Raw genomic sequence first — 142,109 nt, 5'->3', positions numbered from 1 at the left:
AAGAGAGTGAATTCCTTTCTGTTGGTGCGAGCCGCCCAGATGAAGAGAGCAGCTGCCATAAACTGCAAAGGCGCCGAGACACAGGCCAGGCAGAAGGACCAGCCGAATTCACCCCTCACATCACCAGGCAGGGGCAGCTTCTTATGGAGCAGCTCAATCCCAGCTACGTAGCAGCCAACCAGGCCCAGCGTACAAAGCCCTGGGGAAGGAACCAGTAAAGCATGATGAGCTCACCGTTGAAGTGCTCTGGCTGTCGCTACAAGCTTCTGGAGAAGGGAGGGTAAGCTGGTGGATGGCAGGAGACCTACCTGCTAGGAAATGGAGGACTCCGGTGGCAATGGCAGGGTACAGGCTGCGACAGGCACAAGCACAGAGCCCAATCAGAGCCCCAAAGCACATGAGGCCAAGGCTGACAAAGGGCAGGAGAAACTGCAATCGCCAGAGATCTGCACATGAAAAACACAAAACAGTTTATCGAAGATGTGCTAGAAACTGATCTTCTCCCGCCATCTTATATTCCCTTCCACCCACACTGCTTCTGCTTCATCAGACATTCTACGTTCACAGCTGAAAAGGACCAAAGGCCCCACTAAAGTAGGAAGAACTTCATTCGTTAACTCCCAAATTCCTGTACTGCATTCATGAGCAAAACCTTTGCTAAAGTGTTTAAGTTTTCCTTTTAAACTTTGACCTACTGCCTGTGCTACTGTGGAGAAGAAAAAAAAAAAAAAAAAGGCAGAGCAAGACACAGATGCTTCCCTCACTAGTGACTGTATTTGAGAAATGTCTTTTTTTCCATCCTACTTGTGTACCTGACAGAAGTGAAAGACACTTACAAGTCCGATTCAAATCCGTGCCACTATTGTGATTTCCAGGCTCTATGTACTTCTCCATAAACTGATCAGAGAGAGAAAAACTGATGCAGTTTGTAGTCATATCAGTTTCTGGGGTGAAAAAAAGAAAAAATTACCATTAGGTGTCTCCCTCCTATCCCCCCCTTCAATTCCTCCTTTCCCAACTGTTTAAGCTGAGGAGCAATTCAGAGAAAAAAATTTAGAGAAAAAACATCTTAGAGAAAAGTTACCTCTCAAAACAGATTTGTAGGATGCCTTATCATAGTGTAGTTACCATAACACAATTAATACAATGAGGGACAGCATTCAAACATGCAGACTCTTCCTAGTTTACCTGGGTTATTCACACAGAACTGTGCCATGCTTGAGAGATTGGGAAAGAAATGTGGCATATAATGCTCAACTATGTTGCTATGTGTTCTTGTACTCAGAGTCCCATAACTGAACTGTGCTTATCTCCACGTGCAGAACGTAGTCTCTTACTAAACACTCCATTCAAAAGCAGGAGAGAAAGGACTATTTAAAAAACAGAAAATACTTGGTTTTTTATACTAAATTTCTTCCCTTTTACCCCTCAGATTTTGCTTTGAAAATGCTATTGAGCAGAGCTGGTTTAAGTGTCTTCCAGAGTAAATGTTTTCATAAAAAAAAAAACAAAAGAAAGAAAAAAAATAGTATTTCATGTAATGTTTTTCTCCAGAAAAAGTGTTGGAAGGTACATTTTTTTTCAAGAGGGTTCAAAACAAAGCGCTTCACACACACAATATGTGTTCAAAATCTACTCTGAAGCAATTAAAATAATTGCTCACCACACTCTTTTAGACCCCAACCATTTTCAAAAAGGAATACAAATATTTCATTCTATATCCAGCACTACAGTACAAGAAGTGCAGAATGTGCTGGTGCCACAGTGGGACTTTTGTGACACGCAAGCCAAATGAACGACTACTAGAAGAAGCAAGTACCCCCTTTATAAAGTAGTATTTTTATTGCATTGCTGGATGCCAGGACCTCTCCTAAAACACAGTGACTGGCAGAGCAACAGTAACTGTATCCCCAGCTGGACAGCAGATGCAAAAGAAAATCAAGTTATACCAGACTAAATTGAGATCAAGTATTATGTGTCAAATCCAGAGTCTGTAGCACTGACAGCCACAGACCATTTTGCCTTTCACTTCTCTCAAAGTTTACACTGTCTTTATTAAAAAACCCAAAAAAACACATAAGGTAGAAATAAGCCTTCTGGAAGAACGAAGTGGCACGAATATGTTGTAAGGAAGTTAGCACATACCACCCCAGGCAAGCTAGGGAAGTGTTAATTGCTCTGGAGATACCTGGTGGGCTGTACCAGTGAGAGTTTTTGGGTACAGTGATACACCTCCGCCACAATCCAACCGTGCCGTTGCACCGGAAGAGCGCATCTGTGTAGGTCTTCTCATCTGCCTCTTCGCTGACAAATTCCTCCCAGATGCTCCTACCAGCTTCACTAACATTCTCAGCTGGGGACAGGGTGTGGTATTCGTACCAAAAGTCGGTGCCAATGGAAGCTGCCATATAGATGGTGGAGATGAGGCTGAGAACACAGGCAATTACTAGCGCTGTAGCAAAACGGTTATCCATCATTGCGCCCTTGCTGCTGTAAGGAAAGAGGGCCAAGTGAGTAACTCCTCTGACAGTAAACACAAAGTTATCCTAGCTGCGTCAAACTCACGACATCATTCCTCTAACACAATGTCCCTCAGGATATGCATGTCTTCCTTTTCCAACATGCTCGAATCAAAGGAACAACTGAACAAGTCTACAGTACTAGTCAGCATCCGCTGGATCTCCGAGTTCAAGGCATGGGTAGCATGCTGTGCTAGCTGCTCTCTCTGAGACAGCAAGTGACACAGCAACAGCAACTCTGTCCCCAAAGCAGATGGCACACCTCACTGCCATTTGTGATCCTGATTGCAGGGAACCACAGAGAATCCATCCACAGCGCCCAGGCAGAAGACTTATCTTTCCTTAAGAGATTACCAAGGGTAGAAGTTATTTTTAGCCTGCCATCCGATACGGCTTTCACAGCTTCTGTTTACAGCAAAGATAAGAACCACAAGCACGCCAAAAAAGCTCTTCCTGACTGTTCATAAAGGGCAGCCATGCCAAGGTGCTGGAGAAGAGGAGAAATGTATCTAGGCACTAGAGACAGAACACGAAGGAAGCGCTGAAAGACACATTTGGAAATTATGATAAATAATGTCATAATACATGCAGTGGTGTTTCTGAAGTACTAAAACAATGCAGGGGGTGCCCTGTTCCATGGGAACAAGATGACAAAAGCTTCCAAAACTGAATGGCTTTCATGCGCTGGCATGAGGACGTGGCTCTGTCTCCCTGTATTAGGGGTCATTTATGCCCTCCTTTGCAGGATTGTGCTCACAAAGGGCATAAATCAAAGGAGGCATGGGAAAATACAGATACCCCACATGCCTATGCTTATGACAATATTGTGACTTTAATGAGTAATTCATTGCTAATACATGGAATGTTTTGCAGATAGTGCAATACATCAGAGGACTCTCAGATGCCTGTTGTGCTCATGCGTTTTCTGTGCTTGATTAAATTTATGGATTGTGATGAATCAGGCTTGATGCACTTGCCAAAAAAAAAAAAAAATCAATTGAAGTTAACTCAGCACCTAGAGCTAGTCTGGTTACATGAGCTACTATCTAATCAGCTCTTGTCTACTGCTTGTTCTACCTCCCTCCTCCCACATACTTTGATCAAAATATTTTGGTCTCGTTTCTTTGCAACCGAATGAACCGCAACTGGAAACAGCAAATGCCTTAAAACACTACATTCACAAGGAAAAATATGAGCTCTCAAGTCAGACCTGCCAATAAGAAATTCTGAACTATGAAAAAAGGTGCAAATTAAAGCAGGGAGTTTCAAAGGCACTGATATTTGCTGCTAGCAATGCCATTCTTATTTCTTTTCCCGCCCACCTGCTCTTCCATTTGGTTGAAAATGGCTAACAGCGTTGGGAGGGAGAGATGATGTGTACCCAATACCACCCCCTATGCTTAATTTCCGTATTCAAGTAGGGATATTACAGAGACTATGCCTCATTTAACTGCATCCTTAGCAATGAGCAAGAATAGAACTGATTTTTTGCAAACTTACAAGCAGCACCCATTTAAAATACTGCAAAGTTTACATACCGCAACTGTACTTAGATAATAATGCACAAGCTGTGCACTTTTATAAGCTAGGACAACTATTGAGAAGGAGAAAACATTGTATCTGGGCTTATTTGTCTAGAAGATGTAGAACCAAGTCCAGACTTCAAAGCAAATACTCTGTGCAGTGTTTAATTCTTGGTTATATACTTCCATTCTCCTTTGATACCCTAGCATCTAGCTCAAGGTACACAGGACATTGGATGAGCAGAATAGGGAGAAAGCAAGTTGCTCTATAGGGCTGACCTCACTATTCATTCCCACTGAGTTCACTGAGGGATGCCTGCCCCTTCACAAACTTCTCACAAAGCAAACAGGGCAAGTGGCATCTCCAGTGCCAAAGCTCTGTTGTCCAGCTCCTGCCCAGCTGAGCTCAGAGCTGGGCAGATCCTCTGGGAACTCACTCTCAAGCAGCAGAACAGGCTGGTGAGCAGGCTGGTCTGGATTTTCCACTATATTGCAGTCACACTCACCGCAAGAAGAACCCTCTGCAAGACTCCTCTCTTTACAAAGGGCTCTCTCTGGAAGGAGGAATCACAAGAACATACAACCTCCATCCTCAGAGTAGCGTCTGGTGAAAAAGAACGTAAGCGGGACGTTCTTGGGCCACTGGTTTGCTGCCCTTACCTTTAATATAAATGCTTACAATAACAAACTCCTATCAACTATGTACCTAACATACAGAAAGAAAACAACTGGCTCAAAAAAAAATTAATCTTACTTTCAGATGCAACATCCCTGCTGCCAGGTGCAGAACACTGGTGCTGGAAATATCCCTATCAGAGCATCATTAAAACACAACCATTAAGCCTTCTGTGTGCTGGCACACAGTGAACTTGGCAGAGTTGATGTCAGCTGGCAACCAAGAGCAGTTCACAAGCAAAATGAAGGGTTAAACATCAAATAGTAAATTAAAGCACTGTCCAGTGTTCATTACCCACTTGGTAAAAGAGACACGGCTATCTACTGACATTCAATCCTTGTAATGCATAGCTCCTGGCATAGGTAGAAAGCAGCAGTCCCCAAAATCTAGCGGGTGGCTTTGTCTATACTGAAAAGCCACGTGTGTTCTTTCTGGGACAAGACAGTGCCAAGGCAAGAGCACACCCGTAATTCCTTATAAAAAAGGCTCCCTCAATGTTTCTGCCTAACACTTCAACTACTTAGAGAAGAGATGAAGAACTCTACAGGCTTTAGGCAGATTTTGAACCAGAAGTTCCTCCTGCCACAGTGTAGTAGACTTGACTACACTGCCCATTCACTGTGTATATCCAATGCATGTTCATTTACAGTAGACACAACCCCATTTAAATGAGGTATCCTTTGCTCTGTTAAAGAGAGAACCATCCTTCCAGCCCCAGGCAGAGCTCAACGGGAGTAGTAAGCATAGTCAGTAAGAAATAGTTACTGGAGAAGACCGTGAAGAAGGACAATGCACGTTTACGAGATTATGCCACACTCTGCAAAAGGTTCTATGCAGAACAGTATGTGGGAGGTGCCTTAGAATAAGCTTACTTACCAAAAAAATAACATTACTACTACTGAAGATGACATTAATTATAAAGGCGTAAAGATTGATAACAAATAGAAATACTTTGCCTTTCTTTATAGACTGTCAGCAAGAACCTCCTTTGCTTTTACAAAAGGTTTGTTCATATGGCACTGCCAGCACATTTTAGTCTAACAGTAGAAGCTATTTCAAACAACTTAGGACTGAAACTAAGCTATGCAATGAACACAAGGCAGTAGTAAGCAGGCACTCAAGCAGAAGTGCTTCACAGGATATTGTAATTACACCCGTTTTTGAAAAAAATGAGACACGTAGAGATTTTGAAGCACCAGCTCACAAGAGAGAAGGCAAAGGCCAAACTAGCAGCAACATTCAAAGTAATGACTAGATGCTGCACTTCACAGAAGGGGGGGAAAAAAGGGCAAGTCAGTAGAGTTGAAAAAACACAGAACAGCACAAAAGCAAGTATCCTGGCAAAAAAAATCAACCCTAAGACTAGAGAATGGATAAGCATTTTAAGAAGTGACTGTACCACAGCAGAAAGGAATACATAAATCTGCATGTTTTTTACAGTGATTACTCCTTTCAGCCAACAGCTGGCAAACACATTTAAGAAACTCCTTTTACCTGACATCACAAAAGAGTAAGGCTGCATTTGCTGACATTTTCTCAGAAAACTTGCTTGCAATCTGACTGCTCTTTGGGAAAGCAGAATAGGCAGAAGGCCTAAAAGAAGGTGTAAATGTGGGGAGAGGGCTGGCAACACTACTGAACAGGATCCTCCTTTTAATACTCAGAGCAACAGAGGGTTAGGAAAGAATGCTACTGAACACTTTTTTACCTTCAGAGGTCTCCAGGAGTCCCTCAGGACACACAGCTCCAATGCTTCCAGATCACTTCAGAGACACAGTGTTGTTTGTGTCCCGTGGTAAGCAGACAGCATGAAATGCAAACTTCCTATCTGCCCTAACTGTTCCATTCATTCAGTTTCTTCAACACCACCAGTTCGTAAAAAGTGATCTAGAAGTAGAAAGCAAACCAAATAGTCTGAGATCATCATTTCACTTTGAAATTATTTCACAGAAATCTCCCGGTGTTACTCATTAAGAAAAAAATATTGAGAAGGGAGGAAGAATGACTTCAGGATCCCTCAGGCCAGCAGCACCATGCCCCAGCAGGATCAGCCCAGCACACGGGCAGACAGGAGGGGCAAGGGACCCTACGAACGCCTCTCGCCCCGTCTAAACACGGAGCCCCACAGCCGCTCGACCACCCGGGCCGCGCTCCGGCACCGGTCGCAGCCGCCTAAGCGGTGCCGACACGCTTCACCCCCCGCCACCGGGACGAGGCACGGGCCCGGCCGAGCGGACCATCTCCACAGAGCGCGACCGTCCCCTCAGGCGCTCCGGCCTCTCAGGCGACAGCCCTGCGAGGGCGAGCAGCCGCCCGGCGGGGCCGCTGTCAGGCGACAAGCCCGAGGAGAGCGCCTCAACCCCCCCCTCCCCTCTGCCCCCTCCCACACTCAGCAACCGCCCCCTTCAACGGTTACAACCTGCCCGGCCCGGCCCGGCCCGGAACCCACCGCCCATCGCCGCCTCGCACCCCCGGCCCGGTCCCGCCGCGCCGCTTCCGCCCCGCGGTGCCCAGAGCCAGGGCAGCGCCCCGCCCCTCTCCGCCGCGCGGGACACCCTGGGAGATGTAGTTCTCCCGCCCTTTTCCGGAACAGCGACGGCTCGTCAGCCGAACGGCACCATGGGAGATGTAGTTCTCCACGTCGCCCCGCCGCGATGCCGGCTGGGAGTTGTTGCCTCCCGCCGCCTCCGGGGCGGCCGACCCTCACCTCTCGACGCCCGCTGCCTTCCCCGGCGCCCGCCGCCGGGCAGCCCGCCTCGCCTCCTCCCCGCAGCCACGGGTGCGTCCGCAGGGCGCCTGGCACCCCGCTGTCACCACTACTTGCAGGCCTCCGCCACTGACACAGCCCCGGCTCAGCTCCAACCGCGGCGGCCCAGCCCCGCGCCTCCAGGCCTCAGCACCGCGCCTCGCACCGGCCTGAGGCCCAGCGCCGAAACGGCACACCTGGAAGACAGGGGCGCTCGGGGATCTGGAGTTGTCGTCCCAACGTCCTGTACCTGCTGTGACACCCATGAGTTTTTACAGAAACACAAAAAACCACCGTGCAAACTCTCGTTTCTGCAATTTCAATTATTTGGTCTCCCCCTGCGGCCGTAAGGCTCACATTTCTTTCTTTTTTGCTTGATTGCTTGTATAAATTATGACACGGTAGCCTGGCCGAATGACTTGGGAAAACACCAAGCAAGGAAAAAAAAAGATTGCGTAAAAATTGCAAAAAGCGGCAACACTGGCCCAACGCCCCAAATTGGACATTTCCCCCCACCCCTGGTGAACATACCCACGCAAATTACAAGAGGACTCTTAAAAGTGGTTAACAACTTCCCGGGCTGAGAGACCACCACACCCAGTTTTGATTTTACCAACCTCCAAACTAGCAAATACTCAGAAAAAACAGAATCACGTCCGAGGTTTTCACATCTCTGCAGACTTCGGGGGAACGATCCCAACCAACTCCTCTCCCACAGAAGCCAGGAAGCATTTTTGCAGCGAGGTAAGAAGCTAGGATGGCAAAGGTGAAAGTAGTGATATAAGAAACTCCTCTGACTTGGTGCAACAAAATACTTTTTTTATTTTAAAAAGTAATTAGGAATTATATTTAATTAAGAAACCTCTGCCTTTACGCCCCACCTTTCCAGATCATGGAACCGTCTCACCAACACCTCATAATGTAACTGTCTGCAAGGATGTATTTTGGGGCCTGGCTGGGATTTATACTAGACTCTAAAATATTTAACATCTTTATCAATGGCCTGGAAGAAAGCAGAGTATCACTGATAAACTTCACAGATGACACGAGGCCTGAAGGAAGGGTAAATAATGACATGGAGAGGGTACTGGTACAGGGTGACCTGATCATTCGGCAGCCGGGGGCAAGCAAACATGCATTTCAATAAGGTCATCGATGAGCTCATTCATTTTAGAGCAAAGAGTGGAGGCTATACTTACCTGACATAAAACTTTATCCTGAGAAGCACAAAATGAAAAGGACAAACGGGTCACGGTGGATGACCAACTGCCAAGATGGTGCTGTGGCCAAAACCACCAACTTTCCTGCAAGCTCTGATGTATAAACAGAGAAATCACAAGGAGGAAAGAAGTTGTATCCCATCTAGAGTTGCTGCTGGCTGCTGAAATAGAGTGTCGAGTTTTGGCATGTTGATAAAGCAGAAAGAAACCTGAAAAGGCACATGAAAATCACTGAGCAATTAGAAAAACCTCTCACAGTAAAATGTATCACAGAAGGTCAGTCAATTTAATTTATTGAAGAGAGAGCTAAAGAGTTGCAAGACCATAAAATACATGTAATAGCAATAGGGAACAAAAAAATTAGCAATATTTTTTTCAGCATACCTGGCAAAACTATCAGAAGTCGAAGCCAGAAAATGCTAAAACAAAAAACCAAAAACCAAACCTCTGTATTCTAGCCATGGGATAAACAGAATTGCAACTGTTTACTGTAAATAGTAGTGAGTTATCTAACACTGGCAAGTCTATAGGTTTTTCTCCTGAAAGATCTAATCTCGTAAAAATGAGACTCAATTCTGAAAAATTTTGCAGCCATTGCTACTTCCATTATTGAATTAGACTAGAGTGGCCTCTTCTTCTTCATAATCTGCCCTGATCGATATGATGTGTGCAGCTGCACAAAAACAGCCAGAGGGAAGAAATGTGTTTTCATTTTATTTATTTAATTTCCAATACTCTCTACAGATTTCACCTGGAATTTTTTTTTTTTTTTTTGCTGGAAAAATAGCCCTCTGTATAATAAGAGTAACCCAATAAAAACGTTACAAATGAATGTACAGAGTCATTCATTGCTAAAATGTATCTCTTTTCATTTTTTCTTCTTTTCACACCTCCTCAGTGTGCCTCAGCGGAACCACTGATCAGTTTAGCTACAGAACAGGATCATTTGGGAAGGTTTTCAAAGTAAAAGTTTGCTTTACTGTGCAGAAACTGTGGCAATTTGCACATGAAAGCATGAAGGGAGTAACACTGATGGCTACAGCTTAAACGCTGTTCCTGCTTTTTGCAAAACTGAAGTTTCTTAGATAGCAGACCTGGATCATGTGCATTAGTTAGTACCTCTAACAGCAGTTCTCAGAGAGTTTAAGATCAGAGTGCTGCAAACAAAACAAAACAAACAAACAAAACTCTAGTATGTTGCAAAAAAACTTGTCATACAAAATCTGTGTCATTTTAGCTCTGATAGTCGAAGTAAACATTTGTAGGAGGCGGCACCATCTGTATTAAATTAAGTTGATACAGGATAAGAAATGAGATGAGAAATGAAACAACCTGCTTTATGTATCACATTCCTGAAAATGGCATTCAAAAGTCTGCCCGTTTCTTCCAATACTACTAGTTAATTTACTACAAGATATTGCCTCTCCCAACAAATATTCTCTTTGTAGTAATAAAGAAGGGCAGTTTTAGTTTTTGTGTTTTAGGCACCCATCTATGAGCATTTCACATAGCCAGAATGAGCAGAAAATCCCATGGATTCCCCTCAGACCTCTTTATACAGTCTCCCTGGTTTTATTTCTGCCTTCTGTATTTTTCTATCTGTGGCACAGAACACAGTAGGCTAAGAAAACCCTACCCCAATTACAATTTTCACAGAGAGATGACCTTCCAGATTTGATTCTTCCAAATATGATGAATAGCACAGGTTCTCTTTAATGATACCCACTTGTCCTCTAAGTCACTGGTCTCCAAAGCTTTTTATCATGCACCCCATCAGTAAAAACTTTTTGAGCATGCACCCCTATTGTATGTATTTTTTTGTAATTATATACATGTACTACTGTACTAATAGATTATGTACATTATAAAACATACACAAAAATCTAAATTAAAAAAGGATGAGATAAAGAGTAAATAAACACTATTTTTAAAATTTTTCCCTCACCGCACTTCGTAGACCACTGCTCTCGGCATGAAATTATTTCAACCTATCCCAATGCATTGTCTCAGTGCCCACAATTTTACCTGAATCAGTTCAACCCTCTCCTCTTTGTTCAGGGGCGAAACTTCTGTTGGTTAGCATTCATCTGGTTATCTCTGAGCCTGCCTTCACCTAGATTATAGCATAGTAGGGCAGTTTCAGCCAATTTGCTGGGGGTTTTTGGTTGTTTTAGTTAGGTCTGCAAATCTCTATTCCTTACAGAAGATTTTTGAAGCACAATCATTTAGAAACTACTACACTTTCTTTTACAGCCAAATGAACCTCGGTTCCTTCTCAGCATTTATCACCATTAATAATTTACAGATAAGTAGCTTATTTTATCTAGATGTCTGTGCTTACACAAAACCACTTTTAAACTATTAGTAAAATAGAGAATGTAAAAAAATTTGGTAAAAAACAAACCCCACACCTGCTACCAGAAATGCTTCAATTGCAGAAATTTGTAAGGGGAGGTGGTGTGTGTCTGCATGTAATAAAGTAAATCAACAACCCTGCATACTTCCTGTGCAGATAGTTCTGCTGTGCATCTCTTTTACTGATTTTGCCACAAAATCAGAAGGCTACCATAACACATGTATCACAAGCATTACAGATCTGTGAACAAAGATATGAAATTGTTTCCCTCGCTACTGTTGGCAATACGAGAAGCTCAACATGAGCCGGCAGTGCACGCCTGCAGCCCAGAAAGCCAAACGTATCCTGGGCTGCATCAAAAGAAGCATGACCAGCGGGTCGAGGGAGGTGATTCTCCCCCTCTACTCCGCTCTCGTGAGACCCCACCTGGAGGACTGTGTCCAGCTCTGGGGCCCCCAACATAAGAAGGACACAGACCTGTTGGAGCGAGTCCAGAGGAGGGCCACGAAGATGATCAGAGGGCTGGAGCACCTCTCCTGTGAAGACAGGCTGAGAGAGTTGGGGTTGTTCAGCCTGCAGAAGAGAAGGCTCCGGGGAGACCTTAGACCAACCTTCCGGTACCTGAAGGAGGCCTACAAGAAAGCTGGAGAGGGAGTTTTTACAAGGACACGCAGTGACAGGACAAGGGGTAATGGCTTTAAAATGAAAGAGGGTAGATTTAGATGAGATATTAGGAAGAAATTCTTCACCATGAGGGTGGTGAGGCACTGGAACAGGTTGCCCAGAGAAGTTGTGGATGCCCCATCCCTGGAAGTGTTCAAGGCCAGGCTGGACGTGGCTTTGAGCAACCTGGTCTCATGGAAGGTGTCCCTGCCCATGGCAGGGGGGTTGGAACTAGATGATCTTTAAGGTCCCTTCCAACACAAACCATTCTATGATTTCGTATGAGGAAGATTTAAGGAATGGTACAAACACTGACACAACAAACTTCACAAGTGCATTTGAGAAAGGCAGGACCATCAGAGAAACACATGCTCTAAAGCAGAACTGGCCAAATGCACGGCCATAATTACAGTATCTGCCATGAGTGTGTGGTTACAAAAGCTTTAGATTCACTCTCGAGTTCAAAACTACTCAGCACCCAGCGGCCGCATTTTTTCAGAGCTGTATTAAGCGCTAGACAAGATGGGTGCCCTGAATGGAAGAACATACACCCAAGCCAAACCGGTAGCTGCTGCTTCAGCAGAAAATTTTGTTTGGGAAAAGGGTTTAGACATATCTGGCGAGGTCTGGGAGGAGGAAAGTGCTGTGGAAATCTAGGAGGGGGGTGAAGAGAAGGTGGAGGCTGTCCTCCTAGTGACAAAACATCTCACCACATCTCTTGGATCTTAGCACGTCATGTGCTGAGCTTTCTGGAATATCTATGCAGAAGTGTTACGAGGGGAATTCCCATGTGTTGGATATTTTTGAGAGCTTGGCTCTACCTCAGAGAAATGAGCTCTCGGAGGAGTAAGACCCTACATGACGCCCTAAGTGAATCAATACCACACAAAAAAACCACAAGGCTTACAGACCACTGACAAATATGCCTGCTGCTGCTTCACTCGGATAATTACAGATCACTTCATTACTCATGACAGTGCTTCAAATTACCTTTGGAAATCTTCTGTCCAGACAACAAAGTGTCACATCTGTAATATGGCAACACACAGTGACATCCGCAAGTCTATTTAATGCATTCAAGAAGATACATAGCAAATTCAAGAGAACAGAGTTGATTCCTGTTGGGAAAGGTTTAAGGCTATTAAACTACAGGGAGGCAACAAAGTGAGGAACCGCAAACACAAGAATACATGGACATATGTTTATCTTTATGGTTCCATTAAGCTTTTAAAAAGTTATTCACTTTTTTGTCTGCTCTGGGATGGGAGAGGGAGGGAGTGAATTTCAAGGAGTATGCAGTAGTGTGAGATGGAGGGAGAGAAGGTTGTGTCTGATTTCTAAAGTTGCAGCTGCATGTAAGCTGTTAGGATCTAAGTGCAGAGTAAAATAACAAGTAAGTCCATCTTCACAAGAGAGGCAGTACTGTTATACTGCAGACCATAGGGTTCAGCTGATCTTCTACTCTAGTACTGATGGAAAGAGAATGCCTCTATTTCCCAGTGCTTCTTGGAAGAAGAAAACTGAAACATATTCCTTGAAGCAGAAATAAGCAAAGATGACACAAAACTCATCTCTGCACTGAACCCACCAAAAGTAATTTCTGTAAACTGTAAGATACTTGGCCATTTTTACAGAACTCTCAGCTGAAAAGTAGGTATATCTTTTGTAATCTCCAGATGGTGAGAAAATTATTTTTAGCCTGTGCTTCCTTACAGGTTCACACTTAACGTCTGTGGCATACAAATCGGTAATCTAAGGCACGGTGGTTTTATACACCTTGATCTTTTTTCAGAGTTTGTGATAGCTGAATTACACTCATTGAGATAATTAAATCCTTACACATTCCAGGAAAAATAGTCAGCTAGAGTCCACTAGTGCCCTACTGATAGGAAGGCAGTTGTATATAACTAGCTCCTTATTAGACATCAGCATATCTACACAAGAGAGAGTGCCCACCTAAATATCTCTTGATCCAGCAGCCAGTTGTTAATAGTAGCTGGCTGCTTTTCCAGGTGCCTGGAAGTCTACCAGGCACCTGCCACACAGGAGCACACAACCTGAGCGCTGGCAGAGTCAATCTGAGTGCATCCAGAGTGCACTGGAGGGACTAATTTGCTGTCCATGCAATTTGGAGTTGTTCTTTGCCTGTGGAGACATACGTAGATGCGATCTATCTGCCCGGGGCTTGAGCATGCTCTGGTAAGCAATTGGCTCAAAGCTTTGAGAATCCTGAAGATGCGCCTGGTCTGTGAACACACAGGTGGGAGGGAGGGGAAGGAAAAAATGAATTTATCTGCAGAAGAGAGGAAGGATGATGAAGACCAGTAGTAGAAGTTTCGAATTAGCATGCACTGACAAAGCTGTAATGAATTCAGCAGTTTAAAAAGTGACAATTTTCATTCAATTTATGCAACGCTGAAAGGCCTGTCTGTAAGGTAAGCCACAGCTGGAGCGATACTGATATTGTGAATGAAAGATGAAGGAAATCAGAGCTCTTTAAGAGAAGTGAGTACTGTACATAACAACGGCACAAGAGCCACGCGGGCTGCACAGTCAGGAGAAGGAACAAACCACTGCTCTGGAGACCAGGACTGTGGCCAGTAAGGAAGCCTGTGCAGGGATGGGAACATCAAGTTTCAAATTGCAGAAGAATATATGACATACTGGAAAACTGTCCTCTAAGTTTCTAACATATTCATAAAGCTGGGTGTGGGGAGCCCAGGGCTAGGGGAACTGGAAGGGCTGCAGGGCAGGAGGGGGGCACTGGCAGAGCAGTGGAAAGCCTGGGACTGCTATAGAACAACTAACTACAGGACAGAATGGAGATGGTAGTTTTAAATGGTTTTCCCTAAATATTTTCATATGAGAAAACTACTCTCAACATAAACCAACAATCATGAATGGACGAAGAAACTAAAATCCTCCAAGCCTCAGAAAAGTTGAACTTGCCCCGAAAAGCAGTTTATACAAAATGTTTTGAGTAAAGATAAAGAATGTGACACTGAATTTACTGTTCTCTGACTTCTGAGCTGGTACAATCTTGAACCTCTGCAAACTAGCGATAGCTGTCCTAAAAAATAAAAAGTTCAGAGTCTTGAAAACTACCTTCCCTCCCCCAAAATAAAAGCAAAACCCAAACCTGGTTCGCTTATACAGGCAAATGCAAAATGAAGATAAAAATCAGTAAAACTAAACCCGATTTTAAAAAAAGCAGCAAGTGTTTATTCTGAAGACAGGGTTTTGACTAACCAGAGACTCTCGTCATTCGTCCGTTGCCTATGCCATTGGCTAGAAGTATATAAATTACCCCCCAAAAACCACTTTTCTCCTCCTCCCTTCCCCACTCCTCCCCCCTCACTCGCTAACATGTTTTTAAAGAAGACCTTGAAGGGAAGGGTAGGGGGAGCTCAGAGCCTTCCTCAGAGCGGGGATGAGGACAGCTTGGCCAGAAATGGAACTCACCCAGCTTTCACCCGTGACTACAGTCACTTTCAACTACGACTACGACTACGATGACTACTGCCAGTATCAGCACCTCCAACATATGTCTACTTTCCTCCCTATCCTGTACACCGCTGTGTTCCTGGTGGGCATCATCGGCAACTCCATCCTGATAGCAGCCTTGGTCTTCAAGCGACGGGTCCAAAGGCTGATCGATGTCTTTATCATCAACCTGGCTGCATCTGACTTCATCTTCCTCATCACGCTGCCATTCTGGGTGGACAAGGAGGCATCGGACGGGAGCTGGAGGGTAGGATCTTTCCTCTGTAAAAGCTAGTTCCTATGTCATCTCAGTTAACATGTACTGCAGCATCCTCCTCCTCACTTGTATGAGTGCTGACCGGTACCTTGCTATCATGCATCCCTCTATCGCGAGACGGGTCAGAACAAGGTCCTATTCCAGCGGACTCTGCATCTGTGTCTGGTTATTATCCTGCTGCTTAGGGATGCCAACCCTTTTGTCCAGAGAACTGAAGAAGCAATATGGAAAAACTTACTGCACAGACAAAGCCATGACAGAAGCCAAACAGATTATGTCACTGATGCTTTTAATCCTCGCCTTCTTCTTCCCGCTGTTGAGTATCTTAACCTTTTACTGCTCCATCACCAAGAGACTCTGTGTGCATTATCAGGGAGCTGGGAAACATGATAAGAAACTGAGAAAATCCATCAAGATCGTCTTCATTGTAGTGGCAGCTTTTGTTATCTCCTGGGTTCCCTTCAATCTTTTCAAGCTTATGGCCATCCTTTTGGGACTCCTGAAGCAGCCTGACTGTTTTCCTGACATGGTTGCGCAGCTGGGCATGAAGGTGAGCAGCCCTTTTGCTTTTGCCAATAGCTGTGCCAACCCTTTCATTTACTATTGCTTTGACAACTACATCCGCAGAGCCATGCTCCGGTGTCTCTGCCCACGGGTGAAAATCAGCAGCAGCGGCAACAACTCTGATACTCTGGACACTCGCCTGAGCCACTCCTTATCCAATTTTGTTACGGGGGAGTATGCTGCTAGGAAGAGGAAGCGCTCTGTGTCCCTCTGATTGGGAGCTAGGACTGCGGAGGAAGGAATGTCTCTCTCCAGAGAGGGCAGGAAAAGATTAAAGTGAGAGAAACTGACAAAAAGAAACGAGCGACAGAGACAGAGGTGCAAGTGTAACGCACCCAGCACTTCAGGTGGGACGAACGCTGCTTCCCTTTAAATGCAGATAGATGGAATAGGAAACCTTAACCACAGAATTACGGTTCACAGTGATCGCTGTGTCACTGCACGGTGTGAATCTGAAACCATCATTCCGAGAAATATCCACAAATGCTCATACTGGAACCCCAGTACAAGTACTACAAACTACAGAAAAGAATCATGTGATTAAGTCAAAGCCACACGGAGGCAAGCTTTGAACTTACATGTATGTAGGTTTTTATTCCACACAGAGCAAGAAAAACAACACAACAGAAGTGCTGCTTCTCTTTGGTTCCTGGCTTACCCACAAACATGTCGCAATGTCCTCAAACCAGCCCAATCAATTCGGCTTTTCTAGAGGTTTTCTGAATTTAGAAATCCAGTGTTTTAATGAATTTGTGTGTTACCAGTTCTCATAACTTGAGTCTTGTGCATTTTTCTTTAAGTCTCCGCTTCTTATTATGGCATTAAATCTTAGATTTAATCACAGTAATTAAAGTAACTTTCTAGCCCCTGTGATTTCAGAAAAAAGGTAACTTGAAGGCAGAGAAACCAGAAGACAAGCCGAAGAAATCCTGCATTTAACCTTTTTCTTAAAGGAAAAAACCCACAAAACACTCGTGCTTTTTAAGACTTTTCTGAGGATCTGACACAATTTCTGACTGCTTGGGTTGTTGTATAATGGTACGACATTGCGTGCCATTCAAAGTCCAGGTCTGCTTTATTTAGCTGCAACCAGTTTATGTAAAGACATATGTAGTAGGGCTACTTTTTCCCGCTGGAGTCAAAGTCAAATGCAAATGTGCTTGAAAAGCAAAATTAGCCAGCGTTTCACAAACATTTGAGTGATCATCCTTCAAAAGCATGGAGAAGCACGGAGAATGTTGAGAAAACCTGGGTGCAGGGATGCTCACAGAAAAGGAATTTAAAAGGACCAGTGTTGTAGTTCATTTACAGAGTTGAATTCTGTAAATAAAACAGCTCTATAAAGTTGGCTCATTCCTACCCAGCAATCTTTGGGAAATGCGTCTTGCGTTTAATATGCTGTGGGGAAGGTATCACTTGCCCAGCTGGTGTCAAGTCTGACAGCAAATGGGGTGGGGAAACAGAAAAAGCTCAGTATTTTTAACAGCTGTAGTAATGTGGAGCAAGGAGTTAAGCAGCTCATCAGAAAACGGGTACTGGACTTTTACAGAGCTGACTACATCTATTTTATTAAATCATTCATATCATTCTAAATGCCAATAACTGATAGAAATGTTTGCTGAAAACAAAGAAACAAGGGTACAATGTTTTAAAGTGCACATTTGAAAAAAAGTATTAAACTTCCAACAGCACTGGGATACCTTGGCTGTGTTGCAGTATCTCATATTCTGTTGTCTCTCTTGTTAAATGTTTAGCTTAATAGAATACTGCTTGTCATAAATATAATAAATCAGTATCATAAAGCATCCGGGATGTGTAATGTGACTGTTAGAAACTTTCCTTTTATATTTCCTGATTTTTAAAGATTTTTATCTCTCTTCTTGTTTGCACTTAGCCTTTGAAGCTTTTGAACTAGCTTTCTCGAAACCCACAAAGGTGTTGACTAGAGGCAGAAGTCATCACTAAGTGATAAAATACATGGGAACAAATCTTGAATTGCAGTAAGTAAAAGATTTGTAATGGTACTTACAGCCCTGTAAGATAAAGCAAATTCAACTCTGCCAACGAAAGAAAGAGTAAATATACATCTTTGAGTCTACTTTTTAAGAAGTAAAATAAGCTGGTAACAACTTGCATGCAATCTATTATACAGCAAATCCCGTATCATTTTACTGGGCAGCAGTGTTTCAAGTTAAGTTTTAAGAGTCTGGTTCTGTGTTCCCTTCTCCCAGTTTTGCCAGGGAAGGAATAAGCTAGCACACAAATCCATGCTGTAACTGACCAGAGTGACTCGGAGGCAAGTCTCTCATAAACAAAAGGACTTGCAGCAATAGTCCCTGGATCACTTTGATCACCATAGAAGAGACTTTTACATTTTATTGAAGCTAAGAATTGTCTTCTAGGCAATCAGATGCAGGAGATTACTCCTAGAATAATAATGAGGCATTTTACAAACCTATGGAAAGTTACTTTCATTCTAATTACAGAGTGGTCTAACTAAAAAGAGTCACTGCCTCCTACTTAAGGAGAGAACACAGTGACTTCTAGGGTGAATGGTTACACCCATGCAGACCTGCTAAAAGGCTTCAAAGGGAAGACAGCTATACCAGCTAACATAATTCATGAAAAACAGAGAGAAATGGGCAAAGCCTGAAGACCTGACTACTGTCTGGACAGCAGGGGAAAAAAATTGTAAACTGAACGACAGAAGAGGTATCCCTCTAATGTAACTGCAGCACGAGTACATTCACTGTAGCTTTTCTTTTCACACCTCTGTATTTTCTAAACATCTGTAAATGGGGATGACTACTTTGGGTGTTACAAATAAATCCTGGTATTTGCATTTTTTATTGAACCTTGCGGTCGTGCTGTTAAATGTAGGCAGAGAAACGAAAACGTACCTCACCCAAGGGCAGTGCAAACCTAGAAACCAAGGCATGGACATCTTGCCCAACTCCCCAGCCAGTTCCCTGTGTTTGAAAATCAGAAGTGTCAGTTCAAATTTTAAGCTTACTTGCAGTGACCCTCAGAAACTACTGTGTCAATAGTCTCTTCTCAATGTCTTATCCTCCCTCTACCTTTACTAATACATAACAAGAGACTTATTTTTTTAATTACAAAAGGAAGCCTAAGACTTGCATTTCAGCTAACCTATGATTTTTATTACAGAAAAAATTCACATCTTAGTAAGTCAGACTCATTCATTATTTACTCAATCCCCACCCAAAGCAGAACAGTATCTTTGAAATATAATCAATCTATAAGACTTGAAAGAATTCTAAATTAGGGGTGTTGGTTTTTTTTTTTTTTTTTAAATACTTCAAAATACCAGGTCAGTTTGGAATAATGACTAAGGAAACCTACCAGGATCTCCTTCAATTGCCCAAAGCTTTAGTACTGGCATTTGGAAAAAAACAAATAAACTTGCTAAATATTGCCAGGCTTGAAGAGAATCACATATAAATGCCACAGCAAATGCTCCACATGAGCAAAAAAAAATACAAAAGAGGGAACTAATTCAACAAAGCAAAACTCTCTGGATTTTTTAGGCTTTCATCCAAAAGACTGTACCCTATGAAGGTGTTTATTTTACTCTTGTAAACTGCAGATCTATCTGACATTTTCACGACAGTGTAAACATTATTTTCAACTATTTCTTTCAAAGAAAAGGCAACGTATGCTTGAACAAACTTACTTCTGAAATTTTGACTATTCCATGTTAATATTAATTATTCATTTGTTAGCACTAATACAGCTTAGGATGATACCAAAATTATTGTGATTTTCAGTATTTAACCTGGTAGACTTGAGTAATGTAACAGGATGCCTACTTCATCTGTGTTAAAAGAACTTAATGACTGTAAAGTGGTTTGCAATGTGAAATGGAAATGGTGCAATTCTGACACCTTTCCAAAGATCTTTGTAAGTAATTTCGACTGGGTTTTTTTCCCCACTTATCTTATTTTAAAATAAATCCAATATGATTGCAGCTTAGAAATATTGTTTGGTTTTTTGTAATCCAACTTCTCTTTTCATTGTCATGAAAAGACAGCAAAGCATTACTAGAAAATCTGTCAGCAGATCTGGATGGGAACATTCATCTGCCCATCCCACAAACCTTTTCATGATTTCAGAGATGCTTTTGTACTGCCTTGGAACGAAATCAAGACCTTTTGAGGTTTTTCATGAAAACAGCTACACCACCAGCACCACCCCCAACAATATAGAGGTTGGTGCACTTTCCTGAGACGTGCACAATTAAAGTTGAAGTGCTTCTACTTCTTGATATAAATCAGGACTCGGTTAGATGCATCTCTTGGTCTCCATTTTGGTTTCAATGAATCAGTGTTTTTCAGAAATAAAGTATTTCATCTCAACACAAAGCAAAATGTGCTTACTTAAACAGGCAAAGAATTTTTGCAACCTTCATTTCAGCACCAGATGTGCTAACGCTGACAACTGCACCGCCGCTGAACGGTACTCTGAGTTGCAGAGGACTGAAGAGAAAGTCACACAGGGAATAGCTTCAGATCCAAAATGAGCAGGGCCAACTTACTACCCTCAAACAAGTAAGACAAGTGGTGTAGTCACTGCACTTGACTGACCCTCCACAAATACTGCAGTAAAGGTTAACTCTTGGACGCTAAGAGGAAAACTTCCACTGACTAAGGTGCATCAAGATTTCATCTGCAGCTTCTTGTCCTGGCTCTGTCAGACTGGTGGGATGAAAAGCGCCTCACAGCTTGTCTGTGCCTCAGGTTTCGAATAGGCTAAATTACAATAAAAGAACGTTTCCTGACTTCCCGAAGATGTTGCAACAATACATTTGTTGACTGCTGCACAGGAACAGTAAGGTTGTTGACAAAAGAAGGGGTTTTTTCAGGTGCTTGTAAGGTATACAGTACAAAGAGATGGCAACTCAGGGTGGGGACACTTACGTGCACTTTTAGCAGTTACACACTACTGCAATACTAATTTGTTATCCCTGTACGATCACCTATATTCATGAGGTCAACAGGGACTTTTCAGTAGATTTGCAAGCTGTGAGCACAAATCATTACATGTCCCAAAACTTCCAACTGAAAAACAGTTCCAGTTCTTCTCTTGTTTAAAAGGCTTCACCCAGTTAAGGAGCGCATTTCATGGCAAGTGACGAACAGTGACCACAAATGGCCTAAAGGCAATCCTGCAATTGGAAATCCAGCCACTCAGGCTTTTTAACAAATATGTCAGCATTCTGCATGTCATCAGAGAGAGGGAGATCAGTTCATAAATAGAGCTCATGAAAAGAAAGAGCTACCTAAATTCTCAACCAATGGAAACATGCACTGACGATGCATTAAATGGACTCAGAAGTAATTACGATGCCACCGAATGTCACACACAGAGGTGGCTGGGTAGCCCTAGAAAACCAGAAGAAGCCCTTATTGTCTCATATAAACATTTTAGTACTATACCACAAAGCCTGCAATTAGTGCATTCTAAGTTTCAGTAACAACCTAAGCACCTGCTCAGTTTGCAGATGTGGGTGTTCTGTAACCTGCTGGAGTCTTGCTGTCAGTGACAGGAGGTTTTGGAGTACTCCACACTCAGTAAAAGCCAGAGGGAGTTTGGCCCCAAATATCTAGGCAGCTAAGACTGGAGTTCATAATAAAGGCAGCCTTCCACATCTGACTTGGTAAAAAAGCCAGGCTGCTTGGGTTCATTCTTATTTTTAAACATGAATTGAATTGTAGATTTTATTTTACCAATTCACCTCTCCTATGTTTTTGTAGCAGATTGCAACAGCTTTGGAAGTAGAGGCTACGTGTTATGGTTTGAGAGCACGCAACGTTATCAGCATCAATCATCTAAATAATGCATTGTGACCAAAATACATGTTTTCAAACTTGAAAACAGTTTCCTTATTAGTAAGAGAGCATATTCTTAGTCAGAAGCTCCCACTATCTCTAGTTAGTGAACACACTTCCTCTACTGTTTACTTTTCACATTTTCTAGAGCACATGGGATTTTATAAGAGGCATCTCAACAACAGAAGAGATTAATGTTTCTCTTGAAATTTGGACAGCATTTTGCTGGTTTGGGAACTTAGAGTAGGGCACAGGGGAGGTAAGGCAAGAATCTGTGTTCAAAGAAAATGCTTCCCACAAAGTGATTACTAAATTCAGAGGCTTTCACTTGTAAATGCCTAGCTTCAGATCCTTTGCAAAGCACTGATTTCCAGAAAGGGCTGAGTACTCACTTTCTAAGCAGCAGGTCCTTCAAAAATAAATTAATTAGATAGTATCAGGAAATAACTGGATGCATCCAAAAGTCACAGGTCAATTCTGGAAAAAACCCCACCTCTGTCTTTTACCATGCAACAGAGATCCCAGAATCTGATGCCCTCTTTTTTTCTAAACTGATAAAACTAGTTAATATGAATATAAAAGAACAGCTGTTCCCCAAAGGATGCACTTTCTTTTACCCTCAAATTGAGGCAAAGAAAACCAGACTGCGAAACTGTGTGGCACTCTGCTCAGTTAGAGAACTAAACTTGATCAGCAGTTTTTAAAGAAATCCAAATTTTTAGTCTAGCTTTAAAACTGGTACGCAAAATGACCAGAAAGTCAGACTTAAAATGTAAAGAGCATTTTTTTTACTGAGGAACACCAGGTATAAATAAATACACAGCAAATACTTGCCCTATATAGTACCATGCACCTGACTTGACCACTCACTTGACTTCCCTCTATGCACTGCCTAAACACCTGCATGACCACACCACCCATTTCCCCTGTCACCCACTCCTCACCCTCCCTCCTCTGGGAACCACAGAAACATCTACCCACGCCTCACACACAGCAAAACAAACAAACCATTACAAAAAGATAAAAAAAAAAAAAAAAGGACAGAAAGAGAGAGGTGCATATTCAGTTTTGCATAGCTTTGAACCTGCGGGAGTTACCCGCCATGGGTACAATCACACCACCTAAGGAAATGTTGCAGGTAAGAGTAGAAGCTTCATAGCTTTCAAGAAACACATATATGTATATAAACTTCCACTCTCCTCATAACCAACCAGGACATTATGGATGGAGGGGTGCTAAGAAGCAAAAAGAGGGCAGACAAATGCACTCAAAAGTGCAATGGCATGCCCAAGATCTCACAGCTGTAGATAAGGTGCCAGATATTCTCACCTCTAGTCAAAGAACGTGGTACTTCAGACCACTCAAGTAATTGAAAAACCCTTGTGGGTATCTCACCAGGAGAGAGGAAAAGGTTCGGGGGAAAAATCAAGAGAATAAAGGTGAGGAGAGACCTGGAGAGCACCTTTTTTTTTTTTTTTGGCAAGAGTAGAACAAAGAGCATATGGTGGATATGAAATGTGCTAAAACAAGGTACCCGTGAGAAACTAAACTAGCACGTGAGAAGAGAGAACGTTTCAGAGCAGAGCTGCTGCACAAAAAAAGGACTAGATCTAGCTAGAGAAAAGGAGAGAATAACCTTGAACAACCCTTATAATCCAATAGCTTCTAGGGCTAACGTTTTGGCAGCATGAATCAATGGTGCTGTGACATGCTCACATTTGCATAGCCACTGCAACCATCCTGAGGCTATTAAAAATGTCAGAAATACCTGCTGATTCATGAAAGATGTAACCCTCCTACTATTCTAATTTTTAAGAACTTGTGCAACTAGACTAATGATGCTTACAGGTCCTTACCTCCACTGTCACCCAAATAAACACCAATTAAAGTCAGCAGGGAAACTGCTGTTTTCGTTGAAATCAACTGGAGTTTTATATGATTAACTTCAAGAGATTTGGGGTTTAGCTGAATGAGAAGACCGAAAGCCTAATCCACAGACTACGTACCCAGTAGTGAACCCAGCTGGATTAGTGTGCCCTCTTTCAGAGTTCATGCTAATGATTCATCTCCAAAAGATGTGAAGACCCATGAAACTCCTATAATTATATGGCCTCACTCATCCATATAGAGAGGAGCCACCTGAATAGATGCTCCCACTTGTGCTGCTCACTTGGGTTTTCTGATACTATTAGCTGCACGTTCCTTAACTTTCCTTTAAGCAACTTGGATAAAGTGTAGGGCACAACCATGCCAATTTTGGCATCTGAGTTCTCTGCTAAGGCATGCACGCTCTTCTCATGTGGTTGTAAGGAGGTGAGCCAGCACTGTCAGGGAGCAATGCCAGGCACAGGACCTTCCCCACACAAGCACCGTAGGTCTCTCTGCAGTTTGTGCCTGGTTTAGACTTTGTTTGCACCACCACTTGAACTGGCAACTGCAACACTGGAAGCTGTGAACCTGCTCCCCCAAATGCCGTGATCACAGGCCAGGGCAGCCAGGATGCAGTGATGGGAATATCAGTACGGGATGAACAAGCCTTAGGGGACTGGACGTTTGGGTTGCAAGCTGACACTGAAGTGCATGCTGGCATTTCTTCATCTATACCAAACCTGTGAACTAGTCAAATGAAAGCAGCTCAGGTATCCTAACCCACGTGGCTACCAGAGCTCTGGCTGCACCGCAGGCCAGTGCATTACACAGCGAAACAGGAGTGCTTTGTGTGTTTGAAGGCTGAGTCCCCTCTCCGTCCTTTAACAGGCAAAGCTAGCGCCTTCCTCCAGTGCCCAGCAGCTGGACAGAAAGCATCACTGGGGAACGTCCCCAAAAGATCAGGCAAAACGAAACCTGCCACCCTCAAGCTTCAGGTTCAGGATGGGATGAGGTTTCTGTCATGGAAAGGGACCCAGCTGGGAGGGTGCTGGAGGGAGCAAGCCCCAGGGAGGCAAGCTTCCCACTCCACTGGCCGTGAGGCCATCCTTCCCCTGCAGCATCTCCACCCCTGCACACCCAGCCCTGCCGCAGCAGTCAGACACCAGCCCGGATCTCCAGACCTTTGGCACAGGCAAAACAGGCAGCAGGGCTACAGCCAATGTGCTGCTCTATTCCTGGATGCCCCTCTAGGCCACGTACCCAGGCAATGCCCACTTCAGCCATACCTGAAAGTCAGAGGTGGAGAGTGAGGCTGAGTGGCTCAAAAAAATGAAATAAAAAAACTGTAAAATCTGTATTTGCCTTAAGACCAGATAGGAAAGCATGTGCCCTAAATCAAGTCTTGTGAAAAGGTCCAGAGGAAGTGAAAAGGGAAGATTACAATAAAAACAGGATTTCCAAAACGCTGCACATAGTGAACAAGGACCAAAGTATACATTTTCAGTCTTACAATTAAGCTAAAACAACACCAAAAAACAATTGTCAGTTCATCTTATGCTGAATTCAGCCTTTGCATGGAAGTGTCCACAATTTTATCAGACAGAAAAACAAACCAAGGGCTCCTGCCACACAATGGGCACGATTCGATTAGTGTGTGAAACACACATAGAGCGAAGGTGATAAACTGTAGTGTAAAAACTCAAAGGCTGAGGTGTCTGCTAACAGCTGTAGACTACTACTGGTTTTTGACATAGGCTCTCATGTTCACAGAAAGGACAAATAGTGACATGAAGCTTTCTTCCTTTTTATTTTAAGAAAGCAAATTTGTATTCTGACTCATGCTTTAACACAAGTGGCATTAACGGTGCAGCACAGCTGGAGGAGACCTCAGGCAATCATCTAGTCCACTAAAAGCAAATACACATAGATTATCCTTGACGTGTATCTGTCAAAAAACGTAAGGGTAGGCCATCATTTATCCTCAGAATTCACAAAATTCACTGAAAATCATGAGATGCCACGCAAATATATTCAGAGGATCCTTTTAATCGCTTTTGAACTTGTAGGTTTACCCTTTAACCACATGCTTTCTTTGCAAACAGGAGGGGAAACAAACCTTCATATAAAAGAAAGCCGATAGGCTTTGAGGACATAACCAGCTATTGGCATCACCAAATAGTCAGTTCACTCAGGGAATGGACACAATTCCACATACCAGTTTAGATGCTTCAAAACCAGATTTTTGATTTACTCAGTTATGTAAGTCAGGTCTGTGATTTACTCCATCAAGGGAGTCAATCATAAACTCAGGTCCCCGGTTGGAGCAAGTGCTTGTGGATTACTGAAGTACTTTGTCATTCATGCTCCGTATTTTGATTTTATGTGTTATGACATAACATGAGTTAGCAATGTCTGCATTACCTGCCAGCCCTCTGTGGTGGCTGGCTGCCAATGAGTTGCCCAAAAGACTTGTAACAGTGCCCGGTATTCTTGTATTTTGCCTTTTGCCACAAGCATTTTTCTCAAGGTTGACAGATAACAATTGCCTGCAGTGTGTTTCTAACACCGCACATGAGCCGGCAAATATTACTGACCTACATTGAGTCAATTCAATACAGAAATATTTCTTTTCCTTCCTTGTTTAGCCACCCAGTGCACCCTCCACAATAATACATGACAGAGCAAAAGGTGCTTACGATTGAAGTGGAAAATTTTTAAACCTAGCCACTACTAAGAAGTCCTTAGAAGAAGGACAGAGTTTATATGCGCACAGGACATTTTTACAAATACAGAAGTTAATCAGATGAATGACTATTTTGGATGAAGCATTGCTTCCTAATAAATATTGAAGTATTACAAGTCATGTATGTCTGTATAGATTTTATATAGTAGATCTTTATTTTTCTGAGGTATCAAAGTACTATTTGGGAAAATGGGTAACTCCACATAAAATTAGCATTCTCTCCCTCCAGCAATATCTACCAGAGTTATTTTTACAAAATACGACTTCTATCGAGTCAACCTTATTATTATAATACTAAAAGCTCCTTTTAAATCTAAAAATCACCGCAAGTTTTTACCTGCCAAAAAAGACTTAATGAGTTACTTAAATTGCTAAAATACCTGTATAGGTATGTAACTCCAACAATTTTTGACATCCACAAGGGAGAAATATGAGACTTCCCACTTTCACGCCCAGCAAAGCAGCTCAGAAGCATGGGAAACCTAAAATGCTGAATTAGCTAACAGCTACAGTGGCAGTTTAACTATCAAAAGACAGCATTAAACTAAGGATAAAACAGCCTGTAACTATTAACAAGGTTTGATTTGTGCGTGGTTTTTTCTTTTTAAGAGAAGAACTTTGCGTTTTACTGACCACAACTGAAAACAGGTTAGTCCTGCAGATCACGCAGTCGCACCAGCTGTTTTACAGTTCTGCGCTCTCCAAGTGGCAAAGCCGACATAGGCACGCCATTTTCACGATGTCTCGGTGGGGAAGGTTACCTGGGAGGGTCCGTACCCCACTCCAAAGCAAGCGGTACTCCTCTGGCAGGACTTTAACATCATCGCTCCGCAAAAAGGCAAGGGAGCCTTTGGAGAGAAAAGAAAATGTTACAATTAGGAAAAAAAAATAAATCTTGAAGTGGTTGTTCTAAGCAGGGAACTTAATCCACTTGTTTTCAAACACTGAGTTACATATTTTCTCTTGCACCTGCAACTTTCGTCTCTTAAGTGGACTCTGAATAAAGCAGCCCCAAACCCAATATCTGAACCTGTTTAACGGAGATGCTACTGTAAACCTGGAGATAGGAAGCTATGAAAATAAAAGAGCTGCGCACTTCACTGATGTATATCACGACTGTACTTCTAAATATTTATTCTCCTGTTAAGATCTTCAGTAATCAGTGCAACTCGGGGTTGATAGCAACTTCTCTTACAGACCATTTCCAGATACGCTCCTGGTGCAGCAGTGAGCAGGTTAGTGCATCTTCCACGAGACATGGACGGTACCTGATGCTATGGCACACTCGAACGCCGCCGTGTTTATGGCACCAGGGAACTTTAATAAAGCCGTTTTATCACACCTAGTGTCAAAACAGTTAGCTTGCACTTGTGTTGCAATTTTCTAGGTTTTTAAATAGCAAACCCAGAAATGTTTCTTAAAGCGTTTTTTGAGAAGTGACGTAGTCCCATATCACCCCCAAATCTGAGCGTGAAGAGGAATTCTGTTGTATGGGATGATTTGGTTTGGCACACCCTCCCTCCCCCCAAAAAAAATTAGGGACTGCAAAGCACGGCGTAGTCATTGATACACTCAAGTGACAGGAACCCCCACCTCGCTGGTAAGCGTGCAGGTAAGCGGGCAAACGTATGCGAAAAACCGTCATTCTACATATTACGGAAACAACATTCAAACCCTCCCCACCCAACACCATCCCAGCTGCAACCTCTCAACCCCAACACGGCCCATGCCGAACCCCCCTCCCCTTCCACAGGCTCCACAGGTGGGCCCTGGCCGGCCGGGAGGGAGCGATTCACCCCTCCCAGCTGCCCCAAAACGTGGCTTTACTGCTGCAAACCCGCTCCTCCCTCGCCCTTCGCGCCTCTGCTCCGCTCCCGCCTGCCCGGGCGGCCCCAGCTCGGCGCTGGGGACCCCCCCCCGGGCCTTCCCAAGCGGGGCTTGCAGCGCCCGGCTGCCCGGAGACGGCCCGGCCCGCTGTCCGGGGCCTTCAGCAGGGCCCCGGGGCCGGCCCAGCCCCGCGGCGGCTGCCTGAGCCCCCCGGGGCGGGCCTGGCGGGGGGGGGGGGACTTGGGGTACCGCAGCGTCACGAGAGCTAACGGCCCCCCCCAAATACTGAGGTAAATACGGGAGTGTGCGCGTGCGTCTGCGCGGGGGAGGAGGCGCGGCGGCAGTAGGATGCCTCTCCCCGCGCCCGCCGCTGCCCGAGCCTACCTGCGCGCCAGGGCCGCTCCCGCCCGTGCCGCCGCCCCGGCCCCGAGCGGGGCGGGAGTGCAGCGGGCGCGGCGGCGGCGCGGGACCGGGAGCGAGGCGGGGGGTGGGGGGGGGGAGGCCGGTGGCATCGCGTGCGAAGCGGGTGCCGGCGGCGGTGCCGCTCTGAGTCAGTGCTCACCGCGGCGGCGGGAGGCCGCGGGTTGTGAGCGAAAGGGAGACAGATGCTGACTGATCTCTGCCGCCCGCCGGCGGGCCGCCTGGCACGCAAGGCTTTCTGTCACCCGCCCGCGCTTCGCCGGCACGGCGCTGCCCTCCGGCCGGCCCCGTTCAGTCCCCTCGCCCCAGGAGAGCCCAACGGCCCCGCCTGAGGCGGTTCTCCTGCCCCCGCCGGGCACCCCCGCGGGCGGTGGCCGGTAGTCCCCTCCCGCCGCGCTGGCCGCGGCTGGCCGCCGCCTCCATCCTTGAGGGTCTCCCCTGGCCCTCCCTGCTTTTTCTGGGTGCCGCTTCTCGTCACTGACATCACACACGCGCCCCGTTTGTCATTTTGGTGTTTACTTTTAAAATTTGAGAACGCTGCTTTGCCAAAAGTCTGCGGAAAGCGCAGAACCATGTGAAAAAAGGCTCTGTGTCAGCTCTGCGCCTCACCGGACGTCCACCATCTTTGTCCTCTCCCTCACGGCGGCGGCCGCACCTCTCTGTGTCTGCCCGTGCGCTGCCATCAGCGGAGGACAAAACCGACAATACCTTTAGATGAAAATGCGTGTGCGCGTAGGGGAAATCACTACATGGCTCTTCGAGTGGGACTGCCAGTCATATTTTACATGACTTTTTCCAGTCCTCGTCATCTCTGCTTGGAAGGAGAAAACACCTCGCCGTGGGGTTTCTGCTGCTGGAAGGACTTGGGCCGTTTGTCGACAAGGGCAGCCGCCACCGCTCACAGCAGCGCAGAGCCCGAGGCGTGCATTCGTTCGTTGGCTTGAAGTCGTGATTTCTCCAAGTGTTAAAGTAAGAGGTGAGGGGAACTAGGAAGTGTAAAAGCCAAACAGGTCTGTGCCATCAACACTCTGAGCCTCTGAAAATGGTGTGAAGTATTCACCATAATAAATACTTTTTGGGAAAGGGTGTTTTTGCAGAAATCGGGAACACGCGAGGTGTTATTCATCCATCTCGGAAACAACAGAAAACTGGCATTTCTTAAGATTTCATTTCAGTGGACTCAGTTGAACCAGTTAGACCACAAGCTTTCCCAAAGCTGCTAAGTGAATGAGGATTACTCACAAAGAAAGTTTCTGTGACATGAAATTCACTGAAATAAACAGTTTGCTTAAGAAGCCTCTCCAAGAATCTTGATGCACTGGGTGAACTTTCACAGACATCACCCAGGAAGTAATTTCCATCCCTACTTTACAAAGAAATTACAGATTAAGCTGTTTATTCCTACTGAAAAGTGGGAGTAGATGTGAAATATTTTAACTCTGAGAATAAATCATATGGCCCCCTCATTACCTGTCCCATGAATTTGCCCAAGGATCCCTTTTGGGATAAAATGTTTGGGTTTTTTTTTTTTTTATCTGATCCCAGCCTGAATGCTGTCTCAGCTGCTAGTTTCTGCCTTTAAGGAACTCACCAAAGGGTGATGCCAGTAATGTTGGGGTCAGAAGGGGCAGTGGGAGGTTGCCCACTTTGCTCTTCGTCATTGCCCTACATTGTAGATTGTACAGCAGATTAACCATCTGGAAGATTTTCTGTTTACTTCTTTTAAGCATAAAAATTCACAGATAACTACATGATCAGGAGATTCAGTACAAATACAGAGATCTATGGGCTGATTCAGTTTTGCCCATATACTAAAATCAGTCAGGTATCAAACAGGTAGTCAGAATGTGGCTGGCTTGGATTTTCTGGAGGTTACGTTGTAAAGAACAAAAGGGTTATAATTAAGTGCATTTAACAAAATATCAAAACTTTGTTAAGTTTTAGCATGAAATTCATACTAGGTACTGCTCTGCTCCAGCTGTGCAGTGATGCAATACAGAAATGCCGCCGGGTTGCATTGATGAAGTCCCACAACAGGCTTGAAATGCAACATGAGCCCCTATACTTTCCAAACTTTTTCCTACCCTTTTTGGCAGTGCATACAAATACATTGAAAAGGCTGAAGCAATGATTTGCAGGACACCAAACTCTTAAGGGCACGTTCAGGGCTCTTTCATATGACTCATGGCTGTGACTCTTTCAGAGAGAAACACTTTTGAAGTACCAAAAGAACAAGCTCTATCCTGAGAAAACTCGGAATACTGAATTCTTCCGTGGGGCGAGAGGGGATTTAAGCTGCAGTGCTTCTCCTCCAAGGGTTATATTTGGGAAAAAAGAGGCAAAGACTGAGCAGGCACATGCAAAACAAGCAGGTAGGAAATCATCTTTGTAGCAGAAAGAGCTGAAGTTTGTGGCTTTTTCATGTGGTAAATGCTCTTATCAGCCCAAACTGTGCTTTTCTAAACCTTCTTCTAAATACTGGTGCGTTTACATAATAAATATGCATGTGCACATTCATGCATGACCAGGGAAGCCAGACAGTCTAAGCAAAACAGGCAGCAATAAAGAAACCTGCAAAAGAGCTCTGCAGAAGTGGTGAAGCAACCGGAGATGGAAGAACCTGCTGCTCTGCATGGGGACGCTGATTTCATTCTGATTGCGCATGGTACCAAGCAGCTGCTGAGGCATAGAAAATGTGAAATGAGATTTTTTATTCCAGACAAATGGTTAAGTGCAAGTTTATATTGATAGCTGATCCGACTGATAATTACAAAACCAAAACAAAACAATAAAATAACCAACCCTAAAACATAGGGGACTCATTTCTTCTGTATTATCGACAGACTACCAAATTGCTCCAACAGGACAACAGCTACAACATGTTCAGGTTTGTGCTGAAGCAGACTCCTCTCAGTAGGAAAGATCTTTGGAGATGAAATTCAGAATGGGACAACAGGAAGCTTTGGAGAATCAAGTACTGCTGGCAGCAAGTCTTTCTAATCATTGAGAAAGAAAGTGGGCACACACATTTTCAGTACCCAGCACTTCAAGTTGGAGAAAGAGTGTTACTGTTAGCTTAGGGCATTCTTCCGCCACCCCAAATGCTGCCCAAGCAGTAGGAGTATTGAAGCTCAACAATGGCAAAGCCTGCTCTCCTGAGATGGTCGAATACACTTGTAAAATGTGGAGAACAGGTTAAAATAAAGGCCTGGAACTGTGTATGTGGTGTCAGGGCAGTTCTCCCACCAATGCTAGTGGAGGTTGGCACAGAGATACCAGATGAAATATAGCCTTCATCTGTTAATTAGCCTTTTGTCAGCTATTTGAGCTAATTTCCATAGTCAAACCCAGCAGGGGGGAAGAGATAGGCTTGAGGAAATACATTCAGCTTTTAGAGCAATCACTGCTGATTCTTTTACTTCCTTCAATCTCTATTGCTTCTCCCTTCTCCCTGTCACCCCCCCACCTCCCCCTTTGCTCTCTTGCACACTTCCATGGGAAGGGCCATGCACTGACATCTCCCAATTCCTCCTTGGGCTTCTCTGCTTTTCCTGTTTCCCCTACTCAATTGTTGATTACCTGATAATCTAGAAATAGTGTCAGGCAGCAGCAAGAGCTGGGATGTTCCAAGAGGGAGGACAAGCCAGGAGCCAGCAGAGACCACAGCACAGGTAGTGATGTCCCCAGCCAGGGCACAGTCCCACTGTACCTAACTGTGACAGTGTCCTTCAGCTGTACCGGGGAGCCCACTCAGGACAGCAGGAGGCAGAGCTGGAGGCAAGGCTACAGCATAGGTCCAAGGTCCATCCAGGAAGCACAACCAAGGATAGAATGAGGCTACCTACAATGTAGATCCAGCATCCGTGCAAGAAAACCCTCCAGTAAGCCAAGAGAGCGGGGAGCAGCCACAGGTCTGGGTGCCCAGAGCCTGAGCTTAGGTGTGGCTCCTGGGTCCATAGGCAGGCTGCGTGGATGAGGGTCCCAGGTGAGGGCCATTACTGGTGCTCTCAAGTCCTGACAGATAGTTAAGGGTAATGCTGAAGCAGAACAAAGTTTTAGGTTTAAGACTCCAATGAGGGGAAAGTGAATGGAGATGCACCTTAAAAGACAGCAGCGTTGCTTTGCAGTTATTAGGCAAATCTCCTTTTGCCAGTTGTAGCGATGCTGTCCCTCCTAAGCAGTAGCTCTGCCCATGTGCACGTGACTCCTAGATCTCAGGCTAGCAGGGTTTTGTTTTAGCCTCTGCCACAGTCTCCCATTGTGATTTCAGACAAATTGCCTACTTGTTTCTGCTTGCTTAATGGTAAAGTAGATGGATTTCTTTATCCAATGTGGGCATCTGAGATGAGGCAGTTACACAGGGCTAACAAGGACCTGCCAGGTCTTCACAGACAGTCCTGGGCATAGGTGCCCCTCTCATAAACTGGTCACCCTCCGTCTTGAAGACAGTGAGAAATTTTCCTCTCATTTCTCCTTTGGAAATGCTATTCAGTAGCCTCACTGGCTGGCTGATGTAACATACTTTCAAAGTGCTGCTCAGATTGACGGACAGTTCAGTTTACTGGCACATTTTTTCCTAAATGATCTGAAATCTTCAGACACTTGATACAGGTGCACCTATTTGCTTCTTACCTAACCAAGGAGCCCAATCAGTAGGACTTAAATTTCATGGTCTTTCCTGGTGTGAGGTTGCAGTTGCCATGTTGTGGCTACCCTGAAAGATGCTCAGGTAGTGCCCCCTCCACCCAGAAGAACCTGAGCTTAGTTAAAAGTGCCTGAACGGTCAGGGTTTGTTAGCACTGCCTGCAACAACTTCTGGTGAATCACAGCTGCAGTCTCAGCAGAATGGGATGCCAAGGTGGATGTGATTTTGTAACGGTCAATACAAAGAGGAAACTTAAGGAAGTGTAACAACCAACATTTTTTTATTAGAGGGGCAATGGCCAAGCCATTCAGGAGGAATTAATTTTCAGGATTTGGCTACAGAAGAGCTCTACAATCTCATTGCCTTCCCCATGCCCAGCCGCGGGGTTTTTTTTGGGGGAGACTTCAGCAGATGCCTTCCATCCTTTGGTCTCTGAAGCTGGGTTCCCTCTAGTGGCATTAAGAGGAGCGTCGATTCTGTCTTCTTGACTGATCTTGGTCCGTAGTAGGGGCAAGGGGAAAGAGGACACTGCAGGGTGTTACCAACTCACATCAGGAAACACTGACTTGTCTTCATCTGGCTAGTAGCCTAGGACTTTTGTGTACCACAGGTTCTTTATTTTTTCCATCAGCTGTTCAGCCAGTATACTGAGTTTAGTCGTTTCTCTGATGAGAAAGTTCCTGCAGGAGACGACAGTGTATGTGGTAAGATACACAAATACGTGAGGGTATCTCTGTCTGCTGTAGTTATCACACTGCCTGTCACTGAGAGTGCAGAGGTCCTCAGCAGTCCTAGAGGGGCTTTCCTCAGAAGACAGGAATAGGCAGTATGTGTTTGCCATAAGTTACCTGAAACTGTATCTCTAGGGTCATCATGCTTTTCCTTTTGGGATGAAACTCGTTCCCCTTCTTTGAGGAATATGTATTCACAGCTAGAGCCGATTCTGCGATTTGCATTGAGTGACAGCAGCGTTTCCTGGCACCTTCAGTATTCAGCCCCTCACAGACAGCACCGCAGCACCCTTCTGGGGGCTGATCCCCCACCAGCCAGTGGCCCCCTCCCTCACTACCCATGTACAAAGAGCAGTACCAGCTATCCCCACAAGCATTGTCATGTTCAATGTGCATCCCTGGGAAGAGCTTGCACTTTCATGTGAAACCATATCACCCCACCCCACCTTCCAGCACCCTGCCCCCACTGTAGTGACATCAGGCTTTGGTTGCTGATTCATTTCCCATTGGGTGTCCCCATATAGATACTTGATTAATGTGTTCTTTCTCCCACTCCTCCCTCTCCCTTTTCAGCCATGGCTGTTGCAGCATTAGCGCAGAGGATCTTTCCATACCTGGTCACAACAACTACTGGAGTCTGGGCAGCATCCACCAAGAACTGACCAACTTTAGGGGACATCTTGTTCACAGTTTCATAGATGTAAGCTGCAATTGCATCGGGGATGACCAACCAGTCACGACGGTCTTTCTCGAAGATGGACTTTGAGTGCACTTCTGAGAAAGAGGAGGCAAAAAACCATGAGGCTTCTCCAGTCACTTGTGTCTCTGATATCTTCCCGCAGGCGCAGTGTGAAGAGACTTGAAATTCTGAGATTCAAAGCCTCCCCCAGAATTCGCTCTAGCAGCATCCGGCAGCACCTCATCACTCATTTTTGGGCATCTAGGTCATACGCCTTACATGCAGAGTATTTGCACGAGGTACGGACAATTTTCATGCCAGGCCCCTACCAACTGGTTTCACGCTGTCAAGCACTATATATTCATGGTCTTGAACCGTGTTATTGGGCCTCAGTCCTACTTTATGGATGGGTTAGACTTCTCTAAGGCAAATGAGAACCCATAGAGCTGAGCCTTGTCTCAGGCAGACCGAAAAGCTTTTCAGACTTACCAGGGAGAGTGGTGCTAAGGAGTAGAATCAGAGCTATCACCAATGCTCTGGACTGCAGCATGGTTTGCAGTACCAGTTCCACTCTCTACACCAAGATACCTGCTGGAATCAGCATACAATGTTTTGTTTGTTTTCAGAGAAATAAAACATGTCAATTAAACACCAGATTTTTGCAACAAACCTAACCAATAAGTGAAGAAGAGAACAGGAAAGATCACACTGCATTTCCTCTGAAGAAGTGAGGAAAAGATAGCATAAAAATGAAAGTGTCCTTTTATTTGTATAATCACAAATATCCACAATGAATGATAGCTTTCAGAGCTCTAAGAAATATGTGATAGTTAAAGCTACTTCTTTTATACGAGAGCTAAAATTCTTTGTTTCAGCACGTGAGCAAACTACTAAAACCGGCAGAGGTCAGAATAGGTTTCCTCCACACATAACTACAACTGAAAAATTCATAATGTCGGATTTTTTTTGTTTGATTTTTTTTTGGTAAATTGCTCTAAAGAATATTGTGCTAGGGAGTGCATCACATACAATGATCATCTTAGTGACCCAGTGATCTGAATAGTTTGTCTTGCTGTAGTTGAGGAAAGACCCAACTACCCAACTAGGTTCTCTTGTCTTTTCCACACTGGGATTAATGAAGCAGATAGTAGCCCAGGCAGAACAAGTTCTCAAAAGTGCAAACTTTAGCTTCACCCAACCTCCTTTATGTTGTCTATTAAAAAAGTCAGAATTGGAGGAACTCTTGAAAATTTGGTACTCGGTACATTGAAAAGATGACATTACATCTAAACAAGTTTTTCAAACAAGCTGCACTTAAAAAGGTGTTTAGAAGTTAAAATTGATTTATGCCCTGAATTAGAGGGCTGCATCACTCAGAGCAACATGAAGAAAACATTGCAGTGTTAGGAATTGCAATGGCAAAAAAGGCTGCAAGTCTATTACATGTGAATGCTTTGCTAAATCCTGTAGCCAGGTAGCTACAAGTCAATGCTCCTTCTTAGAATCATAGAATCACTTAGATTGGAAAAGACCTTTAAGATCATCAAGTCCAACTGTTAACCCAACACTGCTAAGTCTACCACTAAACCATGACCCTAAGTGCCCCATCCACACATCTTATCCCACAGTAAGGAAATTGCCATCCGTTTTTATTTCCTTTTGTGCACAGAATACCTCCAAAAGCTACCACTCCATTCACTAGATATTTGCTGACCAGCAGCAGTTGCTCTGTTACCACCCTTTGCTTTTTAATCCTAGAGACAGTTTCTCCCTCTGTAGACAAAAGGTACAAATTTGTTTCCCAAGAGCATAAAGAGGTGATCTTACCCACTTTAGAGCCTGTAGTCCCTGTGGTGAAGGCAGCTGGCAAAAGGTTATGTATCTTCCAACACTGAAACTCCGCAATCCCTACCGTGGGCTTGACCCTCCTATGAGTGTCTTATGGAGCATCCATCACTCAGCTTCAATCCAGGTCACCTCAAGCACTCCCACCCTTCTCCATTTCAGAACTATTCCTGGCTATGGAGCATGAGAAGGCCTCACACTTTGGCTTGCAATAAAAAATGGGGCAAAATAGAAGGCCACCTCCACTCCTCTATGTCCTAGATACACCAGTCACAAAGTCCATACCAACCAGAACAGAGAGTTCAGCTCTTACCTGTCCTGCTTTCTCTCTTCCTCAGGCTGAAGCTGAGGTAGATGCTCATCTGAGACACCGGCATTTATGCCAAGCTAATATAGTGATAGCAAGGGGTCAAAGGTCCTGCTTTGTTTCCCCATTTGCTCTTTTGCAAGCACATCCAGCTCAGTGGGACAGGCAAGAAGCTGTGGAGGACTCTGGACCTGTTACTGAGATTTGGTAACGCAGGGTCAGCCTGACCTGAGCCTAAGAGATGTGGAAGGCAGCTCCTGGGTCACTGAGTCCCATACATTTGCAGGCAACCATGTCATAGGGGCCCCTTTCATAAGTTGACCAAATTCCACATTAACAGCAGCTAGAGAGCTAGAGCTGGGCTGAATTTTGCTCCCACTGCTCCTGTGGGAAGGCCTGTGCCATAACCTCACTGCTCTGACAGTTGGAACTTACTTGCGGCTATTATGCCCATTGGTATTTTACCCTCCATTTCCAGCAAATGCATTAACCAAATGGTGCACAGGGGTAAGTGTGCCCCCCTCTCACATTTCATCTTTCCCCATGCCCATGTCTTTTTGCACAGGCTGGTGAGATGGGCATATGTCTGAGCCAGCTGTCAAAACTTACCCAGGGGAAACATCCATCTCCAGGGCGCCCAGCCCCAGAAAGACATGGACCTGTTAGGGTGGGTCCAGAGGGCCACAAAAAATGATCAGAGGGCTGGAACACCTCTCCTATGAAGAAAGGCTGAAAGAATTGAGGTTGTTCAGTCTGGAGAGGAGGAGGCTCCAGGGAGACCTTATTGCAGCCTTTCAGTACTTAAAGGGGGCTTACAAGAAAAACAAAGTCTTTTTACCAAGGCCTGTAGTGACAGGACAAGGGGAAACAGTTTTAAACTGAAAGAAGGTAGATTTAGATTGGATATAAGGAAGAATTCTTTACGATGAGGATGGTGAGACAGCGGAACAGGTTTCCCAGAGAAGTTGTGGACACCCCATCATTGGAAGTGTTCAAGGTCAGGTTGGATGGGGCTTTGAGCAACCTGGTCTAGTGAAAGATACCCCTGTCCAAGGCAGGGTGGATGAGGTGATCTTTAAACACCCCTTCCAACCCAAACCATTCTATGATTCTACGATAACTTCTCCCCAAGCTCCCTGGGGACCTGGTCCCAGTCAGAAAGTGGCTGCGTTGCTGCTGTAGGGCGTGTTTTCCCATAGCTCAAGTTCTGAGTGCTCGTTGGGTCTTCAGTCAGGCTGACCATCTGTATTTGGCACATGCGACCACTGAGCAGCAGGAGGAAGAGAGAGAAAGGCTGCAACTCTAAGCTACAAAGGGCATTAGCTAAGGGGAATGGGGAGGACGTGAGGTATAACTTCAGCCTACTGTGTGAGACCTCCATTCTTACATCAGCCACTTACTTATTAGGTGACTGTCACATGTGGGAAGTGTGAAAAGCTCAACCAGTATCTTCATTTATCAACCAAACAAAATTTCTAGAAGACTTTTCTTCTTATGGAGCTCAAAGTACTTTAGAACCAAACAGTAAGCGTTCTCGTTTTACAGACATGGCAGCCAAGTCAGCGATTGCTACAGTGGGTCACATTATTAAAGAGGGCTGCCAATGGTTTCCCAGACATTTTTCCACTCTCTTGGTCAGTATTTATTAAAATTATCTTCTTTCTTAGAAAAACAAAGAAAAGTCTCCCAAAATAAGAACAAAAAAAAAAAAAAATCCCCCATACAAGCAAACAATTTTGCATTTTTGTCCAAAAAATAACAGAAAATTCTTGCTAACATATTAACAAGGTTAATTCCAGAAGTAAGAACAGAGAATTTTCAGTTCCACTTCTGGTGCAAACACTAAAAAGCAATTTATGGTCTAGGAAGAACACATAAGAGCAACTGGTTGAAAGTTCTCTTATATTTTAAGTATACATTTGACAGTCATTGAAGAGAATCTACACATTTACCATCTGCTTTTACAGCTGGAATAATATTCAGAAGACCAGCACAAGGCACATTATAGGCATTAAACTTAGCAGAAATAGGAACAAGCAGTCATTACGTGTGGGGGTTAATTTAATATAACCTCAAGTGTCATCTCTCCTACGTCAGGTCGACAAATGGCAGGCTCTAACCATACTAAGTGGGTGTTTTCAACAGATGTGCTGCTGGAGGTAGTAACACAGAGGGGACTTAGCTACCCTATGTAGTAATACATACCGCTGAAGAGCTTTGCATTGTGGTTGTTATCACACAAGGTAACTTCCCCCCCTCCGAAGTTAGCCTAACTTTAGCTAGTGCCATCATGAATACAATCCCAGAGATAGCAACTGGGCATTTCAGCACTTTCTACTGCCAAACAGGCACTTGCCAAGACCAGATCAATGATTGCACAAGAAGCAGCCCTTGCCCTCCATTCCTGGAACGGCGTTCCAGAATGGCAGAGCGCTCTGCAAATAAGCAAGAAAGCCAGATATTGCAAGTCCTTTCTTAATCAAAGAAAAATTACATGATTCTTTATCTCTCTTATGAATCTGTGGTCTGAGGTGGAAAGCAGCTGACAGGAGCAGCACAGGTGTCCTTATCTGCCCCACATGGCATGGTTACTTACTCATTACATTATTATTTTAAATTAGGGTAACTCCAGTGGCTATCAAGGCACTTTATCTGAGACAGAAAATTCATTCTTGGGGGTAAGGTATGTTCCTTCAGCTGCATGACAGGAAGAACAGAAGTCTAGAATGGCAATAACTCCCAAATGTGAAACATATTCACTTTTTTTTCATCACAAATGGGCTGACATATGAACATCAGCTCTTTGGAATGGCTGAAAAATTAAGCATGAATAAATTACAACCTAGAAAGAATGAGGCTAGGCTATTTCCTACTGTTATTTCTTTCAGTGTGAAGTATTTGAGCTGCTCGATTCTCTCTCTCTTTTAAAAAGTCAAAGACCCTGTAATCTTACAGGAAAAAAGAGTCCACACAGTATTGTGCAGTGCTGTCACAACGGCTTTCATTTATAGCCAATTAAAAATAGAAATAAGCACTCAAAGCAGAGCCTATTTCCTTCCCACTTTTCTGTCTGCTTGCATTTGTAAAGCATGCATATATAGATTTCCTTTGTAATTATTTCACAGCCCACCAACTGGTGTTTTATGAACCGCAGTGGTCTGTGGACCAGTAAACCTGGTACCATTTCTGCTTCCCTGCTGGATAACCTAATCTACTTCTGTCACAATTTAAGAAGTTACAGAAGTAAGACTGAGATACAATCAGTTTTCCCTGAAGAGTTTTGTTTAATGTTTCTATAAATATGAACAAAGTGACTGAAGAGGAGCTCAAGTATGATAGAGATAAAACTCTTCAGACTTCACACAGCACAAATTGTGCAAATTCATACAATCTGCAATTAGGGGAACTAGAGGAACAAATAAAGGTGGATGGCTCCTTCACAGGATTTAGATAAAAAAGCACAACCTCTGCAGTTAGTGTGCTCATACGACAGGAGCAAGCTTCACCAGTTGCTACTGTTACACAAAGTCATCTAGGTTTTCTTGCTGTGTGAGGGGGTTCTTGCTCTTGGGAAAACTTGCTGGACACATGTTGGCTTATAGACACTTGAATGTGAAGGAAAGTGAACTCTTTCCCATGCTAACATCTTGGGATCTCAAATGATGTCTCAATAGCCTCTACTCTTGATGGAGAAAGGGGCAGCCCTTCCCTGAAACCCAGACATTTGGGCTGGGTTGAGATGTCAGGAAGAAGAAGTTGTCCTGCATGATGTATGGACCTATTGGAAGCATAAGGAGAGAGTCAAATTCCAAGCCACTAATTCAGCTTCCAAGGGGAGAATCTGCAGAGCCCTGGGTATCTGCTACTAGTCACCAGAGGGCAATGCTAAAGTCAAAACAGGGCGCTAGTTCTGGAAGAAGGAGCCCCGTATTATTTTCTGTCATTGCAGTCATCATGAACTCCTCTTAACTAAAAATAATACTAGCCCATCATAGAAGAAGGAAATGCATAAAACCCTCAGCATGTCATTAAATAAGAATAAAAATGATTCGCAGCCAGTGACTGAGAACCAGATTCAAGAATGATACAGGCTTTGCAAGTTCTGCGAACACACTTAATTCCCTGTATTTCAGATGCAACTCATGGGTCAGTTCACATTATTCACAGTTTGGGTCTAATGCAGACTAGGACTACACTTAATACAGCCTTCCTTTCTTGAATTCAAACTTCAGAGTTAGTCTTTTAGCTCTGTTTTGTGCTAGCCATCAACTGCTGGTGAATAGCCCTTCTGTCTTCAAAAAGTGGGCCTCTGGTTCTAAAACAAAGTCAACCAGAGAAGCTTGTGGGTCCTCTTGCTTTACCTCCATACACAGGAATTAGAAATAAGCACTGCCAGCCAAGAAACTGTAGGAAAATGAGCACTCTCTGACGTAGCCTTTGGTTGACCAGCAACTGCATTGGATATCCAGCTAGGAGTATTTGCTCCAAGCATGATGTTTCCCATCATTGTCCAAAGAAAAGAAAAAAAGGAGGTGGGCAATGTGAAAGCCTCTCCAAGTCGGTCTTCCAAGGGAAAGCATAAGCACATCAGTAATTGGGACATTAAAGAACAAACAGTAGTGAGTGTCCCATGCGGCACTGGTTGGGAAATAAGCTAGGCAATACAGTCATTGATACTGGCCAATCTCTAGTGCCTCTGGGTTACAAAATAATTCATAAGATGCTCCAAAAGCTCCTTGCCAACAGTTGAGTCTCTTGAATCCAAGAAATGCCTTTGGCAAGCCAGTTTCCTGTGGAAGCAGCCAGCATCCAGAGAACCTCTCTTTTTCCAACGCATTTTAAATGAAAACAGTGGATGAATCACATCAAGGAGAAACAGCAAGTTGTTCTCCTTCGCAACCGGTCTCAGAGGATACAGAAATTCTGTGTTCTAGTTGCAAGGTAAGAGATGAGAAAACCCTGCAATCTTGCTACAGATCAGATGCACCACATATACAGAGTTGGTATAAATGTCAGGGTAAAGATCAAGGACACTAGTAAAAATGGTGACTGTAAGACTTCTTCAGAGCCCTTTATCCCACCCCATGTATATGATACATGGCACAGAGAGAAAAGGGAGAATATAAAAAGCATGGAAAAGAGTACATGGCTTAGGAAAGATATATCCACCAAAGTCATGCTTCCTAGAGTTGAAAGAAATTCTGTACACGGTGTGAGGGACAGTAGTCATAATTTGCTCAGTCTCTGTAGGGATGACTAAACCTTGGTAGATTTAGCCCTTTAAGTTTAGAAATAAATTCAAGTCTGGGTTAAAGGCTAGAAGAAGTATCTTTTAAGGCACTAAGGTCTAAGCTTAAAGTAGGGCAGGTTGTTTCAGTCAGTACAGGGTGGATAAGCTGCTAGTGAGCCCTTATTAAGGCAGTCAAACATCCTTCCAACACTGTGATCCTTGTGTTTGGGAGAGAGGCTTACTGGAGACAAAAGGAAGCAACTGCCCCAACTATGCTGAGCAGCCAGGCAGAAGCAGCAAGCATTACACATTGTGAAGCACAACAGAGGGCCTTAGAAAGGAGATGCTGTGCCTCCCTACACCAAAGTCCCAGGGGACCGGATCAGATGACCTCCAGAGGCCTCCTCCAACCTAAATTATTCTACTGTCCTGCGACTTTACAACTCTGTGATCATTGGAGCCCTTCTCCAGTAACTGGTGTGCAAAGGACGAGCATTCTATGGACTGTGCTCCTTGCAGTGCCAGGGCACCTAACAAAGACAACTGGTATCTCTTTGAAGACTGGGAATATACCATTTACAGAAAAAATCTGCTGTTTCCAACAGAATGTTTTCAACGGACCACAGCCCATTGCAAACCTAAGTTTCCAAATCACAGCAAGAATAAAAATGGGTTATGTATTGCTTTCATGAGCACTAGACATTGATTCTTCGGAGTTCTAAGTCTAAAGGGAAGCTGCTTCATCTGTTTTTTTGCTGGTTGTCTGTTCAATCAAAAGCAGCCATCCCAACCTACGTAGTAGAAAAGCTAAGAGGAGTCCAGTGGGAGTCTTAGTTCTTTCAGTACTGGCATTAAATGACTATGCTTCTTCCGCTGTGGGAACTTCCTCTGTCCTGCAAGAGAAAATAAAAGATTCAGGAACAAGGAAGGAAGAATGGAAATCATATGTTTTCCTACCTGCTCTGAGCACCATAAAAAACCCATTCATACGTACACACATCCCAGCTGGGACTAGAACCGCACTCTTTCCAAAATTCAGAAGGGAAAATGATAATGTGCAAAATACAGCCCTTTGAGAAGACTCCCACCTGGTAAAATTCCGCATATATGTGATAAGGGACACTTAACATTTTTTTATTTTAAAAAGCCTTCATTTTTTAAGGGGGAATACACTGTCTAACTTGGAGACTAGCAATTGGATATGAAGCTTTTCACACTTAGGTTGCTACCTGAAATCTAGTCCCAGTGTAAACTGACAAGATGAGCTGTGAACAATAGCTGTTCACTGCCCACATAATGCATGTTCAGTTCTCAGGAGTCCCAACAAGCGAGCCATCCTCTTCTACCTAGCCTGGAGGATCACATGTTTCTCACCACTATAGCTACCCATGATCTTAAAGCCTATTCCATGTAGCTTTAGGCATCTTACCTGGATGCTTTCCCATATAAACCATCTTAAAAATACCACCAAGATACTATAAAAATTAAATATTAGAGATTGATAATAGGAGAATCATGCACATGTTAAATCAGAAGTAAACCAACACCAGAGAGGGTTGCAATGGGATACTCAGTACTGCTGCCTACTCTGGAAGTGCTTTCTCCCAAGGCAATGCTAGAATAGCTATTCTACCACCAACACATACATAGAGCCCCAAATGCCCCTAGGTGGGGACAGGAGTGGGAGGGTATAATGTCACCTGGTGTGGGATGTGATAGGGGACCTACTTTATTTGACTGCTCACTTTGCCCCGAACACTCTATAGCCATGCAACACATGTCTGAAGGCAGCAAACTCAGCAGCCTCTTCATAACCAAGCTGTGCAGGGCACCCAGTGCTCCTTGCCCTCTGTTTGAAAGACAACAGGCTGCAGAAAGTAACAAGTATTCACTCTCACTCTCCAAAAACCACCTCTTCCCTTAGATGGGAAAGCAAAAAGGCAGCTGACTCACCGAGCGTGGCCCTGCGCTGCTTTTTTGCTTCTTCTCCCGACCTGGGATGACTTCTAATGAGCGATAACTGGGGGGTTTATCTTCGGGCCATTCCCGAGACCGGTGCCCGCGCCTGCGGTTTGTCGCTGGGGGACGGACTTGCTCTTCTGAGGAGCTCCACGATCCCCGTCGAGAAGGGGGAGAGTAGCTGTGCCGCCGCTGACCTGAGTTATTGCTTTTCCTAGTGTGGTGCTGGTAGTCTCGCCTCCCTGCGGGCTCCTGTCTCCAGCCCCGATGGTGGCTGGAGTGCTCCTTGGCCTCCTCTGGATAGAAACTGCAGCTGCTGCTGCTGCTCTTGCCCCTCTCAGCCTGGCGTGGGGGTGACACATCCCGTCTGGAGTGCTGGGGCCTGCCATTGTAGCCGCCTGTCCTCTGCCTCTGAGGATGGTCCTCTTGCTGTCTGTCCCAGGGCTCCCGACTGTAGCTGGAATGAGAATCCCCACTGGAAGGCAAGGGCCACCTCCGGTTTTCCCTCCTGTCCTCTGCTCCAGAGTCCCAGGGTCTGGGGGTGCGGGCAGCTCTCTGTGGCCGTGAGGAGTTGCTGCTCCCATGGATGGAGGAGACATGATCAGCGAGAGGAGGTGGCATGATCTCGGAGCCCAGGGAGGACAGCAAGCTGGGCTGCACAGCCTGCCGCTGGTGGGAAGGTGGCCGGAGCTGTGACATGTTAAGGTTTTGGATTTCAGACTCCAGATAGTCCAAAACACCCTTGTTAGCGGAAAGCTGAGCTTGTGGCTGCACCAGTGGCAGACTGTTCTGCAGAGACACATCTAAGGATAAAAACACAGGAGAACGCAGCAAGTCAAGGGGAAACAATAAAGAGAGGGCCCTTCTGCACTAACGATCCTGGCTGAGTCCCTTTTGATCCTCTCTTCTCCTGCTCCTCCTCACTGCAAGAGCTGCGCAAGTCTCAAGCACCAGAACCAGCACATCCAGACCACACAAGGCACAGTGCAAAGAGTAGTAACTACTAAGTTGCAGCATGATCTGTGTTTGGGCAGCACAGAGGCAAGAAATCAAAGTCATCCAGCACACCTGGAAATATAGTTTATGTATTTAGAGAGAGGAACATTTTTTCCTACAGCACTGATACCAAACTTTAGTAAAAAAAAAAAAAAAAAAATCAGAGAAAGTTCATAGTGTTTCCTCTTATAGCTCATTGAACGGGAAGAAATATGAACCAATACTGCAAATTAAGAAGATTTTTTTGTATATAAATGCACACATACACACATATGTATGTATAGATCTAAGTAGCAAATGGAGAAGTTTCTTCACTAGGAGACTGGTCCAGCTCTGGAACAGTTACCCAAAGAAGTCATGGAATCTCCATCCTTGCAGGTTTCCAAGACTCAGCTGGACAAAGCCACAGCTAATGTGACTGAGGTTGGTGACAGTCCTGCTTTGAGCAAAAGGTAGGACTAGATGACCTTAGAGGTCCCTTCTACCCAACATCTCTAAAAAGCTGACCTGAAACAAATTAAAGGGAAACTTAAGCACAGGAGATTCGAGGACTGTGAAAACTCAAGCTAAGAAACTGCCTGAGGAACTTACTTGCCCATTTTCTGCCAGTATGCACATGGATTTCCTTGAGAAGCGCATTCTGTCTTAAATCATGGTGGCTTAGTCACCAGATCTTCCTAAGGAAAACTGGTGCCCCTGGCTAGGAAAAATGGTAACTGTAGAATTAACTAGCGGGCTAAAAAAATATATATTCAAACATCTTGAATCTAGCATCTAAGATGGTAGCAAACTATTTCTTCAAACAACAGTTAAAACTCTTCAGACACAGAGTAAATCTGTGACTGCTGTACAGTGATGAAAAGCTAATTTCAGATGAAAAATATGTTCTATTTATTTGAGAAGTCATTATATTGAATACCCCTATTTTCCTTGGGCGATTAAATAATATTACTGGTAATAAGTTATTTTATTACTTATTTCTATAGGACTTCAGAGACTCCATCTTCCCTCCTCCATTAAAGTTACAAATAAATACCACTAATACAAGCAATTTTGGGGCAGAACAAGTGGCAAATTCTTCCTGGTTCATTAAAGAGTCCATTTTCTGCTGCATGCAGGCTAGATCTATTGCACAGAAGGCAGTTTGCCCTTAATCATTTGAAGACTAGACATTTGATAAGAACTCAAACAAATTGCACCTCACTTGTCATGTCAATTTTGGCTATAAGGAGTTGACCGTGACCAGCACAGCAGAACAAAGAGACAGTACCCTCCTCTACCACATGAAGTGAGATAAGCTGGGTATATTTACCCTGCTGTCGCTGGGGTGTAGCACAGATGTACCGTAGCTAGCATTAAACTACTTCATCCAGCACTGAGCCTAGCAAGACACTTAAGATGGATAGGCTCTATTTATCCACCCAGGCAAGTCTATAGTACGCTAGAGATGTAGCAGAGCTGTCATGCTAGGACATGCAGTCATGCTAGGAACATCTTTCTTTCGTAGTAGAGAGGCTAAAGCCTCACTGCTGAACCTCCCCGAGGAGTTACCTGTTTCTCATCCTGATTTCCCTCTGAAATGATGCCCATGGTCTCACCTTGTTGCAGTAGAGGGTTCAGCTGGTAAGAGGAAAGTTGCGAGTTCCTGTCACCACCTCCATAGAACATGTTGGGTGACATCCAAGGTGCAAGTGCCTGAGCCTGCTTCATGAACCGATGCCGTTGCAGTACTGTAAAAAAGGAAGGAGAAAGCTTACAGCAGCTATCCCGAGAGCACAGGTTGCAGACCACATACCGTTTTGCTTGATAGACTGTAGCCTTTGGATGTGATCAGGTATAGGAAATGCACAGAATAAAAAGCTCTCTCCACCCTATGACAAAGGTAAAACAGAGCACAGGAAATTCCAGTACGAAGTTGTACAGCTTCAAAAATATACCTAAAAGAGAAGAAAAGGATTACTGCCTGACATTCAGGGTACAGTTCCAGCAACTGGGAACAAATGGCACTATGATTCAGTACACAGCACATAACCAAATGCAAGACTTCTACCTGTCCTGTCATTATGAGTACAGTTGCAGAAAGGTGGGAAACAATGTTTCATACAGCAAGACATACCACACTGTTTTCTCCCTCTTAAAACTCTTTCAGCTCATCATTGGTCCTTTCCCCTTTTGGCTTTGATTTACAGCTAAACAAGACTTTTTTTTGCCACCTTTATGTAGGCTCTGTCCAGATCATATTTTCCACACCATACTCCATCACTTCCTCTCTGTTCCACAAAAAGGGCACTCAGAAATGCACTGTCCAGCTTCTCTTTTTCTAGTCTTTCAACCACTCTTGTTGTCTCTCTCTGTAATTCACCTAAGTGTGACTGCTGAAATTAAATCCCTTAGGACAGCGTGGTCAAACTGGTGAACAAACTAAATTTCCTGTTCTCAACAGCAATGTCCAGCATGCCAAAAGAGCAAACTCAGTGGAAATTTCTCTGCCTCACTGCTTTTCCACTACTGCTAACTCCAGACCCCTACTCGTGGGGTCAGGCTCCAATTCCACTTCACTTTTTTCAGTGCTTCCATCTCACCTCCTCTACACAGACAACCTTACCACGCCTGTCTTCAAAACCACCACTCATTGCTGCTTCTTTTTTTTAGAATACCTAAAAATATCTTACAGAAACTACCACAGACAATCAAAACTTAAGTTGATGAGCAAGTAAATTCTGCAAGCCCCAGACCTTACAGAGCCCGACTCTGCATGGTTTGTCTGTCATTACTGGGTGAAACTTTTCTGCAAGAGGGTCTTTGCAAAATTTCTCTTACATGGCTTCTCTGGAGTTTCAGAAGTGGCAAGCTTTTACTGCAGCCTCTTCTCTGGTCAGGCATGAACAGAACATTCCTGGCTATACAGTTCAGGAGACAGACAGGAACATAATTGCCTTTGAGACTTTTACCCCTCTGATAAATCTGGCTGAAGTTGGCTGATGAAATTAAAAGCTATTGGAGGGAAAGAGATAGGGGATAGACAGACAGGTTGACTGCATAAGCCTTGCTTCTTTAAAAAAACAGGCTACAGCTAAGCTCCAATTAATTCTGTCCCCTGGGTTCATCTGCAGCAGGCAGCATTTAGACTGCACGCTCTTTGGGACTAAGCTCTCCATTTCAGGTAGCACTCCAGTTATTAAACATGTCCTCCTTTAGCTGTTTCACTGAATTTATACAGGGCACCACTTGCAGTAAAACGGGGACTGACCATGCTTCTCAACACATCCTTCCCTTTCCCCATAGTTCATGCAGCTCTACTTCATTCTCCACTTCAAGCTTCCTCCCCCTCCCCTGCCTGGCTCCAACCAGAGTGAACTACAAAGCTGGAAACTTCAGGGGTTTTAATCCTAATACTCTGATTTTTCTTCAAAGCTGCATGGCCTGAGGTAGCAGCTTTCAAGCAGTTTAGGTCAAACTTGCTTCATTTTTTTCCCAAGGGATTTTCCTCCAGTTTAGGTTTCAAACTTAGAGGAAGAGAGAAGGAGGAAAATGAAAAAGGATAAAAAGAAGGGAAAGGCCTTCTCTCTTCCTCTCCCATTCCTCCAGTTATCACCTTGAGACTGTCCTAGAACCTCCTGAGTGCACCTCCCTGGGTTTTGAGCAGAGTCTTTGCCTGAGGAATGAAAGACCCAGCAGCTGTGGGCGTACCTACTTAGGGTTCCCCTCCTTAGGGTATGAAGGCAGTCGCTAGGATCAAAGTCATCCTGTCCCTGTAATTCTCTGATCTCTCCCTACAGCTGAACAAATACAGAATTACCCTTGGACTTCCTTCACTACCTTCATCCTCTCTTTCTTCCCCAGATACTTTGCCTTCCTGTTTGAACCCAATATATACTCTGGTTCCCCACCTGCAAAATGGAAGTAAAGTTACAGATCTCTTTTTAAAGTAAACATATTTATCTGAGGAAGGTCAGATTCACCCTAATTCCAAAACTCGTACCTGCTATAAAACTTTGGCAGAATATTGTGTTGTTCACTCTGCTTGCTCCCTGCTGAGAAAGGTTGTTCTTCACCTTTGACAGACTTTACAGCTGCTGGGCCAATTATCCAATTATAAAAAAAAAATAAAAATTTCCAACCTAGTCAGACCCAGGTGCAAGTATATCCTATTTTGCAACAATTCATTAGTGGAAGAAGTCCACGGCAGAAAAGGAACAAATAAGAACAGAAGGAGGTCATACGTATATTTACCCTGGTGGGCTTTTCTCAGAGCTTTCCACGGGGAATGTAATTGGCTTGCTCCTGGGTCATGTTTAGTATTTCTGTACATCAATTCTGAATTACTCAAACAATGCACTTCTTTTATTACTAGGTTCAAAATCGTGTTACTTAATGACCTGACTTAAAACACCCAGAATTACCTTGCCTCAGTGGCATCTCTGACTGTTCAGCAGATCTAGGCTACCCTCTAGTGGCCAATAATTGGGAAGAAATCCTCCATACTCGGCTCACCCTGTAACTCTTAGAAGTCAGTTGAGGATTTCTGCCTTCTCTTCAGCTGTGTGGAACTGTTATTCCTCAGGACTGTATTTTAAGATGCCCCCTGTATCTATCTTCTTGTGGTTTTTAAGGCCTCCAGTTCATTTCTTGGAGTGCAAAAAGGTAAGTCAGAGGCAGGATGAAGTGAAGAGAAGGTGTGCTAGAGGAGGGAAGCAGGCACAAGGATCCCTTGCAAAATGGATAAAGAGGGCAGGCAGCTGGGATGGAAATTACATCCACAGAATCCAGCAGCCAGTCAAGGGGGCTGGACTCATCGGTACCTTCCCTCATAAGCAGCGAGAGGTTTTGGGAACCCCGCAAGAATCCCTCCTACCTATCCTCAACAGGAGGCAGGAAGACAACAGCAGCGATCTGGAGTGTGCTATCATCTCCTACAGCACAGAAAAACAAAGAGAACTCACACATTCTGAATCCTTTTTTGATGAGAACTAGGAAGTCTGGAGGTGTGAGTCTTTCATCTCCATCACCTCTCTCTCCTTTCATGGAAACTAATTTTTCTGCCAGATTTCTATAGCCTCCTCAACACTACGCATTTTACTTGACAGCTTGCAAAGTCCCCAGAAAGTGTTCTGTTTTGTTGTGTTGTGTTTTGCTTTTAGCAGATGAGAGGGATGCCCTGTTCACTCTTTGTAAGGGCTAAAATTAAGCTTAAATCTAAAACTCTCTCTTTACTAACACCCAGGGTATACCAAATAGCTCTTTTGCAGGCAAAGGGAAACCAGAAACACAGCTCCTTTTTCATAAATCCTCTCTTTCTAGCATCTGGGGAAGAACCTGGTGATTTCAGTGATAAATAAATGTATATATTGCATTTCGTTCCTGTCAGATTGTGTACGCTGCAGGGGGTCAGGGAGTCTATTCCACCTTGTGTCACCACTAAGTTTCAGTTACAGGACCACAGAGGTTATATGGCCTTAGTAGCCAAAATCAAATGCTGGCCTTATTAAGAGAACAGGGTCTGGCTGCAGAATCTTTATTACTGCTAAAAACTACGCACAACAAAGTTTCTCTTGACCCTCAAAACCTCAGAATGCATTTGCAGGGTTGACCACTAAGACAGACCATCTTTCTCCTTTCTTTCTCCTCACTTCCTTCCCTAAAGAAAAACAAACAAAACCTTTTTCTTGTAGAAGGAGCAGCTCTGAAAATATAATGAAGACAGAAAATTCAAATTTTTACATAATTACCTCTCAGAGCAAGACACTTGAAGGTTAGGCCAGTTTGGAGAGTAGTACCAAGGCATTTGCTTGCCTTCCTCACATGCACAGGCATATGAACCACAAGACAGGGAAGAAAAGTCCTGAGCTACTCATACATGTGAAGCGATCGTGCCCTGGATGACACGAGAGATGTTGGTAGCAAGGTGTGAGTGGGGAGGAACTTCTGAAAGTAGTACACAGAGGGGCAAGATGGCCTATGGGTATCCTAGCTCCCCTCCTCTAAACTCAAATAAACTAGTCATGGAGGTCACATTGGCCAAAGAAACGTCTCAGTCTATATGGACGCCGAACTGGAGAGAGAAAGTGGAGCTCAGCAAGCTCCTAGTCAAGCTTTTGTCTTGACAGAAGCCATGAATGGATGCACATTTGCTTGAACCTCACCTTCCTCATTACAGCAGCACCGGGTTGGGCAGCAGACACATGGGATGTGGCAGCAGCAATACTGGGGGCAGCACTGGCACCAGCATACTCCAATCAGCAGAAGGAGAAGGAGGCCACCGAGAATGATGAGGAGTACTGTGAGCCAGTCTATGGGAAACACGGAGAGAGAAAGAGGATCCTGGGCATAGCAAGTTACTGAGCACCTCTCCTCTGCTGGAGACATCTTGGGGTGGGGAGAAAGGGAACAGGAGGAGATATCTGCCACCCAGACAACAAAGCACAAGCACTTACGGAGAACAATCAGCTTAACTTCTTTGTCTGCATCACCTGAGGTATCTCCTGGTGCTTCCACAGTGCAGTAGTACACTCCATGGTCCCACCACATGACCTCACTGATGACAAGGTCTGCCCCTGTGGAAGAGAGCCTGAGAGGTCAGAGGGCTATTTGGGACTGACAGATGCTACTTTCAGGCCCCACTCTAAGAGGGCCCTCTGCCTGCAAGTGACATACAGTACTGCATCTCCCCTCTCCCCAAGCATAGCCATCACCTTCAAACAATCCCACTTGAGTCCATTGAGAACTCCTGTAAACAAGCATCAACTGCCAGTCCCTTTTTCCCTTGTGTTGCTGGAAGGCAAGGCTACTTAGAAGCGGGACTAGTTCTATGTGGAGTGAAATAACCAGCATGCTGCTGGGTGATGGATGTTAACAGATACCCACTGCTGCCAACCCTACTGGTTTTGGAACACAGATAACTGTCCCCATTAGGCCAGCCACCCCAATAACTCTTCTGGCAGTAGCAGCAGCTATTGCTCCAGGGACAGCAAGGAGCATATAAAGCACCTGGGCAACTGTCCAGTACTTCTTAGAAGAACGAACTGTTTTCTAGCCTCTGGGGTCTTCAGCTTACTTTTGCACTCTTCAGCAAAATGCTCAGGCATCCTCAGCTCAGCCTTAGCTTGTAGTGCCTCCAACACCCTCAGGCCGGCTGGGGACAGGGCCCTTCACACCTCTTATTTCATTGCCACCTCACAGAATACGTAAGCTACAGATGACATTAGCCATCTTTATGCTTCTCTTCACTTGGCAGGCCCAGATACCAGAAAGTTACTCAGTTCACTCCCTGCCCGGGAGGTCAAGTCACTTACGGTTCTGAATGGTGATCTTTCGTTGCTGGTAGTCGATACCCAGCACAGGCTCCTTCTGCCCGTATTTCTGGATGACAATCCGCACTTTTCGCTGGCTGTCATTGCAGTCGTCAGATGGGTCCTGACCAAGAGCTAAACCAGCCTGGTATGCTACAAACACACATCATTGAATAAGATACCAAAAGTTATTTCAAAGGACCAATTTCTATCCCCTTGTGAGCAGCAGAGAAACTCCTGAATGCATGTGTGCATTTGCTTTGGTTTAGTAATACAAAGCATGGCTTCAAACCAGCAAGGACAAGTTGCTTTGGAGTACTCAAAAGCAAACAGAGCTAGAGCCACAGGAATGGCAGAGATTTTGAGAATGCAGGAGCTACAGAGGAGATGCCTCCTATACTCACAACTGAAAAACAACAGTAGAAAGAAGCTAAGGGTGGTAGGCTGGAGGGCAGCTCCCAATATGAAGATAAACGGCAAGGAAAAAAAGTCATAAAACTCCCAGGAGTACTGGAACTGAAACAAAAATGTGTTTATTTACCGAACAGAATCTCCAGACATACATGAACCACTGTGGGGTTTGTCTCCCTTTCCCTCCTGTAACTCTTTAGATGTTGTGGAGCTCATAACGACAGAAAAGAATTCATCATCTGATTCCAGCTAAGGACTATGTGTAGAAAGACCCGACAGAATTAATGGAGGGCTAAAGGCAATTTCTGTCCGATACTCTTATGACAGACTCACAATATAAACTATTTTCCAGGTATTTGGGAGCTGAGATTTGGGGAGGCAACTGATACAGACAGTCAGCATTGTCTGTGAAGGGCTTGCAATGAAGAGAGGAGAGGACAAAGCTTGTCAAAGGCTCCGCCATTGCTGTACCTACAATAGATCACGAAGAGCAGATCCAACTAAGAAAACACTGTGACCTTCATACTTGCTGTCCCTGTTGGGGGCTATTAGCTTGAAACTGGGCTCAAGGCACTCACATTACGCTGGGATCAGCAGAGCCAGGGACCCACCTGCTTGTGGACTAGGCTGTAGAGCACTTGGTAACATGCCTACCCAACCCATCCAGACTGCATAAAAGAGGGTTTGGGCACCAAGACACCAAACAAGTCCACGCTCCTGCTCAGAGCTCAGTCTTAAGCGTGCAGTTAAGCTAAGGCTGGTCAGCTTAAACATACTGCAGGGTTTACAGAGAATAGCCTAGCCTAGCCTAGCCTAGCCTATTTCAGTTGGAAGGGACCTACAATAACCATCTAGTCCAACTGCCCGACCACTTCAAAAGTTAAAGCATGTTATTAAGGGCATTGTCCAAATGCCTCTTAAACACTGACAGGCATGGGGCATTGACCACCTCTCTAGGAAGCCTGTTTCAGCGTTTGACCACCCTCTTGGTAAAGAGATGCTTCCTAATGTCCAGTCTAAACCTCCCCTGGCGCAGCTTTGAACCGTTCCCATCTGTCCTATCACTGGATCCCAGGGAGAAGAGACCTGCACCTCCCTCTCCACTTCCCCTCCTCAGGAAGCTGTAGAGAGCAATAACATTGTCTCTCAGCCTCCTTTTCTCCAAACTAGACAAACCCAAACTCCTTAGCCGCTCCTCATAGGACATTCCCTCCAGCCCTGTCACCAGCTTTGTTGCTTTCCTCTGGACACATTCAAGGACCTTCACATCCTCCTTATATTGCGAGGCCCAGAACTGCACATAGTACTCAAGGTGAGTCCGTACCAATGCTAAACATAGCAGGATCATCACTGCTTTTGACTGGCTGGTTATACTGTGTTTGATGCACCCCAGGATGCAGTTTACATACCATCTTAAGAACCATCTTAAACACTCATGAATTAAGCCTGCACACACCAGAATGTCTGCACATGAAACGCTGCCACCGGTACTAAATGTTATTACCTAGAAGTCTTTCTGCCCTCCAAAATGCATGTGTTTCTTCTACTTCCTAAAATCAGTAACATCTGGCCACAGGTATCTAGCTCCAACCATAGGGTCCCCCATGGAATCACGAAGTCCACTTGTTGCAGGGCCCTGGCTTTCAAACATGCTGAAGCATAAGGTGGGGCTGCCGAGATTGACACGTTTCAAACATGGCTGAGCCTCTCTGCCTTCTGAGTTGATGGCAAGGAGGATAAATGAGCTGCTTCGGCTGGGATTTCTACAACGTCGTATCATAAAGCCTTGACATTGCAAAGGAAATGACCTATTTTTTCTCGGAGTGCAGGGAAATACCACCTGACCTGGTTTGTGGGCAGGTAGAGATCAAAAGCCTGTATTCCCCAGTAAATCTATCTTCCCCTCCCTTTCCATTTGAAGAGGGATTCCTTGGAGGACAAGCCTGACACTTACAGACAGAGTAGTAGTCAAAGATGGGGTCCTTGCAGAAGGATTTGAAGCGCCAGGTCACCACCACGTCCTGTAGCTGTGCTGAGGTGCTGTAGTCACACTTGAGGACAACAGTGGCGAATAAGGTGGTATAACGTTCAACATCCTGCACTGTCACGAGCAGGGAGAGGCAACCTGCAAACAGGAACACAGAAGGCAGTCAGACAGCAGGAACAGACATTGCACCACAACTTTCACTCTGCACCGGACCAACAACTGATGTACATCTCCCTTGGCCTCATCCAGGACGTGCACCCATGGACCTCACCAGCCCCTCTGGTGAAGCCAACCAGAGTTACAAATCCTGGTTAGAACGTGATCCCATCTTTCCCTGACAGAAGGCAGCTTGAGCCAGCTGCACTGGCCTGCCTCACGGACTGAATTATTTTCTCCAAAGCAACTATTAGTAGCCATTATGTAGCACATCACTTGGTGCTGTCCTTCTGCATGGGGAAAACTGTCCCTCCAAGCTGGAGGAGATAATTTGTCGGGCCCAGAAACACACAGAATGGGATTGCCTTGCATTGCCATCCTAACCAGAAAAGTTCTGCAGTGCCATCCATTCATATAAACACGAAATGAATTTTATCAAGGTCTCGCTAATACAGTCATCAGAATGTTACCTAGTGGTGACCAGGAATAAGACAATACAACTTTTGGGCTGTAGCATCATAGTTAAACTTGATCCGTTTATCACCACTTCAGAACAGCACACATCAATTACCCTCTTTTTCCTTTTTAATGAAGCTATTATTACGTATGTTTAGAACTCATCCATTACAACCTCCACAGCATTTTCTATCCAAGCAGCTGCACCCACTGAGCAAGGTTTTACAAAGTTTGTCGTACGCTATGCTTTATTTTAGCCACACTCCAAAGACATCTCTATCTTATTTAAACTTTGATAATACAGTAAGTTGTGCTTGTCATTAACAATAGCGAAGTTATCACCAGTTGCCTTCGATAAGGCAATACAAACAGTGCGAAGCAAGCGTGGGATGCCCTGTCTGGAGAACAGGGCAGAGGCTGCAGCGCTACGCTAGTTTCTTCTTGACCGGGGAGCACAACAGCAGGAAAGGAGAGAAGTAAAGGGGGAGGTTTGGAAGCTACCGACTGAAAGGGTCACCGCGAACCAGCACTCAATTTTTACCGCATATTCAAAGACTTTCCCTCTACTCCATGTTTTCAGGATGAGAGAAAGGGAACAAGGGACTACGTAGTAACATCTGGATCACAACAAGGATCACATCATTCTTTCAGTGTCCTCTAAGGCTGTATCGCCACATTACGTTCCAGGCAAACATGAGCTCACCCAGTTTCCACGCAGTGGAAAACATGCTACAGAGGTGCAACACTGCCTCGACAAGTAATTCTGCAGTAGGATTGTGTCAACACAGTACTTGCTCAGTTTCTGGTTTGAAATGGACTCCTGGTCAGCCAACTCAAAGCACAGGCAGAACTAACTCACTTAAAAATACCACAGAAACACAGAGGACCAGGTTACACTCTGAGTCCAAGGCTCTTCTGAAAAATAAAGTATACACACACACGCACTTAAATGTAGAAATACCAGCAGCTGTGCAAACTGCAAGCAAAACCAAGGATCTCTAATTTTTACAATACTGTAGGCAAGGCAAAGTCAAGACTGGTGACAGGTAGTTACAGTGGCTCTTAGTTAACCACCTTGTAGTTCAATACATCTTGTTTCAGCTTTCATTGTGAAATAGCCGACCCACAGGATCTTACTGCAGGAAATCACACAAACCCAATCCAAAATCCAAACTCTCAAGACTGGCAAAGCCTTGATCTAATTGGCGATCAAATGAATTCCCATATGAATTCTGACCTGTTGAGGCTCATGGAAACAGAACAGATTTTCCATGGGTTTCCTACAGCAGCATCTCTTAGGTGACAATAATATACTCAAAATCACTACGTGCTTTTCACTTACAGAAACCAAAGCTCTTTATGAAAGGCATCCTTTCTCATTACCTCTGTTCTGCAAAAGAGTCAGAGTTGAAAGAAAAGTTCCTTATTTTTTTAAAGAGGTTAAAAACCTACTGTTCCCACCGGCAGACAGTCGGATGTCTCCGCACGTCTGATGTTTCATACTAACCTCCTCCAAGAAAACTGAAAAGTTGTGAAATTAAGGCCGGTTCCTAAACTTGGACCGCATTACTCCACTGCATGCTGCTATCCTTCTTATCCTGGTTGGAAAGAAGAAATCTGGACACTATCAATCTAGTAGGTTACCGCTACCTCAGGCCTGTGGCTTCGCATTGAAGACGCGAACCTTCAGAGCCAGTGAAGCCAAGTTTTAGCTAGAATATCATGTAGGAACGCAGCTGTCAAGCGAGAAAATCACCAAGCATACCTCCGTATTTTTTTGCTTCGCTGGTTCTCTCTGAAAAACTGAACTTTGGTATTTAAAGCTAACTCATCAGCCAAGACCCACGCATCCAAGAAGCGAAACGATCGTTGTATTTCCTACAGGAGATGAGAAGCTGTCAGGCAACCTGCAAAGCTTGGCAGAAAGGGCTTTGCTTGCTGAAGGCCGCCTGTGGACGCGGAGGCGGGTTCCTATTCTCCACGCAAGCATGTATGGTAGCAGGTATGGAAGCGCTGCAGCTGCACCAGATCCCCAAAGAGGTTGGAGCCGCTAAGCGAGCGGCAAAGGCTGGGGTGGGCGCTTGTGACAAGGCAAAGGGGAACCCCTCCGTGTTTGTACCCTGTGCTCAGGTCCAGACCCAAGCCGGCCGCCCGGCAGCGATACTGGAGGCTGCCAGGAAGCAGGCGGCCACTTCCTCCTGGGAGAGCAGCTAGCCGCACCTTTGGGGTAAGGAAACTCCTCTCCGCATGGCTTTCGCCCCGAGCTCGGGACAGCCCCGCTCTTCCGCCCGGCGGGGAAGGACACCAAGGCGGGGAACAGCGCTCGCCCGGGCCAGGCCCCCCCTTCCCCTCACCGCGGGGCCGCCGCCGCTCCCCCCGCGCCGCACCGCGTTAACCGCGGGCACAACCCCAGGGCGCCTCCGGGCCCCGGTCCCCTGTGCCCACAGGGGTGTCCGGCGGCGGGGAGAGGCCCCCGGGAGCGGGCCGGGACCCCGCCGCCCCGGCGCGGCCCCACTCACCGGCCGGCAGCCAGACCAGCAGCAGAGCCCACCAGCAGCGCCCGCGCGGGGCCATGGCGCTGCCTCCTCCTCCTCCTCCGCCGGCCCGGGGACGTCCCGCCGGGCCACCCCGCCGCGCCCACAGGCCCTCCCCTTCCCGTGGCACCTGTCCCAGGGCCGGGCGCTGCTGCAGTCCCCTCCCTCCGCCGCCCCTCGGCGCCCGCCCGGTGGCCGGTAGCCTCCCTTCCTCCCTCCTCCCCACCTGCACCCTCAGCCGCAAAGCCGGGCAGCTTCGGAAACGGCTTAAAACGATGCGTATGTGAAAAACGGGCGGACAGGTGTACGGGAGATACGGGCACAAAGGCGCGGTTTGGCCCCGGCTCTGCCCTCCGGGGCGACGCGCCGTAACTGACCGGCGCACGGGAGCGCCGTGCGGGGCACCACACGGGCGGGGAGCGGCGGGAGGCCGAGAGGGACCCGGGCGGTTCGGCACGCTGCGGGCCGGGGGTGGGGGGGGGGGCACCCTCTTCTTCCCGGTACTCCACAAAAGCTTCAAAATACCGGGGAGAACGGCAGAAAGTTGAGGGAATTAATCTCATTTTCCCGCCGAGTTTTGAAAAGATCGCCACGGGGGTCAAAAGAGACGTCACTTTTCAAAAGACACCCCCCCCGTCAGCCCCTCTAATTTATGGCGGAGTCGGGGCTGCGGCGTGGCCCCCGCCGCTCCGGCCGTGACACCGGGTACCGGCCCCGGCAGGTGCCAACCGCCCGCCGCCGCCGGACGGACCGCCCCCGCCACGCCCCACGAGTCGGCGCATGCGCGCGCCGTCCCCGTCCACCTACAGCTCCCGGGGCCTTCCGCGCGCCGCGGGAGCGGTTGCCTGGAAACCGGTAACGCCGCGATGGAGGCGGCCGCAGGTACGGGGTGGTGGGGAGGGTCAGGGCCCGCTCCGGACCCACATCGCCCCTCGGGGCGTCCGCAGGACCCCGTGTGTCCCTGCGTCCCATGGACAGCAGTGTGCCCAGGTGGCCAAGAAGGCCAACGGCATCCTGGCCTGTATCAGAAACAGTGTGGGCAGCAGGAGCAGGGAGGTGATCGTGCCCCTGTACTCGGCGCTGGTGAGGCCACACCTCGAATACTGTGTTCACTTTCGGGCCCCTCACTACAAGAAGGACATTGAGGTGCTGGAGCATGTCCAGAGAAGGGCGACGAAGCTGGTGAGAGGTCTGGAGCACAAGTCTGATGAGGAGCGGCTGAGGGAACTGGGGTTGTTCAGTCTGGAGAAGAGGAGGCTGAGGGGAGACCTCATCGCTCTCCACAATTACCTGAAAGGAGGTTGCAGAGAGGTGGGTGTTGGTCTCTTCTCCCAAGTGACTAGCGACAGGACAAGAGGGAATGGCCTCAAGTTGTGCCAGGGGAGGTTCAGGCTGGATATTAGGAAAAATTTCTTTACTGAGAGAGTGGTGAGACACTGGAACAGGCTGCCCAGGGAGGTGGTGGAGTCACCATCACTGGAGGTGTTCAAGGAACGTGTGGACGAGGCATTGCAGGACATGGTTTAATGGGCATGATAGTGTTAGTTGATGGTTGGACTTGATGACCTTACAGGTCTTTTCCAACCGCAGTGATTCTGTGATTCTGTGACCTGCCCCCGGTAGTCACCCCGCTCCTCATGCACCTGTGGCTGCCCACTGCCGCGGCACCTCCTCACTGCACCCACTGGGGTCTCTTCTGTGGCACCCTCCCCATGGCCCCTCAGAGGCCTCCCCTGCTCTGCCCGAGTTGCTCCAGGTGTCCCCTGCCTGCCCCTTTGCTATCCCCCGCAAAACAGCCTGTCACGGGGCACTTCTGCCTCGCCACGGCCTTTTCCTGCTGTCCGGGTGGAAGGTGGCCTTGGAAGAGCGTCAGGCCGAGGCAGTGCTGGGCCTGCACCTCTGTGGAAGGCCAGTGCCATCGCCCTCGTGCATTGAAGTTTGTGTGGGACCAGGCTTCCTACAAAGAGGCTTTTGGAAAAGAAAAGCCTTTATTTGCACGTAGATACTTCGCTTAGGAAAAGTGAAACAGGAATGAATGTTCTGCAGCTGAGATGGACCATCCCGTACTTCATTTGAAATGTGGGACTTGTTGGTTTTGCTTTACCATGTATGAGGCTGTTAATTTTATTACCTGTTGCATTTGTGGCACTGTTCTCATGTTTATTTTTATGATTTTCCTTTATACTGTAAGTTAATAAGTAACCGTGGTGATGTCACCTGTTCTCTGTTTTTGCTTAATAAAAACCTGGTAACTAACCTTTATTCACACTTTAAGAGACTTGAAACTTTTGCTTGTATGAGACAGAGCTAGGACATCTGGGTCATATAGAGGACTACTTTAATTGCAAGGTTGGAAATTAGAGTGAGGTTTTATTTCTCCTAATTTTACAGGAAAATATTTTGAATGTGTGCAACATAGCAATAGTCAGATTCTAAGCAGGGCTCTCCTGTCCACTTCTTTTCTCTCTCTCATGGGGGGGAAAAAAGAGACAATGTGGCTATGACAAAGATGATTTATCTAGATCCTGCTTTGTAGCTTTATCCTTGCTGTCTCAGTCTCTGACTAGTAAATATTTTATATTCTTAACCTTAACTGCTGTGAGAATTGATATTGTCTGTTATTCTTCTTGCTCTCAAGTCTTCTAGCTATTGTAAGAGAGACAGCAATGTTCTTTATTATGACAAATTATTTCATGGTGATTTTGGGTTGATTGCCTAAAACTGACTTTTATTACTAATTTTGGAGTAATCCTGACCGATAATGACACACAGACAGCACTGGATAAATATGCCTGATTTACACTTGGATGTTTTTCTTTGTATATACACGCACTAAAAGACTTCAAATTTTTTGGAATCAAAGTCAGTTTAGCAAAACTCCGCTGCTTGCACATGTTGCGCTCATCAGCAGCCCAGTAAATTGCTGATGTACTCTGATGTGGTCAGAAGGCTAAAAGGAATGCTGAGAGAGTTGTTCAATGGCATGCTCATTTTTGTAAAGAAATGGAAGACAGAAAAAACTGCTGAGAGGACTGTATCTGAAGATGAGCTAAACAAGAGGACTTGGCAGATGAGAAGAAATCTGACATATCCAAAGTAAAGCTAGACTTGAAGAAGATGCCTCAGCCTGAAACAGATTATTAGTATGTAGTTCCTCGTGGCAGACACCCCTCATGATAGCCAAACGTTGCAGTCGTTATTTTAGGCCAGTGTTACCCCCAGGCCAGAACGATAGCAGAGCGTAGCCTGTAAGGCTCATATCACGGTGCTAAGAGGAGTCAGGATTGGAAGCGATAAAGCAAAACGGAGTCCTGGGATGAACTGAATTCCTTCACGTGGAATAAAGACAAGTAATGGAATAACACACAAGGCAAGCTCTCCTGAAAGAAAGAACAAGGGGCTTTTTTTTTTTGAAAGCCCACCGGTGGGCAAAACTTTTCTACAAAAAATTGCACGTTTTTGAGTGAACCAAAAAAAAGGAAATCCTGCAAAAGTAGCACAGAGATAAATTTTTAATCTCTTGCTTATTACTGGTACTAATAGAACTGCAGTTATGTTCTGCAGTAATAGTTTCCTATTTCTACATATCCTGAATTAGTGGACAAAACTGATTATCACTCTTCTGTAGATGTAAAAGCTGAGGTGAGATAGGTGATGTCTTTTAAGCACAGTCACACTTAACGGTGGGGCAGAGACAGCTTAAAATAATAACTACTAGATATGTTCAGTTTCTAAAGTAAAACTGTAGGCCGGATTTTGATCATTATTTAATTTGATGCATGTTATGCAGTTAAAGTGTCAGTCACAGGATTTATGAAGGCAAGCACTGCATTTATGAAGCTTAGACATTTGAACACCTTTTTTTTCTGCAGAGGGAAAATGTCGGATGACAAAATACAAAGAAAGTGGTGTCATCTCAGTGAATTTGTTTATGTGTTACCAAATAAACACCCATTTGATTTAATTATCCTGTATTTTGAATAAATGAGACAATTGCCTGAGACGAGAAATCTCTTAATGTCCAAATTTACTGAGAATTTTTGAGAAGCTCCTATATATAAGGATTCTGTGTGGCAGCAAAATTGCCAAGAAATGTCTTAGTTTTGAAATAACTGAAAGAATATACCCAACTAAACACATTTCTCCATTCTGAGGTGACCTGTGGCTTTTGAGAACATAGCTAAGAGAAAGGCAATTTGAAAGAAAATGGAGCTTTGCTGAAATCCACAGATTATAATACTGGCCACTGAAACACAGAAAACCTGAATTCACTCTTGAGTGAGTTCTTAGAAAGCTAAATGGTGGAACTGATGAGGATCTGTATAGTGTTTCAAGTCAGTATCTTGAATTACTAGGACTAGGGGAAAAAAATAATACTGTCCTGGTCAGGCATACTGTATAATTTGGGTTGGGAAAAATGTCTGGTTGACAACTTGAGAGTTTTTTTCTCACTTCACACCAGTTCTACTTGCCACTATCTCAGTTTTCAGTATGAAAAACCTTAATTCTAGCATATTCAGGAAAATTGTGTCAAAAAAAATACAGGAAAAGAAAATCAACATTCAGAATGATGCATACTTTTGTCACAGTGAACCTACACAAAAGTTTTCTGGATCAGTCAACCCATGAAACCCAGAATGTGCGACCAAAGGAGACTTGTTCCCCCCTTGAGCCTCTGAGTGTTTAAACTCAAATTTGTTTCAGCATAGTGTTTGAACGCCATCACAGTAATATGCACAGTGAACACTGCAATAGGTTTCTTTAACTAGAACCCAGATATCAATGCAGGCGGAAATGTTCATACCCTCTTTCAGCCTAAAGCGTTTTCCAGATATGAATTAATTTATAATGAAAACTACGATAGTCTTAATTTTTTAGAAGATAAATGATTGCTAATTAGTTAAAATAATTTGAAATTTTATAGCACTTTTCTCTATGGGTATCAAAACACTTTGCTAAGATGGGTAAGTATTATTATCTCATTTTTCACAAGAGATAACTGAGACAGCCAGAGGTGAAATGGCTGATACAAATTGTACACGTCATTACTAGGTCTGGAATTAGAATTCAGGTCTCTGAACACTCCACTATATATTTATGCAACTAGACTGTAACTATTTCTTCAACTTCAATGATACCAGTTCTGTTACCCCATTAAAAACTCATGAATTTCATTTAAACATGTTGAGATATATTGCAATTGTTTCTTTTGGTTTGTTTTCTGAATTTAAAACTTACTGCATGTCTATTTTCAAGTTTTTCTCAGCACTCCTGAGTGGTAAAAGCTCATTTTAATTCTTAAATGAAATTATGCAGAAAAGTCAGACTCTGGCAGAGACTCAGAACCTTTGGATGAAGATTGAGTAGGGCAGGATGACGACAGAATGACACGAATGATACGTCTACAATATTTCTTCGCCCTCACTGTCCTTCTGGCAGATGGCATTATGTTTGGACACTTTGCCTTTCCTGAAATTCCTGAAAAGCCTGAAATGCCTCAAAAGATCTTTTCCCAAATGGATTCTGACCCAAAGCCAGAAACAGGCAATACATTTTTAGGGATTTTTACTTTGTATCAAAGTCACATTTACACATAAAAAGAGATTTGTTTTCATCCTGCCTGTATTTGTTATTCTGAATATTTAGGTTTCTTTACATTCAACTTCTGAATTTTCTGATAGTATTTTATAGCTGTAGTATTTGTACAAAATTGCTCCAATGTTCATTTTAAGTTATTGTATTTGGAAATGGAGACCGTGTTTGAAATCCAAAAGGCAGAACAAATTTGGAAGTAGAGCAATGCTTGTGCTTTTTTGCTTCTTTCAGAGACATTTATATAAATGATCAATGTGTTTGGTTTTTATATTTAAAAAAATGGATCTTTCCCACTCCAGAGGACAATGGTAACTAGTGAAATTGAAGCACACTGAAAATGAAAAGCTGAAAAATTGCTGGGGGGTGTTAATTAAGTTGTTTAAAGTTTTTTTAATTATGTTAATTTTATTATTGCACTTTCCATGAATATAGAATGTTTTGAAGAAAGTCCTTTTTTCTTAAAGATTCATCTCTCCTGCTTCTCCGTTCAAGATATTAGATGGTCTCAGAATGCCTATCTCCTGATATTTTTGTGAAGTCCACCAGAAAGGTGGAGGAATAGCCTCGTCTCAAAAATAAATTTCCCCCCAGTATATTAAAGACGAGCCCAAAACATATAAATCTGTCTTCAGCTTCCCCTGTAACACAATATTTAGTCTTTCTATAGCAACGTACACAGAGCCGGGAGACCTAAAACCTGAACGAATGAGTTCACCCTACAAATCTTTGGCCATATCTTTGGGTTATCCATATTTGTAGTGTACAGGCAGAACACAAATAATATCTTTGGGAATCTCAAAGCATTTGAGAGGAAATGAAAATGGTCTCAATGGCAGATGAAGGCAAAAATACTAAAAGTTCCTCTTCACCACCACCAGGTAAAGAGGACATGCCATCTTTTTCAAGGGAACAGGAGGGAGCCGATGAGAAATCAGTAGAAGGTACACAGGCAGATCAAAGTGGTGTCCGTGAGTATTTCCCACCGTTATATAGTGATTTCAATACTGAACCTATGGTAGCTTCTGGCTTCTCCCACCACTCACCCCTTCCTTACTAGTACGTGTTCATCTTCAGTTGCTGCTCTTGGTGTTGCCAAATTTCATTTTGACTCTGGTGAAAGATGACCCCTTCCAGTGAAGTTCTGGGCTGAACACTATGGCTGCAGTTCCCACTGTCCCTCAGCCCACAAAGTCTCTCTCCTGAAAATTTTTGCTGCTTAGACCTGTCTCTAGCTAGTACTGCAATCAATTCTTTAGCTCCGCCAGTCTCTTTCAGTCAGAGACCTGCATTTCTCTTTTTAACACCTTTTTCATCTTGAAATGCCTGTCCAGTGTCTATTTCAGATGTTCTGCTTGTCATCTAACACACTAGATCTAAGTAGCATGGATAACAAAATCCACTAGTGAGTCTCCTGTGGAACTTTGGAAGGATTTTTGATGCTTATATTGGCACATTACTTTGGGCATTTGTTTGATCTTCCTATTATACCTTTTTCCTATTATAGGATGTGTTTCTTTCCTTCTCCTAAGATTTAAAATATGTTTTTTTGAAAGCAAACTTCTCCCTACACTTAATGCTAAACAGCTGCAAGTCCATTGTTGGACAGAAGGGATTTTTTTTTTTACTGCTACAGAACTATATATTTCTTTAACATGGCATGTATGAGCAAATTAGCCAAAGGAATTCATACCTAAGAGAGTAATCCCAATTGTCCTTTGCAGGAGAAAGCAAAACTAGTCTTCCAACGGAATCACCACCTGCAGAGGAGCAGGAGGAAGAAGTGGAGCAAGTGGAATCAGACACTGAGAGCATTGGTGAGTACTGCTTTCCACTGAGGAGATGTTGGCACGAGCTTAAAAAACTCCCTACTTTCTAGTTTTCATTTTTTCACTTATACTGTTATGAACAGCATCTCAGACCAGTGCCATCAAGTTACAGTGATTGAGTTTCTTTACTTCCTTTCAGTTGGCTTACCTTGTGTACTTTGTTTTGCTCTTCTCCACGGCTGGTCTCCGATCCTTTTGGGTTTTGTTTTTTTATAGAACACCTAGGAGAGAAAAAAATCAAGACAGGGTGAAAAGCTTACAAAATAGGTAATGGGGATTTGATCTGAGGTATGAAACTGAAAAGTACTTTTAACAAGTGCTTATGACTGTTGGAAGTCAAGTTGACAGTATTCTGCATCGCAGTCTAGTGAAGAACTACACTGGGTCACACATTAGCAGTATACCTTTTTGAGGACAATGGTGTCTTATGATGGTCTGTTGTTTGTCTTTTTACTAATTGTTCTGTATAATGATGTGTGTTCAATAGCTGCTGAAAAGAGACACTTTAAACTTTATTCAGTTTCTAAAGCTGAGAGATAAACACCAAGCAAAGCTGAACTGAACTACTTCAGTACGTCTTGAGTTTTAAAATCAAGTTTTTTAAAACAGTTTCAAATTTTTTTCTTCTTTAAATTCTTCAGTTTTGAATATTCACAGTAAAGTTTTTAAAAGCCTGAGGGAGCACTTGTTACAGACTGTTCCAGGACAAGTTGTTACTAAGACATGGTACCCCTGTTTTGAGCCGTGGAGTGCCTATTACTCTGTTGAAGGAGGCAAGGAATGTGTGAATCCTTCCCTTTTGCAGTTAGGTGCAAATATCAGCAAGGAGCCTAGAGTTTATGATGTATATAAATTTCCTTTATGTTCCCACTTCTGAGATGCAGAAGGCGATTTGGAAGAGAAAGATAATAGTGAAGTAGCCTCGGAGGCCCAAAAAACGCCTGAGAAGGTAGAAAAGAAAATCTCAGAAACTTTCTTCTATAACTATGATGATATATATTCACGGCCATTTGTCACTGAAGACTCTGGGATACCAATTAACCTTCTAACTCTTAAGTATCCTTCCTGTTGAAGCTGTGCAAATTTAAAGCTAAGGATATTTAATATATGTTCTTAAAATTGTACTTGTCTCATTTGGAGTAGCCTATGTGGCATTAGTGGGATACCTTTAGTTGAGACACAGATAAGAATCCTGACCACTTATGGTTCTGGGTGAATTTAATCTTAAACGTTGTCTTGACCTCATAAACATTTCTTATTGGGCATAATTGTTACTGTTATAAGTACTTTTGTAGAACTAGATCATGGCCAAGTTAATGTGACCAAGAAGAAGACTAGCATAAGAATATCTCCTGGAAGGCTCTCCCTTTCTGTGTAGCCACACTGGCGTTCCACTAGAAGCTAAGTTGAGGGCAGAAGAAGAGCAGCTGTGGACCTCATACTTCCTCATAGAACTGCTAAGGGAGAAGTGAGGAACAAACCACATACATAGATTTTTAGCCTGGTGTATTGGGTTCACATGGCAAGGTTTTGGTAGCGGTGGGGGGCTACAGGGGTGGCTTCTGTGAGAAGCTGCTAGAAACTTCCCCTGTGGCCGATAGAGCCAATGCCAGCCAGCTCCAAGACGGACCTGCCGCTGGCCAAGGCCGAGCCCATCAGCCATGGTGATAGCACCTCTGGGATAACATAGTTAAGAAGGGGGAAAAAATTGCTGAGCAACAACAGCAGCAGAGAGAGGAGTGAGAATATGTGAGAGAACCAACTCTGCAGACCCCAAGGTCAGTGAAGGAGGGGAAGGAGGTGCTTCAGGCGCCGGAGCAGAGATTCCCCTGCAGCCCGTGGTGAAGACCATGGTGAGGCAGGCTGTGCCCCTGCAGCCCATGGAGGTCCACGGTGGAGCAGATACCCACCTGCAGCCCGGGGAGGACCCCACGCCGGAGCAGATGGATGCACCCAAAGGAGGCTGTGACCCCATGGGAAGCCCATGCTGGAGCAGGCTCCTGGCAGGACCTGTGGACCCATGGAGAGAGGAGCCCACGCTGGAGCAGGTTTGCTGGCAGGACTTGTGACCCTGCAGGGGACCCATGCTGGAGCAGTCTGTTCCTGAAGGACTGCAGCCTGTGGAAGGGACCCACGCAGGAGCAGTTTGTGAAGAGCTGCAGCCCATGGGAAAGACTGTCTGAAGTTCGTGGAGGACTGTCTCCTGTGGGAGGGACCCCACGCTGGAGCAAGGGAAGAGCATGAGGAGTCCTCCCCATGAGGAGGAAGGAACAGCAGAAACAATGTGTGATGAACTGACTGCAACCCCCATCCCCCTGCAACGCTGGGAGAGAGGAGGCAGAGAAAATTGGGAGTGAAGTTGAGCCCAGGAAGAAGGGAGGTGTTTTATTTCTCATTACACTATGACTTCTAATTGGCAATAAATTAAATTAATTTCCCAGAGTCGAGTCTGTTTTGCCTGCGACGGTAATTGCTGCGTGATCTCCCTGTCCTTATTTCGACCCACAAGCCTTTCATTCTCTTTTCTCTCCCCTGTCTAGCTGAGGAAGGGGAGTGATAGAGTGGCTTGGTGGGCACCTGGCATCCAGCTAAGGTCAAGCCACCACACCTGGTGCTCAGAAGACTTAAACGGTTAGAATGAAGGAAGTAATGACCATCAATTAAGAGCTACAATAAGTCCTTTGCTAGGTATGGTCAAGTGGGATATGTTATGTGACTTTCACAAGTGGTGGTGGTGGTTTTCTCTGCAGACACAGTCAAGTTCCTATTGAAGACTGGATTTTCCCTTCTCTACATCTGCCTGTAAACATTTAAGCGAGATTGAGCACTTCCTTGGTTTGATCTCTTGTCTGTAGAATAGTTCCTATAATCTGATGCACATCTCTTACATTTTCTTTGAAAAGAGAACACCAATAGAATATGAATTCCTTGCAGCCCCAAAGGATCCAGCAGAAGCAAGATGTGTGCCCTGTAGTGGAGGTGAAAGGATGGAATGTGAACTTTAGAAGGTCTTTGCTTGTGCCTTCCCCTCTGTTATAGAGCCTTGGTATGTTTTACCTTCACTGTGTACTGAACAAAACTCTCCTACCATCCGCTTTCAGTCACCAGATTCAGTATTCCCATTTCAGTTTTGGTTTAAGTGTTTCTATCCACTTAGTAAACTTTTCTGGAAAGACAGCATGAAATCTTTTCCTTATTGAACTGTTCTCAGATATTCTTTTGGATATGACTGCACCAGAAGTGTAAACCTGCTGCTGATGGATAGCCAAACACTGCTGTATATAGCAGGCAACCAAGTGGTGCTCCTGGACCTGAAAACTAAATCTCAACGTTATCTTCGGAGCAGCAGTGGTGGTGGAATTGGGTTTATGACGGTATGGCTTTTGTTTCGTGTTTTAGGATGTTAGTCACCTTCTAGAAGGAAAATGTTCACTTGGTTTCCTGACGGGAGATTTCCACAACTGCACATGCATATATGTAAGAAAGTATGGCATTGATTAGGGGGATGTGTGGACCATGCAGCGTGGGCTACTCAGCCCATCAGCATAATTGTCAGAGGACAGATATCTGCGTACCTAAGTCCCAGGCTCAGGTACCTTAAAGGACTGACAGGTGCCAGCTGAGATTAATTTTTACAACTATTACAATCTTATTTAAATACTTTGGCTAATATCTACTTTTTTTTTTGGAACACTCATCTCTCCTAGTCACCGCTGATATTAGTACAGTGTTTTGCCTGCAGTTAAAATTTAGAAAATCAAGTTCCTAGATAAACAAAGAGAAAAAGTATCTGGTTTCATTCTAGTAAGCTCCTACCAAGATCTTGGACTCTCAAATGCTGCCTCTGGATTTGCAGCACCTTACCCTGTGAAGGGCTCTGCTATCTCTTCATTGTATTCCACATGAGCAAGGTTTTCAGACTGTTCTGCTCTGTTGTAAGCAGCCTTTTCTGGGGAACCATGGTACATCATGGTTACATGAACCTGTGACAGCTTTTGTTCTGCTATGTCTGCAGAACAATGTCGTTCAGGATGGCTTTTCTGCAGCTGTCTGCTGAAGTAGGTGGCTGCTGACACAAATGCTGCTCATGGAAAGATCAGCTGGTGGGTTGAGTGAGGTAGGAATAGTAAAAGAATGCATGATAAAGCAAATTATTTGAGTTTGTCATGGTTCTGCATTATATGTGCAATATACCTTTTTGTGTGCATAGTAGCTTCGTTCTGATATTGAGCAATAGATTGGCAGTTGTTCAGAATAGATGCACAGAAAAATGCAACCTAGTATTTATGGCAATATCTTTTGACTAATGAGTGAGTAAATACAATAACTAGCAGGATAGAGACAAAGGTGTAATTACAGCATGCAATGGGACTTTTGCTTTTTCAAGGCACACCCTACTGAGCAGTACTTTGCAGTAGGAGAAAAAGGAAAGAAGCCAAACATCATCATCTATGATTATCCTTCACTGAGGCCCTACAGAATACTGCGAGGTAGTGTAAAAAGTTCTATTTTCATTTTACTCAAATGGGCCAGTGTTTATAGATGCCAGCAGATGGAGTAGTTGGTCACTTTAGAAGTTTAGAAGGAAATACAACCTTTTGGTCCTCCCAGCAAAAGAGAAAACACTGGTTTCAAGCTTTTTCATTATTGTATGGGATGAAACTTTTATTTAGTAGAAATGGCCAGCTGAGAGCTATTACCTAGTGAAAAAAATAAATGCAGTGAAAGTTGAACTCCTTCGAAGTAGGTTTTCCTATTGTTTCTTCCTCTTTTCCGTGTGTGTATCTATTTGGGCTCATATGTTTCTTCAGATGGAACAGAGAAAGCCTATGTTTTTGGTGACTTCAACAATGCTGGCACTTTGCTGGCCAGTGTTGGGAGCAGCCCTGACTACATGCTGACTATCTGGGACTGGAAACAAGAAAAGATTGTGTTGAGGTCAAAAGCTTTTTCACAGGATGTTTACAAGGTCACATTTTCTGCTGATAATGAAGAGCAACTAACTACATCTGGAGCAGGACACATCAGGTAGGTTTACCTATTAGGATTAATACATACCACCTCTAAAGTCATAATATGTAGAAGATGACTAACAGGAATTAGCAAACATGGAGCAATGAGGAATGCTATTTTACCTGGCCATTACAATTACAAAAATGAGAAAGTTCAAGTCCTTCAGCCAGTCAGCCAAGTCTTTTAACATCTTTACTGTGCAAAAAGGATGATGCTTGATATTGAATGTCGGTACCACTGGCTCCAGTCTTGTAATTTCAACAAGCACCAAGGAGAATTAATAAAAAAAATATTTATATATGCCTGTCTTCTAGCTGATAACATGGCATATATGCCTCCTGTGCCTTCTGGGCTTTCTACCTTTGATTTCTTGATCTCGTCTGTTTGGGCAGCCATTAGAACTGGTTGCCAAGTCATGAATCAGAAACCCTCTGATACCACCAAAAGCCTGCAAGGAAGCCTTACAAAAGATATGTTTCCATACACTCCCTTCTCTGGGAAGTTCATGGATCCTTTTGCAATAAACAATAAACAACAACTTTAAGCTCTTTGGGACAGGGATTAGGTTTGTCTTCCGTATTTATCCAGTGTTCAGTGTTAATACAGCAAAGACTTAAGATATGACTTGGATGCTATTGTAATAGAAATGATACCTTTAAAATTATAACACATCTAAAATTTCTTCAAATTTTAACAGAGGAATTGGATCAAAATTTGAGATTTGCTCTATAGTTTGGTTGCAAGGTGCATCTGAAATACCAAATGGCTTATTTAGACCCAGAATGAATGTGGTTTAGAATACATTATTTATGGAAATCTGACAAAACAAAATCTCTTATAAACTTTCCTTTGAGCTATAATACTATGAATAAACTGTTACATAGTTTTTATAACATGATAAACATGACCTTTCATCCAAATGCGGTCTCAAATTCCAATTTTGACCACCTGTCTTAAATGTAATGTCTCCTGCAACCACAGTGAACCATCCCTAATTGTGGTAGGTGCTAATTTTTCTGTAATGCGGTAATTTAAAGTTGTGGTTTATACTGCTAAAAATATAATGATCAAATAGACATAGCTATGAAGATCTAGGAAAAAACCTTTGGCTCAGTGAGATTTTATAGTCAAGCTCAAGTCCATAGGGGTACTTGGATGAAATTCAGTGAAGACCTTAGTCCCTTGGATTTACAAAGTTGAGCATCATACACTGAAGACAGCAAGAGTAAAATAGGTATCCCTAACTATGTATATTGGTTGTAGCTGGAAAGATGTAGCTATGCGTTTTACGCTTATTAATTTTAATTAGTTGTTTAATCTTCATTCTGCCCATTCAAAATCCTTTTCCTAGCTTTTTCATAGGGGTAGTAGAGGGGAATGTTTGTGTAGTTACAAAGCTTTATCTCATTTTAAAAAGAAAACCCCAAGGCCTCCCATGAAAAAGAATAATAAGTGAACAGCTCTTAGCTCAGAGGCATCCCTGGTAAGATTATTACAATGTCGGAGAGGGACTGAAGAGTGTGGTTAGGAAATCTTGTGTCAGAGCGCGATGTGTTTTCTGTACTCAGGTTCTGGAAGATGGCTTTCACATTCACTGGCCTCAAGTTACAAGGCGCTTTGGGCAGGTTTGGAAAAACAGCAGTGACCGACATTATAGGTTATGTGGAGCTGCCTGATGGGAAGGTAAGTAAGAAAAAGTTTAATTGATTTTATGTTCCCTTCAGGTTTTGATATAATGTCTACTGAGTAAGTTGGAGAGTTATTTGCTTCAAAGTGATTTGAATTAGACCCTCAATGCACTACTCTGATAAGCTAATATTGACATTAATTTGCCAAAAACCTGGCTTGCTTTGTAATAATTGAAAAGTACGGTTAGTATTGTAATTCCCAGACAAAAGACCTCTGTTGGCTTAGAGCTGAGGCTCCTCTAATGGGGTAGTGAAAATGTTAGTGTAAAGAAATACAAGGACTGTTAGCCCTAATCTTTAACCACTTCAGTGCATGTAAATTATGTCACATTGATAAAAAGTTGAACCTTCTCACCCTTTACACCTTCTCTTGTAAATACCTGTACATTGCTATCGATTTAATGCTCTCATGGAAGGAAGCCACAAATGTTAACCAGATTCTTGCCAATATTTCTGCGTGGTTAGGTGCAAGTGCTTATGTGCTTCTCTTCATTTGCATTGAAGGTTATCTCAGGGACTGAGTGGGGCAACTTGCTGCTTTGGGAAGGGGGCCTCATTAAAGTAGAGCTCTGTCGAGCTGGACACAAGCCCTGTCACAGTGGCCCCGTCAGCCAGTTAGTTCTGGATGAAGGAGAACTTGTCACTGTTGGAAAAGATGGCTTCATTCGGGTGAGTTTTTCTTCTGCTCTGCCTATTAGGTGTGCAAATTTGTGGTCAGCAGGTAAACGTTACATAATTTCTTCATCAGACCTTATTTATGGAGGCAATTTATAGTGCAGTTGCTTTCTGAGAATGAACTTTTAGAAGAAACAGAGTAAGAGCATATCTCCACAGTGTATATGCTTGAATCAAATAGTGTTCACGCAAAGTTCTCTGTTTAATAGCAGTAAATAAATCACCTTTTACTCTAATAAATAAAAATAATTTTCAGTGATTCTCTCAAAGCTTTGTTCTTGCCTGCATTCTAACAAATTTTTTTCCGTGTGTAGTTTTGGTTAATCTTTATAATTTTTAGGCCTATTAATACATTTGGTGTTATTTCAAAGGATAAACTATAGCAATATTTGAAATTAATCTTCTGATTATTTCAATGCTCAGATTATTAATGTTAAAATGACATAGAAATTAACTAGTATCTGAGAGATACATGTGCTGAAATAGAGGAACAATTAAAAGAAAAGACATTGGACGTCCTGAAGTTAACATCTAATTCTATAAATTGAGGTCAAAATGGTTTCCTTATCCATACCACTAGTTTCTGATCTCACCTGTCAATTATCAATGATTTTGTAATCTTGTTTGCCTGCTCTTTAAGGGAAGACAAGATGTGTCTTCTGCTGGTGTGTGAAAGACAGAATCACTAAGGTTGGAAAACACCTGTAAGATCATCAAGTCCAACCATCAACAATGGTTGACCCAGATAATCAACAGATAGTGGAGGGTTTCAAACACCCTGTGGGGTTTTTTTTGTTTGTTTGTTTTAGTGTTGTGTTTTATAAACTGATATTATCCCATAAGGAAAATTCACTTGGTTATAAGGGTGCCAACTGATGTCTTGTCCTTATCCCACAGAGCAGAACATGGATTCGTTAGATTTCCCATTCTTTCTTCTTCACTGCCTCAGTATGAGCAATGCTGAGAGCAGGCAGATACCATTTACTCTCTGATGTTCTGAGGCTGCCGTGTATAGCTCTGCCTGTGCCAGGGCTGAATTTAAGCTACCGTTGTTTCAGAATTGTACAGAAAACTTTTACGTATACTTTGCATTGTACCCAAATGTATCAGAGAGTAGTTGCTGATTGCCACTGTTCTAGGTTACATTCAAAATAGCGAGGCAGATATGACAGGTTTCATGCTCTACCTGTAGAATCTACAGTCCCCTGGTTTCTTATAATTTTAAATTTCCATATTAATCATGTATGAAAACATAACCTGGCCTTATAAAACCCCCCCTTTTTTTTTTAATGCTTCCAACACCATGAAGGTGTGGAACTTTGAGACAATAGATGCTGCTGATTCTGTGGATGACACAGGGTTACTGGAAGTGGAGCCTATGAATGAACTTCATGTTGGCAGGAATGTCAGCCTGAGTTTCATGTCAAAAGTTCATGACTGTGGACAGCCTGTTTGGTATGCTCAGGTAAGATACACTCAAGTACATACATCTCGGTGGAGAAACACAGCATGAGGGAGGTGATGTTAAGCAACAGCAGGAGTCCATTACAAACTGGTATGTTTCTTTTTGGTAGAATTCAATCTTCTTCTGGATATATATGTATAATCTTCTTCTTTCAAACACTGGAACAGGCTTCCTAGAGAGGTGGTCAATGCCCCATGCCTGTCAGTGTTTAAGAGGCATTTGGACAATGCCCTTAATAACATGCTTTAACTTTTGGTCAGCCCTGAAGTGGTCAGGCAGTTGGACTAGGTGATCGTTGTAGGTCCCTTCCAACTGAACTACTCTATTCTGTATTTTTAGTGTATAGTAACATGTGAGACTCTGGCTTTCAGAGCCAGAACTGCGTAAGAATAGGGGAATGTCAAAAGGTATTGTCCAAGTTCTGTTATCCTGGACTGATGGATAGGATTGATAGGGCCAACATCACCGCATTCAGTCATTTCAGTTTCACAATGGTAATAATTAAGACATTTTTAAGGAGTCACCATGGGCAGTATTTTTTCCAAATTGAGTTTGAAAATATTCAAATACATGTTTTGTTTTTTTCTTCTTCAGGATACCAATGGAGCAATCTGGAAGCTGGATTTGACTTTTTCAAATATGGTAAGTTTGTGTTCTTTTTCTTTCTTCTGATTTCTTCAATTCCTTTGCAATAACTTCTTTTAACTATACTGGATGAATCTGAAATGAAGTTTGTGTTTTATGAAGCTGCACAGTTGAAAATTTTAGCATTGAAACAGATTTTTTTTTTTCTTAAAACTTATTGTCATACTGTTATTGATTATAATGATTGTGCAGGATTATCAAAAGTAATTTGATTTCTGATTCCTGAAATTTTGGCTGCCAAAGTCAAGTTATCTTAAAGGAGTTTCAAGTTACCTTAAAGGAGTTTCATTCTCATAAACTGGTAATAAAAGTTGCATGGATGCAGGAAATGTGTTCAAGGCGTATGGATATATTCGATCTAGATAGGTGTTTGAAACAATCCTTACTGTTGTCTCTAAATGACATAAAGAACTAGGAAAAACAAGGAGAAGATGATATGCACTTCACATGTTTTATCCTACTGGTTACTAGTGTTACTGCTGGAGATGTTTTTGATGGAGAAATAGATGACACAGTTAAAATGGCGGCACTTAATTTTTGCTCCCAAACATATTAATGTAAATGGGAACAATCCCTTTGAATGGAATAAAGTTGTGTGGCAACAGGTAAAATTATGTTCCAAGAATTTTATGGTAAATAAAAGATGTACAAAGCATACTATAAAAACTGATGTAGAAAATGTATAGCAAAACCTAGAATTCCTTGGATGGTGAAATGATTTCCCAGGCAGCATAAGCCCTAGGCTTGAGAGCATTTTCTTTGCCTTTAGACCAACAGCTCTTTGTTAAAAATACTAATTCCAAGCCTGAAACCACTTAATGGAAGGTATTCTCCTTTATTTTCACATAGAAAATGATGGAATTTTAAATGAACTTAATGTTCTTACAGTAATTTTGCTCATTATCTTCTTATGAGTTTTAAATTAAAAAAAAGGGGGGACAGGAATTGCATATAGGTACCTCATGCATGCCAAATTTTGTTCACACAAGCAGCACCTGACGAGATTTTTCAGGTTCACTGTAGGTGTGGCTGGTAATACCTTGTAAGTGCAGCTCCAGAATGTAGCAGAATTTCTGTTCTTCTGTTTTGCACTGCAGACCCGTGATCCAGAGTGCCTATATACCTTTCACTCTGGAAGAATTGAAGCCATGAGTGTCTCTCCCATTACATACCTTCTGGCCACCACTGCTCTTGACCGTAAGTACACTATTCCTTTTCTGTCATACCACTGTGATTATTGTTTTTGAAGAGCAGTGATGCTGGGTTTGGAACTATTCTGTTTTGAACTGAAGTTGTGTATTGGCTCTTAATTATTATTCCTGGAATCAGTTCTTTTATAGTTAAGACAAATCATTAATGTTTTCAAATAATGTGTTCAGGTTGCTTCATCTTAAAAGCCTGGGATTTTAATGAGAGAAGTTTTTAATGGGAAGCTTTGTAAATCTGTTCTGAAGGAACGGCTGAAAAGATGAGACATTTGGTTTGAATAACAGCACTTGCGTTCAAGGCTCTGGATCAATAAGTGTTGCAATTTTTGTTGTGTAAGGAATTACATACATCTCTAGCATTGTATAAGTCATTGTGAATATTTGTGACTTTCTTAGAAAACGCTATAGCTATTATGCTCTCAACAGCAACATGTAAGTACAGACATACTTATTTAACTTACGTAAATATTGCAATTTAGGCATCTCACAGTTAGCTTTATCGTACTTTGAAAGAAGAACCACTGGCCAGAACATTAACAATGTCATTTACACTTCTCAGAAAACGCTACAAGGTCTTTAACTCAATTCTTGTCAGCAGTATCTTGTCATTTGTCTGTGTTATACAATGTACATGCTCTTCTAGCCTGAAGACAAACTCCTACCAGTTGAGCAAATGACAGGATATATGCCAGCTGGAATGAAATTTTATGCAGACCAATATGTGTGTCTACGAATCTGTTAATTTCACCTCTGGTGAAATTGGCTTTTCTTTGGATAATCTCCCATTTTCATGCATTTAAACATTTTCCTCCCTAGGCAATTCCAAGTAGTAGCGTACCATCTTTTCCTATGTTGTCAGTACAGATTTTCCTTACAGTATGCCACAGTTCTGTGATTACTTGAAAATTACACATGGTGGTCAGCATGCAACTTCTTATTACAACCCTCATCCCTGACAACTCTTGGGAGCCTATAAGTTAAAGAGTGAAGAAAGCTTATGTTTTGTTCACGAGCACCACGCTAGCTGTGGTACTCTGTAACCATCAGCTATATCTTTCCAGATGGGCATTTGATACTCAAAGAGAAAAATTAATAACTTTCTATCCAGCTTTAAATAAATAGACATTACTCCATAAATCTTAAAATATAAGTGACATTGCGAGAAATAGATTCTTACTGTCTCCTTTCCACACAGGGTCAGTGCGTATCTATGATTTCATCAGCAACAGTCAGCTGAGTGAAATGAAGTTTAAACAAGGAGGAACAGCACTGACGTGGGCACCTCGTGTTGTGAGTTTTTGCTAGTGTGTTAACAAAAATTCATAAGGGGTCTATGAGCCTGCCAGCATCAAGCAAGTTGCTCACAATATAAGACCTTAAAGAAGTCACTGTTAGGCCATGGTGGAATTTACTATAGTAGTATGTATGTATAAGTTTGTGGAGTACTATGTATGTATATAGTATGTGTACAGTTTGACTTTATTGTAGATTATCAGCTATCCTACTTTGTGTCTTCCTGAGATTTTAAAATCAGATATCAGTGTGCAGTCCCAGGAAGTAGTCTTAGTTTATAGACTAACAGCTTCTATTTAACCCACGCAGAGTAACTGTCAATTAACATGAGTTAGTTAACACATTTTGAAATGACAGCCCAGACAATCCACAAACATTTGGAGACAAATCATCAAAAACTGTTGCCAGAACTGATCATTTGTGGAGTGTGGAGTCTATCACTTTTAGACATATTTGCTAATTTTAATTAAAATAGTGTCTAGTTATGTTCTTGAGGAAACATAGCAAGCCTCGTGGGTTAATTATAAGCAAATTTATGGAGGAGAGTGCTTACTTGAATTTCCAAGGCGAGGGTAACACTGGGACAGTGCTCTTATAACTGTAATTCTGGCCATGCAGACTTTTAGGGATGCTGTTAGGTCATGACCTATATATTCAAGAGGTAAGCTGATTGCCACAATAAATTGTACAGCATTACAAAACTGAGTCAGTTCAGTTTTACAAAAGGTGGTACTAAACGCAGTCTGGTGGACTTAGCAGGGTTAGGTTTACGGTTGGACTTGATGATCTTAAAGGTCTTTTCCAACCTAAATGATTCTATGAAAAATCAAGGGTACTGAGTCTACCTAGCTGCATTTAAAATCCCGTTAGTTACTTACACATAGCTTGAAGGTGCTCAAATGTATTTGAAAATCCATGCTATTAATCTAAGAAAATTTTGGCCAACATACTTTGAAGCATCTGGATACCATAATATCCTCATAGGCAAGCTAGCAACGTACAGGTTAGATAAGTGAACAGTGGCATGGGTTTAAAACTGCCTACGTGGCTGGGCCCCAAGGAGTAGTGACCAGCAGCACAAAGTCCAGTTAGAGGCAAGTCTCTAGTGGTGTACCCGCTAGAGTTCATTATGGGTGTCAATATTCTTCATTAATGGCCTTGACACTGGGATGGAGTGCACCCTCGGCAAGTTCGCAGATGATGCAAAACTGAGAGCGGTGGCTGGTGCTCTAGAGGGTTGTGCTGCCATTCAGGGGGATCCGGACAGGCTGGAGAATTGGGCTGAGGAGAATCTCATGAAATTCAACAAGGCAAAATGCGAGGTCCTGCATCTGAGTGGGAATAACCCCAGGCACCAGTACCGCCTGGGGACCCACCAGCTGGAAAGCAGTTCTGCAGAGAAGCATCTTGGGATCCTGGCAGACACCAAGCTGACCATGAGCCAGCAGTGCAGCCAAAAAAGTCCAACAGCATCCTGGGCTGCATTAGGAAGGGCATTACCAGCTGGTTGGTGGAGGTGATCCTTCCTCTTTACTCAGCACTGGGGAGGCCACATCTGGCGTTCTGGCTCCCTAGTAGAAGAAAGATACAGACTTAATGGAGGGAGTCATACGCAGAGCCATAAATTTGAGGTCCATGAGTGACTCCCCTTGATCATTTACTGAGCAATGCTATTGTACACGTGCTTATTACAGAGGGGCTTTTTAAGATAAGACATCACGGGCTGATCTCCCCAGGTAATGGGAAGACAGCTCCCTTCTGAACAATAAACTTTTTCATACCTAAGATCATACTCCTGCCAATTGCTCACAGAGCTTATCCATTCACCCTCATCTCTTCACACAGCAATTCTCCTTCTGGTCTTATTTCTGGTGTGCATTAATATTGATCTGTGCCATGTCTGGAGCTGGCTCAGCTTGTAAATCACCTCAGGACACTACCACATGTGGCTAATATCAGCTAAATCTGCAAGTCTAGCTAGATCCAGCTAAAATATAGGCCCATTTCTGCTAACTCTTCTCTCTCCCAATTCAAGCCCGTCTACATTATTAGCAATCGGCTTACCTACAGGGCCTATGGTAAGGACTCCATAGCCTCCTCTTTTCATCTCAATTAGCTGTCCCTGTTGACAACTGTACTTTACATGGAATCAGCCAGACCAAGTCTGTTCCCTCACACCTTCAAAAATCATACTCACATTTGATGCCCAGTATTATATTCAGGGTAATATAATAATTCCTTTTTTGACTTCCAACTGTTCTCCTTAAGAAGCAGCTACTGATAAATTTGTATGTCAGTATGAACTACCTCTTTCTCAGATGTTACAACCACATCCTCATTAACATTTCCAGTCTTAATGGCATGTTATCAGTAAAAAAAAAAAAACAAACCCACAACGAAACCAAAAAATAACCCCCAGCCCTCCCATTCCCTTTACAGTAGCGTATTGAGGAGAATAAACAACATGTCCCAGGTATGAAACATTCTTTGTGCTTTAGCAACACATCCAGGTAAGATGAGTTACAGGTTAATACCAGAACATGTGCCATACAGATTCTTATTCTAAGCTCTCAAGATGTACATTGTGATTTTTCTTCATTTTTTTCTTCATTCTTCCACTCAAAGGTAAATCCTAAAGGAGGACTAATTGCTGTGGGGTTTGAAGATGGCGTTGTCCGCATAATTGAAGTTTATGATCCCAAAGGACTGCCCGTTCTTGCAGGACAGACCAATACAGAGAATGCAAAGATAAATCTGAAACAAGCTTTCAAACCTCATGCTACTGCAGTTACAGCCTTGGCCTATGAACGAAATGGAGATGTGCTTGCCACAGGGGTATGTATCACTTCTTTTGCTTATTTTTATTAAGCCAAAAACTTAAAGATTATTTAAAGAGATAAGGTAAGTTTGTTTACTGACAACACAATTATACTTCTGTTACTACTGTTGATCACTTCTTGTAGTTCTCTGCAGTGCTGGGGGAAGGGAAGGATCTGTTTGCATTCACATTTGTTTTCTGAAGGAATGCAACTGTGCAATGCATACAATTAATTTTGTGAATTACTTGACTGTTTAGTGTGAATTCGGTAAACACCTTTGAAGATGGATTTGGTTCATTTTGGAATTAGTTTAGCAGCATCTTGGAATTAGTAAAAGCAAGTCCATTTGTACACCACCTTGGCAGCACTCCAGCTGCCACCCAGCGCTGCTGGACCTTACAACAGGATTGACCAGTTTGTTTGTCAGTGTGCCTGCTAGTCTTTGAGACAATTTCTAGTCAATGTGGTCTCTCTTTTTAAAAGCTAGCCTTCAGCCATGATCAGTGCATTTGCAGTTACATGTTCCTTGAGCTGAATCACCATGCATTTCACTTGATGTAGGATTTAAGCAGCCATGCATCACGTTGTGCATCTGTTCTGAATTTTCTTGTTATCCAGGGAAATCAGCCTGTGCTGTCTTATCTGAAAAATCAGGCTTGAGCCTGAGCTTTAAAGGAGCTCCAGGGGCAATGGGCAGAAAGCACGTAGCTGGGGATGTTAGGTGAGGCCCATCAGGGCAATTAAGGGCTATGGGTATACTCAGGGCCTTGGAGCAAGGTGGGCAGGATTTTTATTTCCTCCCTGTAATCACCATAGAAATCCAATTCTAAGTTCCAAGGCACTTGTAAGTCCCCCTGTTGAGCCACAAAACATTTGAAGTACGCGTTTATGTCATAAAGTACTGACAGTCTTTCGAACTTTTGGTCAGCTTTGATTCAGTCACCATCTTCTGTTTTTTTCTCTCAGAGTAAAGACAAAACTGTTTTCTTTTTTGCTGTCGAAGATGAATACGAGCCAATCGGATTCATCTGTGTCCCTGGGCCTGTACAGGCATTACAGTGGTCTCCACCTTCTCATGTGAGTCATGCATGTTTGTTTTCTTTCCTTCCCTACAGTGTTAAAATGTCATTTTGAAAGGAACTTCTGATGAAAATAGGTGAAGATCCATGACCCTAGCCGTGTTCTCTACAGACAATGCAAAAAATGTTTTGCTACTTTGTTCTTCGTTTTGCTTCAGAATGACAGGTTCTGTGTAGCTGTATCTCTGGTTCAGTCACTTTGGACGTATTTTGGACTTTGGATAATAAAGAGTAGAAACATATGCAAACCACAAAATTTTGCTCAGCTTTTTGAGTTCCTGCCTTGAAGAAACAAGCCTGTGCCTTACCTTTTGGAAGGTCTCAGTCTTCTTTGATGAAAAAGTTATTTGTGCATTATTGCCTGTGCCTCTTGCCCATATGAAAACAGGCTTTTGCAAAACTTACGGACCACATTAAGAAAGCTTTTGGGTGCTTCTTGGAATTCACACTCTGTGTTTGAAGTGTGTCAGTGACAGATTCATATAGATTCTTGCTAATATTTTAAAAGTCTTATAAGGCTAGAGTAACATCTAAAATTTTGGTTGGTCCAGTATTCTTATTTAGAAGGGAGATTGTTCATTATATTTAGATGCTGACAAAGTGGCCAGCAAGATACATTATACTGGTGCACAGTGGCAAAGTGTAGCTATTATTGCTTGTTCATGGGAACCGATAAAAACTGCTGGCAAAAGAATTCTTGCTGGTATGAACTCTATCTTACTGTAGAAGTGACAGATCTTGATCTGACAGTTGCGTTTTGAGTCCTTTCCTTGAGGATAAGGTAATTCTACTTACTAAAAAAGCAACCATCATGTCTTTGATATGTTAGATTCTGCCTGAGTAATTTTGTCTACCGGTATCATGTCTCCGCTGCTAGATGTGAACGCTTACTAAACATAGTACAAGCATCTGATTGTTACACTACCTTTTTTTCTTCTTTAAAAAAACGACCTTGGTGATTAAACACTATGCATTTAATGAATGCATTTGTAAGTCTGAGATTTTATAGGCACAAGAACCATATCATTCCTAGTTAAGGTTTCCATTGGAACTCTAATATGCCCCCTTTCCACATTTTTAGTATGGGTCAGATAAACTAAGCCTCTCTCTATTCTCTACATAGCTTATGAAAACGGAAATTAAATACAGACTTGCCTTTTAAAATCTCAAAACACTAAATAATTTTTACCCCCACCTTGCCTATTCTTCTTAACTTTGCATTTTAAAGGACCTGGCAGGTACCAGCAAAGAACAAACTCGAAGCTAAATAGCATTTGGCAAGATTCCGAGCCCAGTCTTGAAGATAGAAGGGATTTATTAATATGAAACATATGACCTTTCAAACACAAATCAAACCAAAACCTTAGCTCCTAACTTTTGGGTCAGATCCATCCTTTAATTTAACCAAACTCCCAAAATATCATCGTGCTGCTTCCAAGCTAGAGAGTGTCAGAATGATAGCTGTTTTGTATACGGCAAGGATTTCTTCAATTCCTTAGCTTTGCCTAGGATACATAGTATGAAAGAAGATCACTGATTTCTGATCTCCATTTAAAAATGTCCATTCAAATAAGAGCACAGTTAGAGTTAATGCCTCCTGGCTGGAGCTTGGCTTTGTCCTATATATCTTCTGACTAACTTTATGCCATTTCTCTCAATTTCATGTATACATCTGCACTATACATGTGGTTTTTGTGTTTTTGTACAGGTGAAGAGCATGCTGCTCATCCTTTGTGAGAATGGCTTTGCTCTCCAGGTTCCTATGCCTCTCCCTGAGGAACAGGATACAGTGTCCACCTATCAAATAAAAAACCTCCCAATGCAGTACTTCCATTTTTATAGTATTAAATCACGAATCAAGGTAAAGAATTTCATGTTCTTCATGTGCCAGAAGACAAGACTACCCAAAAAGTTTTCTAGTCCCTGTATTGCATCATAAGATTTTTGCTAAGCTTCTTGAAGGGGAAGGCCAGGTAGAGTCCATTTGTAGCTGAGTTTCAACATTTGAAATTACAAGGTGTTGTGTGTTTATTCAAATGGAACATACATCACACTGAAAGCATGATGTGCATTTTGATTAGAATTAGAAGATAGCATTAGTGAAAAGGAAAAGTAGTATAGTGCATTAGTTCTCAAAATATTTTCAATTGGTAATTTTCAGAAAAAGTATTTTTCTTGTGGTTGATGTTAGCCCTGTAGGAAATTCCTTTGCACAGTCATAAAACACCCATGTGGTCACTTTGAGGCAAACATGAAACTTTTTTTTTTCCCCCAGCAGTTATATACTTATGATTTTTTTTTTTTAATGTTGTAATAACTTTAAAGGGGTGGTTTTAATTTCTGAATGAGAACTAGCATTTTAGAAGATATGCAGGGCCAAAGGAAAAGATTAATGGCAGCTCTCAGCTATAGCTAATTTTGTGAAATTAAAAAGCAAGCTGGTGTTAGGCTCAGGAGCAGAGCTCCAGTGAGCAGGCTCTCAGTCCCACGTTCAATCCACCACAATCCAACAACCTCTCTGGTTCTATTCTTAATCTGTGATTTCTCTTCTTTCTCTATTAACTGTTTCTGTTTTCTGAGTGGTGCGTTACTGAATGTCAGGCAAAGCCTCATTTCTTGTTACAACTCGGAGGAAGTCAGCATTCAGGAGAAAGATTTCTTGGTGGTTTTCTCATAGGAAGAACCACAAGAATGATCATAAAGCTTGTATACCTACATAAGGAAAGATAAAAAGAATGTGTATGGAGTTTTGTTGGGGTTGGCTTTTTTCAGTCAAAAGAAAAGAATATTTTTGGGAGACACTATACATCTTTAAAAATAGAAAAGGTTTCTACAGTGAGAAAGAATATTAATTGTTCTCTTTTTTCCCTGGGAATAGATAAATAATTAATAAACAAGGATGTTTTAGGAAGATGTAAGGAAAGATTTCTAACATTAAGGGTGGTGAAGCACTGAAATAGTTTGCATAGGCTGTAGAGTCCCAGTAGCAGGAGATTTTTAAAGGGTAGGTCAGACAAACATCAGCCGGTAATATTTAAGGTTTAGCTGATTCTGCTTTCAGGCAAAAGAATGCTCTTTTGAGATCCTTTCCAGACCTTTCTCTATGATTTGCTATCTAACATCTTCTTAGGAAAATCCTGTTTTAGAGAATGTTTGGTATTTGTTTATGCTAAAGTAGGCTTGAATGGAAAGGGGGTTTTAAAGGTTTTACAAATCTACAAATGTCTTCCCTTCATTGTTCAGAAGAAGAAAAGTCCATTACAGCTTCTGTCTTTTACTCTACATCAATAATGCACTACAACTCGGGAATTTGAGTTCAGCTTTCTGGTGCTTTTCTTTCTCCTGGGCAGGCAGAGGACAGGGCTTAGGAGTTCTGCAGAGGTGGTATGCTAATAGTGGTTAATATTGGCAATAATCTCTCTGAGGAAACACTGAAGTCTGCTTCTCATGCAGAATGGTTTCTGTTTCAAAGGACCATGAGTTAAAATACTTTGGAGGAGGCAAATGGGGGCATTCCACTGGCGACTCCCATGATGTCTGTTTGATCTCTGCTTAGTTGACAGAAAAGGGATTTCTCTAGATATTCTGTGTACATAATGCCAGGACCATCTTGGATTTCATTTATAAGACTCCTTCAGTCAGTAATGCATGGAGTGCCTTGGTTTCACGCCTCTGTGTTTCTCTGCTTGTTGTAATAGCTGGAAGAGGAGATTGCACTGAGAGAGAAAAAAAAGCAGGAGAAGGAGAAAGCAAAGCTTGAATGGATAAAGCAGCAACAGGAGATGGGAAAGGAGATAGAAGAAAAAGAACCTGAAGAGGAACCCAAAGAAGAGCCATTGCCACCTCTCTACATACCAGAGGAGCCCAGTCCAATCCTCTGTGGGTTTTATTCAGCACCAGGAAAATTTTGGCTTTCCTTGGTAAATCAATTTTTATTTCATGTTGATGGGATTGCAAGATGTGGCAACCTTCCCTGGGTGCCTTAGAAAACTGATTATCTGAAACCTGCCATCTCTAGGACAGGAAATTCCCTTCATACTTGGTAGTTTCAGTAGTCTTTGTGAAGTAAACCAGTAGTGTCACTCCAATTCAGACTATTCAGTAAATTTCCAATAGGTACGCTTCTTGGTGATGCCTGAATGGGCACAAAGACTAAGCTGTTCCCTTACAAGCAGAAGGTAGAATCTTAATATATTTGTAGGATGGCTTGTAATGCCGGTGATCGTGATAGATTTTTCTCTGTGGGTAAATAGGATCTCTAGATATTTGAAAGTTACATTTTCTAACCTATAGTAGATCCTTAAGAAAGGAAGAATTATTCTGAAAATTGCATTTATCTGGTCAGCTGCTTCAGTGTTCTTTTGTCACCATTTCTTTATGGTCTTTTTCTTCTTCAGGGTGGGTATGACTCAGGGTTCCTCTATCATTGTGAATTCTCAAATGATCACCAAGACGACCCTGAAAACAGGAAAGATGAACCCTTTGAAGTGATTCCTATTGAGGACACCGACAACAATCCCATCCACCAAATCTCCTTCTGGTAAACATTGTAGTGTAACACATAGCTTTGTGATTAAAGCTTGATGAAATTTAAGTTGCAAGGGAGGAGGGTACACTGCTTTGTCCCTTTTTAATTGTGGCTCAACTCTAGTATGCAGGAACTCTCTCTGGTTTTTCTGGCACTGAGCTTCACTTAAAATTCCTGATGGGCACAGTTGGGTACTGTGTTTGATAAAGTAATTTTAAAAGCCCTTCAAAGATGAAAACGACTGATTTCTAATTAAGTACTGATTAGGACTCAAACATCCTAGGTTGTAGAACTCCAGGAGAACCATTAGAAGTCTCTGCAAATTGTGATCACCAGAACAGCAGTTCTTTCTTATAGTTAGCAAAGAGAGGGCACAGTTAGCCCTCGAGGAGAACACGGTGGAATCAGTCCATCCCTCTCATGCAAAGAATACAGGCTTCTCAGGACATTCTGTGAACTGTATGAATGAAGAGGGTGAACTATTTTCAGACTCCCATTATTAGGTTCCCGGTAAGGCTAGACATGTTCTACATCGAAGGAGGCAGGTTTAGTTCAGGCTTTAATCTACAGCTGGCTGCATTCACCACCATCCGTATTAGATGGAGAGCAGGGAAGGAAAACTATTTTTCTAGCTCTGAACTTGGTGTCTGCTACCCTGCCCAACTCAGGGCTGAGACCAGTTCCACAAGTGCTGGAACATGCCTGAGCAGCCAGTTAGCTGGAAAAAAGTTTGTAGTAGTATCACACATATTTTAAGTGGTCCAAATACTTTGCTCCCAGCTTACAAACTTGGGAAAGCTACATTTATTAAGCTAGATTAGCAATTTTCAAGTCTCATGTTTTGAGCTGTGGCCTTACTTGTTACAAGTTGCCTGCTATTACTGTTTCTTGTTGCTTATTTGACAGTACCAGCAGCCTCCTGATGTTCTGTGGGATGCAGAGTGGTGCGCTGCGTGTTTATCCTCTCCAGGATAAAGACCTCTCAGTGAATACCCTGAAGGAATACTGGTCCTTCAATGTACATGACAATGATTATGGCCAGGTCCAGGGTATCTGTTCTAGTTATGATGATAGATTTCTGATTACCTGTGGTGGAGATGGAAACATTTTTACTTTCAACATCTTGTCTCCAGAGGATGTTCACAAAGAGCTAAAAGCCAAAATCCCCTCTCCTAGGGTAAGTTGCTACCCTCTTTCACTGAATTAGGCCTATTTACTATGAAAATACTGCAGATAGGCAAAATGCAGTTCAATTATTTAGCATCATAAATCTTTCAAAGCAAAAGCTGAGGTTTCCCAAACAATTTGGAAGAAGAGCTCTTGCAAAACATTCCCTAATAAACAGGCACTATGACTGCATTGTTCCTACTCAATGTTTTGTGTTTTTCTCCAAGAAAGCATAGTATGTGTTGTTCACATGTAATATTCTACTAGTCTTTTCCCACTCAAAGATGTAATCATGCACATTCCTAGAATGAAAGAACCACAAGGATTTGTCATACTTAATGCCTGTCTTGGATTTAATTCCTGTAAAGTATGATTTTGCTCTGGATGGGGATTCTAGAAATGTTGGAGAATACCAAATGTATAGTTTCTCAGTGCATCTAGTACCATTCATATACAATTCACAAGTTGGATTTTTTAAATCTGCAAAATAGCACAGCATGATGCTGATCCTGTTGCTCTTTCACTCTTGGACAGCATTAGCAGTAATCATTTTACAGGTGTCCTGTAATCACTGTAGAGCTCATCACCTTTATCATGTTTGAACAGATGACACTGGAACTCAACGACAGTTCTTCTGATAATACACAAGAAGAGGGAGGTGCCAAGTCCCCCACTGAAAGTGTTCAGACTTCATTGAATTTTTTAAAAATCTCTTGAGTGCCTGAATTAAAGAAATACAACTTGAAAGAAGCAGTGAGACCTGCTGAGGAAAGAAGTGCTATCATGCACAATGAATTTTCGAGTAGATATACATTCAGTACAGTTTCAAAATCTTGAAAGTGTCAACATAAAACAAATTCAACTTTAAAATATTTTTAATATTAGTTGGTAACTATGTTTTGAAAAATGCTTGATGAGGGACACAGAGAGGAAATTGTGGTTTTGGTCATTTAGTTAAATTGTTCATGATTAGCTGGAATTCTTTACCAGTATCCAAGAATATATAGTACTGAGAATAGACTCAAAATTATTTTCTTGAACTAAGTGAATAATTGGAACCTGTGATATCAGAGCCTTGCTAGCTCCAGTATTACAAGTAGTAATTAATATACAATTACAAAGCATATATACAGTTTTATCATTTTGAGTATGTAAGTAGCCCTGTATAAAGATCTTTATGGTCAATTTCTATTGTTCAGGCTAGCAACGCTGCTTAATGACCATCCTAATAGAGTTTTTCCCTTATCAAAGTATATCTTCATTAAGTATCTATTCTAGTTTAAGTCATGTGGAAGATTTAAAAAATTCCATCTTCATTAAACTTAATGAGATTCTTAGAGAATCAAATACAAATCCTCTGAAACTAATTGAGTTAAAATACATATCAATTTAGTATGACTGTATTCACTGTAGGGTGATAGGCCCCCCTGTTCTTTTAGAGCATGATTGCCTAGGGAAATGAGGCCTGTGCGACTGCAGTGTCCATCCATCTGTCATTCTTCACAGCTAATAATTGTGAACCCATTATGCAGTCAGCAGAAGCAAACCAGATGAATTACACATGTAACTTGGAATTAGCCCAGGATATGTTGTCTCTTGTCAACCTGGCAGTGAGGGGAGACAAGAGAATTGGGTTTGGGGGGAGGGTGGGGTGTAGAGAACCAAAGATGTTATGGGACACAGTGAAGTTAGGACAAGCAACGATGTAATGGTTAATGTTGATGAGGGGGATATAGGACTTGTGTTCTCTGTCCCTAAGAACTATGCTTCATTAGTTCTTGTACATGTAAAGCAACTTAATTGTTTTTGTTCTTGAAACATTAAAACCTGGTATTTAAGGCCTGTATAGCAATATTGATCATGAAAGTTTCTTTTGGTTTTGTGAGAGGCAGTGGGAGCTCTGTCTTAATGTTTGTAAAAGCTTTATTGTCTATTGAAACTATTATTGCTTGTTTAAAGGCAAGACAACATTTTTATTCCAGAGTGGTCTTGAGAAGGAGAAGGCTGCTGAAGACATTGAGGATCCCAATGCCTACAAGTAAGAGATACTTGGATAATGATGAAAGAGATTTCCAAGTCTTAGTAGCTTTTTCTTCACACCACGTGTTTCTTTTTGCCTCCTAAGAGGAGGGAGAAGTTGATCACATTGAATTTGGGTCATTTCCTTTTTACACACAGTTTTTTCAGCCTTTCCTTCCATTTCATCTACTTTTCTGTGGTAGTAATTCAAATACGGTACACTGAGACTTACTTAGCTTCAGACTACAGAGACAACACAAGGTCAAGGTGAAAGCCCCATGATGTTAAGACTGTACAAATGTACAGGAAGATGATTCCTTTCTAAGTTACCTTCAGAGCCATTGAGTTCACTGGGAATTTAAGGCTGTCAAGGAAATCTAAGAGGTTACATAATCTGTAATCTTTCCTCTCTTCCGCTGAGATAACACCGTTTCCTTTTTCATGTTTTTTCAGCATTGAGGAAGTCAAGCAGAAAAAGGAGTATGAACGGATAATGAAGGAAGCTGAAGAAAAAAAGCACAAGAAAAGAGAGGAGTTAATTGCACTGAGACATGAGTTTCTTTTTCTTCTTCAAAAGAATCAGGAGTTGCCCAAGCATATGCAGCTGCACAGAGAGGTACATTTAGTTTTTATAAGGGTCATTTACCTTTAGAGGCACCTCCTTCTAAAATGTTGCTACCTGATGTGTTGGGGCCAAAGATGTCCAACCCTTTGGATTAAGGTAGTTCTATGAATATATAATTTGCTGGGACTTCTGAATCACAGCTGATGATTTGTGCCATTTGGGAAAAATGTGATTCTCTGTGGAGATCTGAATATCTCCTGAAGTAAAGGATTGTGTTGATGTGCATGGAACTGTGGCACCTGGGGAAAAATATTTATTACCAAAACCTAGTAGCCAAGATAATATGATGCTGGGTTTTCTGCCTTTCTGCAGCAGTATGAGATGGACCATAGGATCTTTGAGGAGCTGGATAGGCAGACAGCACAGAGAATCCAGTTAGTGCAAAAAGAGCTGGCTTGGGAGCATGAGAAACACTTGATTGGACTGCAGAAACTACAAAATCAGTAAGTACTACTTTTCTTCTACTTCTCCCTCTGACCTTGCATGGGGCTTATCATTTATGAAATTGTACCTGGCACAAGGAAAAAGAATGTGATTTTTTTTTTTTTCACCCCTCATATAATCAATATTTCTTCTGTTCTATTATGATTCTGTTCTTATTTTACTTGGAACATACACAAGAGTATATGTTGATATTTGGATGTGCTTACTTCTTTTGAATCTTTGGTAAAAATTCAGATATGCAAAACAAGGAAGTAGTTTCAAGGAAGAAAACTGGTGGGGTTTTTTGAGACTAAGTTTCCTTGGGTTTTTGCCACTAAATTCTGTAAGAACCAAGAACTCTTATTGGAACTCTGAAGAACAACCTACGAAATTAACCCCTGTTTTTCAGGCATGTTGCATGTCTGTCAGATATTTTAGTGTCATTGCTAACACAATGTTCCCTATACAGTTTAAAGTTATGAAATGAACTTTTTGGAGAACATGAGTTTAAGTGTGAGGTGCATTTTTGGGTTGGTTTTCTTAAGTCTAAGTATATAGCAAAAGATGAATTCTTAAAAATAAATACACAATAGAAATAATACACAGTAACAAAACCACCTTAGGCTCACAGAGTGTGTGACTGGGAAAAAGACCTGAATGAACAAGTTTTTAATCAGTCCTTAATGGAAGATGAAAGATATTCTCATAAAGAAGGTGGTGTAAGTTACAATATTGGGGGAGGTGTTAATATGTTTGTTCTTGAGCATCTCCATTCCTAGATTGGATAAAAGTCAATAGATAGTGTCAGATGTCATCATGCTTTTACTTACTGACTTCTGAATTTACATGTAATGATTGTATATGTAATAAGTAAACTACAATATTCATGTCCTTTTGGTCAAGGAAAAATGGTAGGTTGTGCCTACTGACATCAGACAGTTTTGTCTAACTTGGCTTTTCAGGTTTCGGGACTCACTGGAATTTGACACTGTTGTTGTTCATGCTATTCAAAGCAATCATCAGATTTCCACCTACAGACTTCTAGCAATGTCTGAGAAATACTACCAAGATAAGGAACGTCCATCATGGAAGAGAACAATACTTAAACGGGCATGGAAACAAGCAGAAAAAAGGGAGATCGTCAGAGAGACAAGGCGTACGCATAGGGCTCATGATGGCCATTTAAATCATATCAGTAATATGATTTCTGTCTTTCACCTCTATAATTTCTTTAGATAAAGGTAAAGAAATATAACTGTGGTATGAGGTTTTTTTAGTACCTATGTACATAGTACCACACATACATAGATATCCCTGTTTAAGTCAATGTCAGCAATTGTCTGTCAACCCCATGGGTAGAACGTGACTAAGAGTCAAGTCAAAGAACCCGACTACGTTCAGAACATCCACTGCAGTGGAACTATACTGATTGACACCAGCTCTACAGGAGCCGTCCTAGGGGGTTTCCAGTAGTTGGGACTGCACTGTGCTGCATGGTATTTACATCTTCACATGGTTATTTTTTGGTCCAGATGCTAGAATTTTCGAGGGTGAGGCTGAAAAGCTGAAGACGTCAGAGGTCCGAAAGCCAACGACACATTATATAGAAAGCAAGCATGAGAAAATCAGAAGAATTGTTGAGAAATCTGACAAGGTGAAAGCTAAGATCATGAAGAGGAAGGCAGAGTGGGATGAATTGTGAGTGTTGAATTGCACTCTGTGCCCTTTTATTTCTGCTTCTTGTCTGAGGTCAAGTAATGCTATTTAGCTGTCATATGGCACTATAATCTCTCTGCCTAGTTTTTTATATTCCTAATAGTTGTAATTAAAATAGATGAGTTTTCATGGATCTCTGAGTCTCAAGAGAGCATTAAAATCTTTCAGTTAGTTTCTATGGTTCTTCTAAAATATTAAAGAACTTGAATTCAGCTAGGTAGCTGCATCTTCAGATAGGGAGTAAAAAGGTGTCTAAATCGATCATGACTGAGTGACACCTAGACCATTACAGTCAACTCTCAGTTAACCCCACCAGCACCACATAGAGCATATGCTGTAACAGCTGGGTTAGGTCGGTTTTGCTAACATCACGGCCATTACGTGAGTGTTTGTGATAGGCCTTCACGCTCCGTGCCCGTCTTTATTTTGAGAGGCAAGAAAGGGGGACAAGACATCTTTGAATGCTCATGGAAGTACAGAAGTTCTTCATTAGGAGATGAATGATGGGGAATGGGACCAATGTAGAGTCAGAATACAAGGCTTTTTAAGATTATTAAGTGTTTAAAAATATAGAGCAGGATCAGGTGTTCTGTGCTGCAGGCTGGCAGAGTGTTGACACACGGCTCCCTGAGACTGAGAGCAGCATGTTCTCGCTAAACCCAGAACTCAGTTCAAGTGTAGAGGTTTAACCTGTCCCATGGCAGAGCTATGTTATAAGAGTTTTTTTGGGAAAAAAATAATCTGAGGTTTTCGTTCAAATGGGCAAGGATATTCTTCTCAAAGTAGCCATTAGTTTCTAAAAGAGGTGTGTGATTCTTGATCCCTAGCTCACCTCCCAAGCCTTGCTGCAGAAATCAGAAGGTATGAAATGACCCTGTTTGTTCATCTGTATGCTTTCTGTCTTAAAGTTCTGCTTTGTTTTGTATCTACCAGATACAAGAGCAAACCTAGTGATGACTATGAGAATCCCAAGGATGTTGAGGACATCAGAGAAGCACAGGAAAATATGGGATGTTATAAGCTGAAGACTGCCACTAACTACAGAGTTCCTGAACACAAGCGTATGAACCCTGAGAAGAAGGTGATGCAGCTTACATCCCTGGAAGTGTTGGTATGTGAACTGATTCACTGATGTGTGTATTTCCCCCTTTTGGGGGGAGGGGGGGGACAGTGTACTAGTCACTGAACAAATTTTTTGAAAGGAAATCAAAGTGGATGTGGGAAAAGGCCTTGACTGTGTTGAGTCAGTTTTAGTTACCGATCAGCCTTTCTTTTGTGAACTGTTAGCGCTTCACCAAACTCAAACCTGAATCAGTCCAAGATAAGTCTCAGCTGGCTCTTTTTAAATGAGAATTTTCCTTTTCTAGTACTTCAGCAGGAACATCTCTCTTTTTGAATTCTTCAAAAAGTCTTATCATCTAGTAACTGGTATGCTTTCCTTAAAACACTGAGCTAAATAACCTCTGCCATGAAATACCTTTACAAAAATGGGGATGTGAGCAAAGACAGGTGTTTCTAGTGTGTCCTCTCCCTATTTGCACTTTGGCAATCACTGCTGCTGGGTATTGAGCATTGGAATCTTCCTGAGAAACCAGGTTTTCTGGAGCCACCTTTCTGTGATAGGACTCCTACAGCTACCACATGTCTTTTAACCACAAAGACACAAGAAGCCCAAATGTTTTGCAGTACCTTTGTTGCTTTCCTTCTGACTTCTTTCCCCCTCATTGTTCTTCTCATAGGAACTGTTTTTCATTTTATTGGGCTAGAGTGCAAAAGAGTGTCAAATTTCTTTAGCTAAAAGAACAATAAGAAATATATTGAACTTGGAACTGTCTAGTTGCTTTTTGGTAGGAAGGCATACTTCTTGCCCCACTTACTAGCAGAGCAGCCTCTTCACTACATGGTTTATCTTTGTCTGGCAAAATGTAAGTTGTACTCTCAGTGGTCCTTAATCTTCTTCAGTCTTATCCTCATGAACCAGTTGCCTAATCTCAGGCACTCTCTAGGCTGGGTTGCTTTGGTAGCGAGGTCTAAGCATTAAAGAAGCAATGCTACAGGCTCAGGGGATTTGTTGGATCATTTTAATCTCATGCTTCGGCTCCAGTGCTTCATTGTTGTGCTGATGTTACCAGAAACCCAGTGATTAACCTAACTCAGTAGGACAAGCCAATACAAACAAAGGGAATAGTTCTTGTTGTAAATTCCAGGTTTATACAGATGGATAATTCCAGTTACTTCAGGTGGCTGGTGTATAGGGTTGTTTTCTTTTATAAAGATCAGAGAGCTTTCTGCCAAATATATTAATGTTAGATTACATTTGATCATTATTTCATGTGAAAAGAGTAAATTAATACAGCGTTTCCTAATCACAAAATGATTGACATTGGAAGACACTTCTGATGGTAATCTAGTCCAAACACTCTGCTAAAGCAGGGCCATCTAGAGCAGGTTGCCCAGGACCGTGTCCAGATGGCTTTTTAATATCTCCAAGTATGGAGACCCCACAACCTCACGGGGCAATCTGTGTCAGTGCACAGTCACACTCACAGTAAAAATGTGTTTCCTGATGTTCAGAGGGAACCTCCTGTGTTTCAGTTTGTCCCCTTCTCCTCTTGCCAGTCACTGGGCACCAGTGAAAAGAGCCTGGCTCCATCGTTTTTGCACCCTCCCTTCAGGTGTTTATATACATTGATGACATACCCCCTGAGTCTTCTCTTCTCCAGGCTGAACACTCCCCGCTCTCGCAGCCTTTCCTCATACGAGAGATGCTCCAGTCATCATCTAATCATCTTAGTGGCCCTTCACTGGACTGTCTCCAGTAGCACCATTTCTCTCTTATGCTGGGGAGCCCAGAACTGGACACAGCACTCCAGGTGTGACCTCGCCAGTGCTGTGGAGGGATCACCTCCCTCAACCTGTGGCAACACTCCCTAATGTGGCCCAGGATACTGTTAGCCCTCTTTGCCACAAGGGCACATTGCTGGCTCGTGGGCCACCTGGTGTCCACCAAGACCCCCAAGTTCTCTTCTGCAAAACTGCTTTCCAGTTGGTCAGCCCCCAGCATGTACTGGTGCATGGGGTTGTTCCTCCCCAGCTGCGGGACTTTGCACTTCCACTTGTTGAACTTCATGAGGTTGCTGTCAGCCCATTCTTGGGGACGAGTGGCTGGAAAGCTGCCTGGCAGAGAAGGACCTGGGGGTGTTGGTTGACAGCCGGCTGAATATGAGCCAGCAGTGTGCCCAGGTGGCCAAGAAGGCCAACGGCATCCTGGCCTGTATCAGAAACAGTGTGGCAGCAGGAGTAGGGAGGTGATCATGACCCTGTACTCGGCACTGGTGAGGCCGCACCTCGAATCCTGTGTTCAGTTTTGGGCCCCTCACTACAAGAAAGACACTGAGGTGCTGGAGCGTGTCCAGAGAAGGGCAATGGAGGTCTGGAGCACAAGTCTGATGAGGAGCGGCTGAGGGAACTGGGGTTGTTCAGTCTGGAGAAGAGGAGGCTCAGGGGAGACGTTATCGCTCTCTACAACTACCTGAAAGGAGGTTGTAGAGAGGTGGGTGCTGGTCTCTTCTCCCAAGTGACAAGTGATAGAACAAGAGCAAATGGCCTCAAGTTGCGCCAGGGGAGGTTTAAACTGGATATTAGGAAAAACTTCTTCACTGAAAGGGTTGTCAGGCATTGGAACAGGCTGCCCAGGGAGGTGGTGGAGTGACCATCCCTGGAGGTATTTGAAAGACGTGTGGATGAGGCACTTAGGGACATGGTTTAGGGGTGGACTTAGCAGTGTTAGGTTAGTGGTTGGACTTGATGATCTTAAAGGTCTTTTCCAACCTAAATGATTCTATGATTCTATGTTCTCTCCAGCCTGCCCATCTGGACAGCAGCACGACCCTCTGGTGTTATCAGCCACTATTCCCAGTTTTGCATTATCAGCACGCTTGCTGAGGGTACACTTTGCCCCATTGTCCAGATAATTAATGATGTTGAACAGAATTATTATTACTGAATTCTGAATATAGAATTATTACTGAGGTCTGCCTACAGGCCAAGCAAGATGCAAACAAGTTGTTAGAAATAGGTTTTGTTGCACTTGGCTGTTTAATTCCCACCTCTTACATCTGATATAAGTGTCATTTTTCAGATTAGTGGATCTTCATTTTGAGTTGGAGAAAAAAATATTCAGCTGATGCTGAAGTCTTCTGAGTTGACTTTGGGACTCTGTATTGCTAGAAGGCCTGGAAAGAATTTGTTTTGAACATCTAGTGGCTTTTATGAAATCCAAAAGCATCTGACAAAATGTTACTTTCTTGGTCTTAATACCTCTATCTACTATACTTTGAAAATTCAGAACTTTGTTCCACTTCTAACCACCTGCAGTAGTTGTGATTTCAGCTTCACTATCACATATAAAAGACAAGAATCTCATCTGCCTTCCAGAACCTACATTTGTGGAGGACTGTTTCAGTATCTTTGAGGTTATATGAGATAATGGCTTTGTTTCAATGACTATGTCAAAGAAGTCTAGATTTCTGTACAGCTGTGCATTCAGTAGTGTGTACAGTAAAGGTCCTCTCAGGTATATTTCTTCTGTCTTGCTTGCTTTACAAAATACTAAAAGAGTTCTAATTGTCTTTTTGTTAGCGTTATTATTTGTACCACATGCCTGAAAAGAGGGCCATAGATCAAAGCTGAGATACTCTCTGTATTTAATGAGAGACAGCCCAAATGTCTAATCCTCTAAAACTCAGGCTTATTTTCACAGCCTCTGTCTCTTTTCTGCACTGCTTCAACATCTCATGTCAGGAAACTCTCAAGTCAGGAACTGAGAGAATGGGGAATCCGCGTTTCCCTTCTTACACCTTTGCTATTTGCTGTGAAGGAGAGGAAGAAGGGTGGTTCCAAAGATTTTAAAACCACACACTGAAAGACAGTTGTTTAAAAATGCTAATGTGTGGAGATGGTACAGAAAAGAAAGCTAGTATGGAAAGAAGGAAAGTCAGTATGACAAACCTCTTAACCATTACTTGTGTTGGGGAAGACTACATACCATGTAGTCTAGGGAATCCTACTAATATTGTTTTTCTTTTGCAGATCCATAAGAGGAAAGCGAATATGAACAAAGAGATCATGTCTTTGCGGGATCTCAAGGTTTCTATTATTGATGAAATCAAGCGTTTAGTGCAAGAATTGAAATCTATACAGGCAGCCTTGGATTTATCAGAATGTCTCCCTCTTCCCCTGGTCCCTCAGTTACACCCAGATGAGGTTCCAGAAAAAAAATTTGAGTATGACAGTGACATCCTCCTGAAGTTCAAAGAGGAGCAGGAGGCCAAGGCAAAGCTCCAGAAACAATTGGAAGGGTCTCTCTCATCTCATTCATTTAGGCATGGGTTTCTTCGAGTTCCTTCCATTAAGGAGGTTGACCCCGTGGCACAGGTTGCAGGTGCACGCCCGATGAAAATAGAATCATCTGTGGTCACAGAGCAGCGAAAGGTTTTTGAGATCGAGAAGGCAGAGCCAACAGAAATGGAACTGGAAATTTTAAAGAGGGAGAAGATAAAAAACCTATATTTGCAGGAGACCTTGATTAAAAAGGTAGGAAATCAAAAGGTTTTGGGTTTTTTTTTTCATATTGAACAATCCCACTGCCTCAGAAATAAAACCAAAACCCCTTCCTTCTGTCTCAGGATTGCAGCTACTCTTGCCTTTCCGAAGTTCAGGAAACTGCTATCTGGTGCAAATTTACAGTGTAAATCAGTATAAATCCCTAACTGTGACCTGTGTGCTATCACTTGAAAAACAAATCTTAGATTTCTTATTGATTGTTTTATGAAACCATGAGCTTAGTGGCCTAAAAAGACAAGGGAAATGTTAGAAATTACTTGAGAAGTGACAAAGAGGGAAAAAAAAGGAGCATCACTACACTTTGTAGATTCATGATGTTCTCAGCTCTTAAATAACTGTAGTCCTGAGCCTTTGGTCTCAAACATGATTTTGTAGAATTAGAAAAGGTACAAAAGAGAGTAACCAAAATGCTTAGTCATGGAAACGCTTCTTTAAAAGGCACATCTAAATGGATAAAGCATCTCTGGCCTGGAAAAACAGCAACTGAAAGAGTTGTAGCAGAGGTGATGAAATTATGAATAGCATAGAAAAGGACATTGGGAATTGCCTTTTAAAGGAAGGAGAGATATCAGACGAAATGGTCCTGTAGAAAGCTTGAAACATGCAAATGGAAATAGTTTTCCTATCCGACAATAACTAAGCTTTGGAACTCAGCATTAGGATGTGGGGAAAGCTACAATTTGATGAAGAAAATTTCAGGAAGAAAAATCCATTCAAAGCTGCTGAAATATACAAATACACCACTTCAAGCTCAGGATGTCCCTAAGTCAGAGTTTAGGAGGGTACAGAGAGGAGCGTGCCAGAGGTGTACCACTTGTTCAAGTTTACTACGTTTCTTATCACCTTTTCTAACTTCTGCTATTGGCCATTGACTCTTTGGTCTACCCCAACACAGACACCCTTGTGTTCATGTGTGTGAAGGTTTTGAGAGGATAACCAAATGCTGCTGTGACTATCACATGTGTATAAGTTAATGTTGGCAGCTGCTAGTACTGATTTAACTGTAAATGTCTAAGAGAAGAGCTGGCGGGTATTCTGAAAGAAGTCTGTCAAGGCCGAAGACATGTATTTATTGCTACATCTGGGATTGTTACATAAACTACTTCAGGCTACTGTAAAACATTCTCTGAAGAGTAAAATACTTCTGGAGTGGAGTGGGATGCAGTGAAACGTTCCTGTGAAGCCCTGGTGGTTCTTTTACTATTGTGCTGAGAACAAAGACACATTTGGGGTTAACTTCGTCTTTCTAAGCGCTTCAGTAATCCGTAGTAAATAGCACGGGCAAGTTGTTGATTCAGCAGAGAGAATTTTACCCTTCTGCTCCTTTCTCTAGCTTTACATGTTTAGCTCCACTCCTAATACTTTCCCTGTTCCTCATTTGCCTCTCTCATATGCTCCAGGTCAATGCACTGGTGATCAACTTTGACGCTGAACTTCGCTTTCTCCGTCACAAGAAGCTGAAGCTGGATGTGCAGATGAAAAGTGCTGACCTGCGCTACATTACGTGGTATGAAGAGCTGCTTATCCTGAAGAACCTTGAGAAACATGAGAACCTTCTCCAGGGGCGTGTTAGCACCCTCCTCAGCGAGCAGGAGGCTATGCAAGTAAGTAGGCCATGTGTCTCCGGATTTAACAGTACCACTAATGCATGGCTTGAAACAAAAGCAAGCCATAAAGTAAATGGCAGCGTCTCTTTGCTTCGTTTTAGCACTGATCCAGCATTTAGTGCTAAATTTTGGAAAACAAGAAACTCTTGATGATCAACCTAGGATAGTTACTTCTAACTTCAGTAGTTAATCTTTTCATAGTTTTAACAGCTGTATTTTAATAGGTACTTAATGATGTGGAATCGGTGACAAATCATATACTTAAATTTAAGAACATACATCTAGGTTTTGCTTGATTGGAGCACAGGTTTTAAAGAGAGAAAGTCAAGTTTTGCATTTCCAGATCTTCACGGATATATCCTATATACACACACATGTACCTTTTAACTGAAGTGTAACTGAAGTATGGCTACCTTTTAACTGAAGTGGGTTTTTTGTTTGTTTAGTCAAAACTGAACAGCTACCTTGCACAGATGGAGGACAGAAAGTGTGAGATGGCAAAGCTCCAGGAATGTAAGAAAGCTCTTTATGCCAACTTCCAAGCATCCCTTGGAGAAAACAATGAGTTTGCCCATTTTCTGACCAAGGTTCTGAAGAAGAAAATCAAGTGCGTGGAAAAAAAAGAAGTTGGACGAGAAGCAGGTTGGAGATACTGTTCTCTTTGGTTTCTGGATTTGTTACACATACTTCTGTGTGGTCAAGTAAATGTCTCTCAGTCTAGCTGGAGCCCTGGGTACATGCAACACTGAACTCGATTCAAAAAACCATAGATGAGACATACCCAGATTTGTTTATATACCGAACCATGTTCTGTGGCAACCATTTTGAATGCTAACAATGGCGTAATTCAGTTTCTAACATGACTACATTTGATCTGATGACAGCTCCTGCAATTTACTTCCTGTAAGTCAATACTGAGGACTGATAATTGGTATGAAGAAGGGGCAAAGCTTTAAATAGCTCTTCCTATGCTGTACCAATGGGAGCTCTGGATAAGTGATTAGTCTGCCACGTTCATTACATTCTCCTTTAATCTGTCCATTGACTAATGAGAGATCATAGACCTAATCTGCAATCACCTATTAGTCACAGGACTAAACATATTATGAAAAGATTTCATTTATCTTAGTGACTTGGTTTTAAACTCTTAAGGCTAGGCAGTCTTACCGAGCTAAAATATTGGCTTTTGATTTCAAATGGGACACAATTAGCAAAAAGTGCAGACGACAGTGATGCTTTTGTGACAGTTTTGTGCCTCTGTGTATTTTGCTTGGTTGATTGATCTCTGTAGTAGAATGGTAAACCTACAAGGTTTAAATTCCTAGCACATATAAAGAGAGGAAAGATTATTGAAGGAAGTCCCAAAAATGGGCCCGTGTCTGTGCATTTGGCCGTACTAGGTGATCTCTCTCCCTCAGTTTTTTGTTTTGTTTAGTTTTCTGTCTGTGAAATTATCAAATCAATGCAATAGGCACACGGTGCCTGGATCCACATATTACCAGGGTGATATTTTGTGGATTATTTGGATTGTGTTCACCAGCACACTGCCATAATGCACAGCTAGTGGGTCTGGGGGTGTTCTGGAAGCCAGCAGTACTGTCCTTTTCTTCCAGATGAAAAAGATGAGAATGAAGAGGAGAATGATGAAGAGTCCAGCTTGGGGATTGATGAAGAAAATTCTGGATCTGAAGATGAAGTCTTTGATGACTCTGTTTGCCCAAAGAGTACCTAAGCTATCATTTCCTTGGGTTGACTACTTGTTTAGCTTTAGGGGCAATATTTTGTGTTTAAAAAGAAAACACAGAATTTTTCATTATTCACTGCATATTAATGCCATTAAGGGCCAGAATATGTGTACCCCTCCTGAGTGCAGTGTTTCTCCCCAAGAAATCTCTGTGAAGATAATGAAACCACTGGTAGTATAAGGTACCCTAATTAAAAAGTTTGGAAAAATAAAACTTAGCTAAGCGCTAAGAATTAATTATTTTGTGTAAAGAACCATTCACTATTTCACGGCTGTTTTCTGGAGAGAAACCGCTGCTCTCAGGAGTGGAGCTGGAGCGAGGCTGTAGCTGCTGTCTGGGAAACTGCTGCCTGGCGTAGCTGGATCCCTGCTCAGGGAAATTCTGCGGGGACCCTATCGTGGGGTTAAATTAAGCTCTTTGTTACCACCTCGTGGATTTATGCAGCAATTGCCTATTGCTAGGCTGCTCTCTTACGGCTAGCTGAAAAGTGAGGAGCTTTACTTTGCAAAATCCTCTTCAGTCATTCATTCAACAAAGGCAAGCACACACACACCCGCCTTTTCTTTTGTATGAGTTTAACTAGTTTAGGGTGTTGGGGTTTTTAAACAAATCTTTGAGTGATATGTCAATGACCATATAACAACACTGCGTTATTTTCAGTTAGAACTTACCAACAAATTACCTTATCATATTTTTTTAAAAATTGAATTTTAACATCATTTTCACAAATTGAATTTTTTATTAACTCCTCATTCATCTCCTTTTTCAATGAAATATTGGGAAGAACTGAAGAGGATTTTTACTTTTTATTGAAAAAGTCCAAATTACTAATTTAATGGGGAAATTACATGTTGCATTAGCCTCTTCATATTTGTCTCTTTATGTGTAATTTTCTTTGCCTTTATTGGACTCTCTTTTTATGCCCACTGATTTGGGTTGATAAAGCTGACTTCATTAATATGACTGACATCACTGCGTTAGAAATTCATAGCTCTTCCTTACCATGAAACAAATGAAACAGGTCCTATGAACCACAGCTTCGTTTACAAATAGAACTATAAATGATCCCTACAGCAGGTTCATCCTTTATAGTGAAGGGTGCTATGGATAAACAACTGCATGTTGACGTAATTGAAGATTATACTGTAACATGTATTAATTACTGGGATGGCATTACTTACAAAAGCTAACTTTTGAGCACTTGGCTTTAATATTGGCTTTGATGCATTTCGTCTTACTTCTGGAAACAAACTGTCTTGACTGAATGTAAAGAAAAAAAGATCCATCCAAGACATTCATCGCCTCATGGAGGAACGTGGCCCATGTGGTTTATGTTTGAGAAAGCTCTAGGGAACCAAGAGCATGGTCTTATTATGGGGGACGCTGGGCAATGTGCACAGTAGGAGAAGCTACTGGCTTAAGCCTGTAACTATAGTACAGTCATAATGAAACGAAGCTATTCTTTGACTCTTTCCTTCTCAGACTGCAATGAGGCACTCTTCCGAAACACCATCCAGTTGCGGCAGAAGCGGTTAGACATTGAGAAAGCTTTAACAGAGGAGAAGAAAGTTGCTGCTAACCTCAGAAAGAAATATAATGCCTTGGCCAAAAAGGTATTGTACTGTTTTCTTCTTAGCAAGCAGCAGCTGGCTCCATTACAGTGAAAATGTTGTGCTAGTCATTTTGGCTAAGATTTCAAAACAAAATTCTAACCCTTTGAGAGGCCTCAGTTTGGGTAGAGATATCTGTGGTAGCACAGAGGCAGGTGGCAGCTCAACATGGGTCACCTGTGCTCCTGAAAAGGGTAAATCAAGGTGGTCCAACCTTAGCTGCTATGGGGCTGGATCCAGGTTTTAGGTCCAGTTCCTTCCCAGCTGTGTAACCATCATGCAGCAGCAGAAACTGGATTCTCTGGTTCAGATGTGACACCTGATGTAGCCTGGCCTGTCCTCTGGGCATGTGTATGGGGATGGAGATATTAAAGAATCGTTGTCCTAACACAAATGCAGGTTAAAATAAATGCATAAAAATGCTATTTTTCCATCTATTTCTTTTTGCTCTTTGTCGTAGTAATCATTGAATACACTCACTTGGTGCAAGTTTTCCTTTTAGCTTTTTTGAGCTCCTGCATTCATCAAGATACTTGATTTATATTAATTCTAAAATATCGTAATTTGAAGGGTTATCCGGGATAGAGAGAGAGTTCTGCCAAAATAACATTATGCAAGTCTTGCTTTTATTGTGTCTCAAAAATGTTCCATCAAATATGCTTAACTTACAACATTTTTTGCTTAGTTTTTAAAGGCTTTCCTAAGTGCCAGCAGCCACATATTCACCCTGGGGTCTGACATTTGAGTCTGAATTGTTTCTTTCTCATGCAGAATCAATAAGCATTTCCAGGCATAACACAATAACAAATATCTTGCGGGCTCTGTAGATCTAGAAGTGTTTTAGACACTAAACAAAGCAGCTGTCTCTTGATACATACAGGGCTTCTCTACCAAGGAGGCATTTATGAGTATACATGTGTACAGAGGTATTCAGGATGGAATCTTGCTTGAGTATGTAGATAAGCCTCGTGTTTGCCTATGAAACTCATCTATCGTAGTATGTAAAAAAAAAAAAAAAAAAAGCGCATTTTTCTATACTTCTTTCCCTTTGGATCAGGAACTCAGGAACTCTTAACACAGAACTTTGCTGCCTTATGTACTTGAGTACTACAGGATTTTTGTTTGTCCACAATTTTGTCTTTCTGCAGGGAAAAGTACTGGAAACCAGTCTGGACACCACAGAGAAGGAACTGGAGACCTTTCAGTGGGAAAAGCAGCAGAGACTGAATGAGCTCTGTGTAGTTGTGCCTTTGAAACTCCATCAGGTAATTCAAGATGTTGTGCATCTGCAGGTGCAGAATGGCCTACGTACATCTAAACAATGGTGTCACTGTTCTTTGGGGCCCTTAGTTCCTGATTCACCATAGTCTCCTGGGCGTGAAATGCCATTAATTAAACTTTCCTCTATTTCCTCTAGATTTTTTTTATTTTTTTTTTTCCTTCTCTACTCTTACACTGACAGAAAAGAGGTAAGGACAGGCAGGTCGGCCCATTGCTGAAATGTGCATAGTCTTCAAGTGTTTGGTAGGTTTGGCATGGCATTTTTCTTCAGGTCCATACCTACTCATATTCTCCTGGAAAAAAACCACCGCAAAAAACCAAACTAAAAAAGCCCCCAAACTATTAAAACTAATGGGAGTTTTGCCCAATTCAAGAATGCTGGCTTGGATGCAAGGCATTCATCTACACAGCTGTTAGCACAGGGATGATAAGTAGAAAACGAAGAAGAAAACTCAAGACCATACTGTTATTTCATCTGGGCTGAATCTTGTCCTCAGAAAGAGAATATAGGCCTCTGCCTGTTCTGGCTTATATACCTCTGAGGCAAGCCCAGCTCTCTCCATTTGTTCTATCTCCCTTCATTAAAAGGTTGGTCATGAAGACAGAAGAGTCTTAAGGCCTGACTGTGCAATCCTGCAGCTCCCAGATCATTCTGAAGTACAGTCGACAGGAAGTCCCTCACTCCCCCTTTGTTCCAGGTGCCATAGAAGGGTAGACAGCTTTATACGTAGGCAGTCATCACAGCTCTAAGTAGTCTTTGAGCTTTGCTGAGTGGTAGTGATTCCCTGGCCCAAAACGTGAGAGTTGTGCCCATGCTTACTATTACCTCGCTCATTAGTTCTCTTAATGCTCACACATTTGTTATCCAGAGAGACCACCAGCACCCTTACTAAGTAAAGTCAGCCTTGCTTATGGCTGTTTCTCGCAGGTGGAGTACTTGGTTAATGGGGAGATGCCCAGTGACTTCTCCCAGGCATTGGTATTTACCAACCAGTCCTTAGAATATCTGCAGAAGAGAATTGTGGACCTACGTAATGAAAAGATAATGCAAAGAGAGATCTATAAGAAGGCCCAGGAGCAACATAAGCAGCTTGTCCAGGACAAAAAGGAGATGGAGATAAAGATTCGACGTGAGTAATGGAGGCTCTGAACAACACAGCGTATTAGTGCTCATTCTGTCCCCCTCGCTGGGTGTGGGTAACTCGCCAGATGTCTGTCTTTACACTCACCCAGATGTCACAGCTGGTTATTGCAAAAAATAAAGCCGAACGAGCAGATCAAGTGGACTGTTTTGATGAAGTACTGGTAGTTCTCCAGCACTGCAGAGTCATTAGGCTGTGTGAAATAATTTGGGAACTTAATACAAGGAGAGTTGACTGAGATGAGACACTGGAAGTCAAGACACACGATTGCTATTTCTGGCTGTAAAGCAGAACTGCTAGGAAAAAAAGTACTTTCCCCAAAGCCACATAAGCTTTTTTGGCAATTTCCTCCTCTGTGTAACATAAGAACAAAACAAGCCCCATTTGAAACACTCACTTTCCCAAGAACCAAACGCAAAGCTGTGTCCAGCACCACCAAACCTGCGGAGGCCCTATGTAGCCTTTGGTGTGGGAGTGGCTGAGTAGGACTGGCTTGAGTGTGCCTTAGTGACAACATGGACACGGTCGTGCGCAAGGACGAACGGCAATATGCAGTTGGGAGCTCTGTGTGTTTTTGTGTGAATTATTTATTACAGAGCAAATACAAAAGAGCTCAAACAAAGAGCTGGGGGTAAGGCAGAAATTCTTATTAACCAATGAATGACAGTGCTGCCATTTGTGCCGTGCCCTTTCTGTTAGGACTGGAAGAGAAGTGCAGTCATCTGATGATGAAGAAGTTTGGCCGGTTGGTTGATTTTGAAGCGGTTCAAGCACACTCTGTTAACATACGTGTGGAAGAGTTGGAAGTGCAAATAATGGAGAAAGAATATGTGCACTCCCAGGAACTCAAACAGTGGGAGGTAAGGAGCAGGAAAAGGAGGAGGGCATATGTGTTATGATCTGTTAAAGCTTCATTTGCCTGGGGCTGAATAACTACAATAAAACCTTTTGTGAACATGTACATGTTTGGGTTTTTTCACCTGTCATTAATAGACCATAATGTCCAACTCCCATTTCCCACCGTCATTCCTACCTCTGCTTCAGTTGCTGACGCACATCCTATTTTCTCATGGAGATAGTTGATGACCTTTTTGTTTTACTTTCCTCACACGTGTCCTTCTGCTTCAGTCCCTGTGTGAAGTTCTTCCAGAGTGCTTTCCTTTGGTTTTCAGCTGGCATTTGACACCTACTGCCTCCTCCCACCACCTTTGGTGATAAACTATTTGAGTACAGGGCAGCCCTGGCTCATGCCTGGGATACTAATCTGTGCAGACTGAAAAGTGCATGTCTCTATCGGGGGGCCTAAGGCTCAGCTACTCTGGTGCAAGCAGGCCACACTCTTGTGCTGCCCTTACAGAATGCTGCCATTTTAAAAACAGGGAGAGAGAAAAATTAGAAAACAGTCAGGAGAGAAATCTCTCTTTGAGCAAGTATCATGCCTCTTGTTTTAAACTGACTTAAGATTTCCCCCCCCACTTCCCAAGCAGTAACACATCAGCACCTTTATACATATATCTGTTTTGTGATTTCTACTTTTTCCTGTTCAGGTCAGTTGGCAACGCATTCTGGGCTTTGCCTTGCTGATGGGTATGCACTGCTCCTTAGGGAAGTGGGTTTAGTATCCTTCAACGCAGCGCACATCCAGATCTGGCTCAAGGCTTTCCTAACTGACGTCAGCAAGGACACAAGGAGGTCTGCAATGAGCTGTCCTGGCCACGCATGTTTGTGCGGCATGACACATTGCCAGGGAAGTGGAGTGTTGAAGCAGATTTGCAGTTCCTTGCTCTCCTGGTTGGCTTGTGTTTGTCGCTAGGCAAAGAACCCCTGTCCTCCCTCTGGATTTGGACATGAAAGCCAAATCTCGAAGTGGAAACTTGTAGTTCCAGCCTTCTCTGTTCCTCTTCTATGCTGGCTTGTGGCAGGTGTAGGAACCAGCTACATATGTAGCACACATACAGAAGTACTATGTACCTAACGGTCTTCTCTTTCCCCACACTTTTGCCTAACTGCTTTACCTAAATACTTAGGCATTTGCAATATTAAAAAGAATAAAAAGATAGATTGCACTAAAGGTACTGTGGGATCAGGTGGTGTATGCAGGAGCAGTCTGTTGTTTACCTCTCTTCTGTGACACTTACGTTGTGCCTAGCACTTCTTCCCCACGTCACGCTTTTTGTCCTCTCTCATCCCAGCTCAAACTTATATATCTTTCCAGGAAAGAATCTTAGCCCTGCAGCAGCAGCTAATGAAGCTGACAAAGGAAAACACCAGCAAACTGCAGCAGCTGAACCAGTTCTGCCTTGAAAAGCAGCAACTTGAAACAAAGCTGGATTCGCTCAAGAATGATCTGGTAAGCCTTTTAGCCGCTGTACTGCATGCAGGGTTGGGACTGTTCAGCAATGTTTGAGGGTTCATCTGGCCCCTGCCAGCTCTCTGGTCTCACGTCCTGCTCTGATACTGCCTAGGGGCACAGGCAGACTGGCTGCTCCAGGTCTTCTAGAAAGGGAGATGAATGAGGTGAGCCTGAAGTAGGCTATACCTTACCTTCTCTGCTAATTTCTTACTTAGCTGCTTTCTAATACTGAAACAAACTCATTTCTAATTAGAAAATGTCTTGCAGCAGGTCCAAATTATTCCTTTGTTATATGGAAACAGCCAAGTGAATTAAAGTGTTTTCTTTGCTCTGTATTAGGGAATAAGGCAGTCACCTGTGATAGTCTAAATTAATGGTCCCTCACTCTGACTTCTGAGTAGTTCTGGCTGAGCAGTGGAGAAGTCATGAAGTTGTCCTGCTTCTTGGAAAGCCTAACTTTCCTACTTGAAATAAATTTCCACCGTTCATTCTCCCATGTTTTATAGAAATTATTTTTTCCTCTCCTTACAGGGAGCAGAATTTCAGGGCACCCAAACTACTGACATCAAAGAGAAGGCCAGGCTGGAGTCGCGGCTCAAGCACATGGCTCGTGACACAGCCCTCCTAAGAGAAGAAATCAATCTTCTAAGCAGAAAAGATGGGTGCTTAAGAGAAGAACTTGCTCTCCTTAGCAGAAAAGACGGGTGCCTCTTTCTACAGCCTGCATCACCACAGGACTCTGAGACACCAGCTGACACATTCCCTGGTCTTACACCAGAAGTGGTAACTAATGGTCCAAGTGTCCCTTAAAAATGGACATCGTTAGCTGTGGCAGTAGTAATATCTGGAAGTGTGAAATGCTTTGGCTATGCAGAGTTTTAGTCGTAAAGGGTTCCATTTGTTTCCCCTATCAAAATACGACTGTACTGACAGATATGGAATAAAAAAGTGCAAATACAACCCGTAAATGGTGTTACCAGTCCATTGCAGAGATTTGCACTGGGTAGGTGCTCTGTGTGTATGCATGTATGCGTATGTCCGTTCTTCAAACAAGTGGCTTTTGAAGGCTGGATATGAAAGTTACACATGGGCAAATCTAGCTTTGGTACCTGTGTTCTCAAAAATGGTAGAAGAGGTCTGCCTTAAGGGTGCGTGCCGTTATTTTATTGAACACCCGAGCAGCAATGGCACTTCTCTGCTAACTGAGCTAGTCAGCGTCAAGGGAAGCGCTATTTGTTTGGAGACAGCAAAGGGACCTTCCTCCTCAGGGCCTACAGTGCCCAGGTGGGTATGGAGCCAAGCAAAGACTTTCCCCACGCCTCTGCTCTGTCACAGTGGGGAACAGCACTGCAGTGCAGGACGTGGTATCTACCTGGCAGGAGGAGGGTATAGCAAATGCAAAGTTAGCCTGTAATTCCGCTGGCTTGCACCTGCCTGATCAGAGTGAGAGAGAGCCAGGCTCTCTATGTTTTCAGGTTTTGTTCTTTTTTTCCTCTGGCATTTGGTACGGTGGCAGTGTGTGATCATTTACAGCACTTACTCTGTCTTACTGTGAAAACTTCCTTCAACCCCGAAGCGGAGGGGTTGTGTTGCACTGTTCTTCCAGCGCAAAGTTTCTGAGGGTGCACAGGGAGGCTGGGGGTTTGTTGCTAATTATTAATTGAATAGAATGAAAAACCTGCAGCTGCTCTTGCTCCTCCTCCCCACACCCTGCCTTTTGCCACTGGTCTGTCTGGTGTACGCTCAGCCAGGATCCAACCGTATCCCAGCCAGGCACGGGAGCTGCCCTGGCTGGCCCCAGCACAACCCAATGAATGGTACTTATGCTGCCTGCTGTTTCAGTGGGTCTCTATGATCCTGTTTCCTTAAGGGAAAAACCCCACCCTTATCCACAGGCCTGGATGCTGAAAGCTTTTGAAGCTGGAAAACCACAGGATGGGGGGTGGAGGATAAGAACCCAAAATTTGCAGATATGTGTCTGGCTGTCTGCCTCTCCCCCCATCACCAAACTCATGCAGCTGTCCTTGGAGATAAATGAAAACTTCCTCTAGCTGTGCTCCTCACTAGAAGTTTTATGTCACTTAACTGGCACAGGTAGCGGCTCTCCCTCTTCTCCTGAGCTCAGCACTGAGAAGATTTACGCCGGTGGCTATTTGGAAAACTGTAACTGCAGGAAAATGTCACCTTTCCCCAGGTGTCCTGCTTGCTGTGTGTCTGCAAGTAAAAAAGAGTAGGTTTGTTCTGTGGGAGGACTTAGCATACAGCCAGCCACAGAAAAGACCAAAGCCTTTATTTTAGATGTTAAAGCGTGGGTTTGTCTTTACAGATACACGGCTGCAGATGGCGTGTATGTGAAGGGTTGTTTAAGTTGATTAGGCAGAGTGCGTAACTCCAGTCCACTCACAGGAGTGCGTTCCTGGGACATGCCTTCCTGTGGGGGAGAGGAAAAGACCTCTCTGACAGCGTTATCTTTTGTGAAGCCCTCACTGCAAGAGGGTGCTAGGTCTTGGTGGCGGCAGCTCTGTTTGGACCCACGTCCTGCGACGTCTCTTGTGCTGCTGTTTCAATCTTGTGCTCTGATGAACAGCCCGGTGCCACATATAGCTGCTGCCTTGTTTCTTGGGCCCTCCTGTGACCTTGCTGAGGATGCCTTCTGTCTCCGTAACATTATAAAAGGCACATATACATCTATATACAAGTGCATAAATATATAAATAGGAGTGTTATACAAAAATAAATACCCATTCTCTTTTTCTCTTTAGAAGAAGTCTTTTGCAAAAGGCAGCTTGGTCCCTAGCTGGTGGGAGAATGAGTCTCTAAGGGCCTCAGCGGCGGCGGGCTGCTGTTCAGATGTCTTGGTAGGTCCTGACCCAAAGATGTGATCACTGGATTTTGGGGATGGAGATCTCCTCTGGACTGGCAGCAATCTAGTCTTTCTACCTCTTCAACTGGCACTAGGCCTAGGCAGCAAGGGCTTCCTGAAAGGGAAGGAGCAAGAAACGATTACAATGCATACAGAAATGAGAGATGCTGTGGTAGCTTTCTAGTCAACAGTCCACTTTTTATTAGGATAGGCACTCTCATCAAAGAGGAAGAACTCCATTCTGAGAGTCCTGGCTACACCCAAGTTTGATCCTACGCTTGCACATAACAAGTTCAAGCCACACTACAGCGGTGGATCAGAGGGTCAGGTCCTAGGGAGACGGATTCACACAATTTTTCAGGGACCTTGTTTTTTTACTGGCTGTCTGGAAAATGCAAAATTAAGAAGGACTAAAGGACAGCGTCTCTGCAACCGGAGGTGGGTATGTGCCCTTCCAGCAGCATACAGCTCAAGCTTTTGGAGAAATGAGAAATCTGTCCTCTAAAACTGACTGAGGCAAATTACAGTCCCCGGCTGCTAGCGTGACCTTTCCACGCTGTTGTTCTGTGCAGCATTAGAACTGTCCTTGCACCGCAGAAGTGAGCATGAACAGAGCCGTCAAAGGCTCTACAATGAGATTTCCCTTCAAGATCAGCCCAAAGTGATGAGATGAAGCAAGTACGGAGTTTTCCAGACCACTTACCTTGGTGGAACAGGGGATCCCGTCGAGCATCCAAGCTAGGGCCTCCCACTTTGCTGCCCATCACTGGATGATGGAGGCCAACAAAGTGCTCTTGAAGGTGAGGACAGTCGTCTTGTGGCTGAAGAAGCTGGTGAGTGGAGTCATCCGGGAGACTGTAGAGGAAAGAGCTGTCTTCTGTTCTTGAGTTGGGCAACCTGGGGAGGCAGATGAAGAGGTTTAGTGCTATTCACAGATCTTTCCTCCTCGAAAGATTGACCTATGTAACATCTCAGCCAGCTGCATCGATGCCATGACACAGAGCATTCCTAAATGAGGGGAAGAGCAGAAATTGGGATGTACTTGTGGGATGGAAATGAGGTGATGGGACTTGGTGTCCACGATTCAACATCTAGTGAGTGCCACAGGAGCTGAGAGGAGTAGTGCCTCCCAGGGAGCACGGGAATAATAACTTGATGTCTGAACAGCGAGACACAAGGCTCTTGCAGTTGGACCAGATTCTGGGGCAGCTGTTTATCAGCATCCAGTCACAAATGTTAGCTTCTCTCATCCTACTTTTCAGTCTCTCACTTAGGAGCAGGGAAAGGAAAAGGGAGCAAGGGGAAGTAAGTCTTGGCCATCTCTACAATTAAATTCTCCCTCCCTCAAACTGTACGAGGAATGAAGAGAATTTAGACTAAGCAGGCCTAGTGCTGGAGCATGGATTTGTTTCCCAAGTGAACTGGGACAGACGGGAGCGTGCTGAGGGTGAGCCTTTGCGAGCATGTAGTCTTGTGGGCCCCACTGGATTGTTCCACCCTTCCCCTCCACAAGCCAGGACTAACCTGGAGGGCTGGTAGTCTTGCTGGGCATTCCCATTTTGCAGCACTCTCGCCTGCAGCAAGGCGCTGGTCTCCTCGTGGGACTGGAAGGAGAGAGAAGGAATCTCAGCAGAGCAACGCCACACAGCAGCATTAAGAGGCAGGTGCCGATGTGGGAGCAGAGCCGTGGGGCAGACTGGTGAAGCTCTTATGACAGAAGGCAGAGAAAGCTGAAACTGTTTCTTTTGCTACAGAGGACGGAGTGGAACTGAGCCCTGAAAAACTCACTTCACGCTTACTGCCGAATCAATGGGGGAATGATAACCAATTTATAGTCTGAGCTGTGGCACTGCCTTGGCCTGTGTTACTATTTACACACAGAGTCCTCAACATTGTCAGTCCCTGTGAGCTTTGCTCAGGAGAAACACAAACCGCTCCCCTAAGAGTAGCCTTTGCTCACTGCCTCCTCCATACTTAGAGCCACTGCCCCAAGAAACCACCTCTTCACCAGTGTTTTGGAGACCTTCCTGTTCCTCCCATGTCTCAGACCCCATCGCAAAGGGGAAATCTCTTTTAAGAAGCCAGTCTTGCCACTTCTACATGCTGCAAAGGGTGCCAGCCATGTCTGGAGAAGCCCTCTCACTGCAACCATGGCCTCCAGCTCACATCCAACCAACTGTTAACCACAGGTGTGGACATACCGGTGGCACTTCATCTGTGCTGTAATCTCGGGGCTTGGTGCTTGCATAGCTCACTCCTGCAGAGGGGCAGATTCCATTCAGATGTGCCCCGTTAGTGTAGGGCTGCCCGTTAACATAGGGATGTCCACTGGCGCGAGGAGCAGAGATGCCCCTCAGCGGCACCATGGTGTACTGGCAGGACGATACCAGCAGCCCAGCTCCTGGGAAGCCCATGTCAATGGTTTGTTCTGCAGAGGGAAGAAAAAGGAAGTCTGAGGCGAAAATCAGAGGTAAAGTTGAGGTTCTTGAAGCTCAGCAGGGACAGTGTTAAGGCTGTCCTATCAGGCAGCTATTTTGGCACTCAAAGCACCCTTGGGAGACAAATGCTGGAAAAGGGCCCTACACGAAGGCAAAAGGAGCGCCCCTTTCCCCCTGTCCTACTCCCAGGTTCCTTCTGAACAAGGTAAGCAGGACAAGGGACAAACAGCGGCCTTTGTCTTTACGGCATTCCACAGGACATTTGAGACTTGCCCTCTGTCCACCCTCTCCCGGCTTCCCAGAATACGCAGCCCTCACATTTTGGGTGTTTCACCCAACTACACCCAGGGTCAGATCTAACCCACAGGGCAGAGCACATCTTGTAAATCAGCCCTCAAGAAAGAATCCTTACTCTGCTTGGACCAGGCTCTCCAAAGGCAAAAGGGGATGAAGGCCACGATGAGGAGTACGATAGAGCCCAGCACGACGCCTACAATCAAGTATGGCAAGTCGCTGGAACGAGCCACCATGGCTCCTGTCCCCAGGCCACTGTGCCCACCACTGAGTGGGGGATGCTGCTGGGGGGGCACTGTGGAGGGTGGAAGACGACCTGGCAGACCAAGAGACTTCCGAGCTGCGAAGGGAAGAGAGGGAGAGAGCGTTAGACATAGACGTGCCAGGTGGAAGGGCAGCCTGCTCCTGCCTACGCTGCTATGGAGTGGACAGACTTCTAGGGCAGCTTTAAAGAAGTGCTCCTGGATGCCAGAGGATTTCCTAGGCTGATGCACCTTGCAGTAGAGACAAGTCCTCTGTGCTTGGCTTACCAATCTGCTAGGCTCTTGGGCTGCTAAATCAAAAGTAAAAAGGAAAATAGCTGCTCTAAAACACCCGCTTGGACTTAATGCTGTTCCTCTCATGACAGTGCAGCTGCTTGGAAGACAACATGGGACCTGCTTATAACCAAACACAGGAATTCGGCACAGCAAGGGAAAGTCAGCCCTTCTGGTTCCAGTCACCGCCTATGTGACACTTAGGGAAACAAAAGGTAACCACTACTCTGAGGGAAATGGTGATGGACTCTGCACAAGGGGGCTGTGACTACTGGTATGGGTATATACACATACTGAGGAACAGCATCAACAAACCTGCACCTCTCTTCTCCCCAGTGCTGCCTCCATTGCCTGAGCCTGGACGACGGACCGTCAGGCAGGGATGGTACCTGCCCTGCTGTGCGCTGACAGCTGCAGGCAGGGAAGGCAGCAGGCTGCGCTCCCAGAGGCGCCCGGTGAAGCTGGTTACCTTTGGTTTCACAGATCATCACGTTGCTGAACTCGCTTTCGCCACCCTCGTTGAAGCATTGCATCTTAATGTCATATGAGGTCTCTGGCTGCAGATGGCTGATGGAGTGCCAGTACCGATCCCCTGAGGAGGGAACAAACATACGGTGCCGTTAGCTTCCTCGGGGAACAGGCAGCTGGCTCAGCTCTGCAGCAGCGCTAGGTAAAGCAGGCCTGGACAGCAGCAGCCTTGTGCCTTTTGTGCACAGGGCTCCTGGCTGAGTACTCTTCCCGGAGGCACCAACAACTGGGACCAGTCTCCCAATATCTCCTACCTTCCACCACGTCCTTCTTGTAGTCGCTGTCATTGTCACTGTCAGTGGGGCGGTAGTAGATGTAAAAACCGTGGATGGGAGTGTTGTTGTTGCTGGCTGGGATATACTGCAGAGAATGGGAGGGAGAGCAGAAATTAGCAGAGATGTCTGTGCTCCATATGGTACCAGGTGAGGAGCAGTGGGGATAAATGGGATGGGACAGGAGGAAGACCCAACAGGGGGGATCTTCCTTGTGTTGCCACTGGTTTGCACAGTAAGGGCTTCCTTCCAAGAGCTCAGTGCTGTTTCATACTCTCACACCTCACTTCTCTCAGGTACCAGACAAGCCATGACTGGTCCTGTCACCCCAAGCATCCAGTACTCTGCTCCCCCCCAGCAGCCACAGCCAATGCTTCAGAGAAAAAAATTCCTCAGCAACAGTGACTCAGCCGGGCAAGGACAAGCACATCTGCACCTTGACTCCAGTAGGCTCACGGCTTCCCGACAAACTGCATCTTGCCATGAACAAGTGAATGCAGCACTCTCGTGTTTCTGAAGACAGCTCTGTTCCTCTACCACCCCAGGCAGTACTGTCCCAGCTCCATGTGTTCTTGCTGTCTTACCCAGTATTTTATCAGCTGCTGTTTATCAGCAGTGCCCATCCTGCCCTGTAGCAACTTCTGGCTAGAAGAAGCTGGGAGAGAAGAGGGCAACGCGTCCCTCTGAGTAAGCTCTAAGCAGCTGGAAACACTTGGGTCTGGGCTTGTGATCCAAAAGATCCTGCCCACTCCTAAAAATCCTCTGGGCTGGACTGCTGTAAATGATTATCAGCACTTAGGACTGCTACCCAGCAAGTGGGAGTGAAGGATATACCTGCTGGAAACTACTGGGACAGACAGAGGTGCTATGGATTTCAGGAATTTGACCAGGAGAGCAAGCAGCCGCCCCATGCGTTGTTGAACTGTGCTTGTTGAACAAAATGGTCAAGACCCTGAGGTTATCTGCTGAAATGCCTCCTGTGTACAATGTTGGATTCAGACGAAAAGGGTTTCCTAGGCTCTCTGACTTCCCCCGCTTGTATGTGGCCTAAGCCATTCCTCCTTTGCTGGAGGGAGCTGTTGGATCCCTGATCCATTTGTGCTGGTGACAGGCTCCAGTGTGGTAACCTGGAAGATGTGTAAGCTGGGCAAGTAGCACCCACACACCTGCTTCTTGCACATTCAGAGATCTCCACCCCTACAAACCTTACCATCCACTTCAGCATGATGGTGGTCTCATTGATGGCATCTGTGAAGGTGATGTATGGCCCGGCCACAGGGCGCTCGTAGACTCGGTTGCTGTACCCAGACACCACATATGGCCGAGACGCCGCACTGGGCTCACTCTCTCCCAGGATGTTCAGTGCCCGGACTCGGAATTTATAGGACATGCCTAGGGGAAAAATGGGGAATAGAAGAGTTGCAGAGATTAGAGTCTTCCAAGACTTCTACCATCAGCACGGGCCTGACTGTGGAGAGGGACTACATCTTCTCCAGAAGGCAAAGAGCCTACAGAGAGGTTTTGATCGAAGTACGAACACCAAATGGCCAGATTTCAGCCACGTGCTAGATGGAGACTGTTTTTATTTGCCTTCCCCAATTCCTGTCTGGATGGTCTAGAGGTCAGGTAGCAGTTCTGGAAGGTGTGTGGGTGGATTCAGAGATGCCTGAAAGGATGTCCTGACCCAAAAGCAGGTATGGGAAGGCATCCTTCCTCTACTACATGGAAATTAAGTATATAAACATCAGTTAAAAGCTCAAAGCCTAAATAATTTTTACCCAAACATCGTTTTACTGGTCTTTAAGTTGGGGCAGATATGTTGCCCTTTTAAGCTGTCCAGCTCAGTGATGCCATCTTTTCTCATGTGAAGTGCAATGGGAATTGTGTGCCCATCTGTCTTGCCTGTGGCTAAGGAAAGTCCTGTCCTGTCTAGTAAATGGCAAAACCAAATGCCTTGAGTAACTATATCCTGTAATACAGAAAAGCATGTGCAAGCCTCCCTGAGGGAGGTCAAATCTATGCTGGTCTTTGCAGCTGGAGAAAGCATCTGCAGCTCTTCCCCATGCATCTAAGGCTGGAGCTGGGGAGGCTTTTTTTTGCTCACACATGCTGGGGCTAAGCATGACGCAACAGATGGTTAACCATCCTACAGGGACTGCACAGCTTTCCTACAGACCTCCAGGAAGCAGGGAGGAGAACACCTGCCTACCTTTTTCCAGGCCTGGGATTTCCACAGAGAGGCGAGAGGGAGGAATGTCACTGGTGGCCAGGACCCAGTCTCCCAACTTCTTCAATTTCTTATATTCCACGCGGAAAGACTGGATGGGGAACCCGCCATTCCCACGGGGGATCCAGGTCACGTACACAGATGTCTCTGATGCCATGGAGATGGTTGGACGGTCCGGTGCCTCTGGAGCTGCAAGGGGCACAGAAGGACATCAGGACAGGAAACACATTCCTTTCGCCCTGTCTGGAGGACCCTGTAGCTCAGAGGTATGTGGGTGAAGGACTACCTGCATTGCACCCACCCACATGCTCTGTTAAGTCCTGAATGCTCTCTTCTTTCTGCCTCTTCATTAGAGCTGGCACCCCCAAATCCTCACTCCTTTCAGTTTGTGCCCTCTAAACGTCTTTTACTCCTGCTTGCATCTTGCTCCTTTTCCACTCCCAATTCAAGTAGGGTGGAGACAAGGTTTGAGGTGAGTACACCCATCGTGGGAGGGAGAGCAGTGAGAGGTGTGGATGCAGGGCTGGAGATAGAGCAAAAGGCCTGGCTGATGTGGAAGCAGTGAGCAGGGGGAGACTGACACGGGGGACAGAGGAGTGTAGGAGACAAAACCAGGAGAAACTGAGAAGAACCAGCTGAGGAGGAAATAGGAAAAGTTCTCAACTGTGGAAACGTAATTTGATAGGAAAACAATCAAAAGATGGGAGGGAAAGAGATGAATGGAGCTGTGGAGATGAAAGAAAAGGCAACACACGAATGAGTGTGGGGCATTGAAGGAGGGGGCTTCACAGAAAGGATAAGGATTGAAGGAGAGAATTTAAAAGAAAGGATAATGGCACTGGTTAATAATAGTAATGGCAGTCACAAGGTGGGAAACAATGCATTGGATTAACCAGTAAGGAACTGATGTTTCTCCAGTGTAGCAAAATACCCAAATGGAGCACCCTGCACCCCTAGAATGGGCACTGACTGCCCCTAGTCAGGGCTTGGCTGAGAGAGGAGGATGCCAGGACTGGCAGGGACTGGGTTGCCCTTTCTCCCTCGCATTCCCCCAGCACCCACTGGTGCACAGCAGCTTGTTGGTCCTGTGCATCGCACATTCGCAGACTCCATGGCAGGGCTTTCTGAACCCTCCATGTGAAACTCAGAAAGAGACAGAGAGTTTCTGACAAGTCCTTGCATTAACGGTGGGGACAGGCAGCCTGCTCTCCTGAGACAGACTGCCTGCGAAGTGCAGTACCACGGGTGTCCAAGAAGGCCCTCTCCTCGTCAGGAGCTAGACACCACCCATCCAGCTTTGCACAGCCTCGCTTTACCCAGCGGAGACTTCAACCCCAACACAGCCTGGCCACTGCCACCCACAAGAGATCCAGCACCCCTCGCCCTCCCTCCTTGCCCAGTTCAGGGAGGGCCTTACGGGACAGACGGCTGTTGTCGGACTGGTTACTGCTCTGAGTGCTCGTGCCTGGGTCGTCCTTCTGGATTTGCTGCTCTTTGCTGGCAACAATATCTGGTTTTGGGCGCCGGCCTGTGCAGAAGGGAGAGGTGGCATCAGTGACACGGAGACGTGGCTCAGAGTTAATTTTTGCTGTGATGAGCAAAGAAAATATTCCCAGCCATGATGCTGAGGTAAGTACTCTCTGGACTCAAATGGCCCCAGGGGTTCAAAGCCCTCCACCTGTGTGCAGGAACTAAAGCTAAAGGGGCAGGTTTGTTAAACTGTCAATAGGTCCCCCTCATATTTAATTTTCTAAAACTTTTAATTGGTTTTCTTAAAATGTTGCTAGTTTTCTGCCTGAGAAGGTAGTAATTAGCACAAGACAGGAGCCTGAGGGGAGCTGTGAGCAAGCCCACCACCATGGGGAAGGCTGCTACAAAGGGAATGCCATTCCCCACACCCACTGGAGACACGAAAAGCAGCCGGGGGACAGGGAGACTTAGCGTAGACATTTGGAACATCCTCTTAGTGGCAAAGACAGACCAAGCAGACTGCGTGGGAAGGCTTGGAGTTTCCTTTAGTGCAGGACAAGCTTTTAAGGACAGGTTAGACAAACACCTGTTGGGAACAACCGCCACAGGCTGATCCTGCCTCCAGGCACAGGATGGATTAAAGGACCTCCTGACATCCCGGCCAGACCTCTTTTCTGCGGTTCTGCAGGTGTCCAACTGAGACACGGAGGGAGGAAGGGACTTACTGCAACCCAGGCCAAGGGCAAGAACTGATTTTCCCCATCCCGTTTCCATCCCACCCTCCACTTTCCCTTCTGACAGAGTCGCTCTAAGCTGAGGGCAGATGGGTTTCCAGAGCAGAAACAGCCCCTTTGTCCTAAGGCTGGTGCCTGTGCCTCAGGGCTGGGGTGGGACATCTTGGAGGGACCCTCCCCTGACTCAGAGCAAAACACCCAGGGAAAGGTTTGACCTTTACCAGTCCGGAAGGTCACCATGGCCGTCTGTCCCTCGCCGGCACAGTTGTGAGCGGCCATCTCCACCTCGTAGAGGCTCCCGGGGTCCAGCCTGGTGAGGGTCAGGCGGTGCTGCGAGGCTGGGACATCCCTCACTGCCCAGCTGTCCGAGACGTTGGTGACCTGCTGAGAGACCAACGCAGGCATTGCAAAGCTGGGGACCGGCTAGGCTTCCCGTCTGCACCGAGCTCAGAAACTTTCATGACAGGTTGTGTATCAACCAGGGCTACCTGCCCTGCCTGGAGGCCAGTTCCCTGCCTGCAAAGGAGGGAGATGTTTCCAGCCTGATTTTGCAAAGCTGAAGGATTCGGGTACAAGCAGGACAAGTCACCAAGCACCAGGGTGTTTTCTCGACCCCAGAGGTTCACTCAGCCCCGTTCTGTCCACCGGTCCCCTCTGATACCACTGCCCCTCAATGCACATAAAGCTGGGGAGCAGGCGTGCCCACAAAAGGCAGCATTAGCCAGAGGCTCGAGCTGCTTTAGGAGCTAAATCTCTCCTGCAGCCCAGCTGCTGAGCTGCTCATTTAGACGTTGGCCATTTCCATGGGTTGAGGTACCCGGACACCACTCGGGTCATCCGGACCTAAATCATTTGACTAACGGCTTTTTATCCAGTTTTATCCAGCCTCACCACTGGCACTTTCTGGCTGAAATGAGGAACTGGAATGTTTGAGCACAGGTTTCTGGAGGGAAGAGACCGTGTACAGCCGTGGCCCCCAGAAAGGCTTGGAAACACAGTTTGGTTTTCGGTGATGCCCCATGCGGAGGGGGAGGGAAGGCGGGACCTTCCTCCTTCTCCCCAGCTGCAAGGATAATATTTTTGCAGGCAAATAGGCAGGACACTGAAGTGACCCGGTGCCGAAAGGAGCATTAGCAAATGCCGGCAACGCAACAAAACGGAAATGCCAAGACTCTGCCGTATCATTCATCCTCTCCAAGTGTTTGACACTGACTGATTAACGCCTGCCTGGTTTTATTTTTATTCCTGAGCCCGTGGAGTTGTGAGGCCAGGGAGGGGAGCCCTGAAGACTGCTAATATCCAGGAAAGAAAAAGAGAAATGCTTAAGAAACAAAGATAACGGCTGCGTGGCCTCTGACTGCTGAGATTTTAGGGGCAGTGCAAGAGCAGGGAAAAAGAGACATTTGCAGGTATTTTCCAGAGGAGAAGCAGACCCTTGCCCAGTACAAATGTAAGCCTCCTGTCAGCCAAGTTTTACTTTCCTTATCGCCATCTTTCACACAAAGAGCCTTTTCCTCTGTTGCTGAATTCCTTCCCTCTCCGCACACATGCTTTTCCAGTCAGAGATGTCAAAACCAGATCATTACAAAACTTGATCCTAAGGATCTCTGATAGACAGAGACTCTTTCTAAACAAGTTTAAGGGTTATTAGGACTAATTCCTTTCCACGCAATCCTTAAGCATCCCAAGAAAGAGTCTCCAGCTGAGAATTTGGACTTCACTGAAAACATATTACTACAAACTGCAGTGACCGACGGTGACCTCCACTGCCCTACAGCCCCTTCCAGGTGAAGCGCTGAAAAACAAATAAAATATGGACAAACTCCAGCCTGCAAGTTAAGATCGCGTGCAGAACTGGTAGTTACATGATACACCACTGGGGGACAAATCTCCTCTTGGCAGACAACCAGAACCAATAGTCTGGTGAGGCTTTTAGTATCTTTTGTTTTTTATTTAAGTCTGCTCTATTGTGTTCTTGTGTTGGCATCTTCTGCCTTTGCTTTTAAGGGCTCTTTAAAGAGATGGTTAGCTGAAACCCTCAGCTTAAGTTTCGTTTAGAAAGAAATCAAGGATGTGTAGGAATTATAGAAGCCTATTATGCCATATTTTCACAAAATCAAACAATTCCAGGAAAACAGATACATATAGTCTCATATAATTGAAAATGGTGCCTTGCAGTGGCTGGGAATCCAAAACATGCCAGATCTGGAATGTACTCAAACCCCAAAGCAAAACCTACCTCTCTACTGCAACTCCCTGCCTACCCAAAGGAAAGACAAGCAGCAAACAGATAAATTCAAGCCCCTTTTTCCCCCCGCTTATCCCCAACAAAGCGGGAAGAGATGCTCTACACCTCAAAAGCAGCATTTTTATCTCAACAATGCTTCGCTATTTAGAGAAACCGATGGGCTACAGCTCTGCCTGCACTCTGCCTGTGGTGTTGAGAAGCACTGCAGAGGGCAGGAGCCCTTGGGCTCAAGCATGGCTCAGCAGTGCACAGTGTGCTCACGCTATGCCACCAACCAAGAGACATGCTCAACAGTGCACTGCCTTTCAGCTTCCAGAATAAAACCGGTGGTTGAGGACCTTCCCAGAGGATTTCGCATGGCTATGACGGCTCTCTGCCAGCTCTTCACAGTCACTGAGCGTGGGTGCTTCAATGCTGCTGAGCAGGGTAGGTACGTGCAGCAAAGAGAGGCTGCTGCTCTGCGTCCTGCAGCCCAAGCCTTTCAAGGCAGAGGTGTCCCCGTGGCTTGTGCCGAGACAAAAGCATTACAGAGCAAGTCACTGCACAATCTGCCCTCAGGACTTCCTACTTGTGTAAGCACACAACTGGGAATTGGAAGTGGAAGCTCTTCAGACTGGAAGTACATGTGTGTGCATACGTTCTCTACGTACTTCGGCAGAGGGGCATCACTATGGGTTCTTCCTGGACAGCTTGGCAAACCTCCTCTCGCAGCCTGTACTCATCACACCTCAACAGGCTGAGGCTGCAGCTGAGGAGGTACCACCAACCAGCACCACCAGTAAGCGATGGGTGCCCCTGCCCCAACGCACCTGCTCACGAGGTGTGAAAACGCGCAGTGAGGCCACCAGCCCGCCTGTGGAACGGCGCAGAGGAAAGATGGGAGCAGGGCGAAACAGCGATACCTTGCGATGCTTCACCACATAATAGAGGATGGGGGCTCTGCTCTCAGACCGAGGTCTCCACACCAGATCGTAGCTGTCCGTCTTGGATGTCCGGGGAGAACTGAGGATGATGGGGGCCTCGGCTGGAGACACCAGCTCCCTGTTGGCTGCACACTGTGGAGACGCTGCCAGCGGGGTCGTCCCAGGCTTTGGCAGTCCAGCTTTATCCAGGGGCAGCTTTAAAGCGCTGTCCCTGGAAGGTGGTGTTGGAGGCTGAGCCGAGCCCGGCTGGGCTTCTCGCCCAGGGTTGAGTGTAGCTCCTGAAAGACAAGGTGTTGAGGCAGGGTAAATGCCCATCCCAGTCTGCGGTGAAGGCAGAGCTATGAGCCCCTTGAACCTCTCAACTGGCGCTATGCACCCACTGCAGCACAGGTACCTTAGAGGTATCAGGTCCCAGGCGGTGCTGCCTGCTGTGCCACTCAAAAAGGTGTTGGCAACAATCTCTCCTTCTCCCGCTATAAACCTAACGCACCTCACTGGGGCCTCTCTGAGAACAGGCCTTGGCCACATGGGGCTTCCTCCCTCTCTGAGGCCCCTCTTACCCTGGATAAATTCAGCAGGGTCCAAGGAATCAGGTGGTACCTCTCTTTCCCCAGGTGAATCCACCCACATCAGTGTTTATGCTCTTGCTCAGTGCAAGCTCAGAGGCAGAGCTGAGTAAGCCGTGGGGTAAGGCACTACACCCAGATGTCCTATGCCTTTCACGTAGAGATAGCTCAAGTACGCACACATGGCACTGCACTGAGAAGCAAAACCGCTACCATCTGTTTCTATAGGGAGATACGGCGATCCCAGTCAAAAAAAGGACTCCAAGTGGAGGGTAAAAGGGAGGGAAGAGCAAGGCAACTCAAACACAAACGGCAGGGTTACACACCGACTTTCTTCTCCCGCTCCCCCTGCTCTTTCCCTGTGTGTTAGGCTCTGGGATTGAATGGTCACAAGCTTGGAGAGAGGGACTTACCTGGCCGGGCTGTCCTCAGTTGCACCATGGCTTGTGCGCTGCCGACCTCGTTCTCCGCCATGCACTGGTATATGCCATCATCCTCGGGCCCCACGCTAACCAGCCGCAGCGCCCTGCGGGAGAGCCGGAGCCGGTGGCTGGCGGAGAGGGGGACGGCATTGCGCAGCCACATGACGGAGGGCTGGGGGTTCCCTCGCACCTCGCAGGTGAACTTGGCACTCTGGCCCCAGGGAATGATCTGCTGGGACAGCTCCATGGTGACCTCCGGGGGCTCTGTGCGAGGGAAAAAACGTGTCCCATTCCCTTTGTGGGGTCCCGCAGGGGTCCGCTTCATTGCGCCTCCCCTTCAGCATCCACACGAACCGCAAGGAGAAGTGGCCCAAGGCCATCTGCCCCTCTCAGATAACAGCAGCCACCTACAAGTCCCATTTTTCTGAGCTGAAAAGTTACTCTGCAAAGATTGCACTTGTGCCAAAACAACACTGGCACCTGGATGAAATGCAATCCAATAAAACATAGGCTTAGCCTCCCTAATGCTTGTGAGAAGGGAAAGGATGCACGGTAGATATATCTAAGGTGTAGTATCCCTTACATTTCCTTACATACATAAGGGATCTTTACATCCCTTAGATACTCCCCTACAGAACAGAGCAAAAAGCAAGTCATTCTGATCGTCTTTCCTATGCCAATGTCAAATATGTCTACGAAGCAGCCAGTCCTCCACTAGAGAGCGGAGAGTTAGCGCAAACCCAGTGCCACAAATCGCAAGAGAAGAGCTTCCGCAGGGGAAGGGAGGATCCATCATCTCCAGCTCATGGTGGGGGCCAGCAAGGAGGAACTACCACCCTCAAGGAAGAATTCATCCCATCTCCTAGAAACTGGAACCACAAGCAGGGCTTTGCCTTGTGTTGCAGTGTGTCCAGGGAGAGGAAGAGTACAGCAGCACTAGTATTTTCCCCTGAAAGCAGTGGAGAAAGCCCAAGCCCTTCCTGAAACAAGGGCTACAGAAGCACTCACCAAACACCTGTACATTGTAGAAGATGAACGCGGCTCCGGCCTCCCCAACCCCATTGTCAGCCGTGCAGCTGTAGGTCCCCGAGTCCTCCTCACTCGTTGGGTCAATCAGGAGGTTGCTGAGCAGGAAGCGGGTCTTGTTGTACGCGGAGACGCTGGAGCCGTCTTTGGCCCAGGTGACCCGCGGTGGGGGGATCCCGCTGGCCACACACTCCAGGATGAGGCTTTGGCCCTTGGTGACAATGATGGTCTGAGCTTCGGGGGGGTAGATTATCCGGGCTGCTTCTGCTGTGGAGCCTGGTGAGGGGAGGAGGAGGAAGGAGGTGGGTGGGAAGGAAGGTGGCTGGTAGGAAAACGCCCTGTGCAGAGAGCAGGAGGGGTAATGGTAGGGCTAGTGCTGCGGCAGATAAACAGCAAGGCAGGCCAAGAGGGACATTCCTTAAGGGATGCGTGCACAAAGCAAGCGGTCTTGCCGAAGGGCTAAGGGCCTTTGCTCGCCCGTCACCAAGAACAGATCCTGAGGAGGTGTGGCAGTCCCAGGGTTGCACACACATACCCCAGGAGCAGACCTTGGGGCCTTCTGCTGCTGGAAAGGAGTTTTCCCAGCAACTGATAGGGTCAGTTCACATGGAAAACCAGCTGCAATAGCACTGGTACACGCTCCCAGGGCTGGAAGTGCTATGGGAAGTGAAGGGAAAGCGGCTTACGTCTCACACGGAGCCTCTCGCTGGAGACCGAGGTTTTCACCTCCTGCGTCACGGGGTTGTAGGCAGCACATTTATAGGTCCCCTCATCCTCTTGGCTGGCATTGACGATCTGAAGGTTCCCGGATGGCATGATAAGGTAATTGTCTGTAGGGCGAAAAGAGGAGGTGGCATGTGGTTATAAGACATGTCCTCCCCCTCTGGAAGAAATGCAGTGCCGTGGAGAAAAGGTGGACGACTGGGAAGGAAAAAAACAACACGATAACACTGACAGCATTGAAATGACTCCTTTTAGTTCAAATATCAGGGGAGCAATGATGCAATGATGCAATGGTGGGAGGAACAGAGCCTTAGGTGAAGCTAGCTTGCCACAGGTACAGTCAACAGATGGAGCGAAGCTGCAAAATTCAGATCCAAATTTTAAAAATTTCCCCAAATTCAAAAGTCGCCTTTGTCCAGGCTGGGTTAAAGGAGCACTTCACAGACATATGGAAACGCCCGATAAAGAGCGACATGGTGCATCACCTAGTTCTACTTTCTTTCCTCTTCCACAGCTGGTGTTACCCATGGCTCCCTAGTGCCAGGCAGCGGAGACCTGGCAGAGACCCTAAACTAACCTGTGCTCAGACCGGTGGCGAAGGGACAACAAGGAGGCAGCAGGCAGAGGAAGCTACTGCTAGAAGAGGAGGGTAAAACAGGGTTCTGGGAGGGGACCCAGCAGGACAGACCTCTGTGGCACTCACCTCGGGAGGCCTCTAGCCACTCCTGCTTCACGCTGTAGCGGACCTGAGCCTTGGGGTGACTTTCGGGCAGGTCGCAGGCAATCACGGCCGTGTTCCCTTCATCCACCTCGATCACATGCTGGCCATCGAACTTGAAATCTTTGAGATCTGCAGAGAGAGCAAACAACAGGGCATCTCAGTGGCTGGAGCAGCATCCTGGTGTCAGCTCATCCTCTCCCTGGGGACCTGGGGCTATTTCACTGTGGTGTCAGTGGAGGACCACTCCGACCCCAGCAGCTAGGGAAACTGGCCTGGTTTCAGAGCTTTATTTTTTTTCTCCTCCTCCTTCCTACAAAATGGATAACTTAAAGCACAGCTTCTGGAGAATCCGCCTGCTCCATGGCTGAGAAACCGGGTGTGAAAAATCCTGGCCTGAGAGTAAAAAATGAGCCAACTTACTGCGGCACTGAAGGGTGGCCAAAAATGGTCCTTCTGCCGCCTGCTATTTCAAATAGGTCCTGCTACCGAGAAGCTAACTTTGTAGTCATAACTCAGGGAGCCCAGCCTGCTTCAAGGGTACAGAGATGCCGGGTGACACAGTGGGAGAAGGCGTGTGAGCGCTGGACGCTCCCAGAGCTGCCCTGAGCTCCTCCAGTGCCCGAGCAATCAGTGTCTCTGCTCTGGGTACTCTCGCTCCCATCAAATATCTCACAGCCAAAGGCTAGTTAACCACGAGGCTTTGCGCGTGCCCAAGCAGTGCCCACGCCCCAGTTCAAAGAACAGGGATTCGCAAGGAAAAGCAGCTCCTCCGCTACACGACACAGCTGCCCCTTCCCTAAAGCAGCTGTGGAAACACCCCGTCCCAGCACGTGTCCCCCGACGAGGCTGTGACAGGGGTTGCTCCCCCGGCGGGGCTGGTGCAGGCAGCAGGACTGGAAGCACAGGGGCAGGGGGGAAGGGGCGCTTGACTTTTTGTTTTCTTTTCCCTGTTTTTCAAAGCAGGAGCAGAGGACGGAGCATGGAGCATGCCAGCCTGGCCCTGCCAAGCTTCCCGGAGATGAAACCAGTCCCCTCTGTCCCTGGGCACGATGGCAAATCTTTCTGGGGTGCTACAAGCCCAAAGTTTGTCTCGGTCAGCCTGTGCTGGGAGGGAGAGGGTTTTCTGCCAGGAAAAAAGTCCCACGCACGCATTTTTACGGTGCCGTGCACCAGCCCAGGCGACCGCTAGTGACAACTGCACATCCCACAGCTGGTCAAAAGTCACGCTGTCACATCAAGGCTCAAGCCAGCCCATCTTCCCTGGGACCCAGCACTAACACGTCTCCCGAGCGGCACGCCGCTAAATCCGGATGAGACCATACTCCCTTTCCAAAACCCCACGCTAAGGCAGCGTGTCGCATCCCTCGCCACGGCACAGCCACGCGCTGTCAGCAGCTCCCTCACGCCTCAAAACCCATCCCGGGATGTGGCACCCGCGACCTCGGGCAGTTTGGAGAGCACGGGGGAAGCAGGAGGGCTGGCGGCGTGCGGACGGCAGGCAGCCTCCCTTGGCAGCCCCGGCCGGCGGAAAAATGTGTTTTTGTTCTCTGGGAAATGCAGCAGCTCTCCAAAAGCAAAAGACAACTCTGGCTCCAAGCTTCTCCCACCCACAGTCATGGAAAAGTGACATGAAATTTCTCAAGCAGACTTTCTGATTAAAGCAAGATCCTTTATGGAGTTTAAATAAAAACCAGCTCTCTTGGCAAGGCGGCGAGAAAGCCTCCCTGAGCGCGGCGCGGAGGGGCTGCCGGGCGGCTGCCGGGGGAGCCAGCGTTCCCGGGCCCAGATCTGAGGGAAGGGGAGGAGGTTGAAAAGAAAAGGGGAGGTTTTGCAATGTCATAAAAATGATTTGCAGCGAACATGCTTAATACTTCTGGAATTTCTTGGCATCGTTCAATTAAAAAAAATAATAATAAAAAGAAGGAATAGGGGTGAACTTCAGAAATGTGATTAATCCTTTAAGACAAGCTGAGGAGGGGAGCCATGTTTCCACTGGGTATTAAAGCCAGATGAAGGTTAACTCTTAACTTGTGAAAAGCTGGAAGCGCCTCGCACTCCTCCAACAATGAAAGTTACTGCTGGGGAGGGGAAGGGTGCTGGATATTTTCTCCTCTTTGCTTTTTATATTTGATCAAGGAATAAAATAGTAAGAGCCACAGAAATGGAAAGAGGTGGAGAAGAGGCGAGAGCCCAGTGTCTGCCTGCCCACATCACGCATATTTCTCCGATCAACAAAATATAAACGAGCATCAGGAAAATTAATGTGCGTCTTGGTGGTCTGGATTCATCACAGCCAAATTAAGATTTCTGAGCCAAGGCATAGGCTCCAGCAATGCTGGCAGGACTCTGCACACACACACACACGCGCGCGCGCGTGCATGCGCGCACAGACCCCAAAAAGGAGAAGGGGCCCATGAGCCCGGAGGAAAAGCAGACCCACAGCCCCGGCACAGCGGAGCCCACTGGGGAGCATCACGCTTTGGGGATAGAAAATGATGTCCCCGTGACGAGGGACTCCTGGAACGACCTTGGACTGGGCGGACGTGAGAGTGCCTCACGTGCAGCCCCCCAGACGGCAGCTCAGCCCGCCACTTTCCCAGCTGTGAGTGCTGCAGCCCCACAGAGGGGAGCGGGACCCCCGGTTCTTCCTGCCCTCCCCTCCCAGCTCGGCCACAGGGGACGACAGGCAAAGCTGTGGATGGATGGGGGAAAGGATGGAGGAAAGGGATCCTGGGGTGGCTGGGGGAGCAAGAACTGAGCGGTGCTGGAGAAGTGGAATGAAACTGGCAGGGGAGAGGGGAAAAACATCAGGTGGGCACCGGGACAAACTATTTTCCAATACGCAAGAGTACGAGCTTCCTGCCAAACTACTCCCCTAAATTCCTGCTCCCCCACAGCGAACAAGACTGTTTTATTTGCCAGTGGGTTTTGGCCACGGGCGGTCTCAACCACCCCGCTCCCCATCGGTATGGGCGCATACAGCTGTCCATTAACGCCAATGGGTTGGCTGGAGCTGGTAAGGGGTGGTTGGGGGCACCACTGGCCTGGGGTGGGGGCACCCCCTGTGCATCGGATGAGTGTCCCCTTCACACACCCCTTTGCACTTGACCCCAGCGCAGCAAAACAGAGGCTGCCATGCTGGGCTAGGACACGCAGTTTTGTCCTGGGGGCATTAAATGAGCCCCCCCGAGATGTGGGGAGCCACGCATGCCTCCCCGCACCAGGCAGTGCAGGGAGCAGCGTAGGAGAGGGTCAGTGCCGGGGGGATGCAGTGCTTGTCCCTTCGGCTGCCCAGCTGGCAGCAGCCGTGTCCCAAGTCCAATATGCAATTTGCACCCCGGGTCTAACTCCCACCACAGCTGGGAGAAACCACATCCCCTCTCCCCTGGCTGGATTTTCCTTTTCATACGGCAGCGGTCGACGTGCCAGCCCATGTCCTCGTCCTTAAAAGACATGTTTGATCACAGGGAAGCAGCAAGTCCTCATCCACCAACCACCGGTCGGGAGGTGCTGCGGACAGACAGACAGAGCACTGCCAATCCCAGATGTGCCGGGATAACAGGGCTTATTTTTTTTCCTTTTTTTTTTCTTTCGCTTTTTTGTTTAGAAGGGAGTGCAACCAAAAGCCATTCCTTGTGTCCATCTGTGCCCTGCTTCGAGGCGCGATGGGGCGAGCCGGAGCGTGGAGAGGGTCAGCCCTGCGGCTAGCTGTGCCGCTGTCATCGGGGAGGGAAACCAGCTGAACCTCAGGGCTGGGGGCCAAGCACCGAGGCAGGCAAGACAGACCGGATTAAATGAATGGGAGACCATAAATAACCCCGGAGAAGAAGCAGTAGTAAATAAAATGCTGGCCCTCAAGGTGAAAGTCCTCCCCACTGTAGGGAAGGGTGAGGGAGGGAAGGGAGACACCCTGAGAAGGGGAATGGGCAGGGACAGGGGTCCGCCAGCCTGGGGGCAGGCACCTTCCACTAATACCCCCCTGGGCTGTCGGAGCAGCCTGGGGTTACAGCTCTTGCTCCCTGTCCCATCAGCACCGCAGGAGCCTGGGAAACGGTGCTGTCACCACCAGCCCCCTCCCACCTTGCCGGTACAGGCGCAGCCCCCCAGCCTCCCGCCTGCTCACGCACCCCCAAGTGCATCCCCCCCTCCCCGCTGTGCCCCAGCCCCACTCCCCCACGTCGCCCCAGGGCCCATTGCACAGCCCTCTTGCCACAGCTCCGCCAGCTCAAGAAACACCACCTGTGTTTTACTTTTCTCCCCTCCTCACGCCACCTCTGCCCCCGGGGCCAGAGCCCCCCGTGCCTGCTCAGCAAATGCTTTTCCAACACACAGCCATCCCCTTCCCTCCCTCCCTCCGTCGCCTCCAGGGAGCCGTCAGAGGAGAGGCCCAGGCAGAGGAAAATGAATGGGGCTGTCTTCAGAAAACAGCTGCAAATTCCTGGGGGATGCCCAGCCCAAGCCGGCACAGGGTCACTGCCCACGCGCATCGCGCGTTGAGGCCCGGCTTCCCCCACGTGCTGCTGCAAAGCCGAGGGCTGCCCTTGCCAGCGGGCAATAAGCCTCCCCCATCCCACAGCATCCCTGGGACACAGGCGTCCCACACTCCTCTCACCCCTGGCCAGGGGGGATACACTGGAGCAGTTGGAGTTCCTTTGCTGCCCCCCTCATCTATTTTTTTGTTTTGTTTTGTTTTGTTTTAAAATGCCATGTCTCTCCAGGTCAGGCTCGCTGTGGTGCTCACTGCGCTAATTTTCCATGCATGCAGCCAAATGCTGGGAGTTGCACGGCTTTCGCCACCTCCGCACGCCAGCTTTGCTCCAGCCTCATGCTTCAGCTGCCCTGTGAGCTCCACCAAGGGCTCTCAAGCTTCCGAGCCTTTTGCTGCTGCAGGACCAGCCCACAGCACCACATACATGTCCCTGGTAGATTTATCCGTCCCCACCTGAGCCCACCGTAGCCATGCCTTTTTCATACAGCACCTCCACCCAGGAGAGGGGCTGAAGCAGGGCTTCTGGCTTTGCCACCTGGAAGCAGGCAGAGAAAATACCTTTCTCTTCCTTGCAGCTTTCAGACACATGAAGGCTTAGGGCCTGGCTTGGAAAACCAGGAATACCCCTGCCCCATCCATTCAAGCTGTCCCAGACTCCAGCCCATCACCGCTGGGCTGAAGAGCTGCCTCAGGGCTGCGCAGGGCTGATTTTGCGCAGCACAGCCAGGCCAGCAGCGATCAGCAGGTATCTATCTGCACTGATGTGCCATGGGCTGCCAAGGTTGAGTGTGGAATCACGGAGCACCAGGTCTGCTCTAACTGGACTGAAAAGTGCCCAAGTAATGCCTGACGTGCTGCTCCTTTTGTTGCTTTAAGAAATCTTTCCCTTTCTGCAAATCCCTCCTCCCTCCACCCCTCAGCTATACAATAGCTATTTTATCTCCACTGGAGGAATTAAATGCTAGTTTCAACCAGCCCTCCGAGCCAAGGAGGGCAGAGATGGACTCGGCGTGGCCATGTCACAGACAGAAGGAGACATCGGTCAGGCTACGCTGAGCCTGCCAGCACAGCAGCAATGGTTATCTGTTTGCTGACTGTCAGCAAAGCATAAGGAGGCCCTGAGGGACTGGGCAATCGAAGCCTGGGGCACTCAAGGGTGTTTCCTCCAAGGAAGGCAGAGAGAAAGGAATGGAAATAGCCTAAAAGTTGGCCAGATGATGTTACCTACACCCCTTGAAACCTAGAAAGACACTTTTTCCAATGACTCCAGGTCCTATTCCAAAATAAACCTAAACCTTAAAAATATTTCCACCCCCCCCCACACTCTGCTGCTTTCATTCATGTTCTGGTTTCACCCTCCCACTGGCCCCCCAAAATAATTTTTGTAGGGGGCTAAGGCTCTCAGAGGGTTTTCTTTCAGCCCAGCAAGTGACGTGGAAGAGATGTATCAACTGCAATGCCGACCTGCCAGGGGCTTCCCTCTCCACCCCCAGGACCACGGTCCCCACTGAACCAGCTCAGAGCAAGGCCCTGTAGAGGAGGTCTGGAGCAGGACTGAGAGCCCGTGACGCATCTGCTACCACAGCTTTCAAGTTCAGTCCCACCACAAATCGGTGCCCCTTGTTATTTCAGACCAGTGCAAAGCTACTACTGCAAGCAGTCTCCAGCTTATGAACATGAAACTGGTTATTTCAACCTCTCCAGAAGGTTTCTCTCCTACACCTTCAGCCTCATGTCTTTCCTGTGCTGCCCTCTGTCTCTCTTCACTCATTGACTGCCAAGTCTTCCCCACCCAGGGGCTCTCTATCGCTCGAGGCTGTCCGGGTGTGTGGGACACAGCCTCTGTCATCCTCAGCTCCCCTCGAGAACAGGGGACCCATGCAGCACAGCACAGGGGTGCTCCATGATGGTTTAGTTGTTTGTTCAACTAACCTCAGGCTCCAGTTTTGTGAGCTCCCACTGAACAGTGCTCCTGACCTCCCCTCGGCAGCAGTGCCTTTGCCACGGCAGGGACCGCAGCAACGGGCAGGTCCCCCTCTTTTGCACCCCCATCCCCAGATGCAATCTGGTAGCTGAAGGTGATTTGGCTCCTGGAGAGGACCGAGGAACTACACAGTTGTGGCTTTGATTTGTCCTGAGGGACACGGTGGGACCTTCTGGTGCCCTAGGACCTGTCTCCCATCCTCCACTGATGCTAGATCAAAGCAGACAGATAGGTCAAACAGCTATGCTCTGTCCCAGGAGACAGAGCTGGTGGTGATGGGTTGGGGTGAGGGGAAAAAAAGAAAAGGGGATCAGCCTAAGAATGAACCGATCAGGCTGAGCAGCTGTGCACACCCTGCTCTCCTAAATGCAAACCATGCCCTTGGTAATCCCATCCACCTCTCCCCTCCTCTCCTTCCCTCTATCAGGCCACCAGTGCACACAGCCCCCTTTCTGCTCTGGAATGTGTTCTCCGAAACTTAATCTTGGCATAGGGCTCAGGCCAAATCCCCTGACAGATTCAGCCCTGTGACAACCCCCTCCCACCCCGCCTCAGAACTCAGCCACTCTCCCCGCACTTTCCCTCGTCTCCTCCTCCCACCCTGCCTGGCCTAAACATTTCACTCCTGATTAATGTATCAGTGACAAGCCAATAGCTCTTGGCTTTAAAGCAAAGCCAGCCCCCACTTTACACAAACATCTTCACTTCTTCATTTTCTTAAGACTTAGCCCCAAACTCCCCCTTGCTGGGAAGACGAAGCCCTTTCCACGCCCGGGGTCTGTCACTGCCAGGGGATGGCGGTCTCCTCTGCACGCACTTGCTCCACCAAAAATTGCACGGGTCTCTGAGAAGATCAGACACTCTATTGCCTAAACAAGGGTGGTCCACACAGAGCACCCCCCCATCTCCAAGTAGGCGTGGGCTGCCCTTTCTCAGATGCATCCAACTACAGCACTTTCTCACATTTGAGCATAACATCTGGCCAAAACCAGGCGCTGTAAGAGAAGCTCCCCACTCTAAGACACCCCCTCCCATGCACACGTTCCTCGGTCAGTCGCCAATGCCAGAGGGCAGCAGTGAGGAGCACGTAAGCTCAGAGATAGCAACAAAGTCCCTTGCTCAGAGCGGTGGCTCTTTGCTGCCATGCCACTGCAACCTCGTAGGAAGAGGGCAAAGCCCTGGCAAGGGGGAGCAAGCCCTCCTGGGACCACAGCAGTGGTAATGAATACAGCCTCCTGCCGCTTACAGACAAAAACAGCGTTATGAGTGCTTTTAGATTACTCTGCTCTCTTGTATCCGCCTCCTGCTGACTTCTGCCCCTGCCTTACCAAATGAGGACAGCGCAGCTTCTGCCTTCAACATCGCTATGCAACTGTTCTCCCACCACCCCCTCCCTCACCTTGCATTTTAGCAAGGGATCTTCCCAACGGCGCACAGAGGGCCACCAGCCGCTTAATGCAGGTGCTCAGGAGCACCTCCTCACCACAACCAGACCCACCTTTCCTTATTGTGAGCGTGGGGGCTGGTACTTTGGCTATGATGACCCCAGGGGCAACATAAAACAGTGCAGCTCCCATCACAGCACAAGCAGGGCAAGGGACTTCCCTTTCTGTGGGTCAGGAAGGCAGCAAAACGTAGCACACACTGACCCAGCGCTGGCAACAGCCCCGCAGCAGTCCAGCCATCAGCACCAGCCGGTACTTTTTGGTAACCTCAATGAAGAAGTCAGCAACCAGATGGGGGAACATGACAGCCAGGGAACCAACGAGGCGCACAAACCCCATCGCTCAGTTATTTTCTGCTCTTTGTGGTCTTGCAAAAACTGTCACTGCAGGACAGCTCTGCAGCCTACTACACAGGAGGACTGCTTGGGTCATGGCTGGGCCACAACACGACAGCCAGTCCATGATCAAAAATGCTACGAAGTGGCCTAAGCCAAAGGAGCCCTCCCTTGATGCCAACGTGAACAAGTGAGTGTGGATGAGCCTCTCAAGGATGCGTGAGTGATGGCCCGAGCAATGCAGGGGATGGCAGAGGACTAAAGTTACTCACTAGCTAATGTGACCACTGCGGGGACACTGGCAATGACTCCTTCAGGCACACGAGCAATGCACTGGTATCGCCCCACGGTGTGGTTGTTGAGAGCTGTGATGACGAGTTTCCCTCGCTCAATGTGGATACCCAGCACCTCGTCCGATCCAGCCAGCTCCTTCCCATTCAGTCTCCAGGTAAGGTTCACTCTGGGGGGGTCCACTACACACCCCAGGCTGACTGGGCCCCCAAGCTTTTGGACAATAGAGGCAGGTTGCACTGTGACCTGCAGAGATTCACCTGCACAGAGGGAAAAATAGGAATAAGAAAGCTCTGTAAGACTCAGCAAAAGAAAGGACAGAGGAAAAAACTGCAGTGCTGGTACATTTTGCAGTCCCCATTGCTTCCGCTTGTGCTGCACCTTTCCCTTAGCTACACACCCACCCTAGTGCTCGGAGATGCACACCAGCCCCATTTCTTCTTGGCACCACTATCAGAGCTGTCCGACTCTGACTGTATCCCCTTCTCCACTCGAGGACTGCTTGAACCCATACCTTTGGTCAAGGCTATTGAAGAAGAAGCGGAGGGAGGAAACCACTTTGTGTTTGAGGCACGGTTACGCTAAACAGCATCAAGGCAAAACATAGACGAAATGGAACAAATGGGTAAGAACAGAAACTCACTCAGTTTGGCAAAGCAGCTAGCGGCTGCGAGGATGAGGCAAGGGATGGGGGACATGGGTCTCTTCTTTCCACGTGTCATTGCCATCCCATGCGGTGTGTCCTGGGGCAGAGGCGCCCAGGGAAGGGTCCCATAAGCTGCCTCAGAGGATGCAGTGGAGGTTCGGCAGCGGATTCCTGCGGATGACAAGAGACATGATGGATGAAACCCTCAGACTTCCCTCTGCTTTCCAGTCCTGCGTGGCTTCTCTACCAACACCCCTGAACTCCCAGGGATTCACCAAGCTGGTGGCCTGAGGAGGCTACAGACACTGATGCACGCACTTCTGTCCCCCAAGCATGGTCATGAATCTCCCAAGACATCCCATCCTCAGCCCTCGGTACAAATCTACACGTATGCACACAGACACATACTCATTCCCCTTCCCCATTTCAGATTTAGCGCAGTGAATGCCTGTACTGTGCCAGCAATGCACATCAGGCAATTTTCAGGAGCAAAACACAAACATTTCCAACAAAGTGTAACTGGAGATATTTGCCAAGTGTTGCTGCCACTTCTTGGCCCTGTCTGGAATACATTCTAGCTTGAACACAAAAGTAAACGAGCAGGTACAAGTCCTGAGCTATATGAAAACAGAGGTGATCCCACAGTTTCAGAGTGTCTTCCTGAGACACTGGCCATGTTGCTATTGGGCATACCTATGTTTCAATCTAGATGGGACTCCTTAGGAGATGTAAAAGTTTCTCAGGGCATTTCCGCAAGGAATTATTCTGAAGTGGAGGGGACACTTTTTCAGGACAAAAGAAATGGCCAGTTCTAAATTTGCCTAAATTCAGTGCAGTTAGCTGAGGGTGGATGACGCTAATTTGGCATAATACACCTTTATTCTAAACTAAGAGACCCAATCTATGGCAAGATTTGAGCTTAACTGTTCTGCCTGAAACACACTGCCTATTTTGAGTTGAACTACCCTGTCCGGACAAACCACCAGGTTCATATTTGAAAGCATCAACAACCTGCAAAAAACCTGAAGCCCAAGGCCACCCATCACAAGCCAGATTGCTGTGAAGAGCCACACACCGCAGCAGCTGTTTTTGAGAGACTGTCACGAATGAACACTAAAGCAGACAAACCAGGTCAGTGAGATTAAAGATCTAAGTGGCTGCACCAAGAGACACGTCGGATGTCAGACTGAATTCAGCTTCAACCAAGGGCAAAGGGCTGAAGACAAGAAAAAACTTCCCTCCATGGCCATTGTAATGAAGCTACAGGATTTTGAGCTCCATCCAGCTGCAGCACTAAGATGACCCATGAGTCTCAAAGGCATTTCAGAATTGCTCCTGTGGCATGTCCACATTGGCAGAGGAGAAGCCCAAGACCAAACCAACCATAGCAGTCAGCCCAAACAGCAGTTATATTGCCTGCTCCCCCTGCAGATACACAATCAACCGCAACCACCATCCTCAAGAGCACCCAGACTCTGCAGAGCAGTATTTCCTACTTCCACCATGGTCACTGTTCAAGCCATTACCTGTTCGAGCATGTCCTTTCCAAACCCAACTCAGTCAAGAAAAGGCGACAAGTCCCTTCAAGCACAACCTCCAAAATGAAACCTCCTAACTCCTGAAGTAAGGACCGCCACAGACTCCACATGAGATGCTCAGTAAGTTGTTGAAGGCAAGGCTGATTACTGCTAGCAAGGAACGACAGCATTTGGGGAAATCTCACCAAGCCACTCTCAGACGACTTTGCTTGACCTCTGGTGACACCAAAGGTGCAAGAGCGCAGTGCGGGATCAATATCCATGGCTGGCTATGCTGAGGTCCACATCACGACAGCAGAAATCCAGTGAGCTAGCTTGCACGCATCTCTGCAAATTGGGCTGTCCCTCTGATAGCCTCACAAGCTGTCCGCTTCCCCCCTCCATGCCCCAGAGTGCTGCCTGGGGGAGAAGTCATGGAGGAGACATTTGTATAAAGTTGAGAAGAGACAGGAAAAAGAAAAGCCACTCCGAGCTGGCAATTTCAAAAGGAAGCAATGCCAAGTAAAGTGACCTGCTGGAGCTGGAGCTTTGCAAATGCCACAAAGAGCGTCTTGACGTTTTTGCAGGCCAACGTGAGCCCATGTGGCCAGCCTGCCCAGCAGGCTCAAGGCAAGGCAGCTGTTTCCCAGGAGTTACACAGCGATGGTTAGTGTGGCCATGAGCCCAAGATAACAAGCCCTGCTGATAGGTAGGGTAAATTAAGTCAAGCTTGGCACAGCCTTACATGGCTTCTGGGTGGCCAGGAGCACGGACAGAGCTCGGCCATCGGATGTCAGGCTAGGCATACCCTGAAGGCACCCAGAAAGATCAGCTAGACTCATATTCTAGCTACTGCAGCTCACAGCCCCGTTACATGCGGAAATCCTCTGTGGGTAATCTCCAGTGCCAAAGCGACAAGACAGCAACTTCCCTCCCATGCGCCTCATCCTTCCCAGTATCACTCTCCTCCCCCAAAGAAGGAAGAGAGTCTCAACAATTTGTCTTTGAAGAGTTTCCCCCACCAACCAGCACAAACAGTTGTATGAGATCCTTTCACTACCGGCTTGGAGAGCATCTAAATAACTCAATTTCATCTCTCCATGTAAGATGACCACCAAAGTATCCTTCATTATGCCGCAGCCATCTCAGGCAAACCACCACTGACCATGGCCGTAAAAGTGCCCGTGGTCTGTCCGCACCAGAATATGCACTGTTGACACCACTGATGCGCCACTAATTATGCTCATCTGGAAAAGACTTTGAGTTAGTTTAGGCTTAAAAACCGGGTTTAGTTTGTACCTCGCACCATCAGGGTTGCTGGGGATAGAAGGTCTCCCACCAACGTAGAAGAAACATTTTGGGGTAGGACTTACTTAACATCTTGTTCCTCAGTGCTGGAAGCCTACAGAGCAAAGCTGACTCATTCCCCCTATCTGGATGGGTTTGGCAGCAGGATGGAAAAATGCTGGATGGAAGAGTTGCTCCTTGGAGCTCATGCTGGGGGAGGGGGTAGGCAAAGACATTCCCAACCAGACCTCCCTGCAGCTCTGCGTCGTGCGGAGCCTCTGGCCAGAAGGGCAAAGCCAAAGGCACAGAAATGTGTAACGGACCCTTCGGTGAACTAGGACCACCCAGGCACATCGATGCAACAACTAAACTGGCTACCCCCAGGTCTGTAAAAAGACGAAGGGCAATAGGTGGGGAGAAAAAAAAAAAGGGGAGATAAAAAAATTTGGCCACAGCCCTGGGCAGATTGAACAGTATTGAGCAGAGACTGAGGAGAGAAGGTGTGTTGCAACAAGTGTATGGTACCTCCCCAAACCTCCAGGCAGAATATGAGCTCTAAATAGGGACATGTGGCCATTTCTTTCACAGCTGAGTGAAGTACAAAAAGTAAATGGCCGGCATAAAAATAATGAGGAAAATGAATGAAAACATCAATTCCAAAAGAACTATTAGGATCCAGGGCCAGATTTCGAAATTCTCAGCTTCCACAATTGAAGCCAGATTTTCAAAAGCATTCAGTTCTTGACATGCTGAGCTCTCCTGAATAGGCAACCAACTTATTTCGATGCCTAAATGGGAGTTGACCTCTTTTGAAAATGCTGCCCTTAAGCAGCCTGCACTAGTGCAAAGCAAGGAACTTTATTAATCAGGCAGCTTTCGATCTGCCCGGCGTCCCTGCAAGCACCGCCAGACTGGGCTGCGGTGGGAGAGGTGGCAGAGGTGGGGAGCAGAGGAGGCCCCAGGCTCTCCAGTTGCCTTCCCAGAGGTGGTGGTCCGGGACAGGGGGCTGCACTGGGAGCCATCGGGCTGCTGCGTGACAGCATCCTGCTCTGCTGCCTCCTCTCCCCGAGGCAGGTATGCTATGAGATGCTACGAGATACCCCTGATTGCCGACACTTCTGCAGCCACCAACACCACCAGCCTCAACAGCTCCTGCTTAATTGCTATCTGGGAAAAGAAAGAGTTAAAGTCATTTAAAGCACTTCGAGGGGGGAGGGAAAACAAAAATAATTTGTTTATTTATTTGTAATTCTTTCCTGCCAGGTTAAAATAACAATTTCCTGTCGGTGGAGGGCAGGCTTTAAGTCCCTTTCAGACAGCCCAGTAAATCAAAGGAGGGGCCATTAGGAGAACAAAATTAACGAGAGCTTCGTCAGATATGGGGGTGGGCGGGGGTGTAAAATCTGTCGGCTCCGCTTCCCACCACACACCTAAGCCCACCGAGGCCCCCGCACGCAGCCCCAGCTGTGCTGCGGCGATGGAGAAGACTGCAAAGGGAACGGAGTAGGAAAGAAAAACCAGAGGTGAAGATATAAAAGAGAAGAAAGGCGTGTGCGGGGGTGCGGGGTGTGATAAAGCTGGAAAGGAAAAAGGGATCTGAATTAAGCGCAGGCAGTGGGAGAGGTGTTTGCTGATTAGAAACTGAAGGTTTTACTGAGGAAATGCTGCCCACAGGCCCAAGCCCCCTCCTGCTTAACAAGGGCCGGCCAAGCAGCCCTTGTTACTGCCACGCTGTCTGTGATTTACAAGGCTCCCAAATAGGAACCAGCCTCTGCTCCGACTCCGGGGCACCATCCGCATGCCGTGCACCCCAACTCTGCAGCCAGGCAGGGGGGCAATGCAGAGGCAGACTGGGTCAGGTCGGATGTGTCCATGCTGTTACCTGTCAGCAACAGCCTACAGGACAGCAAGCGTGCCGGTGCACACGAGGACAGTTTGGGGTTGTGGCAGGCGGCTGGACCCCGAGCCCCTCTTCGTGCAAGGGAGGACCAGCGGGAAGGGGAAGAGGAAGGGGCTGCTTTGCACTAAGGCAAAGGGTGCAGCAACTCAGGTCCAGCTACCAGCTGGGGACACCCTGGGTGACTCTGGAGAATTTACTGCAGCTGGTCTCCGTTTCTGACGGGTCAAATAGGGACAATGATACTCCCAATTCTCTGCTTTATACATTGAGACTTAAGCTCTTCAGAAAAAGCAATGTCTTACACAGTACAGCATGCCAATTTTACTTGTAATCATTAAGTTTTTAATACAAGACAGGTTTTTTTTTTGTTTTTCCATGGAGATTAAAGCACTGAAAAAGAAAATGTAAAAGAGAAAAGAGCCACAGTACCCCTTTGCTTTAGAAATGAGGGAACCTGAGGGCTACAAGAGGAAGCCAACCTGACCAAAGGTTACAGAATAAAGCAGAAGCAGGGCTGGAAACCAAAAGTGCTCTGACTGGGACCTCCATCCCATCAAGCAAGTTGTTCTTAGATCCCAAATCTTTGACATCCCATCTGAAAAATCCACCACACAACCATATAATCCTCTAGCTGAAAAATACTGTCAAGTTGACACACCTGAGCAGGTCAACTGCAAAGTCCCTGCAGGATTCCTGGGTACGGATGGTAATCTGGGCACCCCTGAAGCAGACTGCTTCTCCAAAACCATCAAACAGTAACATCCCAGAGGGCAAAATGAACCTCTACCAACCCCCATCCCCACTCCAAGTAATAATTTCACACCATTAAGTTACATTTGCTCTCTCTGAAGGGGTTTGGAAAAGGAGAGGTTTGCAGGAGAGATGCTCCTTCTTCCTTGTAACAGCACGGGCATCCAACACGGATGGGAATGCAGATGCCATAGGGAGAGGCAGGATCCCGAACGGGAAGCGGGTGGTGTCGGGAGGGGGCAAAGAGAGGCAGCATCCAACGTTACACTGTTGTGTTTAAAGTCAAGGAGGTAGCACAGTGTACGTGCAAACAGGGATAAAAGCTTGCCTGCTTCCCTCTGTAGCACTGAAAGCTCCTGAGTGCATTAGCTCTGTTAACATAGCCCTTGATTAACTGGTGTGAGGAGTTTCCTGTCTGTCCCCCCCCGCCCCGCCTTTTTTAAAGTGCTTAGGCAAAAAAGACCCTCTTACTGGCTACTTGTGAGCTCAGGGAGGCCATCAGAAAGCCGCAACAGAGAAAACCCAGGATAAATTCACGCTCATAGTTGGGAGAAGGAAAATATCCAGAGCAAAACCTGGCATGGCACCGCCACCATGCAGACAAGTGAGTTTACCTGCAAAATACAAATTGTGCTTGGGCACTGGGCGACCCGAAGAAAGAACCAGATTTTCTCCTGGTGGGCCCTGAGCAATTCAGTGGCAACAGATCCCTCTCCAAAAAACAAAGTAAACTCACAGATAAAACAGCTCTTTTTTTCTTGAACAGAACTGCTCATGCAAACCAAACCAGCAACAAACCAAACAAAACATGCAGCGATCTTTGTGACTTTTTTTTCATCTTCCTCAAGACGAAGTTACTGCCCTGGGCAGCTCCTTTCCACAACAGCCTGCGGTATCACCAGGGAGGGGACTGGGCGTGCTGACTTCCAATTAGCAACAGGATGCAAAGCCTTTCCATCGCCCGTCCGTCTTTTGCTCGCGCCCCTGAAGACCCAACGCCTGCAGTTTCTGGCACCTCTCCATCCGACAGTTCCTCCAAATGAGCACCACTTTCCAGCGGGCACTGATCAGTCTGACTTTGCTGAGCCCCCGCGAACCCCTTCACGTTGACATTTCATCAGCCAGCGAACACGAGGCCGCTTGAAGAATGAAATGCCACCCTTGTGACGGCCATGGGCTCCCCAGTGTCACCACGGTGGTGGCACCGCAGCGAGCGTGGCTTGCCTCGGGCGATGCCTGCGGCACGGTGGTCCCAGGGTGGCTGGACCCGCCAGCCTGAGATGGCCCTGCTGCAGGCGGGCCAGGGGTGTGAGGATGGCCTTGCCCCGCAGGTTACGCCTCCCTTTTTCTGCAGCTACCGGGAGAGGAGCCCTGTGCTAAAACAGAGTATGCACGCCGGCTTTCGCTGCCCCTTGGCGCGCCCCGAAAACAGCTCCAGCCCTTGAAAAGACAAGGCTAAAGCGTAAGAAAGAAAGAAACCCCGCGTCCTTTCTTCAATATCGTGCTCCCCCCCATGCCCTAGACACTTAATTTCCCTCCTTCCCCCCCCCCCCCCCCGGCTTCCCCCTCCATTCTGAGTAAATTCAATTTGACAACCCTGCTAATTGGATAAACGCTGCTCCCTACGCTCCTTTAAGGCTGCCCGCTTTTCTCTCCTTGTTTTTGGAGGGCGATTGTGGCTGTTCTTTAACATGAATTCCATCTGCTTTATTTCTCCTCTGCCCATTCAAGACCCCTCCTGAATATGTATGAGGGGCTGTGCCCCCCCCACCCCCTTTCTCCTCCATCCCACCTCCCTCCTTCATCACCCCCCCATCCCTCTCCCTGCCCTCTCCCATTGCCCGGGACAATAACCCCCCAAATGCCCCCTTCTCCCACCCCGGCCCTTTTTGCTTTAGATAAACACAGGCAGTGTCAAGTGTGAGGAGGGGGGGGGAAGGATGGGGTTCAACTGCCAGTCAAGCCTCGGGCCCTCAATGAAGCCCAGAGGCCTACCCTAATCTGCTGCATGCTTGCCATATGGGAGCTGTGTTGCCCTGGGAAACACTAACAGGCAGAACGGAGCTTAATAGAGTCCATATTCATTGTAATGCAGTGAAATGGCTCGAGGGACTATTGCCCCTTGGGTCTGTTTTCATTCTTCTGTTCCCCCTTCTTTCTTTTCTCTCTCTCTCTTTTTTTTTTTTTTAATAAATTTTTTTCCTCCCCTCCTTCTCCCTCCCCCCCCCCCCCTTTTTTTTTTTCCTCCTTTCTTCCTTTCAAAAGGACCAAGTCCCTGGAGAGCTCTAATCTGGAGAGGCTGGGGGCTCCCCGAAGGGCTGGCCAGCCAGTGGGGCAGGAGTGGCAAGGGGGAAGGGAGAGGGTGGA

At 45.4% G+C, this 142,109-nt stretch overlaps 6 protein-coding genes across 6 annotated transcripts in view; 2 read left to right on the top strand and 4 right to left on the bottom strand.

The window, feature by feature from the left end:
- CLDND1 (claudin domain containing 1) overlaps positions 1 to 6,534 on the bottom strand; it is a 7,610-nt gene extending 1,076 nt beyond the window's left edge. The window contains exons 1-5 of the mRNA XM_059821653.1: positions 6,427 to 6,534; positions 2,189 to 2,490; positions 837 to 944; positions 309 to 446; positions 1 to 199 (exon numbers count right to left, since the gene is read on the bottom strand). The exon at positions 1 to 199 is cut by the window's left edge and continues 1,076 nt beyond it. Of these exons, the coding sequence (XP_059677636.1) occupies positions 1 to 199; positions 309 to 446; positions 837 to 944; positions 2,189 to 2,477 (734 nt within the window). The 5' untranslated portion in view covers positions 2,478 to 2,490; positions 6,427 to 6,534. The remainder of the gene's footprint in view (positions 200 to 308; positions 447 to 836; positions 945 to 2,188; positions 2,491 to 6,426) is intronic.
- Positions 6,535 to 15,133: 8,599 nt separating this feature from the next.
- On the top strand, positions 15,134 to 16,241 carry LOC104264530 (G-protein coupled receptor 15). Its single transcript, XM_009821644.2, is given in 2 exon segments — positions 15,134 to 15,472; positions 15,474 to 16,241. Coding segments are annotated over 2 exon segments (1,107 nt in total).
- A 17,719-nt stretch (positions 16,242 to 33,960) lies between these two features.
- Positions 33,961 to 35,340, bottom strand: LOC104264608 (apovitellenin-1). Its single transcript, XM_059826235.1, has 3 exons — positions 35,280 to 35,340; positions 34,726 to 34,885; positions 33,961 to 34,060 (listed from the first exon to the last, which is right to left on the bottom strand). The coding sequence occupies exons 1-3, from the start codon at positions 35,338 to 35,340 to the stop codon at positions 33,961 to 33,963; spliced, it is 321 nt and encodes a 106-aa protein (XP_059682218.1).
- Positions 35,341 to 43,023: 7,683 nt separating this feature from the next.
- Positions 43,024 to 58,000, bottom strand: ILDR1 (immunoglobulin like domain containing receptor 1). The gene is made up of 8 exons (XM_059824677.1): positions 57,946 to 58,000; positions 54,782 to 54,952; positions 52,420 to 52,569; positions 51,562 to 51,681; positions 51,271 to 51,417; positions 46,726 to 46,857; positions 44,126 to 44,934; positions 43,024 to 43,065 (listed from the first exon to the last, which is right to left on the bottom strand). Exons 1-8 carry the CDS (start codon positions 57,998 to 58,000, stop codon positions 43,024 to 43,026), a joined length of 1,626 nt encoding a protein of 541 aa, XP_059680660.1.
- A 612-nt stretch (positions 58,001 to 58,612) lies between these two features.
- Positions 58,613 to 107,917, top strand: CFAP44 (cilia and flagella associated protein 44). The gene is made up of 36 exons (XM_059822719.1): positions 58,613 to 58,681; positions 58,770 to 58,842; positions 64,434 to 64,523; positions 65,277 to 65,369; positions 66,266 to 66,437; positions 68,593 to 68,755; positions 69,769 to 69,871; positions 70,193 to 70,409; positions 71,963 to 72,077; positions 72,587 to 72,751; positions 74,067 to 74,222; positions 74,817 to 74,864; positions 75,965 to 76,064; positions 77,271 to 77,365; positions 79,994 to 80,203; positions 81,154 to 81,264; positions 82,975 to 83,127; positions 84,965 to 85,186; positions 85,664 to 85,806; positions 86,701 to 86,971; positions 88,944 to 88,999; positions 89,434 to 89,596; positions 89,918 to 90,048; positions 90,991 to 91,184; positions 91,561 to 91,726; positions 92,678 to 92,855; positions 96,836 to 97,339; positions 98,770 to 98,973; positions 99,423 to 99,618; positions 100,590 to 100,700; positions 102,204 to 102,334; positions 103,480 to 103,596; positions 104,541 to 104,742; positions 105,454 to 105,614; positions 106,970 to 107,104; positions 107,639 to 107,917. Exons 1-36 carry the CDS (start codon positions 58,613 to 58,615, stop codon positions 107,915 to 107,917), a joined length of 5,697 nt encoding a protein of 1,898 aa, XP_059678702.1.
- A 1,880-nt stretch (positions 107,918 to 109,797) lies between these two features.
- Positions 109,798 to 134,370, bottom strand: BOC (BOC cell adhesion associated, oncogene regulated). The gene is made up of 18 exons (XM_059817081.1): positions 134,286 to 134,370; positions 133,624 to 133,902; positions 125,081 to 125,227; positions 124,341 to 124,484; positions 123,637 to 123,930; positions 122,620 to 122,892; positions 121,620 to 121,918; positions 118,691 to 118,853; positions 117,683 to 117,793; positions 116,248 to 116,454; positions 115,249 to 115,430; positions 114,021 to 114,126; positions 113,708 to 113,830; positions 112,821 to 113,042; positions 112,172 to 112,398; positions 111,495 to 111,574; positions 110,674 to 110,867; positions 109,798 to 110,085 (listed from the first exon to the last, which is right to left on the bottom strand). Exons 1-18 carry the CDS (start codon positions 134,368 to 134,370, stop codon positions 109,901 to 109,903), a joined length of 3,321 nt encoding a protein of 1,106 aa, XP_059673064.1. The 3' UTR covers positions 109,798 to 109,900.
- Between the last annotated feature and the right edge of the window lie 7,739 nt (positions 134,371 to 142,109).

This window comes from Gavia stellata, chromosome 1, assembly GCF_030936135.1.
Source record: "Gavia stellata isolate bGavSte3 chromosome 1, bGavSte3.hap2, whole genome shotgun sequence".
Lineage (NCBI taxonomy): Eukaryota > Metazoa > Chordata > Aves > Gaviiformes > Gaviidae > Gavia > Gavia stellata.
Note: the sequence above shows the minus strand (reverse complement) of the source record. Positions and strands in the feature narration are given on the sequence as shown.

Bases quoted from the DNA above. Each gene is read 5' to 3' on its own strand.
- LOC104264608 (XM_059826235.1), bottom strand. From the start codon at position 35,340: ATGCTGCAGTCCAGAGCATTGGTGATAGCTCTGATTCTACTCCTTAGC. The intron at 34,886-35,279 runs GTAAGTCTGAAA...CCTCTTTCTCAG, and splicing joins CCTTAGCACCACTCTCCCTG to AAGTGCACTCAAAGTCCATC. The intron at 34,061-34,725 runs GTATGGAAAGAT...CGTCTCCTGCAG, and splicing joins CCAGTAGTTGTTGTGACCAG to GAACTTTCTCATCAGAGAAA.
- ILDR1 (XM_059824677.1), bottom strand. From the start codon at position 58,000: ATGGCCCCGCGCGGGCGCTGCTGGTGGGCTCTGCTGCTGGTCTGGCTG. The intron at 52,570-54,781 runs GTAAGTGTCAGG...GTGTGTTTGTAG, and splicing joins CTTTGACTACTACTCTGTCT to CATACCAGGCTGGTTTAGCT. The intron at 51,418-51,561 runs GTAAGTGCTTGT...TGTTTCCCATAG, and splicing joins AGTTAAGCTGATTGTTCTCC to ACTGGCTCACAGTACTCCTC.
- CFAP44 (XM_059822719.1), top strand. From the start codon at position 58,613: ATGGCGGAGTCGGGGCTGCGGCGTGGCCCCCGCCGCTCCGGCCGTGAC. The intron at 69,872-70,192 runs GTAGTGTAAAAA...ATGTTTCTTCAG, and splicing joins GCCCTACAGAATACTGCGAG to ATGGAACAGAGAAAGCCTAT. The intron at 72,752-74,066 runs GTGAGTTTTTCT...AACACCATGAAG, and splicing joins GAAAAGATGGCTTCATTCGG to GTGTGGAACTTTGAGACAAT.
- BOC (XM_059817081.1), bottom strand. From the start codon at position 134,370: ATGGCAATGACACGTGGAAAGAAGAGACCCATGTCCCCCATCCCTTGC. The intron at 113,043-113,707 runs GTAACCAGCTTC...TTCCCTTCGCAG, and splicing joins GATGATCTGTGAAACCAAAG to CTCGGAAGTCTCTTGGTCTG. The intron at 110,868-111,494 runs GTTAGTCCTGGC...CTGCCTCCCCAG, and splicing joins CAAGACTACCAGCCCTCCAG to GTTGCCCAACTCAAGAACAG.